General features: G+C 36.7%; 1 protein-coding gene and 1 long non-coding RNA gene across 2 annotated transcripts; one reads left to right on the top strand and one right to left on the bottom strand.

The window, feature by feature from the left end:
• Positions 1 to 267: 267 nt before the first annotated feature.
• On the bottom strand, positions 268 to 58633 carry SAMTOR (S-adenosylmethionine sensor upstream of mTORC1). The gene is made up of 5 exons (XM_072653000.1): positions 58348 to 58633; positions 44053 to 44194; positions 36543 to 36713; positions 5575 to 5689; positions 268 to 3562 (listed from the first exon to the last, which is right to left on the bottom strand). Exons 1-5 carry the CDS (start codon positions 58505 to 58507, stop codon positions 2933 to 2935), a joined length of 1218 nt encoding a protein of 405 aa, XP_072509101.1. The 5' UTR covers positions 58508 to 58633; the 3' UTR covers positions 268 to 2932.
• A 180-nt stretch (positions 58634 to 58813) lies between these two features.
• Positions 58814 to 67895, top strand: LOC140533364 (uncharacterized). Its single transcript, XR_011976894.1, has 2 exons — positions 58814 to 59783; positions 65350 to 67895. It is a non-coding gene; the product is annotated as an uncharacterized lncRNA (long non-coding RNA).
• The last annotated feature ends 54001 nt before the right edge of the window (positions 67896 to 121896 follow it).

The following is a 121896-nucleotide window of genomic DNA, read 5'->3' as shown; positions in this document are numbered from 1 at the left end:
TGAAATCACAGATTCTTGCCATAATTACATAAAATTTAGGGAAAAATTATTTAAAATTCTGTAGTCCACTGATTCTTCATATGTAAAATGAAAGGGCTGAATGAGATCTAACACCTGTTACGGATGAAAATTTTGAATTTTCTACTACAGTTATACTTTGTAAATACCAAAATGCACCATAATCACTAGTTGACCATAACATTATTTACTGAAACATCTAAATAAAAGTTTGCAAAGCTCTCAGTTTATAAGTAACAGACAGGGAGATGGGAAGATTAATTTTTTTTAATAAATGTGCTTTGTTCACAAAATAAGTGAAAAAAGGACAACATCAACTCAAACATACATTATCTGGTGTGCTACCCTCCCACTCCTTGGCAACCATGGTATATAACCACACCTGATCTACTCATGATCCTGAAGAATTCTACCAAAACATCATCACTTGCTTTTAAACCCAATTATTCAGACAATCCTGAACTAGCAGACCATGACCAGAAGGTATGAGTCCTCCCTTGAATTCTTCACACCCAAATGAAATCATTCTGCAAAGTACCTATATAGTAAAACTATTAACTTTTTTCAAAGGCTCCTATATAGCATAACATATATCCTGACCACCAAGCCATAGGAATGGATTAATTTCAACATTTAAAACACTTACATGGCTTTTGTGGAGCATGTATTGGTTTGAATTCTGTGCCATCTCTGAATAAATAGTAAATTCAGAGTTCCAAGTGATATAAATGAATTCAAACACATTTACACTAGATGGTAATAGGTTTGTAGACAACTTTAAAGTACTAATTAAAATACACCATGCACACTTTGGAGCATAAGCAAAATCAGTAACATGTGTAAACAATGTAAAGAATGTATAGCACCAACATTTTACCTGTAACGTAACTGCTGACTCTAAGGCCATGCTGACATGAGCATCTCTGTCCCCCACAATATTTTATTTACTTTCAAAGCGCTTTAAAACGTGTTACTTTGTTTTCTTTGCTCTTATAATTGAATTGAGTAAAATCAAAGAAAATGAATATGGCAGTGTAGGCACTCTGACCACAATGTAGTTTTGCAATTATCCTAAATTCAGCACTCCTTTTGGTTAGAAGAGATGACCACACAGAGCTTAACTAGAAAGAAAAGTCAGTCTTAATTTGAGTAATGTTATGTTACCTAAAAAAGTGAATTATCTCAAATGATATTCTACAAATTTCAACCTACAATATACATTTTAGAGAAATGACATTTTAGGTTAATTAAAATCTAATTTTCAGTAATTTAGCAAGTAAAATCTAATTTGAAATAATAGGTGTAAACAACCAACTGCTTACCTCTTAAAGGATAAACTTTGTAATCTAAATAAAATCTGACATTCAGTCTTAACTACAGCAAGTCACAATAAGTACAAAACAGTTCGTATCAGAGTACAGAAGTGCAGTTTATGAATCTTAGGATCAACTTACAGAAAATGCAGTCTTTTTCTTTTAAAGCAACCATGAAATCTGAAATTTTGATATTTCAGTGCAAAACCTCAGTATGAGGTATTTTTAAAATGTAACAACCACTTGAAAAAAAAATCCACATAGTGGCACTCTTAAAAATGGTAGGTTATGAGAGTTTCTGGCTGATGAAAATAAGGTAAGATGGCCTAAATATTCCAGTTGTTAAAACTACCTTGTCTTCACCTAGACAATTTTTCCCTTCTTCATCTATTTTCTGAAAAAAAAAATATTGTTTAAAATGAAGCAAAGGTTATTATGTCCACTGCCATCTAACTTCAACACAATAAGCTCCTCTGCTAGAATTCAGATAAATAAGAATACTAGACTATCAAACAATTTTGTGATATTGTCAGGTGGAGTATTTTACATTTTTTCTTCAAAATTCCAGAACTGAGTTTCAGCTCTTAAATAAAAAAGTGAAAACCACAACAAAGGTGATTCCTAAATCCCAGCTCTTTTAACAAGTTCAAATGTTAACACAGTTGCTTTGGGTCAGGGGGAACAGAAGCAGCACATCACTGCCTAATTTTAAAATTCTGTATATAATGAACTAAGAGCCACTCACAAGTAATTACTAGAAAATTTATGTACAAATCAATATGAGATGTATGAAAATACTAACTGGGTAATTAGGTTAATGGAATTCATTTACAAAGCTTTCTCCCCCAAAGGTTTTACTTTGGAGTAAAAAATAATTTTGTCAAAATCTACAAAAGGATACAATGATATTCTTGCTTGAATTAGTGATACTATGCCACACATTCGTCATCCCTACCAAAATCTGATTGAGCTTTTTGTAACTGCAGAAGAAAAAAACCACAATGAGTATTATTACTAATATCCACAAAGCACAGGCGATATTGGTTCATCAGCCAAAACTGAACGGAAAAAGGCTTTCTGCTACAGACAATATCTTTGCTACCAAAAAGAAAAATAATTGATAAGTGCGTCCAAAAACCCCCCCCAAACAACCCAATCTTTTACTTCACATCAAATTTAACTTGTGAGTCAAAGTGCAAACTACAGCTTTCTATGCAAATATCTCAAATTTCCCCACTTCACCTTAAATTCAACAGTATTTAAAAGTAAAAAATAAAAAAGGAAAACATAGCAAAATGATGCTTCATTTCACACAACAGCACTGAAGAAAAAAAATGTACCTTTCTATATTTTAGTGCTACAAATCCTAAAGACTGTAACAGTAGTTTCTGCTACACCAGGAGTCATTTTGCATGAAATTTTAAGCTTTTTATATAAGAATAAATTTTAAAATTTAGAAGTAGAAAAAAATAGCAAACTCTGTAAACCTTTGCAATTTTTCTATGCAAACCGTGTTTTTAAGTACTGAGCCCATGTTAATATCTCAAATTAGTTTAGGCAAGAAAGGAGTCTCGACTGAAAAGGGCTTTTTTGCATTTATATTAACTTAAAAGTAGTATGGGATCTTCGAGCTCATAGAAAGGAATTGAGCTTGCTTGACTTTCTCCAGAATCTGAGTCATATGGAGCATCAGGAAGCTCTGTGAAACTATAAGCCAGCTGTTCATCTTCTATATCAGATCGGACATAACAGGAAGGATTAGAGTATTCCTCATCTTCTACACTGTTGAAATCTTGTGGAATATATAACATTCCTGGATAGTTCCTGCTAACCAAGTCAATGGTAGTTTTTAGAGAGATTTTTCTAAATGCCATTAGATGCATATGAGAAAATTTTGAATACTTGAAACGTTTAAAGCCTAGAGACTCTATAGCAATCTTCCAGCTTTTCATCATCATAGCATGTCGGTTCTGATGGGAGGAGTCAGGAGTGATGATGAGTAACAGGCCATTTAATACTAAAAGTTCATGGGCTTTTTTGCAACAAATCCATCGCTGATAAGGTGATGGGAAATAAGAAAGAAGGAGAGAAAAAACAACTACATGAAAAAGCTCTCCAGGCAGAGAATCAATGGGATTTTTCAGCTGTTTCAAAAAGGCATCTATTGTATCTTGTGCAAGTTGGAGCGGCTGCTGAAGCTGCAGGTTCAGGAAGTCGCATTTATAGACACTCTGGGGACAAGAAAAGTAGAACAAATTAACACTTTCAAAAGTACTGTTTGTTTGGAAATTAGAACAATCATGGACATACAGTTTCCATCCTTCATAATAAAGCACATACACTCACAGTCTTTACCCCAAATTGTCATCCATTCAGAAGAGGTGTTATAACAAAATCTCTGAATACTCCCTCTATATTAGTGACTTTGTGTGACTAACTTTAACTTTCCTTATACATCTCAACCACACTCAGTTGTACATTCTTGGGTAAAAGGTAAGAAAATTGCCAGAAACAGCTAGGTTTATATTTACTGAAGCTTGGATTATTAGGTCATAAAGTAAAATAAATTACTTGGGGCCATTTAATAATTTCTTTAAAAGTCTGGAAAATATTTATTTGAAATTTCTACAGAAAACAAATCACACCTTTTGAAATTCAAAAAAAGATCTTAACAGCCTGGAATATTGAATCAAATCTAGCAAATTAATAAAGTAGTAAACTTGGATTTAAGAAGTCAATCACTCAAACAGAAATAGTGGAAGAAGATGGAGAATATCACATGAAAGACCTAAGAGCTTTTAGTTGATTGTTTTCAGAGTCAGTAGTGAATAGGGCTGCCAACACAGTAAGATTTCCTTTGTGGGAATACTGTTAAGACTCTGGTAGGTAAGAGTCCTATTACAGTCTGCTTTGGTCAGATAGCAACTAAAATCCTATATTTGAATTAGGTGTTACATCTTGAGGTGTATTCACAGGGGCATCTAAGATGGTAAAAGGCCTTGAAACTACTCCATGAGAGGATCACTTGGAAGAAGTGGAAAAACAACATGAAGATAGAGTAGGAGGAGTCATGGGATAAGTTGTCTTTAAATAGCTAAAAGGCTTATGTGGGAAAAGGATTATATTTGTTTTTTGGGAACAAACAGGAAAAATTGAAATCAAAGTTAAAAGTTTTAGAGCAGTAAATACAAGCACAAAAACTGATAACTTCCTAATAGTTATTAAATAATGGATTCATTTCTGGAGAGCTAAATACACACACACACACACACACACACACACACACACACACACACACACATCATTTAAAGAACAAATTGCTTCATCATTTTATTACTTCATTAATTATGCAAAAAGGCCATCCACTTAGTTACACTACCTAGAATATGTCTTTCCACCTGAGAAGGAAATAATCAAAAAAGCCAAGGCAGGAAATTTTCTAGGAAAACAAAAAGGTCTAGGGTTACATGGGTCACCATTGCAACTACAGATAAAATAATAGGATTTTTTTGGGAGGAGGCCTGAAGATGGAGGTAATAAAGGTCATAGGATCACAGATCTTGTGTTGGAAAGGACCTTTGGCAGCGTCTAGTTCAATGACCTCAGTGATGAGAGAACAAGCGCAAGGAGGTTGAGTGATTTGCAATCACAGAATAAATTTGAACTTAGGTTCTTTTGACTCTTGTTCAGGTCATCAAGAAAAGGTTAAATGATGATCAATATACTTTATTTAATAGGATAGACAAGTATATGGCATATTTTTAGAGCAATTTCCATCAAAATATTTAAAACTTACACATGGGCTAACCCTCAGCTATTTAGGAAAGTTCATTCCTTCAATAATTCCAAAAAGGCAAAAATTTTATTATACTTCAATTCATATTATAGCCAAATAACTGAGCTAAAGAGAGGAAAGAAAGCAAGAGGGAAGGGAAAAAGCAGCAGCCCAAGATCATGTTAATGTTTTAATTAGTTATAATTATATCATGTACAATAAATATATAAAATAATATCTATATGTAATATAACTGATAAAATAAATTAATAATGTAATTAATTACTACATAAAAAAAGCAAAAGCTAATATCCAATACTGTAAGTTTGGTTTTAAAAATATGGCCAGTTAGATATATAGCCAATATCCTACTCACTTCTGTTGCAAAGGAAGTGTACTCATATTTTTAGGAAGAAGTACATTTTAAAATATGCTTATGAAGTGCCAAAACACACAAATATCTGATACCTCCACAGCAGGTACAATGTCTATGCCAACAGTCAGAAATTCTTCAAATTTTAAAAATGGATTAAAGCAGCTGCCAACATCAAGTAATCTGATCTTTCCTGAGGGTTGTAGCAACCTGAAAAAAGATGAAGAAAATTATGAATTGTTGCTTAAAACATTACACTTTAACAATTATCTGCAAATAAAAAAGGAAAACGTGTAAATACACATGGCCAAATGATATGAGAAGGTGGCCAGTCCATTCTTTGACATAAATATTTGACAAAATGTATGCAATGCAAACATCTTTTACTCTAACTTGTTTTGGTGATACAAAAAGACCAAAGTTATCAACTGCTTTCTCTTTGTTACTAAAGAATTTTTCTCTGTCTTCATTTTCTAATCTATGGTATATCTGAGAAGTCACAAGACACTTAAGGAACAGGGAAAACTCTTAAAGAGACCAAAAAGACCATACACATTACCATTTTAAAAGGTAACAAAACTGAGCTAAATGCACTAAATGAATATCTACTTTAAACAAAATATAGAGATGTTGTTCCAGATCAGAAAGATTTGCTCAAAGATAACAAAAATAAAAACACTGGTACAAAGTGTTCAGAATGGATGCACACAATTATTTCTTTTGTGTTTTTGCAAAAAATTTAAGTGCATATAAAATAACTTCTGATAAAAATTGGGAAAAAATATGGTATACTTATGGTTTGTTTAAAACATTGCCTGGGAGACCCTAAGTCTAACTTGGGAGGTGTGCTGCCGCCAGAGCATATCTTCTTTTCCATGGGGCTGATAATATGATAGCTAATTTCTTTAATAACAGTGTTGGTTACGTGAAAAAAAGGCAAGGTAGTGAGGTGAAGAAAGTGCAGGAAAACCTGGGTTCAAATACTACCTGTAACCAAAATGTTAGCTAGAAGGAGGGTCACAGAAGTATTCTTGAAAAGAGTGACTCCATCTCAAGTTTGCAATAAACATGCACACTTCCAAATAACTAAATATGTTAAAAAAAAAAAAAAGAAAAAAAAAGAAAAGAAAATCAACTGTGAACATCTGGTAGTGGAAGGCTTATGATGGGCATTTCTGGTTATCTTGATCAAATGTCTCTTTGTTGTTAATAGCTAGATCTGTTTTATGATATATAATAAATACCTGATAGTGAATGTGAAGATACCAGTATAGTCTTATAGGCACAACTATATATTACATTAGCTAAAAGCTGAGTGGTTGAGTTCCCCCAAAAGCAAGTTATACCAAACTTAGGCTGCCATTTCTAATCATGAAAAAAGGTTCAGGGCTACAGTGTAGGTCAAGTCTAAGTTCTCATGACTTAACAACCAGTGTGATGCTTCTTTCTGTCAACATACTGTTGATAAAAGAGGTACAAAAAAAAAATCTTAAAAAACAGAATGGCCTAATGATAAAAGAGGTACAAAAATTCACTGGAAAAAAGAATTCCTCTAAAAGCAGAATAAGTCAAATGGAAAAGGAGGCACAAAAACTTACTGAAGAAAATAACTCCTTAAAAAGAAGAATTGGCCAAATGGAAAAAGAGGTACAAAAGCTCAATGAAGAAAAAAATTCCTTAAAAATTAGAATTGGGCAAGAGGAAGTTCATGACTCCATGAGACTTGAAGAAACAATAAAACAAAGTCAAAAAAATGAAAACATAGATGAAAATGTGAAATATCTCATTGGAAAAACACATGACCTGGGAAATAGAATGAGGAGAGATAATTTAAGGATTACTGGACTACCTGAAAGCCATGATCAAAAAAATCCTAGTCCAATTAATTATAAAGGAAATGTGCTCCAATACCTTAAATATAGAGGGTAACATAGAAATGGAAAGAATCCACTATCACCTCCTAAAAAAGGTCTCCAAATGAAAACTTCCAGAATGTTATAGCCAAATTCCAGGGCTTTTAGGTCAAGGAGAAATTACTGCAAGCAGCCAAAAAGAAACAATTCAAATATCATGGAGTCAGTCAGAATCACACAAGCTTCTATGTTAAAGGAGCAGAGAGCTTATGAGCTACAATAACAACCAAGAATAATCTACCCAGGAAAACTGCGTATAATCCTTCAGGGGGAAAAAAAAGGATATGTAATGAAACACAGAACTTCTAAACATTCCTGATGAAAAGGCCAGAAGTGAATAGAAAATGTGACATCCAAAGAGAAGACTCAAGAGAATCATAAAAAGGTAAACATGAAAGATAATCATAAGGGACTCAATAAAGTTGTTTACATTCCTATATGGGAAGATGTCACATATAACTCCTAAGAACTTTTATCATTATTACAGTAGTTAGAAGGAGTCTACATAGAAAAAGGGCACAGTTCTGAATGAGCTATGTTGGGATGATCTCCTAAAAAAAACAGAGAAAGAGGAATACACTAGGAAAAGAGAGAAGGGAGAGGCAGAATGGGGAAATGTTTTTCAACATAAAAGAGGTGCATAAGGAAGAGCTTTTATAGTGAAGGGGAAAATGGTGGTGTGGCAGGCAATACTTGAACCTCACTCTCATTGGAATTAGTTCAGAGGGAAGAATATTTATATACACATTTAGCTGGGTATAGAAATCTATCTTATCTAAGTAGGAAAATGAAATAAGAAAAATAGGGGGAGGAGGGGGAGAGAAAGAAGAATGATAAAAGGGAGGGCATGTTAAGGGAGGTAGTGGTCAGAAGCAAAACAGGCTTTTGAGGAGGGACGGGATAAAAAGAGTGAGAGGAGAGAGAGAGAGAGGGAGAGAAAGAGAGAGAGAGAAGGATAACTACAAAATACACAGTAAACAACTGTGAATGTGAATGGGATGAGTTAACCCATAAAATGGAAGCACAGACAAGAATCCAGCGATGTTTTATACAAGAGATACATCTGAAACAGAGAGACACACACAGAGTTAAAAATAAATGCCTGCTTTAAATGCTACTGCTGGAGCAGAATCTATTATACTTTAGCAGAAGTATAAAAGGGCAGGGGTAGCAGTCATGATCTAAGACATAGAAAAGAAACAGACCAAGTTAAAAGAGAGAAACAGGGAAACTTCATTTTGCAAAAAGGTACCATAGCCAAATAATATGAAAAAATTTTATAGTAAGTTTCTCTGATAAAAGTCTCATTTCCCAAACATATAAGGAACAGAGATAAATTTTAAAAATAAGAGACATTCCCCAATTGATAAATTGTCAAAGGATATGAATAGTTTTCAGAAGAAGAAATCAAAGCTATTTGAAGAAATATGAAAATACACTCTAAATCAGTACTGAGTAGAGAAAAACAACTCTGAAGCACCTCACATCTACCAGAAATGACATATGCTGAAGATGATGAGAGAAAATAGACACACTAATGAACTGTTAGTGGAGTAGCGAACTGGTCCATTCATTGGGAAATATGCCCAAAGAGTAAAAAATGTGCATACCTTTTCCAGCAATACCAATGTTAGATCTGTATCCCAAAAAGATCAAAGTAAAAGGAAAAGAACTTATATGTCGAAAAATTTTTATAGCAGTTGTTTTTGTGGTGGCAAAGAATTGAAAATCAAGGGGATGCTCATCAATTGAGGAATGGTGAACAAGTTGTAGCATATGATTATGATGAAATGCTATTGGGTTACTAGAAATGTAGAGGGGGTTGATTTCAGAAAAACACAGCAAGACGTATGCGAACTGATATAAAGTAAAGTGAGGATCAACTGTGAAAGACTTCTACAACTCTGATCAATACAATTATCCAAGACAATTCCAAAGGACTCATGATTAAAAAAAAACCAACTATCCCACCTTCAGAGAGAGAATTGATGAACTCAGATCACCAGCTGAAGCATAACTTCTCCACTTTTTTTGCTTTGTTTTGCAATATGGCTAATATGGAAATATTTTGCATGATTTCACATGTATAACTGATATCATATTGTTTGCATTCTCAGTGGGTAGGGGAGGGAAATGAGGGAGGAAGAGAATATAGAATTCAAAATTTAAAAAGAAAACAATGTTGAAAATAATAAATAAGTTTTTTTAAGTCTTATTCCTTTAAAAAAGTATGTCATGCAGGTGTGTTAATTATTTTAAGCTTGTTCTTCACATTCAGCTTTTACTTCAGGAGCAATGAAAGGAAAAAGTATTTATTAAGTCCTTGCTATGTTATATATATATGTATAAGTCCTGTGCTATATGTATGAGATAAACACAGAAAAATACATGAGTTCTTACTCTCAAGTAGTTCATATTCTAAACAAGGTGAGAAAGCATATGCTGCAAATCACAAAGGCACACTGGTACTTGGCAAGCAATGGTAAAGCATTGTAAATGCATCTTCTTTTAATGTAACTTCCACTGATAAATCACAACTGCTGAATCATTAGATGATGGGGAATCGTTTTGTTGGTTGTTGTTTAGCCAGTTAAGTGTTCTAAGGTATTAGATAGAGCCTTCTCTCTAATATCTTTTTGTTCAGTGTGTCTTGACTAAAAGAGACCAAAGTATTTGTAGGCATTGCCTTCATCTACTGATTCAATGTGACTTCTTGGTTCAGGTTTAAAGCCTTTTCAGTTTCTATATTTCCTTGGTGTAAGAATTCTACAATGGCATCTTAAGAAATCACTGGAGAAAGATTCCACAAGATGAAAGAAGTATTTGATTAATTTTTCAGCAGTGCTATAAAGCTTGTAGCTTGATACCTAGCCATGTACATTAAATGATTAATAGGATGTTTTGGTTCCTCCCCTTCCCCTTTTAATCTGCAGGTCACAGATCTATTTAGGAGATGATAATGGGTTTAAGGCTAGGCAAAATCACAATGGATTTAAACAATCTGAAAAAATGCTACTGCTTTATATGAATTATTCTTGATCCAGTGTTGGTGTTATATTTTTTAATGAGAACAATTTTTAAACGTGAACATCACATACTCTAGCATCCTCACTATGCCAGAATATCTATTTCATATGTTTAGAGTGAATAAGCTATGAATATGGATTGTTAACAATGTTAACAGGTTAACAGTGTTATTTGCTAACATAGATAACTAACAAAGATATTAGAATACATATATTTCAGGAAAAGTAACCGATTTCAAGAGAAAACAGTTTCAGTTGACAAATTCTAAGTACTTAACTACTTCAAAATCATTCTGGGGATCCCGTGAATATTTTATAAAACTAAAAAATATTATTCCTATGAATAGTATTGTCAACTTCATACAAAATTATCTTAATTTGGAATTTTTTAAATTTAATAAATTTTATTTAAGAAACAAGTATTTAACTGGAGAAAACCTTAGGAGAGATACCAAGCTGAAACTGTAAAGAGTATGTAAGAGCGCTATGGGAGAAAGAATGGAAGAGAATCAACATGGGGACAGACTTTTGTGAAGGCCTTATGCCAAGGAGGTGGGAATAGAAAGAAGCCACTAAAAGAAGAAAAGAAAGGTTAAAAAGCTAAGAAAACTAGGAGAATACCATGTTACAGAAACCTAAATAACTTGAGAATATCAAGGAAGAAGAGCCTGTCAACAGCTAAGTGCTCTAGAGAGCAAAAGCTATAGACTAAGAAAAAGCTATTGAATTTGGCAATTAAGTGATCAATGACCCCTGAAAAAGCAATTTCATGACAATGGTGAGCACAAAAGCCATAAAGTGGGAGTGACTGATGACAGAAAACTATTACATGACTATTATTAAAAGTAAAGGTTAATTTTTATTAGCTTGACTTCTAAATTATTTCTAAGATAAAACAGGCATGAAAACTGATGACTCAGTGATAAATTATGGAAAAGTAAAGAGTTGCTATATATTTGTCTCCATGTTGTTTAAATATGTATATCACTGGTACAGACAGAAATGACCAGACAAAAAGTATTACCTCTAGTGTTGCCAGAACATTTAAAGAAGTTGATTCATTTCTAAAGTGGAAAATTTCAAAAGCAAAAGTCTTGAAAATATATTTTCTATGACTTTAATAATTTTTATGTTCAATACTGGGGAGAGTGGTTAAGAAAATGAATTACATTTTTAGGTTAAAGTGTTTACATTCAAGACAAAGATAAGTAACCCCTCATGTTCAAGGTAAGAAAACCTATTTTGATATAGATCAGCATAGATCTGATTTAATGATATAAAAATACTCTCATCTATTAAGAGTGTCAAAACTTATTGGTCACTAAGGTGTTTTATCCTTAAAAAAAAAAGAGGGATATATTCACTAAAGGAAAATAGTGTGAAGAGTTCATGGTAAAATTCTGCTACCAGTTGGTTTAGAAAGTCTCCCAATGACAAAAAAAAAAAATGGAGTTACTTCAGATAACTAAGATCTTAAAATCTTGGTAACATGCAATAATGGAAAGCTGCAGAAAATAATCAGATTTAGATGCAAATAGACTAGATCAATTCCTCAGTTCAACTATCTCATCTTAAAAATAAGAAAACTGAGGCTCACGTGCCCCATCCACATAACTGGGGATAATAAAATGGGGATAATCGTTGCACCAGCAATTCAGAGTTGTGGTAAAGATCAAATGAGATAGTATTTATAAAGCACTTAGCACAGTATCTGGCACATAGTAGGAATTTAATAAATGGTTGTTTCCTTCCTTCTTTCCATAGACTATATATTAACTTATATGTGAATGAGGGTTATTTAATTTGAGATTTCTTTTCAAACCGAATAAAAGCCACAAAGCACAAGTTTGTAAGTATGGTTGACTTTTTTCAAATCTTAGATGCAAGGATCTTCCTTAATTTTATTAATATCTGAAATACTCTGGTCCATATAAAATTAAGAATTTTAGATTTAAACATTATTTTCATGTTTTAAAACTTTTTTATAGTAGTCAGTTGTCATCATCTCATTCTATGTATGAGAATGGAATCAGTATGGTTTGCATTATTAATAATATTCTTTAACATTCATTATCTTATTTATCTTCACAGTTCTTGAGGTAGATGGGGTGAATGTATAATCTACATTTCATATATAAAGAAAATGAAGTTCACAGAATCCAAGGAGCTGGAAGCTACTTGTTGAGTCAAGATCAATCTAAGAATCCTTTCTACAGTATTTAACGAAAGGTTAATCGAGTCTGCTTTTGAAGACCTCTACTAAGGAGGAAGTTATTTGTTTTCATTGTTAAGTACATAAAATGGGTGCCTACAGTTCTTCATTAGGCCCCATCTAGGTGCAAGAAGAATAACTCTAATCATTTTTCCACACTACAATCATTCAAGATGTTAAAGACTTAAAATTATAAATCTTCTCTTGTCTAGGGCTAAATATTCCCAGCCCTGCCTCTTCCAGTTTCTTCCACCTATTCTTATATGGCATGTTTTAGAACCCTTTCACCATTTTCAATGCCCTTTTGAATATGTTGTACTTTTGTCTATGACGTTCCTAAAACATGGTACCCTGAACTGAATTTCATATACCTCATAACACTGTTGGCATAATATAATGGAACTAATACTCCACCTCTAAGGCAATAAACATTATGAACTATTATATACAATCTACCTTTTTGGTAACATCATCCCTTTGGTCCTTCATTTCAGCCTCATAGTCTCAGAGAGGTTAAAGGACTTTGACAAAGGACTAAAACAACTCATCCCAGTGTTCTTTCTAGCCTAAAGGGCTATGAAACCTTAGTTATAAACTTGCACCATATTCTCTTACTTCCAAGTTGCCTAAAAACTCATACAGTGGTAACTTTTTGAATTTCAAAGGATTTCCCTTTAAAGAACTATCCTTTATGTTTCTTCAGGCAATATTTACTCTTCAATAGAGTTGTTCAGAGACTCAAATAAGATCACATGAGTAAAATTCTTTGTAAGCTTTAGCACACAGATGTCCATTTTAATAATGATTATTATACACAGAGTAGAAGCAAATGCAGTTACTTGGCAACAAATCAAGTATTTAAACAAAATACTGTAGAGACTGTGAATTCAAAAGGTAGAGACAAAGATAAGGGGAAAAGTAGAAGATGACCCAGTTGACTCTACAGGAACTTTACATAACTGATACAAATTTTGAAGAGAAAAAATGACATTATGGATAGGGCTGAATGTAGAGTAAGGTAGATGTGGCACTGTATTGTTTACTACATATGTGATCATAGACAAATCACTTTGCCATTTCCCTCCTCTGCAAAATGGATACAGACAGTGCTTAACTCACCAGGTTGTTGTGAGGATCAGGTAAAATAATGTATAGAAAATGCTTTGTAAATGTAAAAATATTAATTCAAATCTCAGCTGTCATAAAGAAAACAAAATCTTTCATATATTTGACTGGATGTGATGAAACGCAACAGATCTGACTGTCTAAAATTTCTGTTGTAACTATACAAGAAAATTTCCTAGGAAACTCTTTTATTCATCATTTATAGATTCAAGGTATCTCATGACAAAAAAAAATGGTTCATTTTGAAAAAGTAGCTTTTAGTTTGTAACTAACAAACCTAAAATGTGGGTTTCATTTAACTTACACATATCTGGAATTTCTTGGCTAAATGAAAGCAGTTGCAAATAAGGTCAACAATATATAGTGGCATGGAATAAATGTAATAAAATTTCTCAGCTGCAGCAAAGATCATAAAAACTGGTGTAGGAGACCCAATCTGAGATAAATGACAGCTTTAATGTAGCCAGAAATGATATGTTCAGATTTATTTTGCAGATTAAAGAGAAGATGTACAATGCTATATTTTCTAATAAATTCATTTACAGGCTTTTGGGGAACATTTTAATATGAAGAAAATAGATACCAATTATCTGAAAATAATCGAAAAAATACTTTTTTGCAGTTCCAAATATCAAAAGTTTTTATGAACTGTTTAAGGTTGTTTTTTACTTTCTGATCTGAAAAGACTCCATATTTTAAACATTTCTAGAGCTGTATATATATTTTAATGGCATCTAATGAAATAATGTTTCTGATTTGTTCTACACCAATTATTTAGTCTCTATGTTTGAAACCTTTCCTGAAAGGGTCTTTATTGATTGTTTTTATTCAATTGTAATTAGCAGAAAAGCAGAAATAATCCTTTGTGCTCATTTATCCATCTACTGTGCTTTTAAGTATGATATAGTTTTTTCATTTATTTTTTCTAACCATGTCTTTTTGCTGTTGTTTCATTGAAAGTTGTAACTGTTACTTTCGCTTTTAGTTTACTTGAAAGTATAATAAATTCTGCTCTAGTCCCTCATTTTTAAACTGTGTGAAGATTATAATTGTGTTTCTTATACACAAAATATTGCTGGATTCTGTTGTTTAATCCATTCTGCTATGCTGTTTTATGGATGAGTTCATCCTATTCACAATTTTAATTGCTTCTTTCCATTATATTCCCTAAAACCTTTTCTTCTTTTCTCTTGTTGTCCCCAATTTACAGAAGGTTAAGAAAAGGAATGAGATTACACTAGTGATCTGCAATTGATGCAATCTGTTTCCACTCCACTGCCTTTCTTCCAAGCTTGCCCAGACCCTGATTACCAATGCTTATACTTTTTTCTGTTTAATCCTCCCTTATGACCCAGCCTCCAAAGAGAAAGTTTGCTTTGGTTGTAACTATTCACTCCAACTCTATCCTTTCTCTATAAATTCTTCTCTCTCATTTCCCTGTTTGCCTGTTGAGTTCAATATTTACTATGCACTATGTTTATGTTTAATTTGTCTTTGTTTAGATCAGACGGGTGAGTTTCATGTTGACAACAGCTCCAGCTCCCTCACTTCAGCATAATTCATACAAGATTACAACATCATAAAGAAAAAACATTTTTTCAAAAACTTAAGAATTGATAAATGCAAGGGATCACTGTAACTAAAGAATCAGTGATGAAAAATGCTTCCCACCTCCTCACAGGTGATGGATTAGTGGTGCAAAATGTAACACATACTTTTGGGTAAGGGCCAATGTGTGGGCTTCTTTTTCTTGACAGTGTTATCTATCATTGGTAGCAATATTTTGTGGGAGGGAGAGTTGTGATAATGGTGCAAAAACAAAAAATAACAGAGTAAATGAAGCATTAGAAAACAGGATATCCAAAAGCAAACACAAGCCCATACCACCCTTCCCCCAACCATTAAAAAAAAAACAAAGCCGATAACAAATCCTTGTAGCAAATATGCATGGTCAAGCAAAACAAATCCCCCACATGAAGCATGTCCAAAAATGTTATATCTTATTCTGCATACTGAATCCAGCCCCATCACTCACCAACTTACCAGACTGGAATCAAATGATGTTATTTCCAAATATTAAATATACCCTCAAGGCAGGAACACTTGCTGCTATTAAAACCATTAAGATTATTCAAAACAACGTAGTAGAGGGCACAAATACAATTTTGCTAAAAAGAAGATTCCCTCTCCCCAAACCCCCACTTATTTGGATGTCACCCACTTATTTGAGACACTAAGGCAATTGTATATTTCAGGTCTAACCTTCTACAGGAAGCCTTCTCAATCCCTCTTAATTCCAGTGCCTGCCCTTCATTAATTATTTCCTTTTTTATTCTGTACATTGTTTGTATATATTTATTTGATTGTTATCTGCCCCATTAGACTATAAGCTCCTTGAAGCCAGGGGGCTCACTTTTGTCTTTCTTTGTGTCTCTAGCACTTAGCACAGTATTTGGTTCACAGTAACCTCTTTAAGAAATCTTTACTAAAAAAAATATTTTTCTTTAAATTAAAAAAGCTGATTTCCATTCCATAATGCATGTTTGTCAATACTGGAACTCTACAAGATCATATATACTGGATGTGATTAACTTCATGAATAGTGGCAACAAATACTTTAAAAATTTACTTTAGTCAATACATGATTTAGTTATTACTCAGAAAAAACTATTAACTGACTCAAGAGGGAAATTGAGTAAATGACTTTGTAAAGGATGACTAAAATATCAGTAGTGTTTTCTATTTTCAATGTGCAATCTTACACCCCTGTTAATTTACATCTTTCTCTGATAAAGCATAATGCAGACACAGTCAATTTCTAAATTCTTAATTCACAAAAATAGTACTGAATAAAAACCAAAAACCTGGCTAAAAATTCTTCCTGTGATGTTGGCTACATTTAAACACCTCTCTAAAACATTCATTTTGCACTTGTCAGTTTTTCCATTTGTTTTACTGGGTCAAATTGTGTAGAAGATCATTAATTGCAAGATGAAGCAGGAAGGAATAAGCAGCACCTGAAGCAAGAATTCAGAACATATAATCCCTTTGCTGTAGAGAGTCTTTCAGTTATCTGACTTCCCTCTTAAGTATTTCCAAACTTTATTCCAAAAAGTTCTGGTGATATAACATAGGGTTTCTAAAAATGAAAAATTGATAAGTGAAACTTCCTCTTTCTAAAACAATTATGAAGGAAATATAAAATACAGTTACGTATGTAATCAGACTTAATTTCCCCCTTTCCTCCAAAATGCCCTCAATTTTCCCTGACGCTGGATAAACATTTAGAGGTTCTGTAAATAGAGCTCAAAAAAATTATCATTGCCTGCTTATTGTTTTATGTGAATATATCCTGCTTATTTTTCTGAAAGACTGTGCAAATAGTCTAACATTTTTAATATATTCTACCTTCTAAACAGTTTCTACCCTACAAGAGCTTATAGTCTGTTAGTAGGACAACAAGTACAGAGATTTTATAAAATAAATAGAAGGTAATTTGGGGAAGGCAAGAGAGGTATGAACAGCAGGGAGGGTGGAGAAATCAGAAGGCCTCATGTAGGAAGTGACAGCTGAGGCATATTTTGAAGGAAACTAGGAATTCTATTTGGTGAGGACAAAATGTACTCCAGGCATGAGAGAGAGCTTGTACAAAGAAATGAGGAAGGAATGTCATACGTGAGGAAGAGAAAAGTCTAGTGTGGCTGGATTATAAAGTATTGGGAAGGGTGGGGGTGGGGGATGATATATGATGGGCTGGTAAGGTAGATTGGAGCCAGATTCTTAGGGATTTTAAATGCCAAAAAGGAGTTTTTGTTTGATCCTAGAGGTTACTGGGAATCATTGGAGTTTAATTACCAATAGTAGTAACAGTCAGTTCTATGGTTTTAGGACTATTCCTTTGTTAGTCAGCTGTGTGGAAGAATTTTTGTTTTACCCTATACCAAGTGTGAAAAAGAAATGCAATATATTATTTTTCTGAACCTTTGAAATCTGAAGGTACAATATGACTAATGGTTACAGCCTCTAAATAACATTTTTAGTATGTTTTAATAAATCCAGGCAATATTTAACCTATTTATTGACTCATCTTTCAGTTTTTATAAATGGTCTAATGAACTTTTAAAGGGGTTTCTATCTGGATTTGTGAGAGCACGCAAAACAATGAAATGCCAAATTAATGAAATAAAGCATGTTCAAAACAATCCACACAGAAGATACACTGCTGTCATATAGTCTGAATTTATGGCAAATGTATTATTTTCTAGTTTTTTTAAAGCATCTAAATTAAGACAAGTTGAAGTATCTCTTATTACAAAATAATTATGCTGTAAGTATACCAGCAAATTATTCCAGATTTTGTGAGATTTTAAACTGTAACATATTTTTATAGTTTGCTTATTTTTTCCCCTTTTGTGAAATTCCTCCACCCTTTCCCCAAAGAATCAAAGAGATTTTAAAAAATCCTTAAATTTGAGTCTCAAAACCATCCAAATAGGGATAATGTAAACCTTGTTCCTAAGGAGTTTTCTAACACTAAGAGAAAACTTAATATCTAATATTTCCTTTCATTTTTAAAGTGCTTTTACATTCCAGTGGTCTCATTTCTAACAAAACACTAAAAGCTAATCCCATCTGCCAGACTCCTTCTTAAAATTAGAGAAATGAAGCATAGAGAGTAAGTGACTTATGCTTCCTGTGATTATATACTCTGACTCAGACTACGATACAAGCTTTCCAGGTATCAGAAAGCTTCAAGTGACTGGCACTTTTTCAAAGATGAAAAATATCACCAAAGAAAGTCAAAAGACCCATAAAAGTTTCAAAACCCTCCCAACTTCCCAAACTTGGGTTCTTCCCTTATTGTTTAAAAAAAAGTCACCCAAAAGATTTAGAGCTTGAAATGTCCTGAGAAATCACTTATTTCAACACTTAGTGTCCTCTTGTTACTACACTACTCTGACACAAAAAAGTTTTGAGAGACTATTATACGTAGTAACAAAAGTCAAAGTATAAATTTTACAAATTATCAAAGACTATAAAATGCTGAATTTAATCTATTATTTCTTTGGATGGAAGGGAACATTTATTAACTACCTATTCTGTATCAGGCCCTATAATAAGCCCTTTTACAAATACCTAATTTGATTCTCATAAGAACCCTGTGAGACAGAGATCTCTATTTTATAGTTAATAATAATGATAGCTAACATTTACATAATGCGTACTACATGTCAGGCAGGCACTGTGCTACTAAGCACTTTACAATGATTATTTCAAGATTCTCACTGCTACTCTTGGCGGTTAAGCACTATTTCATAGATGAGGAAACTAAGGGCAAACAAAGACTAAATGACCTGCCCAGGGCTACATAGCAAGGAAAGATATGAGGCAGGATTTGAAGTTCAGGCCTGTGCAGTCCTCTATGCACAGCACCACTTACCTACCTCAGGGAATAGTAACTGTCTAGAGAATAAAAGAGAAAAATTGCCTTAATGTGTTATGTACTATGTTGAAAAGCAAAAAAAAAAAAACAAAACAAAAAAACCCAAGCATAAGCTTTCATCAAATCATTTCTTTTGTTCAACAGGCACTTAAATAAATGTTTGTTGACCTGATTCCCAGTAGAGAGAAAAAGTTGTTTTGTTCTAAAAGACATCTAGGAATGTGGTCTCTTCAAGCAAACAATTTTCATTTGATGAGCTTCTAAGATGTTTCTACTAAATTTTTTAGTGATAATGTGATATTTTTGCAACTTTGGGCATAAATAAATTAAATGCTATGCTGACTAAATTGAGTTAGTAAAAAATACCTCATTACTCCCTGACCTTCATTATACTGTATTTGGCAATGATGGGGTATGGGATCTAGATTCCCCCCTTGAACTTTCCTAAGAATTTCAGGAACCCAGATCCTTGGCATTCCCCAGAGTAGGCTCATCCCAGTATAATCCTTCCAACTGTCCTTCCATTGTAGGCCCAGACCCAGTCCAACCCTCCATTCTCAGTTACCTCTGGACCACCCCAGGCTACTCTCCATCCAAATCTTTTTCCCTAACCCAACAATACCACTTCTAGATCTGTATCCCAAAAACATCATGGGAAAAGGACCCACATATACAAAAATATTTATAGCAGCTCTTTTTGTGGTGGCAAAGAATTGGGAATTGAGGGGATGTCCATCAACTGGGGAATGGTTGAACAAGTTGTGGTATATGAATGTAATGAAATACTATTGTGGTATAAGAGATGATGAGGTAGACTTCAGAAAAACCTGGAAAGACTTCTATGAACTGATGTTGAGTGAGGGGAGCAGAACCAGGAGAACACTGTATATCTGATGACTAACTTTGATAGGCTTGGCTTTTCTCAGTAATGCAAAGTTCTGGGACAACTCTAAAAGGTTCATGATGGAAAATGCTATCCACATCCAGAGAAAGAATTAGAGCCTGAATGCAGATTGAAGCATACTATTTGCTCTCTCTCTCTTTTTTGTTGTTTCTTTTTTGTTGTGGTTCATTCCATTGGTTACAATTCTTCTTTGCAACATGACTAATGTGAAAACATGTTTAATGTGAATATATATATGTAGTGCCTATACCAGACTGCATGCCATCTTAAGGAGGAGGAGAAAATTTAAAACTCAAAAGTTTGTGGAACTGAATGTTGTAAACTAAAAATAAAGAAATGAATTAAAAAATCTTTTCCCCTATAAAATTATCAGTCTTGTCCCTATAAATGTGCTCACTAGAAGTCTGGCCTGCTTATACTGGCATCATAAATAAACTCACTACATTGACTGCAAGGCTTGAGTGGCTGAATTCTTTTGAGGCAGACCCACGCCCTGGACCTTTGCATTTTGGGGTTCTCACGACCCCTAGGCTGAGATAGCAATATATGCACTTTGAATGAATAAATCCTGAATTGCAACTTAGTACAACTTTATTTCAAATTCACACTCTTTGGAACTAGCTAAGTAAATGCTGAGGAGCAGAGGTTACTGCTTAAAAGGGTAGATAAGAATTTGAATTGTAACCATTCATTCCCCAAAGTTATTAACTGGTGGTGACTGGGAAGTACAAGATGAATAAAATCAGGAACCCTGACTTCTGGAAGGTTAAAATACAGTCATTAGCATACCAGAGCATCAGCATAAACAATAATGGTCACTTCTTACATAGCAAATACATTTCTTAGTTTTAACTTTTAAGTGGCTACTACAAAGAGTGCTGCTATAAATATTTTTGTACATGTGGGACCCTTTCCCATTTTTATGATCTTTTAGGGATACAATCCTAATAGCGATATTTCTGGGTCAAAGGGTATGCACATTTTTGTAGCCCTTTGGGCGTAATTCCAAACCGCTCTCCAGAATGGTTGCATGAGCTCACAGCTCCACCAACAACGAATTAGTGTTCCAACTCTCCCACATCCTCTCCAACATATTTTCTGGTTCTGTCATGTTTGCCAATCTTATAGGTATGATGTGGTACCTCAGAGTTGTTTTGATTTGCATCTCTCTAATCAAGTGATTTAGAGCATTTTTTCATATGATTACAGATATCTTTAATTTCTTCCTCTGAAAAATGCCTGTTCATATCCTTTGACCATTTATCAATTGGGGAATGACTTGTATAGTTATACATTTGAGTTAGTTCTCTACTGGAAGTCAAGGGGATGCCCATCAATTGGGGAATGGCTGAATAAATTATGGTATATGAATGTAATGGAGTGCTATTGCTCCATAAGAAATGATAAATAAGAAGATTTCAGGGAGGCATGGAAGGATTTATATGACCTGATGCTGAGCGAAAGGAGCAGAACCAGGAGAACTTCGTGCACAGCAGCGATCACAGTGTGCGAGAGTTTTTTCTGGTAGACTTGGAACTTCGTAGTAACGCAAGAACTTAAAAAAAAAAAAATCCCAATGGTTTTCTAAGGCAAAATGTCTTCCACACTCAGAGAAAGAACTATGGAATTCATTCACAGAATGTAGCAGATCATGTTTGTATGTGTGTGTTTGTGTATTATGTTTTGATTTGTTATATGATTTCTTCCATTTATTTTAGTTCGTCTACATAGCATGACTGTAGTGAAAACGTATTCAATAGGACAGTATATGTAGATCCTATATAGAATTGTCATCTTGGGGAGGGAGTGAGGTAGTAGGGGGTAGGTTAAAATCTAAATTTTATGGTAGTGACTGTAGAACATTAAAAAAATAAATTAATAAAATAATAAAAAAATGTAAAAAGAAAAAACCTTTTAAGTGATAGTTTTAAATTGCTTTTCTCTTGATAGGTAATGATTCCTTTTCTTATCTTTACACTATTTATTTGCTTAACAAAAACCTTTTTTTTTCTCCACAGAAAGAGTAAACATTTAGTCTTGAATTGATTTGCAAATTCCAAGTTAGCAAGGAGTAGGGAAAGAGAAGATAAGAGGGATATAAAAGATTCAATTTTACAAACATTCCTTAAGTATAAAGGAGGGGAGGGGGGGATTACTAGCCCTTACAGAGTTTGCTATCTAGGAAGACACCTTATACAATGCACAGAAAGTTATACAAAACAATATTAAGTGTAAGCGAGCAAATAATTGCATAAGGTCTAAGGGGGTGTGGTTGCTGCAGGTTGGGGAGACAAAGGTAAGATTTTTAAGAGGTGGAATTTGACTTGGATTTACCCAAAATGGGTGGTAATTCAATAGTTAAAAGGGGTGGTGGTGGAAGATATTGCATGTATAGGGGAGAGAGAAAGACAAAACCAAAAAAAAAAAAAAAGTACTTCTATAAAGGCTCTCCTCTCAACAAAGAGAGGATGGGGCAGGTAATGATCGCCCTTGGAAGCAGCTGTTGCGGGAATGCCTAGTTAGGGAATTGGAATAATTCTTTAGACAAAATATTGTAAGAAACTTTGGCAACCAGTAGATATACCAGTAGACTGGAGACTGCCACACAGTCCAGATTTTCCAAGAGGGGACAAGCGTACTACTTCTTCACCACGGGCTTGAGACAACTTAGCTTCTCTTATGGATAAGGTCATCTCAAGACTAATGACATCTCTGCAGAAAACTTTTCTTGCCTAGTTGTTACACCTAGTTGTTAGTACTCTCTCCTTATTCAAACACTATATACTTATCTGTTTACTTCACAGAATCATAGATCAAGACCAGGGTGGGATCTCAAGAGGATATCTAGTCCAACCTTCTCATCTTAAAAGACATAGAAACAGAAGCCCAGAGAATTTAGGTGATTTGCCAAGATCATACAACTAGTAAATGTCATAGGCTCCCTCTCTTTGATCAGAGTCCCATACCAGTACCGCAAAGTAAGATATAAACTCCTGTTTTTCTTTTTGTTATTTATATTCCTAATCCCTAGTACATATAAATCTTCAATACTCGCCAGATTACAAAGTGATACCTTGTGACAATTTAGAAAGATATAGCAATTCACTGAGTAAACCAGGGTGATATGTACAATGGATATCATTGTTCCCACATATATTATATTATAAATAACCAGTATCAGTGATGTGGATATAAATAGTGCCCTTAGAGTTAAAGTAATATTGACTGACTTTGTGAAGCCCTTGGTGCCCTAAAATCTCCCCTTACCACAACTGCCCCTTATCCTGGACCATAAGATTCCCTGTCTCCACCCCTCATCCTGGGGAATGGGATTTTCTTATTTTGTGACATTCATAGTCCTCATCCTATGCCTTTATCTTGCAAGACTTACCCTAGATCTCCAAACCCTACAAGGAAACCCTAAAATCATCCTATACAAGCCTGGTCCTTTTCGTATACCACTGCCTTTGTTTAGCTCCTTGCTAAATCTCAGGCCCCAGCTTTTGTGTCAATAAAGTGCCCAATGGCTACAGAGAAGGTCTAAGTAAATTCATTCATATTTTGAACTAGCTCTTCCATCTCTCTCTCTTCAACATCAATGTTCCTAATACTTTAATAACATATAGCTTCCACCTACTAGGTATGTAGTCCTATTGATAGCCATTCTTGGAACAACAAGGCAAAAGAGAAGAAAATAGCTCATTTATCTGACATTGGAATATGTGTGGCTAGGCTTACCCAATGCATAGTTGTTTTACAATTTAATACATCTTCAATTAAAAGAGACAATAACAGAGGAGCAAACTTCACATTTCATTATCTCAATGTCTTTCAACGTGGACAAGGAATACTAAAGAAAATAAAGAATTTCTATTAAAAGTAATCCAACTTATATTACACATCTAATATATGCAAAGTACTAGGGCAGGGGCTGACATACAAAACAAGTGAAGTGTCTTTGCATTTCAATAGTGGGAAAAATAAATACGCACATAAATACAAAATAAGGCAAAGCAATTATAAGAGAAAAAGAGATAACACCTTAAGAGTAGAAAGACAGAAGAAAAGCCAAAACTACAAAGCAGTAACTTTTTAAAAAGAAAAACGATGAAGAGATGATACAGTGGAGAATAAAGGCTGAAGATGTAACTAGTAAAATCCTTAATAATGCTGAATAAATGAAGCATTATTTTATTAGCTATAAATATCAAATGTTATGTAAAACAATCCAGATGATCTCTCTGTTTTGCCTAATTTCTATTTTTTTTAAAGCTTTTAAAGTATCTCTTTCTCTAAAAAAATTAATTTCTATATTTTGGGTACTGAACTATTTTGATATAACTTTCTTGCATTTAGTTTTGGATCCACATCAAGTGATTTTTAAGTAATAAGTCTGCCTCTTTAGCAGTTAAACATTTGGAAAAACCATGAGCATTTTGTATCTTTCTACATGCAACACATAATTTGTAACATATTATTACACCTTCTTGAGAAGACTATGGTGGACTTAAAGTAATCTTTCTTAATCATTATTAGGAGGATTAACAATGTCTTATATTAAATAATGATGCCTTAGGGGAATGAAAAAGGGGATAAAGCTGTTCACCTCCAGACTAAAAGGTCTCAGTCTAACTTGTTTTTTGAGTTCTTCTGTCTCTCTTTTTTCTGGGTTTTTCTTTCAACTTGTCCATTGCTTTCACATCTTTATGGTATCAGTGCATCTGTCCACCTTTCTATTGACCTTGGGTTGGAAAATTAAGCTTATTACAAATATAAAAGAATAAGAAGATCTTACTAAATTATCAAAGCAATTAGGTGGTGCAGTAGGTGGAACACTGCACCTGGAGTCAGGAAGAACTGAGTTAAAATCCTGCCTTACATACTTATTGGTATGTGATCCTGGGCAAGTTCCTTTGATGTTTCCCTTGATTTCCTCATCTGTAAAAAGGGAATACTAATAGCACTTGCCTCACAGGGTTGTTGTGAGGATAAAAATGAAATAATATTTATAGAGCATCTTGCAAACATCTGGCACAATATAAATGCTATTGTCATCACCATCATTACTTAAGCTTGAGTGTTCAGAATCTATGACATTTACTTACTTTAAAAGTTCAAAAGCTTTTATTTTCCTTCAGGATCTTGACTGTGTTTTGAATAAATGATGTCTGAATAACTGGGATGTCAATGCATACATTCTGGGGCAGGATAGGAGCAATCTAAACAAGAAAGTTTCTAAAAAGACCATAGCATGGCACAAACTGAATTTTTTTTAACTGGAACTCCAGTGAGGATACAACTCCTTCCATTTATGCAACATGCTTTTTTAACATGTAGTCTCAGGGAGTTGTCTGAGGGCACTGAGAGATTAAGTGACTAGTGTAGGGTCATGCAGTCAACATATGAGAAGTAAGACCTGAACCCAGGCTAGGTCTCTTTGACCTGAGTAAGTGAAAAATTCAAGAAAGAGTTTATAGGATGCTGTTAAAAAGGAAGGTAGGTTGTGTGCTTCACTATATGAGTGGAGAGTAAGTCAGAGCACACAGGCTCCATTATTCCTACATGGTGTCCTGAGGGATTCAAGTATCTCTGCAGCAATTGGGAACGTGCCTGGATTAAAACAAAACATTATAACCAAGGCTTTCATCTAGTAAAAGAATGTGGAGTTCCTAGTAGACAAGATGGAAAGATATGAGTAGGATTTTAATATTATTAGTGGATTCAAAGTTACATGAATGAATTGAACCTACCAAAACAAGACATTAAAGATCCAAATCAATCTGATGGAAGACTTCTTCCATTGGTGGGTCCCAAAGGCATTCTCTAGGCCCTAAGTTATTTAACATTTACCAGTGATTTGGGTGAAGGCACAGAAAGCATCAGATCTGCAGGTGACAAAATGTGATACATTTGCTTATCTTTAGTACTGCTGCACCTCTGCCACTCTCCATGATTATTCAAGGACCACTGAACAGCAGTGCAGCAATCAAGATCCAAAAATATTCTGGCAGCTATGATGAAGGATTAAATATAGTAAGATTAGATTTTAATAGGGCAGCAAGATGGTTGAGTGAACTGTGTCTCTAAAAAATTAGAAATGTGCCAGTGAAGCAAAAGATAAAAACCAGCAATCATTCATTAAACAAGAGGGAAAAATAAGCTCCTACAAGAAAATGCCCATAGCAGAAGAGATACTGACTTACTATCCCATATGCTCTTTTGCAAATGTCATTTCATTTGACAGCGCTAGGGACAAAAGATGACTTCAGACCAACAGCAGTTTGGATGAACCCATACTATAGGCCTTCATCAGACTCTATCCTTGTTTTTCTCTTCTGACTTCCTAGGATATCTCCCAGGCATGGATGCTGCTGCAATGGTTACAGCAAAAGAAGACTACTGGGATTAACAGTAAATCAGCAGATCCTCACCAACTACATTCAGAAGCCAAACCAGCATCTACCAACAATCTCATGGGGTCTTCTCTTGGCAGTAATTAAAGACTTTATAAGGAAAAAAATATAAAAAAAATGAGCAAGCAAAGAAAAAATAGGCATAACGCACCCAGAAATTTGATCCTCAAGCATTAGAACTTCCAAGTCAGAGAAAAAATGCTACCAGTGGGAGAGAAAATACAAACTACAGAACCACATTAGAATCAGGTAACTCCAGATGTTAGTGGGAGAAAATCCAAATAAACCTGCAATATGATATTCCAAAACAGCAAAAGAGAATGAACAACACCAGGTTACCTTAAAGAGAAAATGAGCATAATGAAGGTAGGGAGAGTATTTTTAATAGAATTTGTTACTTTCAAGAACCTAGATGGAAAATCAAGAATGATAGAAATTTTCAAAGATTCATTCAAGTTAGATGGCTTGGATTAGAATTAATCATGCTTCAGATGAATTCAAAAACAGAAAGCAATTTCATATAGCCTTATATAACTTTAACCAGGACAACAGTTTAAAAAAATTACAGTTGAGAAATAAGCAGGGAAATTAAATTATGCTTAAAGGCAAATATTAAGTATATGTACACCTGCCTCCCTGCTCCAACTCAGTACGATATTTAAGCTTTTAAAGGAAAAACTAAGGCCTATGTAGCGAGATAGTTAATTGTGGGGCCTGGCCCTTCAATATACTGCTTCCAGAATTATACAAAAAGATAGAAAAGATAACGTATTTGAGGCTATGAAAAATCAATCAATAAACATTTATTAAATGCCTACTATGTGTTAGGCACTATGCTAAGGCCTGGAGATAAAAGAGGCAAAAGACAGTCCCTGCTTTCAACTGGGGGGAGGGAGGGAAGCAATGTACATACAGAACAAAAAAGAAACAATTAACAGAGGGAAGTCAAATTAATTAAGAGGAGTTGGGAAAGGCTTCCTGTAGAAGGGAGGATTTTAGTTAAGATTTAAAGGAAGCCTGGTAGGTTAGTAGTTGGAGTGGAAGAAGGAAAAAAGTTTCTGATATTGAGACAGTCAGAAAGGTCTAGAACCAAGAAATGGAGAGTCTTGTTCATGAAACTGCCAGGAAATCAGTGTTACTAGACTGAAGAGTACATGTCAGGGAATAAGGTGTAAAAGGACTGGAAAGACAGGAAGGGACTAGACTATGAAGAGTTTTGAATGTCAAACAGCACTTTGTATTTGCTCCTGGAGGCAACAGGAGCAAATACAAATTGGATTTTAATAAGAAGGGAAGTGACATGACTATCTATAAAAGACCTACTGTGATTCTTGAACAGAAAACTTCAAGAATACCTATTTTTCGCAACATGTAACAAATCTGTACAAGAACTGACAATGTATTAAGGTTTAAAGAATTTATAATTTGGAACCAAAGAAAGAGATCGGTCTTAAATTGAGACTAGATAATTTTATCCTAAAGAGAGATGCCAAAGTACAAATTAGAGGAAAAGATGAATGAATTAACATCACAAAATTTATGAAAGCAGCTAAACTAGTTCCTGGGGGGAAAGGGGTCAATATGTGTGTGTCTATGTGTGTATATGTAAAAACTGCTGAAAAAAAAGTATAAAGAAATGGTATAAAGAAATTTGGAAATTTATAACTGCAAAGGAAATTTTGCAGAAATAAAAAAATGATTTAAATAATTTGAGAACTATTCAATTTTCATTACCAAGTCATTCCAATATGGTAAAAAATGACTGCATTACACAAATTACTCTATAGGAATCAAATCAACAGAAGAATCTTTTGTTTATTTGGAGGAATAAAAGGTCAAGAATATCAAGGGGAAAATTTAGGAAGGAATTAGCAGGGATTATGAAAACTATCTGGCCCTGGATTAAGATTAGTGGAAGAGAATGGATAAGCAACACTTAAATTATGCAAACTCTTGTAATCTAGTTCAATCCCTTCATTTTAGGGATGAGGAAACTGAAATTCCATTTGATGGTTGACTATGGATGAGGAAACTGAGGTTCCATTCGATGGTTGACAAGGTAATATAATCAGAAGCTAACAAATTTGGGACTAAAGCCCAGGTAAATAATAGTTTTCAACCATAGCATGCATTTAAAGAAATACTACAAAATTAAACTATAGAAAATCCTTGGTATATGGAATAACATACTTAAATATATATTAATATATTCACTGATCCAATTTTCTCCCAAACATGGTCAATAAAAAATACAAGCTGTTTCTGGATTCTGATTTGGTTATGTGAGTATTTATTAACACACTGTCGAACATGCGACATATACTGAAGAGTAGCTGGCTTAAAATACACATAAGCTAAATGTTAAAGCTAAATGAAATTAGATTTACTTTCACTTCAATGTGTTTCCTAGGTGATAACAAGCATTTTCAGATTTTATTTTTGTATGCTTTACACAAACGCCAAGAACTCAAGAATTTGCTGAATTCATTGTAAGGAACTCCTTTATATTAGATGTTCACCTTGTAGATCCATGGTACTATAATTAAGAATCTTAAGACTTTATAGATTTCATTTCTGTCAAGCAGTAAAGACCCAAAGCCTCAAATTTATAGAAGAGAAAAATATGGGAAAGGAATATTAAGCAGTTTTCTCAAGGTCATTCTGTGAAGCAGCTGTGAAGTTGGGAACTAAATTTGGTCTAACTTCACAGGGATCCTCTGGAATAGAATGAAGGAAACTGAGGGAGTGGAGTACGGGAGAGGATTTTTAAAGTGGTTATAATCCAGTGAAATTAGTACTGCATTTTAAATGAATGAAGACATATCATGCAAGGGAAGGATTTCTAGGAAGGGAAAGTAGAAGAGAAAGGGATACACTGGAAAATGTAGGTGATGTAAAAACAAAAGATGTAATAAATTTTTTTTTTTAAGTTTATATTAGGTAAAGGGTTGGGGGACGATATATTACATATTTACTCTGTGGGACACAGTATTAGTGCAAGTAATGTGACCATGAAATTTTTGAATTTGCATTTTTGAATATCCCATACTTGGGATGCAGCAGTGATTTTTGTACTGCTGATTTATAGTGAGATAAGAAAAGTCAGGTTTTCATCAGCATTGTTTAAAAGGGTATAGATATTTTTAAGGAATATTTAAATGGCTGCAAACGGAATAGTCTAAAACATGTACTACATTAAAAAGACCTCTGATTTTAAAACCACAAAGCTCAGCATACTCTCCTACTGATCCACAATGATTATATTCCTTATGACAGATAGGGAAGTTTAAGCAAAAATACTAAGCTGGTACCCTATGAATTTCATATAATCTACAAAACAAATTTGGGGCTGACAAAGAATGTCTATATTTTAATTCAACTAATTAACCTCAAGCAAATGAATGAAACTCAATTGCATACTCTTTAAAGGCCATTCTGAGAATCTAATTACATGCTATCTTCTATTATTTATGTACTAGACACACAGTAGGCACTTAAGGAATATTTACTATACTAAATGTGCCATACTGACAATTCCTAAGTATTACTACTTTGGTAATACTTTAAGTAGCAGACTTAATTAGTTTATAAGGAAAATAAACACACAGTTACTCATGTTTCTCCTCTATTTTCAATATAAATTATTCAAGAATTAACTGAAAATGCTTAATACTATCATAAGGCTGATCTGTCTGAACTCAATGCCTCCATTAAGAGGACTTCCTTATATAGCATCACTGTACTTTTATGTTAAAAAAAAAGTTCAGGTTCTACATAAAGGTATTTTGTTAAAAATAAACTGAAATTCTAATAACCTTATTTACAAGTCAGACAAGCAAAATAGCAAGTAAAACAATGCATTTTCATAAAATTTACAGAAAATACACTTCTTTTGGTTACATTTAATTAAAAAGCTTTAGCATAACAAAATTAATTCAACTCAAGGGCAGGGGGGGGAAAAGTTTTATCTCCATTGAAGGTCTGATATAAGATATATAGGTAACCAACAGAAATATATGAACAAAGCCATTCCCCAATAAGTATTCATAGGACATAAACAATCATCCAAATAACTGCAAATTATTAACAACTATATTATATTCCCAGTCAAGAAGACTGGGAACATACTTTGCATCTGACGAAAACCTGAAATTCCTAACAGACAGAATAACGATCATGAAATCCAATGGGAAGCTATATTTAATGACTTCTTCCACTGCAGAATTACACAAAGTCATAGAAGAACTCAAAGGCAAAAGGAAAAAAGACCATCTGCAAAGCCGGTGCCGTCTCAGGCAAATAAGCCAGCATCTCTCAGCAATACCAAGGAAGACAGATTTCATAAGAAAGCCACAGAGGAATTGGACATTAGATCTTGGAAGCTGGACCATGCTATTTGTTACAAGACAATTTAAAACATTTGTTCTCCTGTTTTTTTACTGGGGAGGTGGATTAGGAGGGGGCATAGTAATAGGGATACAAAAAAAAGCAGGGGCCAAGTACCCTGTATTCAAACCAAGCCAGCTCAGACACCAAGTGATTCCAAGTTCCTTACCATGTTGCCCTGAAAATGCAGGATTATAAATCTCAAAAAATTCAGGTGGGTCCTGACCCAAGGAGGTGAGAGAAGTCAGCTCAGGAAAGCCAGGTGACTCAGGGTAAAACTAAGGAGGGCTGACCACCCCACTCAAAAGCTCAACAGGGAGAGGATCTTGGACCTGGCACAAAGTCCCAGTTCAGTTTATCCTACTACTGAATCAATACGTGATCAACCCATATAAAAATTACTGTATATTTAGATACTTCCCCCCCAAAGAAGGAGAAAGTAACCTTATAACAGATGTAAGAACAAACTCAAGCAAAAGTGGATTTTCCAAAAGGACTAAATGAGTACCTAGAAGAAACAAAGTAAAAGATAAAAAAAACTTGGGAGAAAAGAATTGGAAAGAATAGCTTAGAAGATAAAATGGTATAATATATAACACTGTAATAATGTAATAATAAATGGTACATGTATATTATGCAATATATATCATATATAATATTATAAAAGGACAACACTATAAAAAAAATCCCAACTTTGAAAAACTTAAGAACTCTGATCAAAGAAATGACTAACCACACCTCCACAAGAGCAATGATGAATCATACACTGGCTGTCTCTTGACAGAGAGGCAATGGGCACAAAGTGTTAAAGATACATTTGTGGACGTAAGATAATGTGGAGATCTGTTTTGCTTGACTATACATATTAGTTACAAGGGTTTTATTGTTCTTTGAGGAGAGAGGAAAAAAATGTTAAATGAAAATGATACAATTTATTTTAAAGAAAGAGGCATATACTTCTAAATATTTCCACTGTGAATTTATTTTGCTTGATCATGCTCTTGTTACAAGGGAATTTTAAAAACTTTCTCCTGGTTTTTTGTCTAGGGAGATGGCTCAGGAGGGGGCCTAGTAATAAGGATGCAAAAAAAGGGTCACAAAAAAGACTTTTTTTTAAAAATGCACAAAAGAGAAAAATTTGAGACAAATGGGAGAAATATGTAAGTAACATGGGATTTATTACATAATTTTTAAAAAGTGGTATAAAGAGGAGATATGTGGTTTTATATATACATCCTTTTTTCTGTGTTATGTTGTATATATGAAAAAGCTTTTTTGTGTTGTTCACATTCAAAAGCAATGTTGTTTAAAGGAATGAAACCTTAACAGCTGGAGGAATATTCGGTGCTCATACTCTGGCCATGCCAATATAATATACTGTACTGCCAAAGCTTATCAGCTGATTTAATGCTATGTCAATGAAGTTACCAAAGGATTTCATAAAATAATCAAATTCTGTTGGAAGAAAAAATGAATAAAAAAAGTAGAAATAAAAGGAAAGTAGTACTTTCGGGCCTCAAATTATGTTATAAAACAGCAATTACCCAAAATACTTTTCACTTGTTAAAAAAAATTGGAAACTAGATCAATGGAACAAATTAGATAAGTCAGTAATAAAAGAACTCAATAACCCAGTGTTTAGTAAAACCAGAAAATATAAATCACCTAGGAAAGAGCTCCCTACTTAATAACTGCTGGGAAAAGTACAAAGTGGCTTAGAAGAATTTAGTTATCTATGAGATAGATTTCCCTCACAGAATCAACTATTCTGATGAAAAGGAAAAAGAGGAATGATCTCAAGGGACAAACACTGGGGCCATGGTAAACTCAATGATCTATTAATAGTGTTACAAAAGACACAGAGTTTGGAGACAAAGGAAAATAACAGAATGAAAATAAAAACATGGAACTTCTCTGAAGAAAATATTCCTGGAACAATAAACCTGAGTTAAAAGGCAGGAAATGCTATGGACAAAAGAGTTTTTAAAACCTATATTGAGAAAGAGAAGAGGATAAAATAAAGGACAGGTCAACTAGTTCAGGGTTGATAAGATGATGATCAAGTAATACAGAAAAGTAGAAGTATTCAAGTCTTACTTTACTTTTCTTGGCAAAAGAGAATGATTCTTGAATGTGAAAAAGACAGAGAACAGAGTTGGCTAATACCAAGTTGATACCAATGACATAGGGTCATTGTTTTAAAGCTAATAGAAGCCTTAGAGTCCAGCTAGTCCAACTCATTCATTTTATGGATCAGCAAAATGAGGCTCTGAAAGTAATTTGTCCATGATTACACCAGAAGTAAAAGTACCTGTATCTAGATTCAAATCCAGGTCCTCGGACTCTAAATCCAAAGAGCTTCCCCTAGTTACAGGGACATAGCATTATGTAGGGGGTATAATAAAACAGCATCTAGCTCTTGATGAATTTAAGTCACTAGGCACACATGAACTAGAACTCAGGTTGCATTTAAGAACTGGCAATGTATTGCTCATACCCGTCCTTCACAAGCCACAGGGTACAGTGTTTAGTATGGGGTGCCACATGTTAGAAAGTTAGTCAACAAGCTTTTATTAAATGCTTATTATGGTCCAGGCACTAGGATGCAAAACCTAACAAGCAACAAATACTGAATGACATGTTTGAGGAAGTGCAAGTAGGCCAGAGTGACTTAATCATGAGTTGTTTGAAGTGGAGTATACCCAGGTTAGGGAATATTACCTGAACGAAGATGCAACACGGAGACTGAAGACAAGTAGGACAATCAGGAGAAGTAAGTGTCATAAAAAAACTAGAGAAAAAAGTGTATTGAGGAGGAGATGGTGATCAATATGGCTTAGGTTGCAGAGAGATCAAGAAGAAAGAAGACTGTGAAAAAGGAAGGGGATCAAGATGGTCAATAATGAAATAATGCCATACAAGAATTAAATGAGAGAAATGGAGACATTTTAGCCCACAGGAGACATTTTATGGATGATAATGGTATCTGAGGGCTTGAAGAGACATAATAAGGAAAATGAATCAGACTATTCTGGCTGGCCAAGAAGGAAGAACAAGAAACAATGGGGTAGAGGTTGTAAAGAGGCAAATTGATACCTGAGCTTCATTCAGATTGGACTAGAGAGCCACTAACTAAAGCTTCTTTCAATTCAGATTCTTTTAATTCTGTGAAACTCTCCCTGATCACAAATGGGTAACTTTACCCTTTCTCTAAGCCTTCTAGCACTTTGTTATACCTCTGTTATGGCACTTACCCACTTCTGACCTTGCATCAAAGTTATCTCTGCACATGTCATTTACTTTCCTGAACTGTAGGTTCCTTGAGAAAAGTGACTAATTTAATTCATATAACAGGAATTAATCAATATTTGAACGGAAAGAACAGCTAAAAAAATTCACAAAAACACTGAGACTGATTCCCAGTTTCTAATTTGATTTTGTATTATTCTTTAGTCTACAGAATCAAATCTTTTAAAAAGGCCTTTAGATACTGCAAAGGATAAAGAAATTATGTAATTTATTAAATGCCTATTATTTGCAGGCCACCATGCTTGGTACTACAGAGTAGACAAAAAAAGGGTAGCAGGCTTTTGCTACCCTGGAGGAAGGCAAGATAGACACACATATAAAAAGATATAAAGCAAGGACAGAAATACCAAATAAGTGGTCAACATGCCAAACATCAGAGAAGAAATTCAGGGAATCAAAGATTTAGAGCTGTAACAGGCTCAACACACTCATTTTAGAGAGACACTGAAACCCCAGAGGGGAAGTTGCCTTATAGAACATTACACAGATATTAAGTGTCAAGAGGATTTAAAACCAGGTCCATATTACTCATCCATTGTGCCATTCTGCCTCTTCAAATAAATGAGATATTAATTAAATTAAACAAATTAAATTCTAAAAGTTCAGAAGCTAGAGGTAATTGTGAGTTAGGCTGTTAAACAGAGGAGGCCATATTGAGACAGGTCTTGAAGGATGACTACAGCTCCAAGAGAAGTGTATGGAGGGAGGGAGTTCAGAAGCACTCTAGATAAAAACATAATGGGAATAAAAGCAAGGAGGTAAAAATTCTATAGACTTCAGCAGAGGATACCAAATAGAATACATTCTCCAATTGGAACAAAGAATATATGGAGGGAAATAGCAGGAGGAAAGGCAAGTGGTAGATCAAGAACTGATTATGAATTTAAATGTAGATCTGATTCTGTATTTAGTAGTGAGTTATTTTTTGTTTTTTTAGTTTTTTGTTTTGTTTTCTTAGCAAGGGACTAAATGGTCAAAATACTGGTTTTGGAAGGGTTTTGGAAGATTTATTTGATCATTGTGATAGAATGAAAAAGGATAAAACTAGAGACCAGTTGAGATACTAATAAAAGAAAATGAGGGCTTATGCCAGGGTGCTGGCTGTGAGAAACATTATAAAAGAAACAGCATTTTGTGATTGGATTTATCTTTTATGTAGAGTAGGATTTTTAATATGTAAGCATAACTCGGCTATGTTGAACATTCAAAACTGTAAGTTACACAATCACTAAAAATCTAGGTATTTTAAAAGTCATGATGGATCACCAAAAAGATAGAGGGAGAAATGCTTCTGGATTTGCCTGATTTGTAATCTGGCTTATTTAATCCTCTTAACATGACTTCCTTAACTTAAATCTAAAAACAACAGAATAAATTTAATCATAATCAGTTTTTCTCATATTCTTTCTTAGCATTCAAGTATAAACTGGAAGATCACATTTCACCCATAATTTTAAATCTAAAAATACTTCTTTCACAAAGTAGATTTTTATATAATCCAGAATGGATAGTAAATAAGTAACATTTCTGATAGATGTGACTCATTCCATGCATATAGCCACTATGGTTAAGGAATATGAATTTTCAAACACTTAGAATGTAATAATAATACACATTCCACATGATATCTTACACTAATAAATATTTCTTTTTTTTGTCCATGGATATGGACACATTAAATGCTCCTAATTCCCTCAGTTAGGGCATTATTTCCTATCTCTCATTCTGCAGCTACCAGAGTACAAAGCCTTTGTTAAAATGGAGACAAGCAAATGCTGAAGTCATTATTAGTGACTATATGAAACTGTCTCTGAAATATGGCCAAAAGTATAGGGACAGGCAAGGAGGCCCAGGAGGAAAGCCAGCTCTTGGAGTGAGATGACTTAGGTTTAAATCCAGGAAGTCATCATTACCTGTGTGACTCTGAGCAAGTTCCTTAAGTTCTCTGGGCTTTGGTTTTCTCAACTACAAAAGTGAGAGAAGGCTAGATGACCACTACAACTCCTTTGGGTTCTAAATCTGTGGTTCGATCAACAATATAGAACATTAAAATCTCATTACTCAGCATTTGGGCTAATATGAACTATCAATAAATGGGAATTTGCCATGTCACTGGAAGTAAAGATGCTTTTTACATTCAGGTTGAATTGAGTTAAGATAGATCTGGCTAGTTTTAGTTTTATATACTGAAACTGAAATCAAAATCTGTTCATCAAAGTCTGTTCATACAACTTCACAATTATTTGCAAACAAAAATTATTTAATTGGTTTATATATTTATATTGTCATATCATAACACCATTTAATAAAACAAAAAAATTAGATAACTTACTCAGTTATATATTCAGGATTTGTAAAGCTGAAGTTGGTTAAATGATCTTCAAACTTAGATGAATCGTTAACACTTAAGGCTGGTGCACTCTTAGCAGCAAGCACAGCTCTTTTTTCATCTTTTTCAAGGGCTTTCCTCTTTCCACCATTTTGGAAATATTCTCTGCATACACTAAGGATAAAATGAAATTATATACAACAGGACATAAATACAAGAAAAATAAAATTATGGAAAAAGTATAAATTTAATGAACTTAAGATTAAAGAATGACAGTTGGATACTATAATCAAACCAAAAGTTTATTAAGCATCCTCTAAGAAAGTTCAAATTGGCTATAGAATATTCAAGAAAGAATGAAGGGTATTAACAAAAAACAGTGATGACAAAAGTAAAGTCTTTACTATTTGGTACCAAAAAAGATACCTGTATATATGAGGGTATTTATATATTTTTCTGGATTTTCTTAAGCTAAAATTAAATTCTGTGTGGGAAGGCATAGGTTACATTATTATTATCTATAAAATTATAATAGTTTTATAAAATGATAAACAGCTCCTACTATTTGTCAAAGCAGCATAATTTAAGAAATGTGAATTTTAATGAAAATATATCAAAGGGATAACCTTTGGTATACCAAAAGGAAAAATAGAATAAAAATGTATTTCTAATCTACCAATTGTAACCAAATATGACTACTTCCTTGGTAATATAACTAGATACAACTATGTAAAGCAGCATTAAAATGTTTTGGAGAGACATAAATAGTTGAATTTAGTCATTTCTACAATTTATAGATTTTAACATAAGAATTTTCTACCATAATGAAAATATTCCCAAGTTAGTGATTTCATAAAATGCAATGATTCAGGCTCATGAATAACCACAAAAGAATTCTGTTTTGATGAGTAATCCTTGGAGGAAGGGTCAGACATAAAAAGTAATGATATTATAGGACACAAATCAGAATTTGGTTATTGTTTTGAACAAAACTCAGCATGACTTTATGAACACCTCAAAATTATAGATGATACGTAAGTATATAATAAAGTATTCAAATGATGGTTCCATATATTAATAAGTAGTTATAATTATATAAATATGGATGCAAAATATAATTCATGGTGTAAATCATACCCACAGGTACTAAGTAAATGGAACAAGAACAACTGACCATAACTCAGAAGTGTCACATACAGTAGTGATAAATTGATTCTAAATTACTTTAGTCTTATTTATTATCTAAAATTAGTCAAAAGCCCACAGAAAGTTGAAATTAGCTATCACTACAGCATTTTCCCCATTATGGTCCAATGTGAGATTGGTCCAATTGAGATTAAGAATCCAGCTAAATTAAGGTGAAATTAGCCTAAAATTATGGAACACATTAATAAGAGAGGAGTTTGTAAGAATATACCAAAGAAAATAGAGATCACTAAAAGGAAGCATGACTGGTCATGACAGATCAATCAAATTTCCTCTTTTGACATAATAATTACAACTAGCAAATGAAGGGAATGCTATATTTAGATACTAAATACTAAGATTTCAGTGAAATATTGAACAGAATTCTCAAGTTATACCTGGATATAAAACAGAATGATATGAACTAGATTAGCAGCCTCCAAAGTAGAAGCCAAAGGTCCAATCCCAAGGAGAAGATAGGCTGTATCCCACCCACCTTGCTAGAGCCAATCATGGAGTTCATTTCCAATGTAACTACACCTACTCTTCTATCCATTAATACTCACGCCAAATCCTACCAACCTATCAATAATTTTTTCCCCATTCCACCTCTTCCTCCTTTCTGTGCAAAGCACCTATCTCTCTGGGACTATGAGCTGAGTTTGGTGGCCCCTCCCCCCTTTTCATTTCACCAGAATGAGCCACACAGGCTGAGCAGGCATGGATAGGTTGTAATCTGAATCCTAAGTATAACCACATTATCCTCCCCCTCAGCTCACCTCAACTGCACTCACCTTCCAAACCTCCCTAACACTGTCAACATCATCACAATCCTATTAGTCACCCAGGTTCTCATCATTGCATTGTCAATCTGGATGACAATTGCCCTCAACCACATCCATATCATCCTAATCACCCAATCTTGTGGTTTTACCTCCACATCTCCCATATCTGTTCCCTTCTTTCTCCTCAAAGCCATCATCATAGTTCAAAATCTTATCATCTCTCATCTGGACTATTGCAACTGCCTTCTAATTGGTCACTTTGCATCAGCTCTCTCCCTCCTCTAATCCATCCCTCTATAGCTGCCAATTTCTTAAAAGATGGTCAGACCATCTTACTCCCCATACAAAAATCTTAGCTGGCTCTTTATCACCTCTAGAATCTCATCCTTTACCTTCTATTTTTGTGTTACAACATATATCAAAAGTCAAATCAATAAACATTTATTAAGGGCTTATTATGTGTCAGACACTGTTAATCACTTAGAATATAGATATATGAGCCCAAAGAGGAATGAAGACATAATCAGACCAGGCATTTTCCTTAAAATAGAGGTCTGAGGAGGAACAAATCAATTAGAAAAGGGGGTCAGAGGAGGATGAACTTTCAGGGTGAGAATGAATGTGCAGAGGCAGAGTGAAAAAGCTGTTATGGCATGTCGGAAAAGGTTCGGAGAATCAGTAGAGGAACCAAGAGAGGAATGAAGACATTCATTTATGTATATAATTATTAGTACAAAAGTACATGTATATAATTTAAAATAGGTGAATATACACATATTGGGATATGTGTTAAAAATTTGTTTACTGAAAGAGGCAGGTGTTGTAGTAGATAACTGGGCTTGGAGTCAGGAAGACCTGAGTTCAAATCTGTCTGCAGACACTTACTGGCAGTGTGGCCCTGGGCAAGTCAATTAACTATTGTATGCTTGTTTCCTCATATGTAACAGGAGACTAATAACAGCACCTCCTTCCCAGGGGGTTTGTGAGAATCAAATGAGATAATAATTGTAAGGTGCTAGGATAGTGGCTGGCACAGTGTAAGCTCTACATAAATATTTTTGTTTTGTTTTTTAAAAAGAGAATCGAAAAAATTTGAAGACCAGTGGGCTAGATCAAAGTAGAGTTCCTAGAAGAGCTGAAACTGACTGAAACACAGGACCCACAAAGTTATTAACAGACCCATTTCAACTTGGAGGGAGAACTCAAGTGGATTGTGCTAAGGGTTCTAGGTCATCCTTGTTCTTCTCAACATTTTTATTAATATTCAGACATATCATTATTAATGACATCAGATATATCAGTATCTTGCAAAGTCTGAAGAAAGGAGGAATAATTAACTAACCAGATGATAGAGTCATCATCCAAAAAGATTTTAATAGGCTGTAAAGATGAAATTAAACAGGTATAAATGTTAAGTTCTACAGTTGAATTTCTAAAAATCAAAATCTTAAAAACTGTATTTACTTTTCTTGCCCAAAGGGCAAACAACTGAGTCCCAAATCAATCCACTTCAAGGTAAAAGTTAACCTCAATTACAATAAGTCTGCATTGCACCTTCCTTGTTTGTGATATTTCTAGCTAGAGAAGTAAGAGCACAGAGAGATTAACTCACCTTCCCCATTTCCACCAATATCTTGGCTCACAACAGCCTCAACATAAAACACCAGCTTCCTAACAATTAGAGCTAACCAAAAGTTACAAGTGTTGTCTGGAGAGGTCGTTTCCCTCCCTTCAAAGGAAAATAATCACTTACTGGAGGTGCTGCAAAAGGATTCTTATTAAGCTATCAGTTGAATTAGATGGCCACTGAGGTTTCTTAAAACTCTTGGATTCTGTGAACTAAAATTCCAAGCCTAAACTATGCCAATTTCTTGTTCATAATACTATCTCTGTTCTATCAAATCTGAATTTAATTTCAAATGAACTGAAACGATATAACTTTTAAGATTTCAAGCAGGAAGACTTCAATGACAATGGGAGTACCAAAAACAGAGCTCAACTGTGATTTAACATTCCTTTCCAAATTGTTTTTAGCAGCTAGATTCATCCACATCCTAATAACAATTCTATAAAAGAGTTACCTGATGATGTAGAAAATCACAACTTTAATTTAGGAAGCTAGATAACTAACCAGGAGAGAGTCAAACTCTATTTGTCAAATATACAACACAACACAGTATTATACCACATAGTAGAAAAAAACAAAACTAAACTAAGCCAGTCTGGTGGAAGTCTCTAACAGAATATCCTTTAAATTGACAAAAATAATAAAGAATGAATTGTTTCAATTACAACTCTCAGTCACAATTCCTCCACTGAATTGATAGTTTTACACCCATAACTTACATTAGTATGAACTATGGTAAACATCTCATTAAGTAGAAATTTTATTTTAAATTTTAGGCCTGCTAATAAGAGAGATGACTACCAATAACCTTGTTTTGTAATTTTAATAAGTATAAAAGTATACTTACAAAAAGGAAAACTGCAAAGGATCATCACTATACCTATGCCATTAATTCTACAGAACAATTTTTTTATTACAAATTTTATAATGTTCACAAACAAAACTTCAAAAGAAGAATGGGCAGGGGATTTTAGTTTATAGACAAATATATTATCTTTCAAACTGCTGGTGCAGCATAATCCCTCTTTCCCAAGGTAAAAAAAGTACTATCCTATTATTATAAGACCACTAAATTAGTCAATTACCTGCCTAGTGAAAACATAATTTTATCTACCAAGAGCATAAAAATAAAAGGAAACAGACAAACAAACAAAAGGAAACAGACAAACAAACAAACAAACAGGGATATTCAAGTCCTACCTCTGCCAGTTACTGATTGTGTGACCTTGAGGAAGTCATATTTAAGCCTTAGCAGCCCAAGCAACTCTCTAAAAGTTGAGAATAGTTAATCTGCAACAGGAGTTTCAAATACTTATGAAATCAAAAGTCTTATTCCCTTGAAAAGGGGAATTCTTGTTATATTTCTGTCTTGAGAAAGGGTCTTAGAAGACAGGAGAATATACCTTATTCATGGTAGAATATCTCATTCATCTTTTATAGTGTTCCCAAATTCTGGTACAATGTCATAAACACAGCAAGTACTCAACATTTTAAAAAGAGCTTCGTCTTTTAGAACTAGTTATGATCTTGACTGGGGGGAGAGGAGGAAAGAATAAGGGGCTGGGTCTCCCTGTTTTGTCTAAGTTAAATGTACAGCAGGTACTTCTTCACAGTTCTGATTATCAATACTGATCAACACAGAAACAGGTTCTGTTTTTCAGACCTGGGTCAGTTTATCTCAATTTAGGAAGCCTGGTGGCCCTTAGTCTAACTTCATATACCAGCTACAGCTTCAGCAGCAGCAGGGATTAAAAGCATTGTCTAGTCATCATCTTTAAAAAAAGGTATTTTTTTCATCTATACATCTGAGATATGTTCTGAAATGAGACTGTATTACAAGACTGTATTATGTTGAATTATGTATGTAATACATTTTAATATATAGGGTTAATACAATGTTGAATACATTGTAGTATGCATGAAGTTAATACATAGAAGACTGTGATACAATGAAACAATAATTCAATAAGATATTGAAATTAGTAAATTAAAATTGGAACAATTTCACTTAATCAGAAAATCAACACTTAGTAGTACAATATCAAGACACTGATGTTTAGTAGATTTAAGAAAGATAATTAGAAAGTAGCTATCATTATGATCTCATTAAATTTTATTTTGGCCTTCCAATGATATTGCTGCTTCAGAATATCATTAGGCACTAAAGGATTTCCTGGAAATCAGCGAAAGGATTTTCTGGAAATCAGTAACAACAAAGATAAACATTGTTTTCCTTTCCTAAGTAGACACCAGGGCAGCTAGGTGGAGCAGTGGAAGAGAGTGCTGGGCCTCAAGTTAGGAAGAAGCATCTTTCTGAGTTCAAATCTGGCTTCAGACATTTACTAGCTGTGTGACCCTGGACAAGTCACTTAACCCTGTTAGCCTCAGCTCCTCATCTGTAAAATGAGCAAGAGAAAGAAATGGCAAACCACTCTAGTATCTTTGCCAAGGAAACCCCAAATGGTGTCATGAAGGGTTGGACATGACTGAAACAAATGAACAACAACAACATAGTAGACACCAAGAATTATGTCTTACATAAGTTTTAAATTTAAAGTAATGGACTTATATAACTTCCCTCTGAAATCATCCTACCAATCTTTTAATATATTTCACTATACCCTAACACTTTTTTCAGCAGACTGACCAAAAAATCTGAAGAAAAAATTACCTCCTCTATGAAATATTTATATATAACTTTTGGCAAACTACATTGCTTCAAAAAAAAAAAAAAAAGCTGCAGTTTGAGGAAGGTACAAGTTTAAGTTTAAACAAATACTCATGTGAATACCATACATGATCTAAAAGTCAAAAATGATCTACTTAAGCACTGATATTTCTAAGTTGCTGACTGTACCATACTACCATCTTTTTGTTATATGAAACATAAGTGGATTTCATTTTATGTTTAGTTTTTAAAACTACTTCAGATACCAAAAAAAAACTCTCCTAGGATTATATTTTCTTCAAAATTAAGTAAACACCACTACCTTTTCTTCTTCAGTCTGCCTAAACAATTTGCTCAAGCTATCAATTATTTTATTTGCTAAAAATTGTTATTGTTAAAAATACACAGACAAAGCACAAACCAAAATATGATAATTAAAAGACTTCACTAACATAGTGGCTAAACCTTATTACCCTTATAGAAGAGATAAAACTTTGGTTTCTATAAATTCCTTTTCAAATTCCCTCAGCACACACAACTGTATATAGATTTTTAATACTCAAGCTTAAATACTGAAGCTTGAACTTCAGTGCAATTGAAGTTTTTTAAAAAACCCAACAACTAGAGAATATGGTAAACAAGAGGAGCATCTCCTAATTTATGAACAAAACTTCCTAAAAGAAAAGGACCTCCAGAATTTTAATGTAGAATATATTTAATAATCATAAGAATAGTGTGGTAGAAAGAATACTGGACTGGAAAACCAAGTTCACGTCCCAGTTTAGGAATTAATAGTATGACCTTAGTTTAAGCAATTCAGTTCAATGTAAATGAAATATTAATATTGTATACAGGCAAGGCCCAAAGCTAGGCCCTGGGGACAGAAAGAAGAAAAATGACAGACTACAACTTGGAAAACATCCAGCCTCTTCCAAGTCACTTAACCCTTTTGAGTGTCAAGTATCTTCATCACTTAGGTACCTGCGAAGGACCATCTTTAAGAATCTGTTTCAAGTCAAAATCTCAAGTTTATGAAACAAGGCCAGGGTCCTTTTTCCAGTACAACGAATTTTTTATAATAAATTATAATTGAGTAAAAGCATAATTTTGAGTTGCAAAAGCTAAAACACCAGAAAAGGGGAAATAATACTATACCTGAAATCTTAGTATTAAATATAATAAAATAAGGTTTAAAAGGTTTAACAATGTAGGATAAAATAAACTATCTTAAAAGTTTAAACAAATTACCTGCAACACCATTCAATACGACCCTCCCCTTCACAAGTTTTTGCCCAATGATTATCTGCAAGATTTTTCATTGCAACAGCGTATTCACAGAGTGTTTCTTCATCTTCACAGTGCTCTCGCCAGATCTTATCAAAATCTCCAACTAAAAGGAAAAGAATATATATTACATTTGTAATGATTATTTTAAGTGATACTCTAGCCATTTAAAAATGATTCTAATCCAAAATATAGCTTAAGGAGTATACATTTTTAAAGCTACTTATAAAATCCAGTATTTTAAGTAAAATTATAAATCAAAGTCTTATTAGATAAGTTTTCACATCACAAACATTTATACACTGCCCCCACTCCATGAGAGGTCTAGTATAACAAAGTCTAGATAGCTAGCAATAACAAAAACAAAAACTTTGATTAAAAGAGATAAAACAAAGAAACTAAATTTTACTGAGAGGTGGTATGGATATATTAATTACATGGCCTAACATCCAAATAATTAAAGGAAAAGCTAAATAAATTAAAAAGAAATAGTAAAACCATAATAGTGGGGAAACGTCAAATTACTTCTTTCAGACTGAGGGAAATTTTAAAAATAAAAATAAGTTAAGCCTCTGAAAAAAATGTAGTGCTCTTATCATTACCGATTGAGAATAAAAAGGAGTATAGTATATATATATATATATATATATATATATATATTCCTCAGCTCAAATTGATACTTTTATTTGAAAAAACTGTTACATTCTTAGAGCATTACAATAAAATACCTTTAGAAATACAGAAATATTAACCACAATACAATAAATATTATATTTGGTAAAAGGTTACTAAAAAAAGGATTTAAAATTAATTGGAGATTGAAGAATTAGTAGGTCAAAGAACAAGTCACAGAAATAATAATTTCATTAAAGATAATGACAATGAGACAACACAATTAAAATTGAGATGCAGTTAAAGTAATCCCTAAGGGGAAAACATATCTCTCTAAACAATTTCATTAACAAAAAGGACAAATAATACATAAACTGTGCATTTAACTAAAAAGAAAAACCCTAGAAAACCAACAAATTACAAAATCTGAGCAAAACATCAAAATAGAAATTCTGAAAAATAAAAGGTTAACAAAATTAAAAATAAAAAGTATCAAATTAATAAAATTAGCTGACTAAAAATAGGAAATAAAATAGACAAACTGTAGCTAATTTGGCTAAAAAAAAAAGAAAACCAAATAACCAGAATCATAAGTGATAAGAATTCATAACAAATGAAGAAATAAAAGAAATTAAAAACTATTCTGTCCAACTATATGTGCAGCAGATAGAGCACTGGGTTTTGAATCAGAAAGACTCATCTTCATGAATTCAAATCTGATCTCAAACACTTACTAGCAATGTGACCATGGACAAGTCACTTCACCCTGTTTGCCTCAGTTCCCTCATCTATCAAATGAGCTGGAGAAGGAAATAGCAGATCATTCTGGTATCTTTGCCAAGAAAATCCCAAATGGGGTCATGAAGACTTGGGACATGACTGAAATGACTGAACAACAGAAACAATATGCCAATAAAATTGACATGAAATGAATGAATATTTACAAAGTACAAAAGGCCAAAATTTACAGAAAATTAAAGAGAATTTAAATAACTTAATGTCAGAAAAAAAAATTCAACAAAAAAAATGATTCACAGGCAAATTCTATCACAACATTCAAAGAACAATTAATTCCAATTTTATAAATTGCTTGCAAAAATAGCAAAAGGGCTACTATAAAAACCTTTTCTGTGACACAAATATGATTTTGATAGCTAAACCAGGAAAAGTCAAAACAGAAAGAAAACTACAGAACAGTATCCTAATGAATATTGATGCAATACAGAAGTAGAGAGCAACCTGTGAAAAAGATTATACACTATAACAAAGTTGGATTTATACTAGGAAAGCAGGATGGGTTAAATATTAGGGAAATTACCAATACAATACACAATATAAATAAGAACAAAAATCCTGTGATTATATCAACAGTTTCATAAAAAGCTTTTGACAAAATGTACCACTCATTTTCTTTTTTTTAAAGGAATAAAAGTGCCTTTACTTAACATGATAAGTTTTGTTGTTATTGTTCAGTCATGTCTGACTCTGTTACTCCATTTGGGGTTTTCTTGGCAAAGGTACTGAGGTCATTTACCATTTCCTTCTCCAACTCATGTTACAGATGAGGAAACTGAGGCAGACAGGATTAAGTGACTTGCTCAGGATCACAAAACCACTCGCACTCAGGAAGATGAATCTTCCTGACTCCGGGTCCAGCACTCTATCCAGTGCCATCTAGTTGCCCAATAGATAAGCACTATCTAACTAAAGCAGAGTCAGCATTCTATGTAATAGGTATAAACTAGAGTCCCCTCCAATATGATCAATAGTAAAAAAAAAAAAAAAAGATTTAATAGACTTGGGAGTCTACCTCCCAAGAAACACAAAGTAACTAAATGAACACAACTACAAAACACTCTTTACAGAAATTATACCAAATAAGTAAAGGAATACTAACTGTTCATTGGCAGCCCAAACCATTACTAAAAATTACAATATTAGCTAAATCAATTTACTTGTCATAAAATTCAAATAATCAAAGGATTACTTTTTAGAGTGAGAAAAAAATAACAAAATTTATCTGGAAAAACAAAAAGTTAAGAATGTAAAGGGAAATAATGAAAAAAATGTGAGATGGTATATCTCAAACTATATGGCAAAGCAGTAATCAACAAAAGTATTTAGTGCAGTTAAAAATTAGAGATCAATCAGTAGAACAGCTTGGCAATACTATATAGCATAGTATTTAATAAACCCAAGGACCTACCTGGGGGTAAAGTACTCACTATTTGACAGAAACTACTAAGAAAACTGGATGGCAGTCTGGCAGAAATCAGGTTTACACCAACCCTTCCCATTATATCAGAAGGTAAGTTCCAAAACGGTTCTTAGTAAGAGTAACTTCTTAAACAAATAGGAACAAGGAAGAACTTCATAGTTATGGATACAAGAAGAGTTTATGATCAAACAAAGGATAGAAAGGATCAGAGAATATAAAACAGACAATTTTGATTGGACAAGATTATAGTTTTTGTACAAAATTAATATCATGGAAAACAGTTAACTGGGGAAAAATCTTTGCTGCAAGTTTCTCATATCCAAGAAACATAAGGAACTTATTCAAATATATAAGATCAAGGACCATTTCTCAATAGCTACATGGTCATGGCATATGAATAGGCAGTACTCAAAAGAAATACAAGCTATCAATAACCATTTGGAAAAATGATCCAAACCACTAACAAGAGAAATACAAATTAGAGTACCACTTTATACCCATCCCATCAACACAAAGTGAAAAAGAGAAAATGGCAATCATTAGAGGGCTACAAGAAAAAAGTATATTAATGCAATTGATCCAGCTATTGTACTGCTTTCTCCTGTCCCATGTCGCATATATCCCAGCATGCAATATATACATATATGTATATGTATACATATATTTATAATGTTTAACTAATAGTTGTACAATGGTATCATTTAAAAAAATATAAAAATTGGGAATGCTGACAAAATATTTTACTTAGCCTGCTTATTAATGAAATTTTACAAGGTCAAATATTTGATAAGATATAATTCATACTTTCTATTTTTTTCTCACAATAACTAAAATCCTTTTTGAAAATATGTTGGGGGGGAGGGAAACAGAGAAGATAAACAATCTACCAACAGTCAAAATTAGTGGTAAATACAGGATATGGTTTAATTCTGACTCACAAAGTGTAAAGATTAAAGCTCAGCTGGCTGCAATTTACAATAAATAATCAAGTGAAAAAGTCAGTCACAAACTCAAAATAAAAAATTCTCAAATTTAGGGGCTATTAACTTTACCTAACTTTGGCATGAAGTAACACCAACTACCTGAAATATCAATCATTTAAGAGAAATACTTATCAAGATGATCTCTAAGACATTAATTTATAGCCCACAAGAATGGCAAAAATATTCTAAAATAATAAAATGCAAAGTTTTCAATGCTTTGAAGAAATTGGCATTCTAACGGGATTATGCAAATATTTTGCACAACAGCATCCCAACATACAATAACATTAACAAAACTTACTATAATTTTTTATGATTATTTTTTGGCCCACAAATTCCACTGTCAGGGTTATAACTCCAAAATATTATAAATGGACAAAAAGACCTAAAAAACTCTTCATCATTGCTCTATTTGTAAAAATAAAATACTGGATACATATTTTCCATAAAAATAGTTGGAAAAAAGCTAAATGAATTAGGGTATATAAGATAATGGAATATTATGATGCTGTAAAATATTAAGAACTACAAGGAATTATGGAAAATCCTGTGTGAGGTAAATATAGAGTAAAAGCAGAACCAGAACTGTTCACACTGATTGAAAGGAAAGAAAAGACAAACTATGTGGCCTGGGAACAACAGGCCTTGGTACTTTTCTGCTCTAGGAGCAGGAGTGGAATTCCACTTTGAGCCACAAGAATCAGGAGATAGAAATCCAAGCTAGGTTGTGTAGCCAGTTCAGGAGCTAGGCAGGAGGAAGAACTTCCAAACTGACCTTCTGGACCCTGGACCTGCGGGACTCTTGCTGCAGACATAGCTGACCAATGTAATTCAGAAACTGATCTCAGTTTGAATCAATGTACTTCTTCCAGAGACCAAGGTGGTACAGGAGAGAGTTCTGGAGGAAATGTCTGCATGTTTGTTCTTATTATAGTATTATGAGCATTATATATTACATAAATATTATACATACATATAGACATAAAATATTGGTTACATAAGAGGAGGGGGAGAAAGAGGAGAGGGAAAGGAATAAGAGGAGAGGGGTCTAAAGATGGTAGAAATTCAGGAAGGACTGGAAGGAGATTCACAAGTAAAGACTTTTCTTTATTTGTTTATTAGCTTTAGGTCAAGTTTTTCCCCTTGTCTTACAGTCAGTCAGTCAAGAAGTATTTACTAAATGCTTACTATGTGCCAGGCACTGTGCTAAGCACTGGGAATTTAAAAAAAAAAAAAAAAAAGCAAAGGTCAGTCCCTGACCTAAAGGAGCTCAAAATTTAATGAGAGGGGGGACACAACATGCAAATATTGTACAAACAAGCTGTAAATAAGATAACCAAAATAGCAAAAGTACTAGAATTCAGAGGAATTCAGAAAAGCTTCCACCAGAAAGTGGGATTTTCTCTGGGACTAGAAAGAAGCTAGGAGGCAGAGATAAGGAAGGAGAATATATCAAGCATGGGGGACAGAGTGAAAACGCATAAATCCTCATATATTTGATTGTTTTTACTGATACTTAAATTTTTCATTTTAATTTTTAAAGCCAATTCAGATTACTCCTATTAATAAAATCAGGTATATTTAGTTCAAGACAGGTTTCATTTTTAGAACAATGTTTCTAGGACTCTTCTCTCATTCACTTTTCACATACAATCAGCAACCAGTAGATTCTTTATCTCTGCAACATCTCAAGTTTGTCTCTACTCCCATTGCTATCACCGGAGCCGACTACTCTATAACACCTTCCTAAAAGGTCAAGTCTGTCCCCTCCCTATCCTTCCCTACCTCCTTTACTCTCCCTCTAGCCACTTCTAATTCATTTTTTATACGGCTTCCAGAATAATCTGTATGCACTACCTGCTCTTTCTGCTCAAAAATCTTGACTGGTTCCTGACTATAAAAGAAATTTAAATTTCTTTGCCTGGAATTCAAGACCATCTTTGATCTAATATTATACTATTTTGAGTTTTATCTCAATTATTCCTTTCCATCAAGGTATACTCCATCCAAATTGGCACGGCTCTTTTAATGAACTTATATTGTTATGTTATAATTACTAATTTACATCTAATAGTCCCATGAAGCAAAGTTCATGATGGCAGGGACCCAGTCTTGTCTAAATTTTTCATTGCCTTCAATGTATAACATGCATATATTAGGCACTTAATGTTTAATGAACTTAACTTTTAAGAAGCTATTCAGAATCATAACATTTATCTTAATTTTGGCTTGATATGCTTCATATTAGGAAACATCTATTAGGAAGGTCAAAGACAAGTAGGTACTCCTATATTTAGAGGATTTTATGACAGATTTCTCTTCTGAAAATTACTAAAAATAATTTAAAATAGTTTCAATCCAAATTTTAACATTTAATTTTAGTCACATATAAAAACTGTAAGAGACTGAATGGCATGGTGAATAGATAGCTCACCTGGTAAACAGAAGACCTGAATTCAAATCCTCAGGCAAGTCTGGCTTTGTGGCAAATCACTTAAGTGATTTGTGCTCTAGGCAACTCTCCAAGAATTGCCAAAGATGCTGATTTAAGTTTAGTAAAGAATGCTTCCTTACTTGAGAATTCCCTAGACTAATGATATGATAGATCCTGTTCCCCTATGAAAAACTGTCTTCTTTAGAAGGATATGAAATGGGATTAATACTTTTAAGTACATTTAAAATTAGCAAAGAATATACTCTCACGAACCAGGTTAATGTGTTAATTAGTTTGGCTGAAATGTTCCTTTTTTTATATTTGTTCAAAGTTTGCCTCTGTGGGTAGAAGAGAGGGAGATACTTAGAATTGAAGATGCTGTTAAAACAAAATATTAGGTTTTTTCCAAGTTATCAAAATATGTTAAAAGGGGAAGTAGTTAAAGTAGGATTTATAACTGAATAGTTAAGGCAAAATTTGTCAATATGTGTTATTTCCTTTCCTTAGAAAACGGTTTTTAAGCAAATGGAAATATACTTTCAAAAGATAAACACATTATGATCAAAGTATCACAGAAAAAGCTGAAAAACAATAGCACTTTCAGCACTTAAACTTCTTACCCTAAATAGTGTATTAAAACCAATTAACCCATGAACACAGCAGTGTAGAAAGCTGTTCACCAAAGATTGAGGTTATTCCCTTATAATAGCAGCTCCCAAACTTTATGGTCTCAAAACCTCTTTACACTCTTAAAAATTACTGAGAACACCCTTGCTACACTTAGAAATTAAGGACTCCGAAGAGATTCTGTTTATGTAGGTTTTATCTATCCATTTTTACCACACTAGAAATAAAAACTGATGCTTTAAACATTTATTAATTTAAAAATAAGCCCATTACATAGCAATGTAAATAACTTATTTTTATGAAAATAACTTTTTCAAAACAAAAAATAGAGGAGAGTGGCATTGTTTTACATATATTTGCAAATCTCTTTAATATCTGGCATAATAGACAGCTGGATTCTCTTATCTGCTTCTGCATTCAATGTTACAATATGTTACTTCAGTTGAAGTAAATGAAGAAAATCTAGCCTTTCAAAGCTGGAAAAGGGAGGAATATTTTAACAGGCAAAAATGTCTTAGTCTTCTTATGAAAAGTTTTGAGGGGGAATATTTTTAGTACCACACTGAGAATTGTTGCCTTATATTTTCTTAAGCAAGTGATAACAACATTCCCACCCCACCCCTGCAACCCCCATGACAAAGGACAGGTTGGGTTAGGAAACCCACTGAAACTCAGACGTCAAATGACTTTCTGAGGCTTAATAGTAATAGCTGGTGGCAGAAACAGGCCTTGATCCAATTGTTTCACAGTAAGATTTCATTTTTAAAGTTCATTTATTCATTCAACAAGTATTTATTAAATTATTACCATATGCCTGGCACATAGGAGCAGTATAATGTAATTAGTGGACAGGTCAACCTTGTAGTCAGGACAACGTGAGTTCCCATCTTGCCTCTGGCATATCTTAGCTCTGTGACCATGTGCAGGCAAGTAACAGTGGCACAGGCAACTCTAAGACTTAAGGGAGACACACCAGGTAACCCCACATATGAAAACACAGGTCCAGGCATTATTCAAGGTTTGACAAAAATAAAACAGTTCCTGCCTTCAAGGAATTTGCATTCCAGGCAGGGGAACAGGTACACAAACAATACAAATGGGAGTAGGGGCAAGGAGAATTTAGGGAGATCAGGATGGCTTGAACTGAGGGTGTAGCACTTGAGCCAATCCTTGAAGTAAATGAGAGATCCCCTCCTAAGTTATCTGGCAGATGAAGTAAAGGCTATGGTGCACATAGTAAAGGCTCAAAATTATTTGCTGGAAAATGAATAGTCCAAATCCTACCTATCTAGGGGCTGTGGATAAAATATAATGTGCTAAAAGGAATACAAATCTATCAAGTAGGTCAGTGCTGAATTCTTGCCAAATCCAATAGTCTTTTCATAATCCTTGGTTGCCTAATCTTCTCTTTGCAATCTGGCATAAGAGTAATAACAGCAAGCCTTACCTACCGTGTTCCAGGGCACTGTGCTAAGTGCTTTACAAATTGTTAATTCATTTTATTCTCACAACAACCCTTTGTGGCAGATGCTATTATTAGTTTCATTTAACATTTGAGCAAACTGAGGCAAACACAGGTTAAGTGACTTGCTAAAGGTTATATAACTGTTATGTATCAGAAGCCAAATCTGAACTCAAGTCTTCCTGATTCAGGCTCAGCATCACCATCCTCCCCCTCACTCCCCCTCAGTTGTCTTTTAACCATTCTTTCAATGACTCATGCTTCCTTATACTAACTCATGAATCTCTGTCTATTAAGGGTAGTTGGTCCTTAGCCCTCTGAGAAGGCATCTACTCTCAGAATCTTAAAGTTTATGGAGGAGCCTCCCAAATCAGCCAGAGACTTGACTTTTCATCTAAAAACTATCCAAACACACCCTTTCCACTTAGATGCACTGCCACCATCTCAAATTCAGCAAGGTAAAAAACAAAACAAACCCACTACATTCTTCTAAAAAAAAAAAAAGTTCCTTAGCTATCCTATTTCTCATGGTATTACCCTCATTATTCAATCTTCTACACTAAAAATATTGGAATCCTCTCTGATTCTTTCCTACTCTATATCCAATGCATCATTCTTCCCTTCCAAGTGTGTTTTCCATTTTCTTCTCACCACTAGCACCAATCTGTTGCAGGTTTTTCTCACTTCTCAATGTGGGTTACTTATAATAGCTTCCTAGCTGGTCTTCTTGACTCTAGTCTCTCCACTCACTGCAATCTATTTACTCCAGATACTGAATTAGTTTCTCACTTAATTCTATAACTTACACCTAAATATTTTAAAATTTTTTCTAAAAGTACAAAGTTCTTAAAGCAAAACTGTCACTTGCTCAGAGAAGTTTTATTAATGTTATACATTATCATGTGTTATTGAGACCCAAGGGCAATTACTGGGTAATACTGAGATTTCAGGCTATTTATTTATGTAAACTTCAATAAACAATGTAAGAATTGAAGGTAGAAGAGGCTGGAAACATCAAAGAAATCAGTTTCAAGACTAGATTTAAGTTTAGGTAAGTTGAGTTTTTAAGAAAGATGGACATTACACCTTACCTAGATTGCTAATCAACTGGGACATCTGAAAAGTAGAACTGAGTGGATCCTCAAAGTGATAACCTGTTCCAAGAATAGTCTCTTCTGATTAACAAATCTTAGGTCCCCACTTGTCTACCCATTTTTAGCTCCTAGTTCACAGCCTACAGCTAGGCTGTGCTAGATTTTATACAGGCTTACAGAAGTATATGATAGAGGGCTAACTATATTGCTTAAAAATTGAAATATTGGTCGTCCTGGCAATGAGATTATGAGTAAATATAACATTTATAAAATAAATCAAAGAAACACAGTAACTACTTAAAAGGCATTACGTGTAGGAAAGTCAACAGTGACAAATCAACTTTTAAGTTTTGAAAATGGTTTTTATTTTTACAATTTGTAATTATAAATTTACATATTCTACTAATTAAAAGAGATATTAAGAAAATGAATTGTTATACACAATTGTTTACCAATTTTTATGGCTATCAGTTAACAAAATGTCCTAGGACAAAGCTATCCTAAACAGCCCTTTCATGGACAGTGTTCACCTAACTGCTGATTTAGCAAAGATGCTATCACAAAAGGTAGTACTTCCTGACTTTATATTAGAATAGATATGATTAAATTTAAAAAAAAAATAAAGTAGCAGAAATTAAAAGAAACAAAACCAACGATAATTTACTCAAGATTTTGTTGGGGGGGAGAAAGTTAGGGGAGTGTTATATTTGTTACATTAACTCTTTACATTCCTCTTTTGGGCTTTTTAAACACCCTGGGGGAAAGAAATCCAGAAAACCCTTAATTAAAAACAGATGATTTGCTACCTTAATTCCCTTAAGGAATTTCAAATCTCTGGGGAAACAAATATTTTGCTTTTTCTGTGAAATTTCTTCATTTTTTACTTTTCACTTCATCTACAAACTGCTATGCTTATCTCACAGGATTATAGAACTGAACTTAGAAGGGACTTTTAGGGATCATCCAGTTCAACCTCAAACCCCCTTATTTTACAGATGAGAAAACTGAGGTCTAGAAAGGGGAAGGAACTTGCCCAATCTCACAGGTGGTAAAAGTAGAAGATCTAGAATATGAACACAAGTCCCTCAAATTCCAAATTCAGTGCACTTTTCCTCCCACCACACCCATCACTTCACTCTCATTTAGCCATCTGCAATGAAGAATTTAATCCACCTAGAAGTAGTCATTAAGTACCTACTACCTGTTCAGCACTGTAAGCCAAAATGCGGTTTGTTCTTGCTTCGTCCCATCAGTTAACATCGTTTCCTTTCTGAACTTAGTTTATGTAACAATATAGCTCCTGAGTTTTTTCTGTTTTAGCTGTTTTAACACTCTTGTTTTAACCTATAGTCTTATATGAAAAACATTTCCCATCATTAGCATTCTAAATCATACATCATATTCAGCATTAATGACCATTAAAATACTGACTAAAATATAAATGACCACAACATATATAAAAAAATTAAACTATACAAAACAGCAACTGTGTTTTTAATGCCAATAGTTACTGTCATTTATATAGTCTCAAAGTGTTGATATGGACACCCAATAAGTTTAGAAAAAGAGTTGTCAAATATAATGGAAATCATTCACGGCTTCTTTAAAAGAACAGGATTGTGGGAAAAATAATACAAAGGCACCTGAAAAAACACATGGCTCTACTTCAGTTCTCAGCTTGATGTGTACTTATCAGGCTGATCTGATTAAACAATGAAGTCTTTGTTTGCAAAGCAAAACATGCTGTTTCTTATTATAAGCATGTCTATAACTTCTGTGATACATTTAAAAGATTTTTGGTTCATGTGGTCGTCTGGATTTTAAAGTTCTATATATAAAAGATAAAAACGATCTAAATATACAGGCAGTACATAAACTTACACATATCCAACTTACAAATGTCCTTTATAAAAACTCAACAACCTTCTTTAATGCTGCTGGAAATATTCTTTCTTACTTCTCTCTAGATCCTGCAGATCCCTGTCACTATCTGGAATCTGACTCTATAACAATGTGGTGATATTGGGCAGGAAAGGAGTAAAAAAGGATTGGGGTGGGGGAGGAGGAGAAGGGAAAGAAAAAGAAGCAAAGAACACCCTAGGGACCCCCAAGGCCACTCCTTCCCTTTGGTCCTAAGGGAAAGTAAAAGGAAAGAAACAATGAAAAAAATGCTCCACTTCACATCACCCTAGGACCTTTAAGTCTTCTTACTACATCCTCCTCACCCTCCCTTAGTCCACATCAAGGCCTCTACTCTGGGCCATCTTTACCCCACAATCCTCTAACTCCAAGGTCCCCCAAGTCCCCTAATCCTTTTTTATTCGGAGTCTCTGCTTCAAGACAGGGAAAACAGCCTAAGGCAGTCCTCACTGCTGCTGACACAGTAGTGGAAGCAACTTAAACTGGAATTCAGAACATTCTTCAGCCACCCTCACTGCTTACAAGAGTACTAGAATTTTGGTACACTACTAGTCAACAAGGATTTGGTGGGCTAGTTTAGGAGACCAAAATCAACTTATAACTTTCTATAGGAAAATGCTTAGTATTCAAAATAATCCAATATACTAATGAACTTTGGGGACACTACTTATACATAAGTTGTGGATTACCATATTAGTATAAGGCTCTAATATACAATAGAAAAAAATTTTTTAAATGTGCAATTATGTACAAAATTCAATCAGTCTTCTATAGATGTTATTCACATTTTCACCTGTGAGTTTTCAGATCATCATGCTCACTAGGATAATTTGGTCAGACAAGAGACAATTGTTTAACTAATAAGGTTTTCTATGTTACTGCAACAAAGTAACAGTGACATAGAAGTCTAAATAAATGGCAGAAGCCAGAATCCAACAGAAATAATCAGGAAAGTCTAGAATCTTTTAGGCCTGCTAGAATTTGGATAAAAGCACAACCAGGTCTTTTTGAGTACATACAAACGGATACAACTTTCAACTATGAACTCTAATTATCAACAAGTAGTGTTCCCATGGTTAACATTCAGGTTTAAAGACATGTTTTAACATGTGGGAATTAAGCAAGTGCAAGCAATATTTTAAGAAATCATCACACAAGTTTAATTAGTAGCTTGTAAAATTAGTAGGACCTATTCCTTTATAAATAGGGGAAAAGTAAAATATTGGTACAAATGAAAATTCTAAACCATACGCCTGCCATTTATTTCCCTTCCATAATATGCACTCTGCTTAAATTTCTTAAATATTTTGCATGAGTTATCAAGACAATCATAAGGAAAGCATATCCACTCATTTCTTAATCTTTCCAAACATTGTAAAAATCTACAACAAATGCCATTATGTAAGTGCATTCTCTAAAGATCAAGAATGATGCAACAGTTGCTATGGTAACTACTCCTTTTATTGAATAAATTGTGGGTTGGAGATAAAACATCCCTTTTAAAAACAAAATTTCTACATTTTTAACTATGCAAGTAAAACTCCTTCCCAGTGCCACCTATTAAAACACTATGGATAATCTTTTGGGACAACTGACTATTTTATTAGGTCGGGTTTCTTAAAAAAAGGAAACTACTTTCAAATTTGTCAGCTTTTATTTGTAAGACTGAATTTATGGTTGGAGAAATAAAGTATTATAGCCACAAAAAAGGAACAAGGATACTTAATTTGAAGGTTCCATATTTAACTAGATTTACACATATATATGTATATGTACATATATGTATATATATCAAACTTTTGATAACATAACTAAATATAAGTATTTATATACTTACAAATACCACAGTATTATACCATAAACACCCTAACCTGTTACACTGTAGGCAAACTAAAAATAATAAGGACTATAGAAGTGGGAAGGGAACTGTCATTCTGCTAGAGATGAAACTCATAGTAAAAAAACTGCTTCCTAATCATAGGAAGGAAAAATAATAGCACTTTCAGTGATTGAAAATATCTAATAGCTGCTTAAAAGGAAAACCTAGATTTTAAGAACGAAGTCATCTATCTCCTTGGTTAAAATGCATCTACCTACGTATTAAGACATTCCTTTTTGTTAATTTCCCTCAAACAAAAATAAAAGTTAATAAGGTTCTCCAACTAGCTGCTACCACTGTAAGGAGCGACTTACCCACCACTGACTGTGGGACACGGGCCTCTCCGGCACAACCAGCGAAGAAGACTGACATTAATGGCCCTGATAAGGGGATCCATCCGTCTCAAAAACTAATCATTTTAACATCTCCCTGTCCTTCCCTCTCCCCGAGTCAAGCATATACAAATACAGGAAGAACCGAGGTGAAAGGTGGGGGAGATGATTTGGGAATCCGCTTTTAAAGAATACCACACCCACGCAGCAAAAAGGCCTGCTGAGTTCGCAGCCCCCCAAAAGCCAGACACCCAATGAATTCGGGGGGTGAGGTGGGGGGCAAGCGGGAAAAGAGGGCAGTGACAGGAAAGGGGTGCGGGGGCAACTTTCGTCCTCCCGGTAATAACGGTTTTCACCTGGTCTTTTTCCTCAATCTCGTTCTTTGCTCCACCTTTTCAAGTACTTTTTATTCACAGCCCCTCCCCCGCCTCCAGATTCGGGGGAGCGGGGGGGTTTCCAATAGTGACCTCAGCGATCAGGACTTGGGGAGGGGGCGGAAGCGCTGGGGAGGGCGCTTCTTTTCTTTCGGTCATCCCCCTTCTCCCACCGCCAATGTCCCCCCTCCCGGAGTTCTCGGGGGAAGCGGGGGCAGGGAGGCGAGGTGGTGCAGAGGTTGGGGGGCTGCGGAGGAGGCGAGCAGCGATGGGGGTGAAAGGGGAAGGTAACGACGGACAACCCCGCCCCCCCCAGCTGTTTACCTTCGCGGTACTTCTTGCGGAGCCGCCGGTGGACGCTCTTCACCAAGCCGGAGAGCTTCTCCTGCTCCAGCTTCCGCTCCTGCTCTGGGGGCGGCTGGCCGCCCGGGGGCCCGGCCCCCTGCCCGCGAGCGGCGCTCCAGCCCCCGGCCCCGGGCTCCATGTCCCTGCCCCTGCCGCCGCCGCCGCCGCCGCCGCCGCCGCCGCCCGCTGCTCGGGCCCCAGCAGACACTCGCACGGCGGAGCGGAGCAGCGGAGGAGGCAGCAGAGGCAGCAGCGGGAGAAGGGGGGAGAAGGCGGAGGAGGAGCGAGAGCTACGACAGTGTCCCCACCCCCGCGGCAGCCGAACCAAACGCACGACGTGATTGGTGAGATTTAGAGGGCTGGGCGGAAACGGAAGGGGCCAAAGGCCAATCATCAGGCAGCCCCGGCGGCGGACTTGGGTTATTTGGGAAGGCAAGCAGCTGGAGGGGGCGGGGCTGGGGGTTGGGAGCGCTAGGCCTTTTCAGATCCTTCCCCCACTTTGCCCCTCTCCAACCCACCGGATCGGGGGCGCATGCGCATTCGCGGTTCCCTAGATAGGCTGCGATCCGGGGGGGTTCTCTGCTTTGTAGTTGGTTTTCCATTGAAGTGCCTGTCCTTTTACCGTATTTTAATTAGCCTCATCCGAAGGGAACGGCGTCCTGGGCTCGAAATGACCAAAATGTGCCTTGATTAACGCAGGTTCCTTTTGGTCGTGCGGTGCTATGCGAGTGTCTTTGTTCCTAGCGAGCTCTCCCAGGTAAAGGGCAGGCCGAGCAGTCGGTCCAGGGCCTGGAAGCCCTGTCGCCTACATCCCTTCTGGGCGAGCCCCCTGAGAGCCCCGCGGGGCAGGCAGCGCCGGTCCTGGTGCCCTTTCCAGCCTCTTGTGCGTGGCTGTGCGTCTCCTCGCTCGCCCGAATGCCGCGGCGGCCTGCCGTGGCTGCGGACGTACCCCCCCGAGGCTCAGGACTTAGCTGTGGCCGTCCGCCTCCCTCCCCGCCGGCCTCTCCCGACCGTCCCTGAGGGCCTGGCCCGCGCCGGTACCGTGTCCGCGTTCGGGGAATGGAAGCTGCCTGGGGGGAGGCGCTTTCACTTTGGTCTCCGTGTCCCCAGTGCGGAGCAGGCCCCGAGGCCCCCGAGTGCTGGAGTCAGGGTTCGTAGCCTGACTGCTGGGGCAGGAATTCAGACGTCCTTAACCTTTCTTGTTCCACGGACCCCTGGGCCAGTCTGGTGAAGGCCGCAGACGCTTTGTCGGAAAAATGAGGATTATAGAGAAAACCAATGATATTGTGATACAGTTATCAAATACTGTGAAAACTAAAGGGATCGTAGAGATCATCAATCCAACTCTTTTGTTGTCAGATGGAAATGGAGACCTGTAGAGGTTAGGGGGTTCGCCAAACTCCCCGCTCATGCAGGTAAAAATAAGACAGACGTTATCTCTGTTTGAGGGAGAAAAAAAATCTTAGATTACAGGACCCTCTGTCCATGGTTACAGTCAGTAAGTGTCAGAGAGAGTTTGAGGCTGGGCTCCTTCTGACCTCCGGCTCGTTCTCCTTCTGCTAGTGCATGGCAAAGCTGAGGCCAGAACGCAGATCTTACCAGGCCAGTGTCTCCCAACCTGCGAGCCTCCAGGTTATATCTGGAGGAAGAATCATTCTGTAAAGGACAATGAGACCTTAAGACATAATAAGGGACCCCCCAAGGTCAGTCTGTCCATTAACATCAAGCACCTACTATATTCAAGATAATGTGTACAAAGAAGGGTAAGGCAGCCCCTGCTCTCGAGGAACTCACCATCTGATGGAGGAGATGACATGCAAACAACTGTGTACAATCAGGTTATATACAGGATAAAATGAAAATAATCAATGGAGGGAAGAGAAAGTAATCAATATTTTTGTATACCTCCTGTATGCCAGGCCCCTCTTTTACAAATATGATCTCCTTTGATCCTTAGGACAACCCTGGAAAAGTTGAGCTGTTATTTTTTCCATTGAACAATTGAGGAAACAGATGTTAAATGACCTGCCTAGGGTCACACAGTTAAGTTGTCTGAGTCCGTATTTGAACTCCGGTGTTGTGACTTTAGGCACAGCTTTCTAATCTATTGCACCACCTAGCTACCTGCTAGAATTAAAGGGGGCTTGGGGATGTTTCCAGTAGAAGGTGGAATTTTAGCTAGCACTTGAAGGAAGCATATTAAGGCTCCGTCATGCAGGTTGATAAACATCAGAATTGGGATTTGAACCTGGCCCCTCAGACACCATATGCAGCATTTTCCCCTTCTCCCTCGAGCATTTATTTAGCTCATAGCAAAGGAGTTAAACATTGGCTATTTTCCATATTTTAATAGATTTTTTTCTAAGTAATTTCTGTGTATTTTATGTATATAAGATCTCAAAGTTTTCTTTCAGGTCTAAGGTTCTATGGTTTATGTTATAAAATTTTTATCTAACTGGGGAATCAGCAGACTCTTTAGCTTAGCCCGAATGTCACTAGCCATGCCCTATGTACCTACCCCCAGTAGATAAGGGGAACATAGAAAAAGAAGGAGGAAAAAAAAAGGAGAGGAAAGAGGTTGAGAGTAGAAAGGTGAGAAAGGGACAAGGTAGAGATGGGGAATGGTAGAAAATTGCCAACAGTTGCTTCAGGTGCTGTTACAGACAATTGTCAAAATAAATGAAAGTTTCTCTCTCAGTTTAGATACCGAAAACTGGAGAGGTGCAAAATTTAGGGAATTAAAGTGACTTCAAAGAAAGCAATTGAATTCTGTTTCTCTTTAGTTGCAGCAATAAAGTGTAGTGAGTGAACTTGTTAAAAGCCTAGGTCATTCATTGTCCCGGACTTGTAGTAGTTGACTTCATAGGTGCCCTTATCCTCGGGGATTGATAGAATTCTAGTATTCTGTAAAAATATGATTAGGCCAGCCAATTGTAGAAGTAAACTGTGCCCTTTGAACTGACCCTCCAAAAGGGAATAGAACTGAGCTCTCTAAATAGCCTGACAATCAATCATCTTATCCCAGTTAGTATTAAAGCAATTAAATTTCTAACTTTAGCCTCCTAAAGTCATTTATTGACTACTAATGATTAGAATTTTAAAAATTTAAAACATTTTTTATTTGTTCAGTTTGCTTTCTTGATTTTGTGAGAGGTTCTTGCTTATTTTTAATTGTTTTAGTGGTTAACATAATATTTATTATCCCTTAAATTTATATTCTGACAGGTAGCATAGTTCAGGGGAATGGATGTGGGCTCAAATGGACAGGGGCAGCTACGTGTCACAGAGGATAGAGTGCTGGACCTAGAATCAGGAAAGATGAGTCTTCCTGAATTCAGATATGGCCTCAGACACTTACTAGTTGTGTGACATGGGCAAGTCACCTAACCCTGTTTGCTTCAGTTTCCTCATTTGTAAAATGCTCTAGAGAAGGAAATGGCAAACACTTTAGTATCTTGTCATGCATAGTCACACATATGACTGAACAACAATTGAACATGGGCTTTGCCACTTATTTCCTATGTGGCCCTGGATAAGTCCCTTTACCTCTCTTTGTCATGGTTTATTCTTCTGTACAGTGAGCAGGTTGGACTAGATGAGTTTTATATTTCAGCTTGAAATCTACAATCCTATGATACCTTATTCTGGCACAAAGGTGACCTCAGGTTCTCCAAGGCCATGCCACTTGAGATTTTAGTAGTCCTCAGGAAGCTGGGAAGACTTTCAAGAATGGACCCATTGAGCAACTATGTGTCCATTTTCTCAGATGACAAGCCTAGCTGAGTTTAGAGATGGTCTTGTCCAAAAAATTGGCCACCCTGTCATGAATTTTTTGTGTATGACAAATAAAATGCAAATATAGGGATTATCAGTGTTTCTGCAGAATAATACTAAAGAAATTACCAACCTCTTCACGGGACCATAGAATTTCTGCAGCACATGAATAATATGGCAACATGCCTTACTCCATATTGAAGAGGGTAATTTATTAGCCCCCATTTTCCAATATGTATTACTTCTGGAGAAGAGTTTCTGAGTCTTTCAGGAGATGAGAGAAATGGGGGTGGTAAGAAGAATTTTCCATTTTAGAGGAATACATCTCTAATACTCAAATGGATGGCTTCAGATAGATAATTTCATTCTCCTATTTAGCAAGTACCTGCCATCTTCTGGAAAAGATGAGCATATCTTTTAAATGTTAAACTATTTATGTGGTGCTAATATTGCCATATCTTCATGGTTATTGTTATTTTTGCTGCTTAAAGGGACTATAGGATCATTGAGTTAGAGTTTGACAGTTTAATTATTCTAGTCCAACCCATTTATTTTACAGATGAAGAAACTGATACTCTGAGAGGTTAAGTGACTTGAACAAGGACAGAGAGGCAGTATGTGACTGAGGCTGTAGTAAAAACCCCAGGTCCTTTATTCCAAATCCATTGTTCTTGGGGGTCAATGAATTGGGGAGAAGGGGCTAAGAAGGTAGGATGCAAACCTAGCTGCATTTACTAAACAGGAAAAACCTGTTTGGTGAGAGGGAACAAATCTAATCTCTTCAACAAACACTTGATAACTGGATTTCTCATCCTCATTCTTTGCCTCGCCTGACCAGCTTCTTCACATTCCCCCATGTGCATTCAGCTTGTCAAAGTGCATATCCTATTTCAAAGAACCATTCTTTATACAGGAAGTATCCTTAGGAAGGAAATATTTTTGTTTTTAAAATGAAATTCTTTGTGAGAGGGGGAAAAAAATTCCATCTGACATTAAAATGCGTTCTCAAGACAGTGAAAAACATTTAACTAACGTCCGAATACCACCTCCCATTCACATAGTGCTTTATACCTGAAAGCTAAATGAAGTAGCTGGATTAGCTCCATTTTATAGATGAACACCAAGCTTAGATGACTTGCCCAGGGTCACACAGCTGTTACCCAGAACCAGAAATCAAATAGGTTTCCAGCTTATACTCTACTATACTGTTCTCACTGGTTGGTCAACAATAGTTCCCAGACCAAGCCTCACTTGATCATTGTTTGGAGTCTGATGGCTCAGAGAGAGTAAATAGCAATTTTGTTTTGTCCAGAAACCCTGAGGGTCTTCCCCTCTCAGAATGATTTTGTATTATATTTTTTGAATAGATAAAAGAGGCCATTCTTTTCCTCATTTTTTACCTAGCCTTAATCACTGAAGGGATGTTGGCTCAGACAGACTGAGAACTGGGAAAGAATTTAGCTGAAAAAAGGCCAAGACCTCCCACTGTATCCAGGACCATTTCCAGTCGTCCTGATCTATATCTGGCCACTGGACCCAGATGGTTCAGGAGGAGAGAGTGAGGCTGGGGACTTTGCACAGCCCTGCCTCACTTCAATTCAGTTCACTTATAAGTCATGACATCTCCTTCCTGATGCCATGGTCCTCTTCCAGATCAAAGGAAAAACAGCAACAACAACAACTATACTGCACTTTCTCTTTAATCAAGTGACATTCAATGAGAGTGGTAATTTTAGTCAATTTTGGAAAGTTGACACTGATATGCTGAATGTTGTCAGTGAAGGCCTGGTATATCTCTCTAATCATAAATTATAGTGTGCAGGTAATAAAATAATTTTAGACTGTATCTTTCATCTAAGGATCTAAAAACACTTTGCATTGTATTTTGGGTAATTTTTTTTTTCACAAAATATTTGTGGAGAGGGGGTAGAATAGCATAGGTTTTGGGGGGTGATGGATGCCTTTGAACTGCCTAAAGTATTAATAATTTATTTGCATCATGTATTGATTTTCAGTACAACTTTTTCCAATCCCTTTAGGCTCACTCCATCACTATACTCTTTAAAAAAAAGTGGGGGGAGGGTCCTTACATTTAATGTTGATTGGGTCTGCACTTGTGTGCATCAGTAGGTAAAAGACCTGATCAGATTTTCAATTCTTGAAGATGGTGTTTTTATTCCCAAGTTGGCCAAGACTTTTGACCCATGGTTACTTAGATATTTTTTAGAAATAGAAGTAAAAATGAAAATTAATAAAATTGGAGGAGGCCAACAGTTATTTTTAAGCCATTTACTTCATATTTGCATCATTTCCCAGAGTGAATTGTATAAAAACACCTACCTACTTTAATTAGCCCAGTTCATTCATGCAAATAGAAAGAATCTGTAGATTATAACATCAATTATGTATGTTAGAAACTGTCAAAAGACTTTCAACTTCTTTGGGGGAGTGAACAGAATGTTTTTTAATGCTATATAAATAGAAACAAGTATAGCTGAGAAATAGGAAGAGGGAAATTTTACATGGATGGCAGATTGCAACTCAACAAGAGCATATTCTTAGTCTTCCCCAACAATATTTAATATATGTTGTAAATAGATTGTAAGTTCTTGGAGGGCTGGTACTATTTTCCTTTTGTCCTTGTAGCCTGTCACCACAGTCTCTTGTATTGTACAAAATAGATGCTCAATAAATGCTGGTTGGATTGGATCATTGTTCTAAGCAATTGCAATGGTTTAAAATCCTATCATTATTATATTGAGTAGCATTTTCTACAGCATCTGCTTACACAGAAAACTTGAAAATAAAAATCAAATTAAGGCTCTTAATAACACAAAAAGGTGTTAGGACCAGTGTGAATTACCACTGGTGATAATCATGATTTGTGACTACCACTAAGTAAAAAAGCAAACTTAGTAGTGCTTGTGCTGTGAAATGCTTCATGAAATTAGTTAAACATCTTTAACAGGATTGGTGAAGGAACAAAGTTCCTGATGGAAAAAGGGAAAATTGATATTTTCCTAATGTAACCAGAGCACGTCTTGACATGCCTACTTTATCTGACATAGAGGGGCTTTTAGAACAAGTTTAGATTGCCTAAGAGGGAGACCTCTGCATGTACTACCAGGTAACTTAAAACTAGTGAGACTGAACTGTTCCCTCTTCCCTGCTACTCTCTTTTTGGCCACTTTTATCTGTTGTCCACAGGATGAAGATCACAGTTCACTATAGAACAGGTGCCACAAATGGAATCAGTGGGAAGGGAAGGACATTCCTTCCCCTACTCCCCATGGGACCTGGAAGTACCAGCCATGGCAACTTTCTTGGAGTCAGAATGAAGCAGCCAGCTCTGACAGAGAAACTCTAAGAAGTCAGACTGCCTAGGACTGGAGCCTGAGGAGGATTTTGAACTTGGAACTGAGACTGTGCTCTATGGCAGCTGGGGTTGTTTGAGGGAGAAGGGGTTGGGGCAGGAGGATTATGCCTCCCACATTTTGGAGAAGTAAACTACTATATTTGTGATTATGCCTTCTAAAGTCAACATTTCCATGTAAAAGCTTTTCTAGCTATAATTGGCTAAATGGAACTAGGATGCAGGAGACTACCCCCTACAATTGAGGGCACAACGTTAGTGGGGATTAGAACCGTTTGCTGAGACCAGACATCCCACAATCCCCTGAAAGGGATATACCTGGCCTTTAGGCAGTGCAACACTAGAAAAGTCGAAAAAGACTTCAACAGAATCTCATGCCACAAAATGTTCAGAAAAAAGAGCCCCATGCAAAGAAAGAGTTAGGTAATGAGTCTGAATACTAGCTGGATCAGTACTATATATGTATGACCCTGAGGAATTTACTTCTACCATGCATCAGTCTCCTCATATGTCAAATAGGAGTCATGGATGCCTGCCATCACCTCCCTTTTTGTTGTTCTGGTTGAGACCAATGATGTCATTGATGGAGGGAATTCCTAGTGAGGAACCCCACTATACCAACACAGACTAATAACTTTTGCAATGGTTTTCTCTGTGGCACTGAGGTCAAGTGACTTGTCCACTGTGACTCAGACAGTCCCAAGGTGAGACTTGAATTCATGTCTTTTTAATTCTGAAGCCAGCCCTCTAGCCACTATTCTACCATGACCCTCACTGACTACCTTACAGGGGTTTTGTTTAGAATTACATGAGATATGAAGTTTTGGCGTTCTTGGGAAAGTTACAGCTACTACACAAATGTGAAGCATTATTATTATTGGACTTGCATGCATTTTATTTTTATGGTTTTTTAAGTGCCTGGGAATGAGAACTTTATGTAATCAGCAAAGAGCATTAGCTTAAATGATTTCTTTTGTTTTTTGAAACATTGTGTATCAGCCTCATAATCTGAATTTCTAAATTTTTCTTACGAGAAATTTCTCATAAAGCTGGAGAATACTCTATAATACCATATTTTATACTGGAATGGATACTTTTGATGAAGAAAAAAAGGGCATTGTGTGAATTGCACATGAAGTCATCCTGAAGCTTTTTCTTTTACGAGACAACATACTGCTGTCTGGGTCAAACCATTAAAATGCCAGAGGCTGAATATCTGGAAAAGTCAGATCTAGAGTCTCTGTCACCAAACTATTCATGTAGTCTTAATCAAATCCTAGTCATATTGGTCTGTTATGGTAGTATTTTAATTAAAGGAATCCTATTTCCAACTTACCTCAAGCTTCTGAAAGTCCTTCATTCTAAACAAAAGTCATCAGAAAATCTGATTTTGGTAAACTAAAAAAAATACCCCCCCCCCCCAGCAACAATGACCATTTACTTACTATTTGTAAGCTCATTTGAATAAAGCTTCTGTAATTATCTAGGAATCACCACCAACCTCTTAATTCTGCAGATGAAGAAATTCAGGTTCACAGAAGTTTAAGTAATTTGCTTAAAGTCAGTTAAATGGCAGAGTGGGAACCTAAACCCACTGCCTTTGTATCGGATTATGTTTAATTGTCTAGTATTTCTTCAATTTGGCAAAACATATTTCATAAAAAGAAAATAGTCAATTTAGAAAAAAAAAAGGAGTCAAAGATTTGGGACTGAGTTGGGGGGTTTTTGTATGTTTTTTTTTTTTTTTACAAAAATGTTGCATTTTTGCTGTTGAAATATTTGTGATGGAATCATGAAGACCGTCATCTGTTAAGTGCAAGAACAAGAAGAAGCAGAAAGCTCGTTAGCTGAGGATTAGTGTCTTACTATTATCTATGACTTAAAAGTTGAAAATGACAGGCAAAATATTAAATTCTTAATTTTTGTTTTTGGTCTAATTCTGAGTGATGAGAGTGCCCTCACATATTCAATAGCTTCCAAATGCACAAACAATTTTTGTTTTATTGTCTTAATTCAAACCTTTTCTATTTAGTGCTGTGATGTAGGTGTTTAGTTATCCACCAATGAGCATGTGGTCCTAGTTGAAGTATTACAGTGTGGTCCTTCCTGTTGATATCTGATAGAAGATCAATTATTTAAAAATTCTGGACATTGAACTAGGAAAACATTTTAAAAGTTACTCAATATTGCTATCAGACTTTTATCCAGGTTGCTTTTAGTCTTGGATGTTAGTATTATTATGTGAAATTTGTAAAACAATTAGTTAAGGTTTAAATTTTCTTGTATTTCAAATCAATTCAGGGAAATTCCTGGTATTTGATTTTACTTGTTGGAGATGGGATAAAGTGTGAATTGGTGAGAGATGACCTATTATCGAAAATTCCATGAATTTTTTCTTTTTCCTTTACCTATCCAAAGCCCAGATTTAATAGTTGTCTAAATAAATATGAAGCTCATTGAGCTCCAGTAGTAAATCTATGTAAATATGACTACATATAGAATAGACCTAAATAAATTATAGCTGGCTTTACAAGTAGGCAGAATAGATGTTTGCCTATTTAGTATATAAATTGAAAGGTATGAGGTAGATACCATTCCTTCAAAATATCTTGCCTAGCGCAATGCAGATAGCATAACATGGAGGGAAGAGCCTTGGGTCTGGTATAAGAAGACGTGTTGAAAACCCAGATCTGCCATTTATTACCTTTGTGGCCTTGGACAGATCACTTAATATCTGTTGGCCTCAGTTTCCTCATATGTATAATTGATGGAGTGCTTGAGTGCATGTGCTTGGACCCCAATTCTAAAATCACATTTGTTTTTAAAAATCACTTTTCTCCCTAGCCTCAAAACACTATCCCAGGCAGTTTCTCCCCAGCCCAAGGACACAACCTGCCCCAGCAACAACCGTTATCTCCCTTCCTGATATGGTAACCAGCTGCACCTATAGAACTTATTAGTCTGAACCAGCTGTGTACTGGCTGAGTTGGCTGTTTACCAGGTCCTAATGATATTTACTACTCACTGACCAATCATATGTATCTTAGACTTAGACATACGTATACTCCCTTACATTTATCTTCTCTAACAAGACATTGATGAGAGCAGCCTGGTATTCCTTAGTCAGTTCTTACCACTAGTTGATTCTAGTCATGTGATAGTTCAGGCCTAAAACCATACCTTCATGTAGCCCCACCCTCCCTTGGGCTACTTCCCAATGAACTCTGGGTAAAGTACCTGCACAGTAGATACCAAAAGTCTATGTTCCTTTAAGAACTAACCACTTCTTAAACACTCCTTAATCCTGCTGTGAATCACCTAGTTAGCATATTTGGCACATGTTTTACTATAGAACATTCTATATAAACTTTACCTCTAAGGTTGTAGGTTCCCTAAGAACTCTTGCTTACTGAAAAGTGTAATAAATCTATACCTTGACCTCAAGAATGCTTTAGTCCGAGAATTCATTCCAGGCGACCTGCCCTTGGTACTCCCATCTTTGCAGGGGTCTCATCTCCCCTTCCAACCCTCATCATATTGAGACTGTTAGAATAGATAATGTGTGAATTTCTTTCCAATTCCAGATCTATGAAATTTCACTTACAGATTAGTTTCTTTGTACATCAGAGAATTTTACATTTTAAAAGTTCCTAATTAAAGATATACTTTATCTTTATAGGGTTCTAGAAGGACACACTTTCAGAACAAGAGGATCTCAAGCACCCTTGAGCCTCTTCAGGTATATCTCTACCACACTGAGGATTCAGAGCTATTTCAGGGTAGCACCTGTGGGTACTGGTTTGATTCTGAATCTTCAAAGAAGGCCTGGGTTCCAAATGAGTTGTCTAGTTAGAGCAAGTCTTCCGAGTCTGATCAAGCCTATGATTTGCAGAGTAAAGATTCTTAGCACTAGAATAAAATGTGATTACTTATTCCCACTCTTTTATTAAGAAATTGAGACAGAAAAATTATGACTTGCCCAAAGTCACAAAGCTATTTAGTGGCAGAACTGGGAAAGAACCCAGATTGCTTAACTCTTGGTTAAAGGTTATTATACCACACTTTGTTCCTCAGAAAGAACTGGGCCTCCCTAAGATTTTCATTAAGGTTGATGAGTTTGGGCTAAGGTGGCTTCACAGCTATGGTTGTAGAAACCTATTTGTTCTAATGAAATCTCTTTCCAATCCCACTGTCTTCACCCAAATCCTGCTTCTCATCATACTATACAGGCACTACTGCAGTAGCTTCCAGATTGATCTCTTTGCTCTAACTCTGCACCCCTCCAATACATCATACCTGTTGCTTCCAAATCTTCCTAAAGATAGCATTGTGCATGTCATTCCCCTTTACCTACTAAAATAAACTAAACTCAGGCTGTATTTTTAAGATCCTTCATAGCCTAACTCTGTCTACACCCCAGTTTTATCTCATACTATTTATTTATATGAACATTTCAAACAGTCAGGTGTACTCACCATCTCCTAGTTATTATATAATGCTTATTTGTATATTATATGCATTCTTACCCCTTCATATGGTCCCCTTGCATGGAATGGCATTCTCTTTCTTTCCACTTATAGAAGTCCTACTTAGTCTTCAAGATCTAGCCCAAGTCTAATTGCCTTTTCCCAAAGCTGTCCCTGCCTGCCTAAGCCCGAGTGAGCTTGTTGTCTGTATTACTACTTAATCATTTGGCATATACCATCTTGTATCTTGAATATTATTCATCCTTTTTTATATATGTTTTGACTTCCCAACTAGACTTTAGGTCCCTTGAAGGCCGGGAATTTGTCTTGTAATTCTTTGTATCCCTGGTATCAAGTACATGTAGGCACTTACATGCTTGCTGCTACTGCAGGTGCTGGTGGATCACTGAAGTATTTCAGTACTCTCTAGAACACAGGACATATACTACTGCTGTAGATAGAAATCTTGGATCTTAAACATTTTTATTTTTAATTTATGGAATAAAACAAGCATTTCTATAACATAATATGATAAAAAGATGATTGTACATGAAACTGTGAATCTATGATACACAAGTTGCCATTCCTTTTAAATATATAATAGTTATCATGTAAATTATTTTTTCCTTTTTTTCTTCTCTCCTTCCCCACTCTTAGAAATAAAAAAATAACTTTTTTAATCCCAAGTATAAGGGAGTATGGTATGGGAGAAAGACAAATGGACTTGGAATTTGAAAATTAGATTTGGGGTCCTGGTTCTGTCACTATCCTATCAGCTATGTAATGGTGGGCATGATATTTGGCTTCTCTAAACCTTGGTTTGCTAATCTGTAAAATCAAAATATTAGTTATTATACTATCTGTTTTAGTGGATTGCTATGAGAGAATCGTATTATAAATTTTTTTGTAATTATCATGTAAATATAAAATACTATTTATATACATATCTATGTGTACATATTTATTATATTTCAATGGGTCATGAATTTTTATTTCACATTTGATATTTTTACTTTATATATTTTACTATTTGGGGGTATCTACCTTACTTTGAAAGGTACCATGACACAGTGGATAGAGAGCTAGCCTCATATCCACAAAGACCCATGTTCAAATCCTACCTGTCACATATACTGACTATGACCCTTGGCAATCAATTTAAACTGTAATCCACTAGGCAGTTTCCTAAGCCTGTAAATTACCTAGGAGATTCCATTGGTAGATGGAATTTTCCCATCTAGGAATTCCCTATATCTTTGAAATAATGTGTACAAACTCTATCCTTCCTTACTTTATATTTCCTTTTTCTCATTACTACAAACAGTGGAACATTAGATTTAGGAGACAGTAGGTCAGTAGGAGTGGGAAGGGCTTGGAAATATGAAGATAAAGTTAAATGGCAAGGAAATGGAACAAAATATTCACTGGAAAATTTATTGACCCTGGTCTTGTTCATGTCCTCAAATTGGAACATTCTCCAAATTCAAGAAAAAAGAGTATGTCTCCTCTTCTGGGTCATATTATTTTTATCAATTGATAAACATTTATTAAGCATTTACTATATTCCAGGCACTGTGCCACTTTTAAAAAATCAACTTCAAATGTTATTAATTTTTGTTTTCTTCTCAACCTTATGTAATTCTGCTATTGCTGTGTCAAGGGAGGGTAGGAATTTCTTGTTACAGTTAGGGTAAAAACCTGGAAAGGCAGAGAACCTACTAAGGAATAAAATGTCTCTGTAAAACAATACATTCAAACCCAAAGCTTTTAACTTACAGATGTGTCAGCAATTTCAAAAGTAACTTCTTTTTTTAAGGACACCGCAGTGATTACGGTCTAAAGAAGTTTCTGAACTTTTAACTTAAGGTAATGAGCCAGTTAATAGGAGACTGGATTTTGTGTAGGAAGCAATTACACCAATTGATAGGAAACTTGAGAAAATGAGTGCAAGTTTTAATGAGATCGACAAAAAGGTCACGTGTCTGAAAGCTGGGATAGATGAACAAGGTGTAACATTGGGAGAAAAATCGTTAAAGACAATGCTAGGAAAACCAGTGAAAACAAAGATGAAGTATAATACCACTGAAGCTATTGGTGTAAAAGATTACAGAATTTACATATGGAAACCTGTCTCTGAGGTCAGAGGTTCAGTTTGGCTTAGTCTATTTCTACTCTGTCAAAGGGATATGTCAGTGCATGTGGCTATGAGTGAGAGTTTCTCATAGAAAACTGAATCAGTATAACCTAATATTTTGGGAAACAGTTAACATGGATGTGTTTGGTATTCTAGGAGAGATTCCCAAGTTTTGTTTGTCTTTGTATAAACAGCCAAATTGGTTTGTTTGTTTGTTTGTTTGACCCAGAATGTCTAGAATTGGAAAGAGAAGACCTGAGTTTAAATCTCTGCTCTTCTACTTGCTACCTGGGTAACAAACTTTTATTAAGTACTGTGGTATGAGGTAAAGAATATAGATATGAAATCATAGGATCCTGGGTTAGGGTTCTTGTTCTATTTTATCTTGCTAAAAATGTACAAAAATGGGTAAGTTTCTTAACCTCTCTATATTTGTTTCCTCATCTATAAAATAGGGGATTTTGACTAGCTGCCTTCTAAGGCCCTTCTAAGCACTAATATTGTGCTCTACTATGTGCAAGGCACAGTGTGAGGTACTGGGGATACAATGACAAAAACCATGCAATCCTAGCCCTCAAGAAACTGACATTTCTCTGTGTGAGGGCTGGGGGCAGATTTGAAAGGGAGAAAGGACATATAAATAGATAAATATAACCCAAGGTAGAGAGGCATGGGAACAAGGGAAAGATACAAAGATGTAGGAAAATGTGAGGAATGAGAGAACACTTTCAGGAGAGGGATCAGAGGAGCCTACAAAAATGAAGTAGCCCCTGAGCTACACTTTAAAGAAAGATAAGGTTTCTGAAAGTTGTTACTGATGATCAAGTTTTTTACAGGGGAACCACCATGACTTGTCTTGGGGCACTAAAGCTGGAAATAGAGTATAAACATGAGGGAATAGCAAGTAATCCTATTTGACTGGAAACATAGAAAATGTGACGTTCTTTGACCTTTCTTGTTTTCAAGTCTGCTGTAACACTAAATTCAGACCTTCCCTAGTGACAGCAATGGCAGAGTTACCCAGGGATATGGAAGAAGAAAGACTATTAAGTTTATCTTGATAAAAGGCTGTTGTGAAATAAGAGTGGGAGGTGGGTGTCAGATTGTGGAGAGCCCTAAATACCAGGATAAGAAGTTTGCTTTTTACCTTAGAAGCAATAAGAAGCTACCAGAGGTTTTGGTCAAGAGATTAACAAGGTCATACCTGTACCTCAGGAAGATTATTCTGCCAGCTGTGTGGAGGATGGTCTAGAGACAGAAAGACCAACCAGTAGCTCTTATAATAGCCAACTGTAGCTAGTACAGTCAAGAGGTGATGAGGATGTGATCTGAATATAAAAGGATGGGTGCATCATTAAAAAAAATCAGAATAGAATAGAAGGACACAACTTACACAACTACAGCTAGAGGGAAAATTCTTAACTAAAGGAGTGACAGAAGTAATTACAACAGATACAAAATAAAATTTCATAACATAAAATTGAAAGGCTTTTGTGCCAAGTAAATGCTGCTAAAACTAGAAGAGTGGCAATAAATTGGAGGAAAATTCTTCCCAGTAACATCTAGGAGGCAGCAAGGTAAAATAGAAAGAGTGATAGATATGGAATTTAAGGACTTAGGTGTCAATTCTGGATCTGCATTTTATGACCTGTGTGAGGTTGGATAAATCACTTAATTTCCTTAGGCCTTAGTTTCCCCATCTAAAAAATAAGATTAGAATCAATGACTATTAGGATCCCTTCTAGCTCTAGAACTATGACCTGGGGTCCTTGATAAATTCTCACATCTAAAATACACAGGAAATAGATGTAAATATAGAAGAACAAGAGCCACACCCCAATAAATAAATGATCAAAGTATATATACAGTTAGTTAAGAAGTTTTTATTAAATGCTTACTATGTGGCAGATACTATGCTAGGTACTAGAAAAACCAATAGGAATGCCTACCTACAGTTTTCAAAATAGGAAATTCAAGCAATCGATAACCATATGAAACAATTCCCTTAAATGTTAACAAGAGAAATATAAAAACAACTTTGAAGTTTTGACCTCACATCAATCAGATTAGCAAAGAAAAAAAAGAAAGTGGTAAAGTTGGATGAGTGGTGGGAAGAAGGGCCCATTAACTAATGCATGTTTGTTAGAGCTATGAATTGGTCTAGCCATTCAGGGAAACATTTTGGGATTATACTAAAAGGTAACTAAACTGAACATACTTTTTGAGCCAGATATGCCACTACTGGTCATAGTATGTTAAAGACAGAATAAGTAATAGAATATTATTGTGCCATTAGAAATTATAAATAAAAAGAATTCAGAAAAACTTGGAAAGATTTTTTTTTTGTACCAAAGTCCAATGAAGTAAACAGAACTACAGAATAATTTACATGATGACTACTATAATTTAGAAGAAAACAAAACTGAAAGAATTGCAAACTCTGGCCCATGTCTTGGTTTTATCATAACTGTTGACAAAGCATGCCTCGAGCCTCTTAGCAGAAGGATAGTAGACTATTGGTATAAAATGAGGGATTATTTTCAAAAATAGCCAACACGATTTTTTTTGACAGTGCTTATTTATTACACAAGAATGTCCTGTTGGAGTGAAGGACAAATCAAATGGGAAAAGATAGTGATTTAAAAAAGAAATGAATATCAATAAAATATTTAAAAAGGAAAAAAGGAGATGATAAGGGTGATGATCATGTGACTAAAGAGAAGATGCCTTTCTCTTATATAATGAATGAATGCAAATATATTTCTCTTGTATGATGAATGAATGAAAAAGTATTTACTGTATACCAAACCTTGGGGTTACAAATAAAATGAAAAGACCTCATGAAGCTTGCATGTTATTAGTAGGAAGCAATATCTATGAGGGCAGGTGGATTGACAGAGGAGGAGTATTTTTGTTTGGAATGTTACAGGGATGGAGTGGAATTATAGGGAAATAGATATAATTAAAAGATGTGGACCTAGAATTAATAAGACTTGGCAAATGATTCGATGTGGGAGATAATAAAGAAATAAAAATTTAAAAGTGGTCCTGAGGTTTCAAATCTGGGTGACTGAGAATTATGCTCCAAACAGAAATGAGTCTGGGAGAGATGCAAGTTTAGGGATGAATGTGGTGAGTTCAGTTCTAGACATATTGCATTGAACTTATATTTTTTTAAAAATTTATTTATTTAACTTTTAGCATTCATTTTCACAAAATTTTGGGTTCCAAATTTTCTCCCCATTTGTCCCCTCCCCCCACCCCAAAACACCAAGCATTCTGATTGCCCCTATCACCAATCTGCCCTCTCTTCTATCATCCCTCCCTTCTCTTGTTCCCATCTTCTCTTTTGTCTTGTAGGGCCATATAACTTTCTATACCCCATTACCTGCATTTCTTATTTCCTAGTAGCAAGAACAGTACTCCACAGTTGTTCCTAAACTTTGACTTCCTACTTCTCTTCATCCCTCCCTCCCCACCCATTCCTTTTGGGAAGGCAAGCAATTCAATATAGGCCATATCTGTGTAGTTTTGCAAATGACTTCCATAATAGTCATGTTGTGTAAGACTAACTATATTTCCCTCTATCCTATCCTGCCCCCCATTTCTTCTCTTCTCTCTTTTGATCCTGTCCCTCCCCAAGAGTGTTGACTTCAAATTGCTCCCTCCTCCCATTGCCCTCCCTTCCATCGTCCCCCCCACCCTGCTCATCCCCTTCTCCCCCACTTTCCTGTATTGTAAGATAGGTTTTCATACCAAAATGAGTGTGCATTTTATTTCTTCCTTTAGTTGAATGTGATGAGAGTAAACCATGTTTTTCTCTCACCTCCCCTCTTTTTCCCTCCACTAAAAAGTCTTTTGCCTGCCTCTTTTATGAGAGATAATTTGTCCCATTCCATTTCTCCCTTTCTCCTCACAATATACTTCTCACTCACCCCTTAATTTCATTTTAAGATATGATTCCGTCCTATTCCATTCACTCTGTGCTCTCTGTCTCTGTGTGTGTGCGCGCGTGTGTGCGTGTGTGCATGTGTGCGTGTGTGCGTGTGTATATAATCCCACCAACTACCCAGATACTGAAAAGTTTCAAGAGTTACAAATATTGTTTTTCCATGTAGGAATGTAAACTGTTCAACTTTAGTAAAGTCCCTTATGACTTTTCTTTGCTGTTTACCTTTTCATGCTTCTCTTCATTCTTGTGTTTGAAAGTCAAATTTTCTTTTCAGCTCTGGTTTTTTCATCAAGAATGCTTGAAAGTCCCCAATTTCATTGAAAGACCATTTTTTCCCCTGAAGTATTATACTCAGTTTCCTGGGTAGGTGATTCTTGGTTTTAGTCCCAGTTCCTTTGACCTCTGGAATATCCTATTCCACTCCCTTCAATCCCTTAATGTAGAAGCTGCTAGGTCTTGTGTTATCCTGATTGTATTTCCACAATACTTGAATTGTTTCTTTCTAGCTGCTTGCAATATTTTCTCCTTGACCTGGGAACTCTGGAATTTGGCCACAATGTTCCTAGCAGTTTCTCTTTTTGGATCTCTTTCAGGTGGTGATCGGTGGATTCCTTGAATACTTATTTTACCCTCTGGTTCTAGAATCTCAGGGCAGTTTTCCTTGATAATTTCATGAAAGATGATGTCTAGGCTCTTTTTTTGATCATGGCTTTCAGGTGGTCCCATAATTTTTAAGTTGTCTCTCCTGCATCTATTTTCCAGGTCAGTTGTTTTTCCAATGAGATATTTCACATTATCTTCCATTTTTCCATTCTTCTCTCTTTGTTTTGTGATTTCTTTGTTTCTCATAAAGTCATTAGCCTCCATCTGTTCTATTCTAATTTTGAAAGAACTATTTTCTTCAGTGAGCTTTTGAATCTCCTTTTCCATTTGGCTAATTCTGCTTTTGAAAGCATTTTTCTCCTCATTGGCTTTTTGAACCTCTTTTGCCAATTGAGTTAGCCTATTTTTCAAGGTGTTATTTTCTTCAGCATTTTTTTGGGTCTCCTTTAGCAAGGTGTTGACTTGCTTTTTATGCTTTTCTTGCCTCTCTCTCATTTCTCTTCCCAGTTTTTCCTCCACCTCTCTAACTTGATTTTCAAAATCCTTTTTGAGCTCTTCCATGGCCTGAGCCCATTGAATATTTATTTTGGATGTTTGGGATACAGAAACCTTGATTTCTATGTCTTTCCCTGATGGTAAGCATTGTTCTTCCTCATCAGAAAGGATGGGAGGAGACACCTGTTCACCAAGAAAGTAGGCTTCTATGGTCTTATTTTTTTTTCCCTTTTCCGGGCATTTTCCCAGCCAATGACTTGACTTCTGAGTTTCCTCTCTATACCTACCTTGCCTCCAGATCCACCCAGCCAGGGCTTGGGGTCTGAGACTCAAATGCTGCTTCCCAGCCTCAGGGCTTTCAGTGGGGGCAGGGCTGCTATTCAGTGTGAGATTAAATTCAGGTGCTCAGGTGGGGGCAGGGCCACCACAAGGGGCTCAGTTCCCTCAGGGGGTTTATGCTGAGACCTTCAACAATGGATCTGAGCTCCTGCCTGCTTTGGGAGTCCCAGTCTGCTGCTGCCTCTGCTGCTGCCCCCCGAGGGGTCCTGAGTTATGGGGGACACCCCATTCCCCTCTTGGCCGGCCAAAGAGACCCTCTCACTGACCTTTGGCCCTGTGGGTGGAGGTACCTGCATGGATGCTGGAGATTCTGTCCCTGAAGCCTGCTTGGATCTCCTCCTCTCAGTGCAGTGAGGCCAAGGCATGGCTGGGCTCTGCTCCAGGTCCGGGGTACAACAGACCTTTCGCGTCAGGTTTTCAGGTCTCTCTGGAACAGAAATCTCCTCCACTCCATTGTTCTGTGGCTTCTGCTGCTCCAGAATTTGTTGGGAGTTCTTCTTTACAGGTATTTTATGGGCTGTGGGTTTGGAGCTAGCATATGTGTATCTTTCTACTCCGCCATCTTGGCTCCTCCCCCTTGTGTTGAACTTATAACAATATATTCAGGCAGAAATGTAGACTAGAGTTCAGAAGAGATATTAGGGTTGGATTTATTGATTTGGGAATAATCTAGGTAGAAGTGAAAATGGAACTCATGAGAGTGAATAAGACAATCAAGAAGTATAGAGAGAGATAGGAAGAAAAGAAGAGGACCCTAAACAAAGCCTTAAAGAAATATCCATGCTTAGGGCATAGGGCATAAATCAGCAAAAGGAGATTGAGAAGGAACAGTCAGGCATGAAAGGATATGAACATGTTCCTTTATATACAGGCTATGTTCAGGCATACTTTAATGTTTCAGAAAATGGAATTTAATTTAATTACACTAATTTATTTTTGTTTAAAGCAAAAGTTGTTATATAGAAATATAATGTAATCAAAATTAAGTTATTTTTAGTTTATTGAGTTAAAATGATGCTGTTTATGATTGAAGTCACTAAATATTCACTTAAAAAATTCTCTGGCTGCATATTCTAATGAAATGCTTTGCACAGGCCTGTGAGTAGGAAGACAACCACAGAAAACTAGAGGAAGAGAAAGCATCCAAGAAATACCAGTGGCCAACTATCGAAAATCACAGAAAGATCCAAGAGTATGAGGGCTAAGAAAAGTCCATTGAATTTAGCATATTAATGATGATGAATGACCTCTGAGAAAGTAGTTTCTGTTGAATGATTGAGTAGGAAACCAGAATATAAGACTGCTGTGAGTGGGAGGTGTGGAAATGGAGCACATTTTCTGAAAATTTAGTATTGAAAGTGAGGGAAAATATAGTATGAAAGCTTAAAGGGATATCTGGATCAAGGGAAGATTTTTTTTTAAAGGATGGGGAGATCTGAGTAGCTTTTAGGTGGTTGAGAAAGAGCCAGTAGATAGGGAGAAATTGAAGCTGATGGTCAGAGAGAGGGGTATGATATATGGATTGATATTTCAAAGGAGATTGACTGAAGGGAATACAGTCAAGGGTCCAGATAGAGTTAGATAGCCTCAGAAAGAGGAGGGACCACCTTATCCTTGAAACCTTTAAGTAGAGGTTAAATTCAAAACAACTTCTGAAGTATGAATGTAGGGAAGGTAAGAGATCTCATAACTCATGTCTTCAATTTTCTATTATTTTTGCATGTTTTATGTATATTTTTTTCAATTTTCTATTTTAAAAAATGTTTTATTGATACTCTCAAAAAAAAAAACCTGAACAAACCAAGTTTCAGTATCACTTCCCAATGACTTGCCCCCACCTCTAAAAGAACACTCCCTTGTAATAAATAAGAAGTTATACTTACATCTGTGGTATAAAACTAAAATAGAAATTAGGGCCACTAAACCCTGTATAAGGATTCTATTTATTTTGTTAAATATTTCCCAGTTAACATTTTTCATCTGGTTCAGATTTGTTTAATCCTGGTAGTGTTACTGCCATAAGCAGCTTGCCACATGTTTAACACCTCTGACTTACATAAAACAAACATATTGTTATTGTTCAGTTGCTTTCAGTCATGTCCCACCCTTCATAACCCCATTCAAGGTTTTCTAGGCAAAGATACTGAAGTGATTTGCCATTCCCTTCTCTAGCTCATTTTACAGAGGAGAAAACTGATCAGGATCACAAAGCTAGTAAGCGTCTTAGGCCAGATCTGAAGTCAAGAAGATGAATCTTCCTGACACCAGACCTAACACTCTATCCACTGCATGACCTAGCTGTCCTAAAATGAACATACTGGCTATGTCTAAAAATGTATGCTTCATTCTGCAGCTGTATTCCACCACCTCTCTTCTGAGGAGCAGGAGGTATGCTTCACCATCAGTTGTGATAGACCATGGCATTGATCAGAATTTTGATGTCTTTCAGTATTGTTTTTCCTTTACATTTCTGTTGTCATTGAACACATTGTTTTCTTGGTGATGTTTACTTTGCTTTTCATTGGTTCAAACAAAGCATCCTAAGCTTCTTTGAATTCTTCATATTTGCCATTTCTTGCCATATAATAATATTCCATTTCATTTGTATAGTGCAACTTGTTCAGTGTCCTCCATCTGTATAAATGTTAATAATTAAAATTTATATTATGAAGTCAGCTGCTGAGAACAAGAGGTGTAGTGATAGTTCCATTGGGAGTCTAAGGATGGAAGAAGAGGTTGGAATAGCCCCTGTGGGGATTGTGACTCAAAGAGAAATAGAAGGCTTGCTATTAATTAGCGAGGGTCTAGTTGGAATTAGATAACATAGATTTGTAGTGGACCCTGTCAATATGGTTGGAACTTCCTCCAGTATTGTTCAGTGACTTGGAAGTAGAAGTGGAAAAGGTAGATGGCAGAGGGTAATTCAGGGTTGAGGATTAATACAACATGAACAGAAAAAGAAGAGGTCAAGTGATTCAAAGGTAGAAAATAGAACCTTGGTAAACTGATTGACCATAGGATCAAGATTGAGAAATGGCAAGTATGGCAATAATAGGGATAATGAAATGGGAGAAGATTTAAGCAACTGGAGGGAAGGACAACAATTAGATTTAGGAAGAGTTAGGGCAATGTGAGAAGTGGAAGGATTGTACATTTTGATCAGATAATTTCAGAATCCAAGCTCTTGGAGGTAGAAAGGTTTGGTGGGGATGATGAAGTTGTAGGGGTGACCATCCCTGTGGTGGTGGAGGTAGCACAGAGATGTAGATTGTGGGATTGTGGGATGTTGGTGAACTGGGAAGCCAGAATGTTTCATATTCTCTATACAGAATATTTCATCTTCTGACTTCATGCCTTTACACAAACTTTCCTGTATGCTCTAAATGCTCACCCTCATCATCTCTGCCTCTTGAATCCCCTACATTTTTAGATCTTTCCTGATTATTAGTCTCCCACCTGATACTATGTATTTATTTAGTATATATCTTGTGTTTACAAGATATGTACAAACATATTGTATCCTCCCAGCAGAATATAAACTCCTTGAGGGCAAGAGACTGTCTCATTTTTGTGTTTGTACTGGTGGGGACTGGGACATGGTAGGAGCTTAATAAATCATAGATAGATTTGAATGTGTTTGAAAGTGAATATTCAGTTAAACAAGGATAAAGGAAGAAGTTGGAGTAATCTAGAAATTTGTGAGCCAGGTATTGAACTTATTAAAGCACTGAATTTATGTAAGAGCCTTGAGATAACTTGGAAAATATGGGGAGGAATAAGATATAGACTTGGCTTCTTTTTCTTTCCACTTTTGATTGTTTTTGGTTTTTGCATGTCAGATATAAAAGAAAATTGATCTGAGGATAAATATTATGGACTAAATAATAGGGTATAATTGGAAATGCTTGTATGGAAAAGGTTCCAACAAATTAGTTCTCATTACCTTTGTTATGTTTTAACCTTAAAGCTAGGGCTGATAAGCAGGGTGGATTAGTGGATAGTATAATGGGGAGGGGAGAGGAACAGAGGGATTGATCCAATCCTCCACATAAAAGAAGCTTGGATATCTGTTTCTGGAAAGAAAAGATGTGCATGGGGACAATGCCGTGCATCCCAATTTGGAACCTGCACGAATATTCTGTAGGCCATTCAGCCTAGTAATCACATGGTAATGATACAGAGTGTTGATTGATTATGTACGCAGAACTGGGATCAGTTCAAAAGGCACCAGTCAGCTAACACCCTGCTCTTGACTTTGAGTTTTCTTCTGACTTGCTATTTAAGAGAGAAAGTAAGGACAGAGCTGAAAGAGAGAGAGAGAGAGAGACAGACAGACAGACACAGACACCCAGAGACAGACAGATAGATAGACACAGAAACAGAGAGACCTTAGGCATCCTTCATCTCCCTATCAGAGCTGCTCTGATATGTCTCATGAATGCATTTCTACTATTTCTATTACTGTTGTGTCTTTTCTTTCTTCTTTTAAGTGAAGGAAAATGGAAATAACCATAACCTTGTGAACTTTAAGAGATCAGGAGAGTGAGCTACCAGAATCAATGTAAGGATCTACTGGAAGCCAGTGGGTGAAGTGCAAAGTTGTAGGAGTCCTGCCCCTCCCAGCCAAGCAATGGCCAAGATGCAGAGTCGTCTACCCATCAGTCATGCTGTATTTGGAGGTAAATTTGGTAGGGCCAATGTATGTAAGACCTGCATTGTCTGAGCCTATTCTCCTCAGGAGCCAAAATCATATAGTATGTCCCCCCAGGTGTTGGGGAAAATGCTTGAATTTCCATCTTTGCTTTATTTTCTCAGTAAATATCACTTTGTAAAAGCTAAATAGATTGAGTTAATGGAACCAGACACAAATCATAGGTAATTAATGGGGGCACACTAGAATGGGGCCTTGAGCTGAGTGTGTTAGAGAAAACCATCTGACTGTTCTTCAGGAGTATTTCTAGACCCTTGGAGGAGATGAATTTGGCCTTACTCTGGGAGAGTAAATCCAGAGTATCACTCCCTTAGAAAGCTGACATCTAGTCTGAAAGATCTAAATTCATGACCTCCTTCTATTGTGTACTGCTGGCTGTATAATTCTGAGAAGATTATTTAACTTTTCACTGCCTAGGAAAGTACCTAAAACTATAGGAGGGAGAATGATTGCTGATTTGGTTTGATACACTCTTTGAAAGCTCCCTACATCAATGAAATCACTGGTCTAGACCAAAAAATAAAAGATGAAAAAATGCCCAAACTAGGGATAGCTAACTTGTTGCCAGTTAATACAAATGAATTAGTTTTTATGAGTCACTATTTGCATTAAATCTTCTTTTGTAATGAAAAGAATTATAGAAACAAAAGTGTTATTATGTTTTCATTTTCCTTGCTGGACTAAGGATCAATTCCTCATCTTTGAGTTCTGACTTGAGTTCAATCTCTCATTAAGAAAGCAAAGATGAGTTTTTAAAACAAATCAGCTATTAACAGGGAACAGAATCTAGGTTTTGTCATTTCATATTCCTGAGTAACCAACGTTTTGTAAGATTGGAAAATATTCTAGTTCTTTTTTGTTCTCTTTTCTGTCTAATATTTGCATTTAATTCTATCCTGTACTCTTTACAGTATTTTTCTTTTTTACCTAATTGTTGTGACGTTGGACTAATCTTATCCATTAGTGCTGAACCATTTGAATTCTAAAAGTATATATACATGTGTACATACACACGTACGCATGTATATATGAGTATATATAGGATATATAGTATATGCACATGTGTGTATATACATGGGTGTTTTCTACCTCTCTCAAATATACATGCATACACAGATGCAATCTATGGAAAGGAAGAAATGGCCTTCTGTCAGGCATGTTTTTGTATTTCTAATGTATGATTCATCCCAGTCTATGGTAAGTACAGACCTACTGATGTCAGGGCTTGTTTGGAGAAGACAGAGATTGAGTTCTTTCTTTGTTATGAATTTGCTGACTGAGTTCTGCTAAACTCCCTCTTATAGTTTGTTTGTTTTTCCCTGAAAAGGGTCAGGGAGTAGAATCTTAGTGACATTTGAATGCTGAAATACACCCTGTTACAAATGAACCACTTTGAACAAATGTTCCAACGCAGTTCATGCTGGTAATCTCTAACTTGGCCTTAAATGGGGAAATGAATAATTCAGGGTAATTCCAATAAGATACAAAGTTTTTCATTTCTTCACTTCTTCATTACTCATTTACAGCTCATGTTGGTGGAATTTACCATCCGCCAATGACTATTTAGGCTTTAACCAGAAGTTCTGAGCTTACTAAGATAATTTGTTTTTATCTTATCACTGAGGAATGGACAGATGCTATGGGTAGGCCTGACTCAGACCATTACCCTGTTAGTTCAGGTTCAACGTTGGGATGAAATGAGGCAATTGTGAGCTGTTCAGCCGCCAACAAAAGGAGGCCTATTTAGTCCTAATGTACGAAGAATATTTAGCAAGGATAATGTGACACTGAGCTCAGATAGATACAACCCCCCTCACCTCCATATGCAAACTAGTCTTCTGATGGGCAGGATAGAGATATGGTGACTCATGTGGTCTCAGGATGTTGGCCAAGTCTAAAGGGTCCAGAGACTCTACTTGGGTAGGCTTTGTTATATGTGCCCTTAGGTGACCAGGAGGCCACACATAGAATCAGAAGCTATGAGGAAGCTACATAAAGGAAAAAATAACTTAAAGTTATTGAGTGGATTTTATGAAATATGATTGGAAGGAATTATCAAATGAGTCATAAGACCAGAGATTTAGAACTAGAAATCTGACCTTTTCATCTCACAGCTGAAGAAAATGAGGTCCGGAAAGTGTAACCCAAGGTCACACAAGTAGCAAGTAGTGGTGTGAATATTAATTCCGGTTCTCTAATTACAAATTTAGAATCTTTCTGCTGTATCTTCACAACACCTGGAGAGGCAGTATGGTGTTGTGAATAGAGAGCTGGCCTTGAAGCCAGGAAAAAAATTGCATTAGAGTCCAGTCTTTGACATGTACTGACCCTTGGCAAGTCCCTTGAGGTGATTCGATTTCCTAAGACTTTCAATTTCAGGGATGGTCTGACTTGTCCTGGTAGGGTGAGTCTCCTTGCCTGGTAGTTCCTTGTTTCAATGAAATCATAGGTCTCCAGTTTCCATCTTTTATTCTCAGGGCTTTATGCCAAATAGGCACTTAATATGTGTTTGAAAAAGGCAGTTCCTGACAGTGAATTGTAGTGTCTCAATCACAAACATGGTGTCATCATGCGTCAGACTTCAGAATGTAACATCAAGATTATTTTGACATCAGATAACATCACATGTGCCAACTAAGCACAATACTTCAGGGTAGAAGCATGACTGGTATTAAAGCAGTGGGAGAAGAGTGTGATGGGGGTTTACCTTCTTTGTAAACATTTGTAGTTTCTAGGGCAGTTACTCTGAATCTGCTGCTAGTTGTGTTAACCAAAAATGAACAATTCATCACAAAGGCCTTATGTCATTTAATATTTACGATTGATTATGATTAATTTCATAATGAATCTTAGGCTGCTTTACTTAGGCAGAAAAGGATATTAAAGTTGTGTTAATGTCCATTTTTATACTGATAATGTCTTAGCCTCATAAAGAAAATCATCAAGTATCAAGAAAAAAAAACAATTTAATGGCAAAGGAAAAATTTCAGAATGATAACATCTGGATTGTTCTTTCTCTACTCATCCTGGCAGCTACAGAATGCTTCTACCTCATTTGGGTCTTTCAAAGTATAAGGACTCTGCTGGCACGAAGATTAACCAGCTGCTTAGGTGCTGTGATATGAAGATTTAATTATGACAGGCCTGTCTCAAAGCAGATTTTTTGCAAATCTTCTACCCTACCTAAAATTCCTTCAGTTACAATCAATATTTAATGATCTTCTAGAGGAATACATTTTAAATGGGTTAGACTGAAATATGATAGAACATTAACTCAAATTCAGTTGGGTGTTATTTTACCTCATTAACATTACCACCCCACAGCACCCAGCAGGTGAAAGTCACCAGATTGGCTGTGATACAAAGTAGGAAAATTTAACTGGAGCTAGTGATAGACATAGGCAAGGTCCAAAACCTGCAGTGCTACCTTTTGGGTGCCATGAGCAATCAAGGGTCAGCATGAGGGCACTTCAAAAAGGTAGAGAATAAATAAATGTACACATATATGTATATTATATGTGTGTATGTATACATACACATATGTATATGCACATATACACACACATATACATATACACACATACATTAGGAAGGAGACTATGAGTCTTTCAAGCCAAACTTTATGCAGTATTTTTGTTTAGCAAGCCCTGCTTAAATGAGCCACTAATATATTCAGAATGTAGCTTATATATGTATTCATGTTTAAGGTTGGAATATATATGTCTACACAGTATGTAAAAAAGATAATATATAACATTAGGATTTATAAATATATCTTGTAGGTATTTTTTATATTGAAGCCAGTAAGGAGTTTGGAAAACTGATTTGAAAAAATCACTTAGGTAGCTATTTACATTTTCTTACTTTGCTTCAAAGAAATTCAGTTTTCAGAGAAGAAAAATATTGATCATAATGATATAAAGGTGTGGGTGGGGTTGACTGAGTCATTTAATCAATCACCCCATCCCTCTAAACCTTGGTTCCTTTATCAGTCCATAAGACATCTAAATTGAGTCAATCAGAGGTGTTGACTAGATATGGTCTATCTACCTCTACTGAATCAGTCAATCAATCAATGAAATCAAAGCCTTTAGACTAAGAGGGAAAGATCCTTAATTAATTTAAAATCCTTGAAAGCTATTGTGTGAGGGCCACTGGAGTGACATTGAACTGGAAATATATTCAGATTGTTGAGGAGGTTTGGTATCTCTGTGGTTTTTGTATAAAATATCAAGCTATTCAGAATGTAGGCATTAGAGTGTCTGCTGGCTTAGTGGTAGAATCTTTCCAGCTAAGCCCAAGAATGGATTGGGGAGGGGGAGAGGAAGAAGCCCCTTGGGACCAGAGAAGGAAAGAACTTTGGACCTGGTCTGGGTGTCAGTCTTTTCCTCAGCTCTTGTACAGAGGAGAACCTTATGAATTTAAGAGGGCTGGACTTCCCATCAATGTCCTAATTCTAGCAGCATCCCTGGAACAAAATGATGCAGCCACAGACAAGATATGTCTATTGAGTAAAGGCATATTTAAGACTCTACAAGGAACACAGCAAGGAAACCACATCATGTTTAGAGAAACATCATGAATATTACAGAAAGGGAGCAAAAGACTCTCAGCCACCAGGATCTGTGAATGGTCCCATTGTCCCAAGTGCTGTCAGTTTAATCCCACTTTCCCCTGGACTGTATGTTTTAGTGGATTATTGTGTCACATTCTTATGGGGGGTATGTTTTAAACCAATTGTTCTTCTTATACCACCTAAATTAATACTCTTTTAAAAAAACTAATTAAATCTGTATGATTACTTGTTATCAATGGATAATCACTGAGGGAAGGCATACTGATGGGGGCTTGTGAGCTACGTAGCATTAGAAATTCCAGCCACTCATGGCTACCCCTGGAAACTTGAGGAGACATGTAGCAGCAGAATTTTGGGAATCTGACTTGCTAGTCTGAGTGGGGGCTGGGACAGTAGCTCTAGAGCATGTACTACAGTGTAATTACTTTAACAACGTATTAGAATCCATCCAGATCTTAAAATGGATCACTTTTAGGGTAGGCCTGACTCTGCCTTTCCCTATGCAAGACTGGATCCTATGAAGCCATTGCTTGGCTATGAGTTCTAGCGGGGCTGCTTCTGCTTAGAGGTTGACTCTCCTCTCCTATGTTTCTGCAGGCCAGAGTGTCTCTGCCCCAGCTGATCCAATATAGTTAATGAAGTCAGAAATTGCCTATAATTTTATGGCATAGTCTTCAGGCCCTTCATCATGCCCAGTTGCCCACTGTTATACTGCAGATTGCCAATATCCTTTCCATGTTGTAGAACCAAGAACTGAACTCCAGACATGCTCTAACCAGATGACTTGTAACTTCCTTTGTTATAATAACTTAAATTCAGAGTGTTTTAAGTTTTACAAATCACTGAATGAATTCAGGTGAGTAGTGTAAGGAACATTCTCTGTATTTTATGGATGAAAGAATGAGGCTCAGAGCTTCAGTCCAATTAAATTCACAGTTTCTTTTTTGAGCACCAAACTGCATACCCTATGGTATTATTCTGGATACTGGGAATAAATTTTTTTTTTAAAGGTACAGTTCTTGTACCCAAGGAGTCATGATCTACTAGAGGTATTTATAATGCCTTGCCCATGGCCTCATAGCTAATATGTTTTGGAGGCAGGATTTGAGTCAGATCTCCTGACTCTAAGTGAGGCACGTATTCCATTATATCAACTGCTTTTATTAAGGCAGCTTAATATACATGGACATTTTTGGCTGCCATATTTTGACCTTTGAGTTCTACTGATCTTGTGATCCACTAATGTCTCACTATCCTTCATTCCTGCTCTCTCTCTCTCTTATTTTTTTCTTACATGAATGTAGCTCTTCAATCTTATGCATTCCTATGGTTTGTATTATTACCTTAATAATCCCCAAATACATGAACATACATGTATGCACACACATGTGTATGTATCTGTATTTCAAAAGTCTCAGGGAAGTTTTAAACTTGAATAGTTTAAATGTATATATATGTACATATATATGTAATATGAGGATATATAAGAATGCATGTACATAAAGATGTGTATAAGTACCCATGTATGTTCATGTGTATGCATGCCTATATGCATCTATGTATGGGTAAGGGGGCTTTGCTGTGCATGGAGGTCCCCAAATGGAGGCATGGGTGCTAGCAGGGACCCGGCTGCTTTTGGGAGAAGACAATCTGTATTCTCTTGCCATGTGAATAGAAGCAGTCTCTTCCCATTGGCTATGTGGCCAGAACAGGCTGCATTTTTAAAACTATCAGACTGGGACAATATTGCTTTCTTTCCTGCAGCATCTTGCAGGGTGCATGTTTTATTCACCTGAAGCTTAGGCAACATGCACTGATCAGGGTGCAAGAGGGAAAGGACTACTTTCCCTCCTCCTTCCCTTTAGGCCCTATAGCCCTGAGAAATAGGCTTAGGATTTTGTTCTGTTTGATTTGTCCTTTTCAGTTCTAGGCATATGATGAAGTCCCTGGAGCTGGAGTCATGGTGACCTTGGAACCCAGCATTCCAGATTGGATATTGCTGTCAACCTAGCAGGGAAACCCTGAAAAACCAGGGTGTTAGCATTTGAACCCTAGGGGGGCTTTCACTTGGAATGTGGTACAACTATGATGTATAGGAATTGAGCTAAGCTGTGATCCTATTCTCCTTCCCTCCTTAGAGACTGAGGTGATATAAGGGAGAATGGGGATGTTTGCATATTTATTCTTGCTATATTTTAGAAACAAATATTCTTAAAAGCTGCTCTGTACTCTGTACAAGGTACAGATAACCTCATAAAATTGAGGTAACATAATTGGTGGGAGCTGGAGTCAATGGCTGACCCAACCCCCTCTTAATGAGAATCTTGGGGAAGAGGTAAAATAGTATCCCTGGACTTCAGATAGTGGGGGCTAATGTAGTCATGGTTGTATATGTATGGTTATATATGTCTGATGTTTTACATATATATATATGTATATATATATATATTCCCAATCTTTCCCTCAAAGACTCAATTCCTTATTTACAATTGTCTCTAAGATCTGACTATCCTGTGGACACCTCAAACAACATATCCAAACTGAACTACTTATTGTCACCTCCAAACTAGTCCTCTCTCCCTCCCTGTTTCTGTGGATGGCACCACCATACTTCCATTCACCCAGACTCAAAACTTTGGAAGTATCTTTTTTCTTCCTTCTCTTTCTCTAAACACTAGTCACAACATCCAAGTCCTGTCAATGCTACTTCTATACCTTTTAAGTCTTTCCCCTTCCCTCCATTCAGACTAGGTCAAATGCTCATCATCCCTTACCTCGAAATAGCTTCCTGTCATCCTTGTTTCTAGACTTTCTTCAGTCATCGATGTAGGCACCACCATGGCACAGATATCATTAAGCATGGTTTATAGAAATAATAGCATAACCGGGAAGGCCAGCAGGTGCTGAGTGAGATTACCCCACACCAATGACGAAGTGTCAAATGGTGGGGTGAGGCCACATTATCTTAGTGGAAAGGAACAACTCGTACTACAACAAAATAGCATGATGCAACCTTAGGGTGGTGGCTTCTTTAAATTGGTGGAACCCAAGCTCTGTACAGACCACAGACAATCGGGGGTCATAAGTGTATCCTCGCAAGAAGAATAAGAAAGACATAGAGAAGCATCATTCAACCACCATGATCCTTGCTAGCTGCTTCACTTATATCTTTTAATAAAACATGTAAGTGTTACATCACCTCTGAGTCCTCATTGCTGAGGCTTTTCTGGGCTTGGTCTAGTTAATATAACCCATACAATCTTCCTGATTTTGTGCATATAATTCTAATATAAAAATCTGCACTGACTTCCCATTGCCTGTATAATATATATAATATAAACAGCTTCTGATATTCAAGCACCTCTGCCAATGAGTTTTAATTTATCTACCAATCTGAGTTGTCCAAAAATGGAAATGGCTTCCTTATAAGAAGCTGATTTGTTCATCACTGATGATCTTCAAGCAAAGGCTAGGTAAGAAATTCTTGTTCTTATATGGTTTAAAATATAAAGCATCTCTGAAATCCTGCAGTTCTATAGTTCTGTTTGAAGAAGATGTGGCCCAATGTCACTGCTCTTCTACCTCTTCTGCCATGTTGGTACATGTTATTGTTCTCTCTAGTAACTGCCTGCCTTATATATTCTTCCTTCCAGGGGAGGTGTGGCTTCCCCTCTTTGCCTGTGGTGCCCTTATTTCTCTGCTGCCGTCGCAACTGCCCAAAGTAGGCATTTCCTTTGATCAGTCATATGTCTACAAAGGGGAGAATTTCTTGTTTCTTACTCTTGGTTCATAGTTTACAAGGATGTGTATGAGGGACAAAAGGGGGTCTAGTTTGGCCAGAATATAGAGGTTGGGAATAGAATAGTATGAGATAAACATAGAGAGGTTGGGGGTGTGGGGAGCTGTGCCATATAGTTCTTCAATGCCAGCAAAGAATTTTGGAATTGACTCAGAAGGCAATATGGAGCCCTTGAAAAGTTTTGGAGTGAAATAAACAAGTCTTCATGTGAAAGTGATTCTTTTAAGTTGGTAAAAAGATGATTTTTCTTAAATTGGCAAAAAGGTTGGATTTTAGTAAGATGGAGAGGAGAAAGAATAAAAGCCAGAAGAATATGTAGGAGGTTTTTGGAATAATTTAGTTGGAGAATAATGAGGACCTAAAGTGTGGAATTATTCCAAAGAGGAGATTATAGAATGGATAAAAGCTAAACCCTAATATATTTTCATGCTACTTTGTACACTATAAATGTTTCCAATTTTAACTTTTGCCAGCGACCACTAAAATTCCTTCAACCTCTTTCTTGCCTACCCATCTACAGAGATGCTGTTTTCCAAGTGCTTTCCACAATTCACTTTCTCCCACCATAATGGACTTTTAATACTTCCCTGAGTTCTGTCATTTCTGTTGTCCCTCATCTCATATATCCATTCAGTTGTCAAATCTTATAATATCTCTTATATCCCTTCCTTGTAACAGGTGGACCTGAATTAAGCTTATTTCTGTTTAGTTCACATTTGATGATGGAATGCAATGAAAAGCATTTAGGTCTTTCTATAGTTAAACAAAGAAGACTTTTTTAATCCTGACACAGAAAGAATATTCAATAAGGATTCAGTACCCCTTAGCCTACCCCCAGTCCCTTATGTTTGGTCACCAGGTCAGGGTATGGTGTTTGGCATGTCCTCAGCATATCCTCCAACTCAGTATATTCTCCACTTGAGTAGACCTTTTTTTTCTGATCATAGGAGTACAGGAAGCTTTCAATATATCCAGAGGCCAAAAGAAAGATTCATGAAGGGAGACTGGGCTCTAAGTCCTGAGACAACTTTGATAACTCTCAGGGAGGAGGTCTCCTCCCCTCCCCCATTAGCCCAGGCCATACAGGTTGGGAGAAGGGGGAATTCTGGTAGACAGTAATCCTACCACATTCTCTTTCTCTCTGTTTACAAGGTCACCCTTGTTCAAGCTGTCATCATCTCTTACCTGAACTATTTTAATATCTTCCTAACTGGTCTCCCTGTCTAGTCTCTTCCTCTTCTTCCACCTCTAATCTATCTTTCACAGTTTTACCCTGAGTAGCTTCATATTCCTGACTGGGCAAAAGATGAACACTCATATTAGTGCTAATTAGACTTTTTGTCTTTAAGCAAAGGATATAATAACTTCAGTGGTTAAAGATGCAGGATGAAAAGATAAAACCAATAGCTGTTGCAATTGGACTTTGTTCCCCTTATATCTCTCACTACCTCCCAGAGGCTTATCCTAGGTCCTGATAGGAGCAGACCATGTAAAAGGGCTTTGCCAGATCAGAAGAGCAACCAAAACCCCACCCCACTCCTGCTCTTTTTATCCCCCCAAATGCTTCATACCATATCACCTCAAGAGTCACTCAGAAATTTTTCAAAACAGAACTTATGTGGTTTGGATCTAAGTATCCTCTAGACTCTCTCTCCTCTATTTTACAAGCTTGTTTTTCTAGACTTTCTCCCCTCTTCAATCTTGTTTTCCAACTTCCACCTACTTAAATTCTTATTATGCACACCCTTGGTGTACTTCCTTATTATAATTCCATATAGAGCAATCAGGACTTAGTAGAAGTTGTAGCTGGGCATGGCCAATGCCTATGGCAACTGCCAAAGTGATTTTCCTAAGGTACAGGTCTAACCATGTCACTCCCATACTCAATAAACTCCAGTGACTCTCAATAAACTCCTGTTGCCTCTAGGATAAAATATAAAGTCCTTTGTTTGGCATATAAACCCCTTCATAACCTGATCTTAACCTATCTTTTCAGTCTACTTGGACATTACTCCAGTTCCCATACTCAGTGGTCCAGCCATAGTGACCTTCTAAGTTTTTTCTTACACAGAACACTCCCTCTCCCATTTCTGTGACTTTCACTAGTTATTCCTCATGCCTGGAATGCACTACCTCCTTGAATCCCTTGTTTCTGACAAGACAGCTCAAACACCACCTTCTCTACAAGAAGAACTTCCTGTTACCTTTTCCTCCTCCCAGATATTTCTAGTATTTTCTCTCCAAAGATTATCTCATATTATTATAGACAGTATGCTCTGGCTCTCTCTTAGAGCCAGGCTTGTTATATCTGCCTCTTAGGATGCTAGAGCACTGCAGGAGGATGTGGGGTGTCTCTTTTCTATTGTCTTTGGCTCACATCTCTGTTGGTTGTGTTTTCCCTATTGTTAGATATTAGCTATTAGTGTCCCAGTACTATTTAACCAATTGACATTGGGTTACTTTTACAAAGGTGTATTTCCAAGGCAGAGCATGAAAACATGTATAGATAGACATTTGTTTGTATACTAAGAATCAGTCTGGTTACTGATTATAGTCAGTATACTGATTCTCAGATTCCTGCGGCTCACTCTTCTGACAGTTTGAAACACCCAAGGTTAGACTCTTCTTTTATTTAGAAGGGTAAAGAGCAAGAATTGAGGCCTATTTCTTGGGCCACGTGATCCCAGAAGAGAGAAAGACCTCAGTCCTCATTGAATGAAACCAATTGAGGAATAGGTCTTTTTGAATGCCTTTGCATGCAATCAGTGAGCATCTTCTTCAATACTTGGTTACCCAACAAGAACCATTTTTGGAATGTCCACGTATGCTCTACAATCTCTTCAAGGTACATCTCACATGATTCATCATGATTCTCCCAGAAAATAGCTCACTAGTCTCCTTTGTTTGCACATTAGCACTGGATTACATTATTCTCTATATTTTCAGTATATGCTTATTTAAGTACAATTCTATCTTCCTTAATAGAATATAAACTTCTTAGGGCAAGGATGTTTGTTTTGGTATTCCTGGCACATTGCAGGTGATTAATGCGTTCTTGTTGATCGATTGACTCTTTTCATACTTCTGCAATAGGGATCAGTTTCTGATTAATTTGATGAGTTCTCCAGTCAGTGTTGTGTTTCAGGGTATAAGCCTTTGTCTTAAGAACCTTTCATGGAGCCAGTTTGGCACCTTGCAGAGTAGACAAGCAACTCTTTTGATTGGTTCTCAGTCAATGGGCCTGACTCTAAGAGAATTATTAAATGAGAGTCAGGAACTCAGACTCATGTGGAAAGTGTCCCTTGTCCCTTCTTTCTATAAAAGGAAGTTAGTCATACTTTTCTGTATTTCTTTTCCTTGGACCTCTAGATTGGAGCACAGTAGAGGGGAACTTTTATTCTGGTAGGGAGATCCTTCTTCTTCCTGCTCCCCTACTTCACTAGATCAAGCATTGGAGATTTATGGCAGGAGATTATAGAAGTGGTAGACATGTGCTTGCATGCTGCCTGATAGAGGAGTTCAAGGATAATATTCCTGAACCACAACCTTCTGTGTAGAAGTGGAGGGATTTTGAATTCCCTAGGCAACATGATAGGATAGCTAGATTGCAGAGTGGATAGAGTGCTTGGCCTGGAGTTGGGAAGACTCAGCTTCCTGAATTCAAATCTGGCCTCAGATGCTTACTTGATGTGTGACCCTGGGCAAGTCACTTAACCCTGTTTGCCTCAGTTTCCTTATCTGTCAAATGAGCTGGAGCAGGAAATGGCAAACCACTCCAGTATCTTTGCTAAGGAAAACCCAAATGGGATGATGAAGAGTTGGATACAATTGAACAACAAAGAAACACAATCCAAGAATCTAGTTCTCTAGACTAGAATGGAGATTTCCTAGGTAGCATTGGCTTTGGGAATTGTCTTGTTGGCTAACCCAGTTTAGAGAATTTATAATTTTAAGAGTTAAAGAGGAAGCTTCATACCATGAGATTTCTTCAACAATGCATTTGGGAAGGAAAAAGATTGTCAAGAGCATTCTGCCCTGTAGTTGAAGAAGTAAAGCTATGGCATAGAGGGGCCAGATAACTGGAGCTTTCTAAACTTGCTATTTCCATGAGTTATTGGTCAGTGCAAGTCCTTAGGAAAGGGATAGCTTGTCTAGCATTCTCCATAAGTGTATTTGTTTTTTGTGTGGGGGAAGTCTAATGGGTTATTTGACTGCTTTGTATATATTTTCTATATCTCTTTATAGTCTCCTGTGAGTCCTTTGCATCTTATGCATTTCCTGTGGGGATGAAATAAAGACTGACCCATGCCCAATACTCATTTGTACATTGAGTGCCTTTATGGGATTTGGAGACCTTGCTTTGCAGATTTGAGGGAAATCTAGACACAAATGTAGTTTTGGAGATTTCTTTGGAGTTAAAAATTCCAGAATGGAGGGCTTATCTTTCCAGGATTGAACCTGGTTAGTATGAACCTAGCACTTTTCAGGAGCTTTGAGCCAAAGCCTTGGACTTTCAAGAGCACAAATTTTGTTGAGTTCAACTCATCTTCCCTTCTCTACTGTATACCTGTTGGGGGTGTAAGCTCAGTTCCATGTGGACAGTCTCTGGCGGGTAAAGGTGAGAGCTTCTAAACCTTAGAGTTCTCATGAGGCCCCCCAGGAAACAGCAGGGAATTGAGGAGTGAGATCTCGTGTATTTCCGCCTCTTCCCGTGTGAACGTGATGGGAGAGAGCATCCCCGCCCTCGAGACTGGCCCAGATCTGGGCACCCTATTGTTATCTAACAGGCACGGTATCCAGGTGCAAACTATGCGGCAGGAGAGCTTAAGTAGGGTCAGGAAAGCCTGAAGGCTCTCTTAGCTCTGAGGGGCCCTTACAGGACAGAAGGCCCCTTTTCCTCTCTTCGCTCTTCCCTCCCCCCTCTCTCCCCGCTTCCACTTCTGCTTTCATTCTCTTACTGTAAGATCTTTGCCTCCTTGGGAGATTTCTCTCTCTCTCCTAAGGAAGAGTTCCCCCTGCACATGTAACCAGGACCCTGAATAAAGCCTAACCCTTGTTCGACTCCGGAAAGTCTCTTCTCTCATACGTTTATCCAGTTTGGCCAGCTGAAGACCTGTGATAGGTAAGGTAAGATTCGGGTAGCCCTCAGGCCTCTAGGCCTGGCATATACCATTGCCCTCTTTTCCCAGTGCCAGAGTGTTGGTTGGTAGATGACCTTTGGGTCAATGTTTTATAAAGGAACTAGGATCACTCTTATTACATAGTGAGTATAAAACCTAATTATTATATTACAATGGAATATTTCAACCTTTTACCTGTTGGGGATTTCTTTCTTCATTTGTTAAGTGAGGAGGTTAGATTTCACATCTCCAATGTGTATTCTCTGATCTAAGCATTCTAAATTATTGTTGGGAACCTGACTTCATTTCTATTTCCATAGATGACAGGTATTCTTAGGTCAAAAGTTAAGTCCTAGGAAAAATCTAGAGAAGCTCCCCTCCAAAGAGGAGAAATGAACTTAATTACTCCCAACTCATTCCCCTTACCAAAGTTTAGGTTAGACTGAAAAGAAATTCTATGTGAGATGCATTTGAGAACTAAGGAATATGAGAAAGTAATATTTTAGTTTAGTGCTTCCAGAGACAGAGATAAGGATCATATAGGACTGAAAAAATTTCATTCTTCCTTAAATTCTTAATATCATGGTGGTATACAGTTGCCAATGCTATTTAAGTAAATTTAAGATCATAAAATGAGAGCAGAATATTATTCAACTTTATATATGCTGTTCTTGAATACTTTATTCAGTTTTATGAATTTATTCTCTTCCTCTTTCTTGTTTCTTTCCTCCTCCTTTCTTCTTCTTTGATTTCTTCAGTGTAGGAACTTTCACTATGGGAACTCCATTCAGATGACAACTCTGTAACTAATCAGAGTTTCCTGGGGCTTGGAGAAGTTAACTGAATTGCCTATGGTCAAATAATTAGTATGTCAGGGACAGGTCTTGAACTCAGGTCCTACTAAGTTCAAGGCCAGTCTTTTATTGACTACATATCAATATATCTCAAAATGTCTCTATTATCTCAAAAGTTATATCTTAGCTATATCTCAAAAGATAGCGATAAACTGATATTCACTTAAATGTTTGTTGTTGTTCAATTATGTTAGACTCTTTGTGATCCCATTTTGGGGTTTTATTGACAAAGATAATGGAATAGTATGCCATTTCCTTCTCCAGCTCATTTTGCAGATGAGACAACTGAGGCAAACAGAGTTAAATGACTTTCCAAGGGTTACATAGCTGGTAAGTGTCTGAGGTCAGATTTGAACTTAACGACTGGCTGGCACTATCTGCTGGGCACTTAGCTATACATTTAAATTTACCGCAGATGAAAAAAAGATTAAGAAAGATGAGGTTTGAGGAGACACATAAGTACCTAAGAAATTAGAACCACAGACTTTGAGCTGGAAGGAACTTTAGAAGTTATCTACTTCATTGTCTTCATTCTACAAATGAGGCTCATTTTCCTGGCTTCTGATAATAACTTCTCCAAGCTCAAATATGCTTCAGAACCAGGGGTTTAAACCCAGATTCTCTAACTCTATATCTGGAAGAAGCAAGTATATCTTATCTGTTGTGTATTACTCTATTGTGTAACTATTTCTCAGGTGATGTAGGTAGCTTTGCTATGCTAAAAATAACTAGCTGGTATCCAAATAGGATAATTTAGGTTAGATTAGGAAAGCTATTTTAACTGCCAACTCAGTATTTTATACAGTCAGCAAATTATGCCAGTGCTTCTTGGAGAATGATCAAAGGACCTAAATAAGCCTCTGGGTATTGCAAATTGAGAAACCAGTGGAATGCTTTACATATCCCCAGAGAAGGACTGATAGAATGCCAGGCAAAGAAACTCAGTTGGATGATGAATTCTGAACCTGACAATGATCTCAGACAGTAAAAGAGTCCAGAAGGAGGCTCTTTAATTCTGTTAAGTCTGAAAAAAGAAATACAAATATCCATATTAGGGCACAGATTGAATCTTATGGGAGAGAGCCCTAGGAGTGTTAATGACTGGAGGAAAGAAAACACAGTGAGGTCCTACACTATCTCCTAATTCTTATGTACTCTTCTCATATCATGGAATGTTTTTCCCTAAGACCAAGCCAAACCAAAACAAAACACCATCATTAATTGGTTATGAGTTGAAAGGTCAAAGTAAGGGAGAAAGAAGTGATTGTCCTGAATAGTTAGAATGAAGAGCAAATTCCAGAATAGCACCTGAAGAACTATGCAATGGTTACACACACACACACACACACACACACACACACACACACACACACACACACACACACACACACACACACACCCACACCCCAGGCACCAGCAACAGAAACTCTTTAGGATCAAGTTAGAGACCTAGAAGCGAGGCTTAAGCTTCTGGTCACAGAATCCTCGAATATCAGAGTTGGAAAAGGCCATAGCAGCCACCTAATTACACCTGAACTACTTACAAAAAAAATTCCCTCCGGTTTCACTGTGCACTTAAACTTAGGGACTTCTAGAAACAAGGTTTACTGCAATGCTAGAGACTATGAAAGAGTTAATCTTGCAAACCTTCACTTTCCTCAGCACTCCCAAAGTATACATGCCCAGCAAAGGCAGATAGAAGATCTAGGCTCTGGTCATCAAAAGTTTCACAGCCTCCCCAAGCCTTGCTTCCTCTTCCACTCTGAAGCCCCTTTCCTCCCTCCACTCCCCTCTTCTGCTGCTTACAAACAATAGTTCAAAAATGCATAAAATAGGGGGCGGAGCTAAGATGGCGGAGTAGAAAGACGCACATACACATAGCTCTGAACCCACAACCCATAGAATGGCTACAGGGAAGTAACTCACGGCGAATTCCGCACCCAGAGGCCACGGAACACTGGAGCGAGGGAGATTTCTGTTCCAGAGAGACCTGCAAACCTCTCGCGGGGGGTCCTTCGCGCTGCGGACTGGGCGCCGGGACTGGGAGCTGAGTGCAGCCCTGCCGCGGCCGCGGCACCGAGAGGAAAAGATCCGAGCAGGCTTCACAGACAGGATCTCCAGCGGCCACGCGGGTCCCTCCACCCACAGAGGGATCTGCAAACCTCTCGCAAAAGGTCCGTCGCGCTGCAGACACAAAGCCCAGCCCAGACCTGCTGCGGCCACGGCTGCGGCACCGAGAGAAACAGATCCGAGCAGGCTTCAGGGACGGGATCTCCAGCGGCCGCACAAGTCCCTCCACCCACAGGTGACAGGGGTGGGTGAGAGAGTCTCTTTGGCGGGTCGAGAGGGGAGTGGGGTGCCCCCATAATACAGCCCCCCCCCCCCCCCGGGAGGTAGAAGCTGAGAGGCGGCTGCAGACAGGGGCTCCCCAAGCGGGCGGGAGCCTGAATCCATTGCGGAAGGTCTGTGCATAAACCCCCTGAGGGAACTGAGCCTGAGAGGTGGCCCTGCCCCGATCTCAGCACCAGATCATAATCTCATACTGAATAGCAGCCCTGCCCCCGCCAAAAGCCCTGAGGCTGGAAGCAGCATTTGAATCTCAGACCACAAACACGGGCTGGGAGGATCAGGAGGTGAGGTGGGTGTGAGGAAAATATTCAGAGGTCAAGTCACTGGCTGGGAAAATGCCCAGAAAAGGGAAAAGAAATAAGACTATAGAAGGTTACTTTCTTGGCGAACAGGCATTTCCTCCCTTCCTTTCTGATGAGGAAGAACAATGCTTACCATCAGGCAAAGACACAGAAATCAAGGCTTCTGTGTCCCAGCCCACCCAATGGGCTCAGGCCATGGAAGAGCTCAAAAAGAATTTTGAAAATCAAGTTAGAGAGGTGGAGGAAAAGCTGGGAAGAGAAATGAGAGACATGAAGTCAAAGCATGAACAGCAGATCAGCTCCCTGCTAAGGGAGACCCAAAAAAATGTTGAAGAAATTAACACCTTGAAAACTAGCCTAACTCAATTGGCAAAAGAGGTTCAAAAAGCCAATGAGGAGAAGAATGCTTTCAAAAGCAGAATTAGCCAAATGGAAAAGGAGATTCAAAAGCTCACTGAAGAAAATAGTTCTTTCAAAATTAGAATGGCACAGATGGAGGCTAATGACTTTATGCAAAACCAAGAAATCACAGAACAAAGAGAGAAGAATGGAAAAATGGAAGATAATGTGAAATATCTCATTGGAAAAACAACAGACCTGGAAAATAGATCCAGGAGAGACAATTTAAAAATTATGGGACTACCTGAAAGCCATGATCAAAAGAAGAGCCTAGACATCATCTTTCATGAAATTATCAAGGAAAACTGCCCTGAGATTCTAGAACCAGAGGGCAAAATAAATATTCAAGGAATCCACAGAACACCGCCTGAAAGAGATCCAAAAAGAGAAACTCCTAGGAACATTGTGGCCAAATTCCAGAGTTCCCAGGTCAAGGAGAAAATACTGCAGGCAGCTAGAAAGAAACAATTCAAGTATTGTGGAAATACAATCAGGATAACACAAGATCTAGCAGCCTCTACATTAAGGGATCGAAGGGCATGGAACAGTATATTCCAGAAGTCAAAGGAACTAGGACTAAAACCAAGAATCACCTACCCAGCAAAACTGAGTATAATACTTCAGGGGAAAAAATGGTCTTTCAATGAAATAGAGGATTTTCAAGTATTCTTGATGAAAAGACCAGAGCTGAAAAGAAAATTTGACTTTCAAACACAAGAATGAAGAGAACCATGAAAAGGTGAACAGCAAAGTGAAGTCATAAGGGACTTACTAAAGCTGAACTGTTTACATTCCTACATGGAAAGACAATATTTGTAACTCTTGAAACATTTCAGTATCTGGGTACTGGGTGGGATTACACATGCGCACACACGCTCACATACATAGAGACAGAGTGCACAGAGTGAATTGAATAGGATGGGATCATATCTTTAAAACAAAATGAAATCAAGCAGTGAGAGAGAAATATATTGGGAGGAGAAAGGGAGAAATTGAATGGGGCAGGTTATCTCTCATAAAAGAGGCAAGCAAAAGACTTATTAGTGGAGGGATAAAGAGGGGAGGTGAGAGAAAAACATGAAGTCTACTCTCATCACATTCCACTAAAGAAAAGAATAAAGTGCACACTCATTTTGGTAGGAAAACCTATCTCACAATACAGGAAAGTGGGGGATAAGGGGACAAGCAGGGTGGGGGGGATGATAGAAGGGAGGGCATGAGGAGGAGAGTGCAATTCGAGGTCGACACTCATGGGGAGGGATAGGATCAAAAGAGAATAGAAGTAATGGGGGACAGGATAGGATGGAGGGAAATATAGTTAGTCCTATACAACACAACTATTATGGAAGTCATTTGCAAAACTACACAGAGATGGCCTATATTGAATTGCTTGCCTTCCAAAGGGGAGGGGTGGGGAGGGAGGGAGGAAGAGAAGTTGGAACTCAAAGTGTTAGGATCAACTGTCGAGTAATGTTCTTGCCACTAGGAAATAAGAAAAACAGGTAAAGGGGTATAGAAAGCTATCTGCCCCTACAGGACAAAAGAGAAGATGGAGACAAGGGCAGTGAGGGATGATAGAAGAGAGAGCAAATTGGTCATAGGGGCAATTAGAATGCTTGGTGTTTGGGGGGGGAGGGGAGAAAAGGGGAGAAAATTTGTAACCCAAAATTTTGTGAAAATGAATGTTAAAAGTTAAATAAATAAATTTAATAATATAAAAAAAAAATGCATAAAATACTGGCTATATGATTCTCGTTGATGTGCTGCTAATCTGAGATACTAAGGTCAATCTAGAAGAAATTGAGCAATTTGGTCCCCATAGAAAGAAAGTCTGGATTAGATCTGTATTGGGTGAATGTGATGCAGTCTTCCCTGATCAGTCAGGGCAGGGGATCATAATGCCTCACTTTAATTAGAGTCAGTCAGTTTGTTGCAGAATTGGCCTTAGCACAATCTGTTTAGTTCCTTAGAGTTTATGGATGTTTCCAGTCAAAGTAAACTTTACATTTAGTTTGAAAAGGATCTCTGAGATCCAGCTTCATTTTATAGCTGAGGAAACTGACCCACGAAGGGGAGGTGACTTGTCCAAGGTCACAAAGCAGGTCTGTGCCTGAGGTAGAGTTTTTGTATCTGTCCTGCTTTGCACAGTGAACAAATTTGGAGAAAACACCTTTGCGATGGAAATATCTTGCCATATTCCTTCTTTATCCCAACCTTCTCTTTGCCTTCAGTCTTACTCGCAATCAATGGCACAACCATTTCATATAGGCAAAAGATGGAACACCTTAAGATTTTGTACATTTGGCAATTTGTTTCCTAAATAATCAATAATCAGAGTTTCTCAATTTTAGTCTCATAAATAAATGATACTCTGCTTTGTCGAAGAAGGAGAAGAAGCAGGACGAGGAGAAGGAGGAAAAGGAGGAGATTCCCTTCAGTGACATACATTATCTGATAAGTGATCATCTGATTTTTACCTGTATACCTTCAGACTGGGGAAATTTTATTACCTCCTAAAGCATCCAATTTAACTTTTGGATAATTTTCCTTATTAGAAAGTTTCCTTTCACTCCAAGACTATATTTCCCTGTTCAAAACTTCTCCCTATTGCATTTAATTCTGTTTTCTGAGGCCAAACAGTGAGTCTTTTCCCAGGGACTGACTGCCCTTTAAATACCTGAAGAAAACTCTCATCTTCCCTTCAGTCTTTAGCTCCTTTAACCAATCATCACATGACAATGAAGTCCATTACTGGCAAATTAATTATACTCAGTCTTCAAAAATTACTTAACGAATTAGGTTTTTTATAAATATATTCTTTTTGGAATGTATTTTTTATTTTTCAAGTTAAAGAACCAAAAAAATAAATTGGTTATTTAAACTACAAGTATCTGATCTAAAGAATAACAAATGGACACTGTGAACTGTCTTAATTGGAATGAGAATGGTCAGCAGGAATATGTAAAATTATTTATTGAATTTATGCCAATTTAAATGTAAAAAGGCTAAAATACCTTACAGAAACTTATGTTCACCCTAACTCAGAATATGATGATGCAAAGAATACAAATACATATTTATATATGAATATATATGTCTGTATATAGCTACATATATGTATATGCATACATATACATACACATACTATATATATATATATATATATAAGATTATAAGGAAATCTTAGTATATTACAGAAATCTATCTATCCATCTATCCATGCATCTATCAATCTTTTAGCCTATCTAATCTCTCTCTCTCCGTCTCTCTCTCTCCTTCTCTTTCTTTCTCTCTCTCTCTCTCTCTCTCTCTCTTTCTCTCTGTATAGAGATAGGGTAGGGGTGGACCTGTAATTTTGTTAGACTATGGAACTCCTAGGTGTGGAGGGAAAATTGATGGCCCAATTAACAGAGCACTAGGCCTGTAGTCAGGAAGAATCATCTTCTCGAGTTCAAATCCAGTCTCAGACACTAGCTGTGTGACCTTGTGTAAGTTACTTAACTGTCTACCTCATTTTCCACATCTGTAAAATGAGCTGGAAAAGGAGATGGCAAACCACTCTAGTATCTTTGCCAAGAAGATCCCAAATAGGGTCACGAAGAGTTGGACACAACTGAAACAAGTGAACACATGGAAAATCCCTCTACAAATGCAAGTAGTTAATTTCTCTGCAACATAGAGTATACTCATGCTTGTAGATTGGATCCCCAGGAGGAGATTGACAAATTAATTTCTGCAGCTCATTATTCCTAGAACTATAGCTCATGAACTCCTACTAATATATTTTTCATTGATAGCTGGGACTTTCAACCAAGATGGTACCAGAAGAGAAATAGACTGCCCAGCTTTCACATAGTAATTCCAGCAAAACCTAAAAATCACACAGACAAATAATTATCAAGAATTATCCAATGAGAAAATTGAGGGGATGCCCATGAACTGGGGAATGACTGAATAAGTTGTGGTATATGATTATGATGAAATATTATTGTACTCTAAGAAATGATGAGCAGATGGATGTTAGAAAAACCTGAAAAGATTTACACAAACTGATACAAAGTGAAGTGAGCAGAACCCGAACATTGTACACTGTAATGCCAGTATTGTACAATGAAGAATTGTGAATAACTTAGCTATCCTCATCAATACAATGATCCAAGAAGGACTCCCAAAGGACTCATGATGAAGCATGCTATCAGACTCCAGAGAAAGAATTGATATTGTCTGAACTCAGACTGAAGCATGCTATTTTTAACTTTCGTTTTTTATTCTTTTTTTTGTTTGAGTTGTTTTGTACAAAATGACTAATATGGAAATGTTTTATATGATTGCACACATATAACCTATATTGAATTACTTACCCTTTCAGGGAAGAGAGAGGGGAGGAAGAGAAAGATGGAATTTGAAACTCAAAACAAAAAAAAAACCCAAATGTTTAAATTATTTTAATATGTCACTGGGGAAAATAAAATATTTTTCAAAAAGAATTATGTAATGAGAAACTACAGTAAGTGACTTCATCTACTTTAGATCTATACAAAATACTAATAGCCTGTGAACGATAAGAAAAGGAGTTTCCAGCAGAGTTAGTGGCAAAGCAGAAACAAGCTAGAAACCTCCCAACACATCCAGAGACAGACCAGAGACACATGTAGCCTGAAAGGATCTGTAAATGGAGTCAGTGAGAATGGAGGAATCACAAGAGGAAGCTTCAGGCTCCATAGCAAGAATCTTGGCAACCCCTGGGAATGGTGGCAACCAGTGTTGGCATGGCAGCTTTCAGACAAGAAAATATCAAAGGTCTTACATGACTCTGATGCTGTCTTGATATACCACAGACAATCTTGAAGATGCAGCACTCTGAATCTCAGGGGAGGCCTAACTCTGGGAGATAGATGTCAACACAGGAATCTGGGTGAACCACGTCTATACCAAGCAAGGTCAACAAGCCCCTCCCAAAGCTCAACAAAAGGCAGAGCCTCACCCTGGCATAAGGCTCCAGTTTGGGAATTCAAGCTGGAGAAATGAGACCAACCGAAGAGGACACTGACTACTTTAAAGAATTGAAACAAATGCCCAAAAATCCAGCCTAGAAGGAGAGTCCATAATAACTGTAAGTAGACACTTAAAAGAAAAAGAAATGATTTTCTCATAAGGTCTACAGAAATACCTGTGTGTGTTCATCCTTCGTTGCTAAAGAAGACCGTCATCAGAGAAATAATGACATGACTTGCACTTGACTTTGTTGTTCTGAGTGAGGGAGGGCTGACAGAAATACCTAGGAAAAAAAATGAAGCAAGAGATGTTAAAAATGAAATAAAAGCTATTGGAAAAAGAATAAGTAACTTGGAACTTCACCCACATCTCAGATTCTCTGAAAATTAGACAGGACCAAATAGAAATCAATCACTCCACGAGAACAAGAAATATTAGAATAAAGTCAAAAGGTTGATTTTTTATAAACCTTTTAAACCTAAAAAAATAAAAACCAGATAAAATATTAGGTATCTGATATAAAAAAACCCAACTGGAATATCAGTCAAATATAGATAATTTAAGGATCATTTGAGGGACTCTCTCAAAATCATGACAAAACAAAAAAGATCTAATCATTATATTTAAGAAAGCACAAATGAAAATTGCCCAAATCTACTAGACCTAGATTGCAAAGTGAAGATAGTTTGAAGAAGCTGCTGAGTGCTTCCTGAAAGAATTTAAAAAATTCAGTCTCAAGACTGTCATAGTCAAAACCTAGAACTTCTGCATCAAAGAAAAGAATACTAAAAGGAGCCAGGAAGAAAGAACCTGATTGACAAGAAATCGCAGTCAGGATCACACAGGACCTGACAGTTTCAACAGTAAATGAGAGGCAGTCTTGAAATACAATACTTCAAAAGGCAAAATATATAAGTTTACCACCTAGAATAACTTTATCTGTAAAGGTGAGTATAATCCTATGGTGATGGAGAGAAATGGACTTGTAATGAAACAGAGACTTTCAAGTATTTCTGATAAAAATCCAGAACTGAGTAGGAACTTTGAAAGGTAAACATGAGATTCAAGAGAAGCACCTTAGATCTGCCCAGTTACTTTCTATGCTGTTTTATAGAGTTTATAGTAAATTTAGTTAGAAATAAAACCTCAATCATACTGAACCCCTCACAAGGACAATAACTAACATTTAGGCAAATATTTGGCTCTTTGCTTTAATTTATATTTACACTTATAGCCGCTAGCTAACCTCTGGCCTCATTTGTGGTTGATGCAAAAGTTGGTTATTTGTGTGAGGAAGCAGCAGTGCATTGGACAGTATCTATTAGTAGACAGGCACCAGGAAGGAAGTTAGGAGAAAGAACAGATATTTTCTTGGAACTTCCCTTAATCCTCGAGGAGGTAGGTACATGTGGTAGGCGGCATGTCTGCATGGCATATTCTGCTGAAGTTGCCTGTTGGACCCACAGCCTTCCTCCATCTCTTTCTTCTCTTTCATAGCTCAGTCCTATACTCTCTTTTCCCTTTCACCAGTTGTCTCTGTGCTATTGGCTCTTTCCAGCTCAGCTCATTATATCCTAACTCCATGATCAGACGCTCAAATCTCTTGGGATCTGAATACTACATTCTATATAGACCCACAAGGTGTTGTTACCAGATCCACAATCCAAAAGGATTAGACTTCCTGTTGCAATTAGTTAAAATGTCTTTGATTGAGTTGGGAAAATATTCAGACCTTGTTCACACCTAGTTCTGATTGATTGAAATTTTGTAATTTTTACCTGACAAAAGTAATTATTCTTAAGTAGAGTGAGATAATCAATGGACCCCCCCCCCCACATGTATCATGGCAGCTTAGAACTTTGATAAATGCAAGGTCTAGAAGACCTTTCCTATCTCATATCAGCCTCTCTGTGGCCTTTAACAGCAGAGCTAGCTCTCTCTTGAGGTGGCTCACTTCTGTACTGCCAGAAATCTCCATTACTGGAAGCTCCATCCTCCTTTATGTGACTACCTTTCTGTAGTCATGTCTGTCTGAAATGTGTATATCTTTGATTCCTGCTGGATGCACTGTTTTTTATTGGTAGGGTGGTCTGCTTCAAAATGAAATGGTTGATCAGGGGAGAGGGGGAGGAGAAATATTCTCTCCTCTCCTACAAGAGTGATGATCTTTCAGGGGTTGAGTTTTTCCTCCACTGTTGACCTGAACTGACTCTCCATCTGCTGCCCAAGGTACATGACTGAGTCTCTCAACCAATTGCTGATGTTTCCTGTGTTGTGTCAATTGTCTTTATCTGATGTCGGAAGGACCCATGATTAAGTCACTTCTTCATAACTGTTAAGGGTTTGTAGAAAAGCTCCTTATCTGCTCCTATATATAACTACACCATACACACACACATATATCCTATATATTAGACATATGTTGTATGTCTAATATATACATAGAATACACTCTATTTCTAATGTATAAATATAACACATTAAATATATACATTAGAAGCACATTTATAGTGAATAATAGATATTTTGATATTATATATACATATGTGTATACACACACATACACACATACACATAAGGCAAAACCATCTCCTGGGATCACTTAGTTCCTAAACATAAAACTTGTATGACTTTCCACATTATATTCATCTACACAAAGGGAAACACATCTGGGAAGGAATATAAGCATATCACCCTATGAAAACTAACCAAAACCTTTCTTTCAAAAGCTTTGCTACTTTTATATGATATGGTAAAGTGATTTCATTTTTCAAAATTAGATTACCTACTAATGATCCATTCCAGATCTGATTGACATCCTTCACACATACACACACATACACACATATACATATACATATATGTATACATACACAGAGAGAGAGAGGAAAGAACATGTGCCCTTTGGAGATGCCAAGGACATATAGATATACGGATGGTGGAAAGGGTGTACACTTGACATAAATACATACACACACATATTTTAGACAGTGATAGTGTTGGAGCAAAAGTTGACAACACAAAAGAGAGTTGAGGATATTTACAGCATTGTTACTGGAATTGTACTTTTTGTCTGAAAGGCAAGAAATTTATATCCATAGCTGGAACGTTGCACTTTTACAAATAGCCTACTGACAATGTATCAGCTTAACCTATTCCTCAGGTTTTCAGAAATACTATTTCAAAATTTAAGTCAGGTAGTATCTTTTAATTGGGACATTACCCTATTCAAGACTTTTTTATATCTGGCCTTCCAGATGACCTCTGTGCCTTTACCATGAGCATAGGAATAAAAACAACCTGGCAGAAGTGGCAGGAAATATGCTGATCATTAGGGAATGGTGGTCAAGACTCTTAAGTTTCCATCTTGTTTTCCTATTCCTTCTCCATCAGAGGATCTATGAATATGAATAATAATTCTCAGTCACAGATGGTGAGCCAAATCTAGAGCCTGGCATGTCTGTTGTATACAGTACTATCATAGGAGGATGTCAATCAGATCTGGAATGGATCATTAGTAGGTAATCTAATTTTGAAAAATGAAATCACTTTACCATATCATATAAAAGTAGCAAAGCTTTTGAAAGAAAGGTTTTGGTTAGTTTTCATAGGGTGATATGCTTATATTCCTTCCCAGATGTGTTTCCCTTTGTGTAGATGAATATAATGTGGAAAGTCATACAAGTTTTATGTTTAGGAGCTAAGTGATCCCAGAAGATGGTTTTGCTTTATATATTCTCATTCTTCACCCCAAGCCTTGACTAAGCCATAGAACTGTTGGGTAATTTAAAGTACATTTACAGACATAGCTGGAGTACTGCAAAATAATTTTTCCAGATAATTTATTATTACAGCCTTTTAATCTATTCCATACTAAATAAACATTTTAATTTGTATGAAGTAAAATAAATTCATGTGAACAATAGCCATTTGACACTATAAGAATGCTTTACTAAAATTAACTAGAATGCACAAATAGACTGGAAATATGAAGAAAGGTCTATTTATAATAGACCATTTAAGAAATAACTTACTCTAGATAATACTTAGCCAAGAAAAAGAAGTTCTTTGTCAAGATGGATGAATTTCTCTTTCTTCTTGGAATATAGTTCACTAGAAGTAGAAAAGGTAGGAACCTGAGGGATAAACCCTTAAATGTAAGTTTTATAATCCTAGTCTGGGGCCACAACTCATCCTTGCCTACTTTTTGACTGCAATTTGACCAATTCAGATACTAAGTATTTTCTCACTGACCACAGTTAAATATATACCAACGAAGCACCCCACTGGTGATTCTCACTGTCCCAGCAACATATGAACCCCTTCCCAGGACCAACCCAATTGATGTAGACACTAGCTAAGGAGGAACTGAATTCTCTCTTCAGAGCAATTTTACCTCAGCTTTTGCCAAGGAATTGAGAAAATTACCATGATTTGCTCTGTCAAGGAGGTTTAAGCAAGGACAAACTTAAGATCAGAGCAGCAGAATGTTGCTGCAGTTGGCTTTCATGGACTAGACTTACTGACTTCAGCGTAAAGGAACAGCGTCCGGGAGAATGTGCCCCATCTCTGTTGCTATATCTGGTACTTCTCTGTCCTGGATGCCCCTGAGCATTCTCACTCTCTGCTGTAGAATCCTTGACAACTGTCTTTGCTGTCTATACGTTTGATGTAAGCATGATCTACCCCTGTATGCCTGCAATTCCATTGCTTATGTACTCCTGCGGCAATCACCTGTACTGTTTGTACTTCTGAGTGCCTATGGCTCTGGCCGTATGCTGGTGGTTGTGTTTATGCTTTCATAAACATCTGCATTTCTGTGAAGGGGATAGCTGACAGAGGCTTTTCTCATTATCAGTTGTCAATGATATTCCTTTCTTCAAATCTCTTTTCCTCACACCTAATCCCAATCAGGTAGGAGTAGTTAGATTTCCAGGCTGCTGCTGGTGAAAGCAGGCAGCTGATCAGGGTCATGGATGTTGCTGGCTTGGTATCAGGAAATCCTAAATTCAAATCTGGCCTTAAACACTTATCAGCTGTGTAGCTCTGGGTAAGTCGCTTAATTTGTCTTCCTCAGTTTCCTTATCTGTAAAACTGAGATGATAATAATACCTATGCCCTAAGTTGTTGTGAAGATAATATTTTAAAAGAACTTTAAAAACACTATATAAACACTAGCTATTTACTACTCTCATTACTACCACTACTACCCCTACCAACACTGCTACTGCTACTGCTGCTATTACTACTACTACTACCATTGCTACTCTTACTATCACTATGAACACTGATACCACTGCTATTAGTACTACTACTACTATGATAACCTGTTTTCTGTGCCACATCTTTCCCAGTCAAGTACTGCCATGTTTTAGTAAAGAGGTTGACATAGTTCCAAAAGAAAGTAAACAGGATGGTTAAGGGACAAAAAACCATGCTAGGAACAGTTAAAAGAACTAGGTATATTTATTTAAGAGGAGAAATGATGATTACATTCCTTGAATGCTGAAAGGTTGTCATATGAAAGAGGGATTTTGCTCATCCTCAGGGGTCTTCACTTGGATCAAGGGGTAGTTATAAGGAGGGCAATAGAAGGGTCTCATCATCTCTCATCACTGAGTCCTTTAGCTTCTGACACATACTAGTCTGAGAGGAATAACTCAAAGGATACTCTGAGAGTTCAACTACCATTGACCTTGGCACAGGTCACCATCTCCAAACCCTTCTATATGTCCTATGACCAAGGCCTCAGTCAGCTTGCCAAATGACATGATACACAGAACTCCTCTAGGGGGTCATAGAATATAAGGTAACATTAGGCACAGGCACCGTGCTAAGCTCTGGGAGGTAGGTGCCATTATTATCCTCTTTTTACAGCTGAAGAAAATAAGGCAAATAAAAGTTAAGTAACTTGCTCTGAATCACGCAGCTAGTAAGTGTTGGATGCAGAATCTGAACTCAGGTTTTACTGACTCCAGAGCATCACCAAAGCTCCCTCACTTTTTTTTTTTTTGTCAAAGGGATGCTTTACTAACTCTCTCTCCCTCGAGACTGAAGAGTTCATTAGTCAGAGTCTAGAATACTAATGAGGAGGTCTTGATTCCTGTGCCTTTTTTGTAAGTAGCCCTAGTATGAAAGTAAGGCTCTCGCCCTAATCAGTGCTCCTGGCAGCAGCTGCTACTTCCCTTCCACACTCTAGCTCAACTTCCCTGCCTTTATTCTTGTGGTAATAGGCACATTTTGGCTCCATCTAAAAGAAATACTTCCTCATCATGAAAACTGTCAAAAGCTGGAATGGGGTGCCTTTGGATTTAGTGAGTTTCCCTTCACTGGAGATGTTCAATCCGGGACTTTTTCTTGGCTAAGCATATGCATAGTAAGTCATTTTTCACATTTAAGGGATACTCTAAACAGAATTCACTCACCATATTGGGGTTTTACTCAATAACTTCTGAGGTTCCTTTTAATTCTGAGAGTCATTTCTATGGCTGAATTCAGTTGTAATAATAATTTGGAATGCATCTGTACTTTTAAAAATGATTTTGATGAGAACTTAGTACAGAAAGGTGAGAATTATCTTAATCAGATCAAAGCTTTGAGGTTCCACACAGGTGACTTAACCCTGGACTGATCTTATTGCTTCCTTTCATGGTTCTTGGGAAATTGTAATTGCATCAGTAGGTGAGATAATAACTGACGAGAGAGAACACACAGCTGACTTAATTCTTACTTTGCTTCTGTTCCACCACCCCCCCCCCCCCTCAGAAGCATGATCTTTGAACGAAAAATGACAGAACAAAAATGACTGATATGGACTTGTATTCAAGATAATAAGGAGGTTGTAAGAGAACACCTAATTGCCCATGATGAGTTCAAACCACTTGGCACATGTGATATTTTGAATATTGTGGAAAACAAAAGAGGTACCCTAATAATAGAAGTTATCTTGTTTGGATTTTCATAAGAGGAAAGGGAACAGAATTGGCAAATTATAGGTGAGTGAGATACACCTCAATTCCACACATAGAATATGTAAGCCAGCCTAGCTAAAGCAACAAGGCACCTTGAAGGAGAGCCAGGAGGCAGTATGTGCCAAGCAGGTCAGACCACCACCACTAACACCTTTGACCATCACTTCCTCTAGGATCCTGATGGAGACAGCCCAGGGCTCTAAGCTCAAGTCTTTGGAATAGCATTGGACACTGCCCCTCCCCAAACCACCAAACTTGCTTCCAGCCCAGCCTTCACAACCACCATTGAGCTGAGAAATTATTGTGGAGAGGGGGTCCATCTACATCATCATCACCAGCAACACCTGCTGACCAATTGCTATTAGCAGTTATATAGACACAAGAACCTTGGAAATGGAAGCACCTCCCAAACTATTTGTCTTGCTTCTAGCCCAAAACCAATTGAGGAAGCAATTCCAATGAGGGGGGGCCAACCATCCTGACCAACTGCCATACATAGGGCAGACAAGCCAGACTAATGGAAGCAACATGGTACCTTGAGGAAGAGATAGGAGGCAACATGTGCCGGGCAAGTCAGACCACTGATGCCACCTTGACCACTCTCTACCCCTAGATCCTGAAGGAGAAAGCTCAGGATCTTCAACCCATGAAACTTGGGAATAGAATTTCCTTCATTCCAGTGTCCTCTATCATCTTCCTGGGAAGCAATCCCTGTGGAGACTAGCTTGGCAAACTTGATGGTATATTCATATTTACAGATTGCAGAAAGCTAGGAGAGTTACTTAGCACACTGGTTGACAGAGTCAGACTCCATAAAGATCCTGATATTCTAGAATATTGGGTTGAATCTAATAAGATGAAAAATTCAGTAGCAATCAGAATAAAATCCTACACTTGGGTTCAAAAAAATCAGCTTCATAAAGCATAAGACAGGAGAAGTATGGTTAGATAATAGTTTATTTGAAGAAGTTCTGACCACTTTAGTGTATTATAAAGTCAACACTGGTCAGAAATCGACATAGCAGTCGAAAAAAGCAAATGTGATCTTGTGCCGCATTGTTCTCATTTGCACTGCAAAGCCTCTCTAAGCTTAGGTTCCAGGTGTAAGAAGATAGGAGGCCCTCTGAACTCTGTGCTAGTGAAAACCATATCTACAGTATCATTTTCAGTTCCTGGTACCACAGCTTAAGAAGGTATTGATAAAGTGGAGAACATGCTGTGTAAGGCAGACAAAATTGTGAAATGCCTTGAGTCCATGACATATGTGAGTGAGCTGAAGAAACTGGGTATGTTTAGCTTGGGGAAGACTTATAGGGGACATGCTGACTAATTTCAAGTATTTAGGAACAGGGATGAGACTTGTTCTATTTGTCTCAGAGTGTAGAACCAGGAGCAATGGGTGACAGTTAGAAAGAGGCAAAATTAATCTTGATGATAGGAAGAACTTCTTAACAATTAGGGTTGTCCAAATGAGCTTCCTCAAGAGGTGGTGTGCTCCTTCTCCTTGAAGGAGAGGCTAGATGATTGTTGATCAAGTATGTTTTATTATGGACTCCTTTTGTATTTGGGTTGAATTATGTGGTTGCTGAATTTCCCTCCAAGTCTAAATTTTGTGGTTCTATAATAATATAATACAGTATAACATAACCTAATATAATGTGATATGATATGATGTAATAATAGTAATAATTCCTGCTGAAATCCTGACTTCATGTGTTTATTCTGTATGGGGAAGAACAACACTTGATCTCCTTTAGGTATGTCTACTAGATGCAAATGGGAAATGAATTCGTTAATGGATAAGAAACGTAAAGGCTCCATGTAGGGTATTATTCCTAGTTACCTCTACCATAGGCAGGTAAAGTGTGTTGGGGAATTTCTCAACATGGGTTCCTAGAAAGCCAGAAAATCTCAGTTATTAAAGATTGGCTACACTGGAAGATAAAATAAGCAGTCAAGGAAAAGAAATTCATTAGAGCCATAAGGGGGACTGTCTACTGGTACCAGTCCACTCTTCCAAATATAGAGATTTGGTTTAAGTAACTTTTCAGCTTGGAGTGTAGAGTTAATCAGCAGCATCCCAGGGTCAGTTAGTGAAACTTGAATAACCAATGAGGTGTTAGGTTTCCATATTTGGAAGGGTTACTGGAACCTACAGGATCTCCCAGATCTGGTGATCTTAGAAATGTTACAGAAAGAGTAGAAAAGTCTCAAGTGGTCACAAAGTTATTGTGAATGAAAGGAAAATTTTCAAGTTTCTTAACCATGTTTGTTTGAGGGAGATGGCAGGCCTTGTCAATATGGCATGGTCAAAATGGAGGTTCTTAATCTTAGGTGGTGACTGGGTAAGGGGTGAAGATACAGATAGTGGCACAAGGGTAAGGTTTTAAAGTTCAGAAAGTCAGAAGCACATCCAGAGGGCAATGAAGGTTGATTCATCTAGGTTCCTCTACAAAACAAAAGCTCCAGGATGAACTCACTCATAGGAGAAGGATTGCTCCTGGGTGAGAAGGTTGAAGAATGTTGAATGTTCCAGGGTGAGTCTGCAGATGAGGTGTGGTATTGAAAGCTGGAAAGCTGGAAGCCCTGCTAGTGAGGAGTCTTTGATAATTCTATTTTAATGAGTTTAGGAGATTGGAACAGCAATAAGAAACTTTTGGAAGAGGCGGGGTTTGGGGAGAAATATTATGAGTTTAATGTTAGACGTGCTAAGTTGATATATTTCCATGTCTCTAGGTCATCCCGTTTGAAATGTCCAGTAGACAATGGGTGACAAACTGGAGCTCAGAGAAAAAAAGAGGTTGAGTGTACTCATACATCTATATTTATTTATCTATCTATACAAATATGTGTATGTATGTGTGTACATATATGACACATAAAATATTATATGTATGTATGTATGTGTATATATGTGTGTATATGTGTGTGTTGTGTGTGTGTGTGTGTGTGTATACATGGTTTGTTGTTGTTCAGACACTGTGATCTCAAGGTATATTCTATTCATGGGGTTTTCTTGGCAAAAATACTGGAGTGCTTTGCCATTTTTTTCTCCAGTGGATTAAGGAAACCATACATATCTATATCTACGTATTTATCTCTCTCTGTATATGTGTGTGTGTATGTTCTTGTTGTTTTTCATCCTTTGTTCTTGGGAAGGACAAATGACATCATGAGAGTGATTTCTTGACTTGCACGTGAATTGGATATGAGTGGGGAAGAGCTTCACTCTCCTCCAGTTATTGAAGTTCAGTGGCAAGACAAAGGTCACGATGACTGGCAATGGTCCAGAATGCAGTGAATGGCCTTGGCATTTCTAAATTAAGCACCAAGAGACTATAGGGGGGAAAAGAGAAGATGGCCTAGGATGGAACCTTGAGGAACAGCTACAGTTAGGGGTAATGATATGGATGATGAGGCAACAAAGGAGACTGAGTAATGGTTAGACAGGTAGAAAAATGTCAGAAAGAAGCTTCCCAGCCATTTATCCAGTAGATCAGCAGACAACTGAACAACAAATGAAGCAGAACTTGTGGGAGTAGTATGATGATATTACCAGAAGACATCAAAGACCTTTTAATATGGTAGACATGAAATGCCCCAGTATGTGGGTTCTATGGCCACATGTTTTTCTTACCTTTGCCCCTCCACAAGTATGTCCTGACTACATGTATTCCCTATGTGGACACCATGCACAATGTACCCTGGATACAACTTTTCCTTATGTATGTGCCCATTCACAAATACGTCTTGGCTGTAACTGTTCTCATTGTGTGTCTCCTGTACATGCCCTGGTCTTATTCCCTACAAGTGTGTGTTTTCACATGTGCAACTAATGTATATTTACTTTTCCACTGATGGTGTATTTGTGAGAGAGTATGGCTCATGTTTACAGGAGAAATGCTTTATTACTACTTTCAAAAAAAAGCACTATAGTCTTCATTAAATACCTTTATTTGAACCAGTTGTGTACTCTAACTACTAACGGAAAGTTCCCTGAGCTTTTGGGGGCTCCTGAGCTATTGTTTTGAGTAGATGTGGATTGACAAGAGTTTCTTGTATCTGAGGCAGTCAGATATCTTTGGGAGAACTTTCCTGGGGAGATTGGGAAATATTGCCAGGTGCTACATATGGATGAAATGGAGAGGGGAAAAGACAAAAGTGGAAACAAACTCATAAAGATTGATCTCTTTTCTCTCTCAATAACAACTGAGCTACCACAACTGGAGGATAACATTATAGTCACTCATGTTCTAAAGGAGAAAATAGAAATGACACTGAAGAAGGCAAAAGATGGGAAGGATAGCTGGCCTAGAACAGTGCAGACAAAAGATATCCATTTTTGAGGCAAAACAATTTTGAGGATATTCATGAAGTAATTCTCAAAATGAATGAAAGAAAGGAGAATTTCCCTGGCTTGGCAAAAAAAGAGAAAAAGAAAAAGAGAGAGAATGAGAAAAAAGAGAGAAAGATTAAAGAAAATGAAAGAAAACGCAAACTTTATTATTACTGAAAAAAAAGCCAAACAAAATACCCTACTGACCTGTAGGGCTACCCTACATAATATTTACGAGATTACTTTACATACATATCTAGGCTATTCTTGGAGGTATGAGAAGGGAACAGGCAACCTTTTGCAAATGATGTTCTATAATGTATAATTCTATAATGTAAAAATCTTTTACAATCACCCCAAATTGACTGAAGGGTATAGAGAATAAAAGATACCATTGTGCTTGTTTTTATTATAAAAAAACCCATCTGACTGGGATCCCTGAGGGTTTTTGTTGGCAGATAAGAAGGAATCAACTGAAATAGATTAAAGATTTATGAAAGGGGAAGAAGGAGATAGCTATGGGAGCAAAGTCTGGGTGGAGGAAGGAGAGAATGGAATTGAGGGCACGTTCAGAGGGAAAGACCTTAGAGAAGAGTTGTGATGCTTCTTCTTCTGCTACCAAATTATGATATTGAGGAGATCTTGTATAGTAGTGGAAAGCATCTTGGATTTGGAATCAAATAATCTAAATTCATATCCCAACTTTGTCATTTACTACCTGTGTGTTCACTTTACTTTTCTGGGACTTAGTTTCTTCACCTGTAAAATGGGAGGGAATTACACTAGATGATCTTAAGGTCCTGTATAGGTCTAAGTTCTACAACTTTCTGACATTTAAAGAAATGGAAAAGTAGAACCAGGGGAGTTGATACTGGATAGATTCTTTGTGAAGTACAAAGAGAAGTTCTTTGCTGTAATGGCTGGGTTGGGGGTTAGTATATGGCTAGTGATTTGAGGGAACAGGAGAATGCTGAGAAGAGATATTAAATGTTATTTGACTTCAGCTTTAAATGCATCCCTATTGTTACGTATACTTCCTGCTCTTTTTTGTTTTTTTATACTTACTATTTACTTTTAACATTCTTTTTAAATTTTGAGTGCCAGATTCTCTCCCTCCCTTTATCCTTCCCCCACCCACTGAGAAAGCAAAAAGTATGATATTAATTATACATGTGAAATTATGCAAAACATATTTTCATATTATCCATATAAAAAAAGAAAGGGAGAAAGTTATACTTCAATTTGTACCCAGAGTTCATCCATTCTTTCTCTGGAGATGTATAACATTTTTTCATAGAGTCCTTTGGCATTGTTATTGATAAAAGTAGCTAAGTCTTTCACATCAGATCATCATTACAACTTTGCTAGTACTGTACACAATGATCTCTTGGTTCTTCTCATTTCACTTTGCTTCAGTTCATATAAGTCTTGCCATGTTTTTCTGAAACCACTCCCCTTGTCATTTCCAACAACACAGTAGTATTTCATCACAATCATATGCCACAACTTGTTCAGCCATTCCCCAACTGATGAGCATCCCTTCAATTTCCAACAAAAAGAGTTGCTGTAAATATTTATTCTGCTATCTGCTTTGAACCTCTGCCTCCCTTTTATCATATTTACATATTTCTATTTATTTACATGTTATTATATATTTATATATATAATTATCCATATAATGTAATCTTTCTTTCTTTCTTTCTTTCTTTCTTTCTTTCTTTCTTTCTTTCTTTCTTTCTTTCTTTCTTTCTTTCTTCCTTCCTTCCTTCCTTCCTTCCTCCCTCCCTCCCTTCCTTCCTTCCTTCCTTCCTTCCATTTCAACAGGGATATATGTTCTTCCTCTTTGAACCAATTTCAATGATAGTGAGGTTCAAGCATAGCCTGCCACTTCTCCCTCCGCATTTCTCTTCCATTGTAAAACCTCCTCCACGCCTCTTTTATGTCAGAAAAATGACCTCATTCTATTCTCCCTCCCTTTCCTCCTTCACTCAGGGCATCCCTCTTTCTCATCCCCCAATTTTTTTTTTTGAGATCATTCCGACATAACCAACTCACATCCAAGAGGACTGCTAGCTAGCTCTTGTGGCTGCAGGAAAACAGAGTAGTGACCACATCTCTCCCAAGATCACACCACCTTAGAAGCACTGAAACCTTTTCCTCAAGGCCCTAGAATTGTAACAAGGGCCCTTGCTCCCTTGTGACCCCCAGTGCTTTTCTAACCCTGGAACTGAGAACCCAGAATGGCTCATGGGCCATAAAATTACCAACTAGTGCTAGCAGTACCTAGTGCCAGTAAAGGATCCCTTGTAATCTCTTTCTGACCATTTGCCCAACTCCCTTCCTCTCTGGCCTAGCTCATCCTGAAGCAGCTGCTGAGGCTGCTGCTTCTGTCCCCTCCCCTCTTCACTTCCTCCCACCACGACAGCTCCCTGGCCCCCACCCCAGTGTCACAAACTTCTCTTAGTGGTCTCCTAAGTTTTCTTAGGCCTGAACACCAGCTCACCCTTACCTTTTTGTTAATTCTACAACTCCAAAATTTGATCTGAAGTATTATTTTAAACTTGTTTTGAGAGGAATGTTGGGAGACTTCAGCTGGATTGAGTCTTATCCGCCATCTTCAAACTATATCTCTCAAACACTAGAGCATAGACCCATTTTTCTTGGGTCAGTACCTTGGATGCTGACCCAGAAGAAGCACTGGGATATACAATGCAGGGGCAAAGGTACCTTGATGCCAGAGGGGCAGAGTTCTGTGGCAGGACAAGTCCAAACCCAAGCTCACTTGTCCTTTTTCTCTCACAGGTATGTGTAATTCTGCAAAGAACCTTTCAAAAAGTTAGGTAGCAAGTACGATTTATAACCAGGAAAGAAATGTGTTATGTCCTGAGTTTTATGATTGTCATAGTTATTTCAAGGTAGGTAGGGTTGTCTTCAGCCAAATGTAATTAGGGGCCCCTGCGCAGAACTTAAATGTCTACCCCCCAGTTTTGGTGCTGCTGCTGACCCATGAACCTATTCTTAAGCCTCAGGGAGATCAGTTGCTGTGGTTCTGAGTTACTGCTAATGATTGTTCAGGGAAGGGAAATTACATGGCGCAGAATTATATTCAGTGAGAAATTATGTCATCAAAGCTTATAGGAGAAAAGAAAGTAGCATGATATTCATTTATGATAACACTAACCAGATTCAGTATGAAGACATTTACCTGCAGGCATATTTGGGTAGCATGGGTCATAGAACACTGGACTTGAGTTCAAATTGTGCCTTGATATTTACTAGCTGTGTGACCCTGGTTAAGTCAATTAACCTCTCCCTCTTCTGTTTCCATATTTGTAAAATGGAGATGATAATAATAACACTTAATTTCTAGGGTTGTTGTGAGAATAATATGAAATATTAAGAAAGCACTTTGTAAACCTTCAAGGACTATATAAGTGCTAGTTATTGTGATCATTGCAGAAGTTTAAAAATGTTAAACTAAGATTCAATTGTGAACATTTTATTTTTCTGAAGCAATATTTTTTAAATAACTGTTTAGACATTCTCCTTAAAATTGGAAAATTAGTTATTTTGTATAAAGGATCACAGGCAAGGCATTCATTCAAGCTTCTAGGTTTGAAGAGAGGTTCTAGATCATAACAAACAGAATTGAGTTCTTTTAGTAATTAAAATACACAAGGCAGGGTTGTGTTATTGATTGACTAAAGAAATTAACAGAAATACTAAAATGACTTGTAAAAAGAAAAAAGGAGAGTAGAGTACACACAGAAAAAGTGAGACCTGTCTGAGGAAGTTGCCTAGTCTGGACCTCAGAATCGGTAAAAGAACAAATTGGGAGTCTAGTAAGTGAAGTTTTCAGATGTTAGATATGGTGATGAATATGATGAATGAGGGGTGTCTAGGATTGATTGCTAAAGTAAGGAGGGGATTTTGAAGAGCTCTAGAAACTAGAAACTTGTCCTTACAGATCATAGTTTAAAAATTTAGTTCAATAAATTTTAAATTCACCACATGACTACTAGGTGACAGCTAGATAGAATGCTAGACTTGGAGTGAGGAAGACCTGATACTGAATCCTCTCTCAGACACTTTACTAGCTGTTCAACCGTAGGCAAGTGAACTAACTTCTTTTAACCTTCCTGGGCTTCCTCTGTAAAATGAATGGGTTCAACTCCATGACCTCTGAAGCCTCTTGCTAGTAATGAACAGGTCTGACCGTCCTTTTCCTGCTTAAAAACTTTTAGCAGCAGCTCAGTCACCTATAGGACACAACAAGAACTCCATTACCTACCACTGAAGACCCTCCTTGATGTGGTTCCAATATACATTTCCAACCTGATCACACAACTTCATTCCTTCCCAGGTTGCACTACTAACTCTCTGGATTTTCTGTACTATTCTATAAGATCTTATTCACCTGGGAAGTTCACTTCATTCCTGGACTGCACACATTGGAAGCACACAGGAAGCTCCTGCTATCTCTCCGTCTGATTGGTTGCTTCCTCTATTTTAAGGAGGATGCCCAAGTCAGCCATTTCTTCATTTTTCTTGAAGTTTTTGACTTTCTCTGCTACACCCCTGTGCTGCTCTACTGTCACCACCACTACCATTCAGCTTTCTTTTGTGTGTTAATTTCCTGGATTAGAAGGTGAACTCCTTGAATACTTGCTTGTATTTGTGTTTGTTTCCCCTGATTTTAGTACAGTGCCTTGAACATAATAAGTGTTTAGTAAATGCTTGTTAACTTGACTTTACTCCACTTGCAATCGAACCTATATGGTTTAAAGTAGTAGCTATTTCTTCATCTCCTTTACTACATCTCCTATACTACAAGTGAGTTTGTGCAGGCTGTCTTCAGTCCCTAAAAAGCCTTCCCTCCTGATCTTTGACTATTAAAATCCTTTTTTTCCTTTAAAGTCCATTCAAGTGCTTGCTCCTTTATGATATCTTCTCTGATCTTCCTGGCTAAAAATAAACTCTCCTTCCTCAGTCTCCCTTAGATCACATTGCCTAGAACATCTGTCGAGCTCAGCTAGAAAAGTAATTACTTAACTCAGTTCCAGGAGGGCAAAGACTGAGTTGGTTTTCCTTTGTTGTACCCCTAGCCTTCCATAATGCCTTGTATACAGTAGGTGCTTTATCAGTGCTTGCTGAATTGTGTGATAGAACTGAAAGAGCACTGGTTCTGGAGTTAGAGGACCTGGGTTCCAATTTTGCTTTTGATGCTTACTAGCTGTGTGATTTTGAGCAACTCACTTAACTTTCATGGACTCCCACCTTTCATAAGAAGCCTTCCTCAGCCCCTCTTAATCCCAATTCCTTTCTTTCTTTTAATTATGTCCTATATATTCTGTATATGACTTGCTTTGTATAAATTTGTTTGCATGTATTAATCTATTAGATTGTAAACTCCTTGAAGTTAGGGACAGTTTTTTTCCCCCACTTTTTATATCCCCAATGCTTAACACAGTGCCTGGCACATAGTAGGTACTTAATAAATGTTGATTGATTTCAGTTTCTTCATCTGTAAAATGAGAGGGTTAGATGGCTTTTAAGATCCATTCTCGTTCTAAAATTGTAATTTACAAATTAAACTGCTTATTTTTCAGAATGACTAGAATGACTTTTATTTTTTATTTTTTTTTTATTAAATTTATTTATTTAACTTTTAACATTCATTTTCACAAAATTTTGGGTTACAAATTTTCTCCCCTTTTATCCCCTCCCCCCCCAAACACCAAGCATTCTAATTGCCCCTATGACCAATCTGCTCTCTCTTCTATCATCCCTCTCTGCCCTTGTCTCCATCTTCTCTTTTGTCCTGTAGGGGCAGATAGCTTTCTATACCCCTTTACCTGTTTTTCTTATTTCCTAGTGGCAAGAACATTACTCGACAGTTGATCCTAACACTTTGAGTTCCAACTTCTCTTCCTCCCTCCCTCCCCACCCCTCCCCTTTGGAAGGCAAGCAATTCAATATA

The sequence above is a fragment of the Notamacropus eugenii genome, chromosome 3 (genome assembly GCF_028372415.1).
Source record: "Notamacropus eugenii isolate mMacEug1 chromosome 3, mMacEug1.pri_v2, whole genome shotgun sequence".
In the NCBI taxonomy this organism is placed as follows: Eukaryota; Metazoa; Chordata; class Mammalia; order Diprotodontia; family Macropodidae; genus Notamacropus; species Notamacropus eugenii.
The sequence above is the reverse complement of the archived record's forward strand: the minus strand, read 5'-3'. Positions and strand labels throughout refer to the sequence as shown.

Bases quoted from the DNA above. Each gene is read 5' to 3' on its own strand.
- SAMTOR (XM_072653000.1), bottom strand. From the start codon at position 58,507: ATGGAGCCCGGGGCCGGGGGCTGGAGCGCCGCTCGCGGGCAGGGGGCC. The intron at 44,195-58,347 runs GTAAACAGCTGG...TTTTCCTTTTAG, and splicing joins CCGCAAGAAGTACCGCGAAG to TTGGAGATTTTGATAAGATC. The intron at 36,714-44,052 runs GTAATTTGTTTA...TTTTATCCTTAG, and splicing joins CGTATTGAATGGTGTTGCAG to TGTATGCAGAGAATATTTCC.